The sequence below is a fragment of the Papaver somniferum genome, chromosome 3, assembly GCF_003573695.1.
Source record: "Papaver somniferum cultivar HN1 chromosome 3, ASM357369v1, whole genome shotgun sequence".
NCBI lineage: Eukaryota > Viridiplantae > Streptophyta > Magnoliopsida > Ranunculales > Papaveraceae > Papaver > Papaver somniferum.
In genome coordinates, this window is record NC_039360.1 from 15,814,016 (window position 1) to 15,958,194 (window position 144,179).

The following is a 144,179-nucleotide window of genomic DNA, read 5'->3' on the forward strand; positions in this document are numbered from 1 at the left end:
ATGTCACTTTATGGTAAACCATGGAATAGTGCTCGGTCATATTGTGTCCTCTCGAGGGCTTGAAGTTGACAAAGCAAAGATAGACTTAATGATAAACTTACAATATCCCACTTCGGTGAGGGAAATTCGTTCTTTTCTTGGTCATGCAGGTTTTTACAGGCGGTTTATCAAGGATTTCTCCAAAATATCAATGTCGATGTGCAAATTATTGCAAAAAAAGGTTATTTTTTTACTTCAACGAGGATTGCAAGGATGCCTTTGATAAATTGAAAGAATCGTTGACAATTGCACCAATTATCAAGTCACCAGACTAGAGTTTGCCATTTGAATTAATGTGTGATGCAAGTGACTATGCAGTTGGAGCCGTTTTGGGTCAAAGAGTAGACAAGCTGTCTCATGTGATTTATTATGCATCTAGGACCCTAAACGATGCACAAATCAACTATTCTACCACCGAGAAAGAATTTTTGGCTATAGTGTTTTCACTTGAAAAATTTAGATCCTATTTGGTTGGTTCAAAAGTGGTTGTGTATTCCGATCACGCAAAACTTAGGTACCTACTAAAGAAGAAAGAAGCAAAGCCAAGACTTATACGGTGGATACTACTACTGCAAGAATTTTATTATGAAATCAAGGATAAAAGAGGTGTTGAAAATACTGTTGCAGATCATCTCAACAAACTTGTTGTTTCCGAAGAAGAACTTCCTTTACAAGATCGTTTTCCAGACACAACTTTTCTCAAATGAAGATTCAACACCTTGGTACACGGATATAGTGAACTACTTGGTTACAATACAAGTACCTAGTACAATGTCTAATTTTCAAAAGCTTAAGCTTAAGAAAATAACCAAACAGTATGTGTGGGATGAGCCCTACTTGTGGAAATACGGTTCTGATCAAATCATCCGCAGGTGCGTACCTAATTCTGAATTTCAATCTATTCTTACTTTTGTCATACTTATGCATGTGGTGGCCACTTTGGTTCTAAACGTACCGCTTTCAAAGTACTTGAAAGTGTATTTTATCGGCCTACCCTATTTGAGGACGCATATATTTTTTGCAAATCTTGTGATAGATGTCAAAGAACGGGCAATCTAGGTGCTCGAAATAAAATTCCACCCACACCAATTCTTGTTGTTGAAGTATTTGATGTGTGGGGAATTGACTTTATGGGTCATTTTGTCAATTCTAACGAAAAAATTATATACTTCTTGTTGTGGATTATGTTTCTAAATTGGTGGAAGCTAAAGCCACCCCTACTAATGATTCTCAAGTTGTTTGTGAGTTTGTGAAGGAATATATTTTCTCTAGGCATGGTACACTAAGAGTGGTTATCAGTAATGGAGGCTCACATTTTCAGAAATCCTTCCATGCTCTACTCAAGAAGTACAACATAACACACAAGGTTGGTACACCGTATCACCCACAAACTAGTGGTCAAGCCGAAATCTCAAACCGTGAGATTAAATCCATTCTTGAGAAAACCGTAAAAACTACACGGAAAGATTGGAGTTATAGGCTTAATGATGCATTATGGGCATATAGAACGGCGTACAAAACACCGATTGGTATGTCTCCATATCGGTTGGTTTATGGCAAAGTTTGTCATCTTCCGGTTGAACTTGAACACAAGGAATATTGGGCGATAAAGATGTGCAACATGGATTATGACAATGCGGGGAAACAAAGGAAGTTACAACTCAATGAGCTAGAGGAGATACGTAATGATGCTTACGAGAGTTCTCGTATTTACAAGGAAAAGACGAAACTTTTCCATGACAAGATGATTTCTCGAAAGAATTTTGTTGTGGGGCAAAAAGTTCTTTTGTTTTATTCTCATCTTAAACTGTTTCCTAGTAAGCTAAGGTCCAGATGGATTGGACCATATGTTGTTTCTAATGTTTATTCTCATGGCGCAGTTGAAATTTCTAGTCTTAGAGATGGAACAAATTTAAAGGTGAACGTCCATAGATTAAAGCCATATTATGAAAGCATCGCTTATGTGGATATGGATGTGCAAGGATTTCATGATTATCTCCCACTGGATGAGTAATTAAAAGGATGCGAAGTCGGGTTGAGGACATTAAACTAAGCGCTAAATGGGAGGCAACCCATCGATTTTGTATCTCCATCCTTTTATTTTAAATTTTCTTAGTTTTGAATATCATATCTTGCATTCCCATCTTAGATTTTACAAGTCCTATGTCTATAATGGAAGTTTTGACGAATTCTCGTCAGAAAATTCTGATTGCGCACTTTTCACGAAAATAGCTCTCGATACTTCATACGAAGTCCTATTTGAGTGGTTGACCCCAACTTTTAAAGAGGATAGACTCACCATTCTTTTACAAAAAGAAAATCTGAATTCAGAGTCTGTTAAGTTGGACCGATTGGCCTGGACATTTGAGTTTCGGTATTTTTCCAGAACTTTTTCAGATTGCATGTCAGTCAGTCCGAAGGCCATAAAAGTCAGACCATTTATCGAAACATTGGCCCTTTTGACACGTTATATAAAAGACGTAGGCGAAAAACTTTCGTTTAAGATGTTTTTCCTAGTTCCCTAAGCATTGGTACAGTTTTTGAGTTTTTCAGGGCTGTTATGTCAGAAATCAGAATTTTCGGTTTTGAACATTGAGGACAATGTTGAGTTTAAGTGTGGGGGAGCATTTAGTATCTACTATTTGCATATACACATATTAATAATACTCTTTGATTTCTTCCATTCTTGAGACTTCATCTTTTGGAGTTAATTATGAGCTATTTAGGATGACACTCTAAACCTTTTTAAGGTTGAAATAGTTCTTACGGCTATAGATTGAGTTCCACTTTATCAATTCCACATTCCTTAAATATATACCTTCATAATTGAATGAGAAACTAATATATGGTAGCCGTTTGATAGAGTCATCCTCTCAATTAATCATTACTGAATCACTTTCTTTTTATTTTTGCAGTTTTATGTTTCTGTAAAGTGATTTGGTGGGATCCTGATACTGCCATGGATGTTGTAGCAAGGTAATCATTGGTTGAGTTTATATAAAATCCCCATAATACAATTGCCTTACACTCGTAAAGAGTAAAGAGTGAGCCGAAAAATAAAAAAAAATAGAAAAAGAAAAGAAAAGAAAATTATATATAAGGCTCCTCTTCATTTATCGACACTAATAAATGATAGGTCCGGAATCGCGGATAATCATAGTCGATGAAAACAAAAACCATATCATCATTATATAGCAAGTCAAAGAGACTATTGATGAGGTTCTTGACACTTTGATAGCGGTATGTGTGAAACATTGTCCCTGCCTCCGTCGCCTAAGCAAGCGTGGAATGCATGATCCAAGGCAACTATCATGTACTTGCTGAAAAGGAACATGCACTTAGAGTATCTAATCATGTGGTCGAGTTAAACTCTCAACTAGTGCGCTATAAATATATATCCTTTGACGATATTCATACAAGTATTGTGGGTAACATCTTTCACTTAAGTCAACATTTGCACACATCACTTTTTTATTTCCATTTTCTTATCTATCCATGTGATTTCAGTATGCGAGTGTTGTGACAAACGTTGCAACAAGTACGATGACTATCTTAGTATATTTTTGCAATCAGGTTGAATGACACACGTAAGTAATTGCTTATGTGTGATGATTGGAATGTATGTGAGATTCTCGTAGATAAAGAACATATGCAATCTAATTATTTGGCTTTCTACTTTGTGTCTATCCTTAGAGGTTCTTCCAAGGCGAGAAATTGGAGTAGGTTTTGTGGGTATACCTCTTGTAAGCCCTCACTAGGGACACCTAAGGGTTTAAAGGCCTGTTATTCATGTTAAGAGTAACCGTATCCTCACGACATGGAGTTGTTGTATTTAGGATTACTTAATTTAATTTTCTAGAGGACTAGCAAAAGCTAAGTGTGGGGGAATTTGATAAGTGCATAATTCATATGATCTTAGTGTCCATTCCATACTTGTTTTAGCTATTATTTTTGAATGTATTCATATTATTACTCTTGTTTTCTCTTATTTGCCTCTATTAGGTGAATCATCCAAAAAGGAGCTACAAAGTGCTGAAAAGAGCTTTGAAGAGAAGTATTCCAAGTATCCAAGTGCCCAAGTCCAAGAGAAGTGGAAAAAGTGCGACGAAAAAGAGCAAAACACACATAATCAAGAGAAGGGCCAAAGACAGATCTTAACTCATTCAAATTAAGGATTTCTCATCATCATCTTGAAGAGAATTGAAAGATAAAAAGAATGAGGTCATTCCGAGTTCGGATGAAGAAGTTGTGGCCAAAACAAGCTTCTATTGAATACCAAGACAGTGAAGTCCGCGAACTAGGTTCGCATACCGGGTTCGTAGACTTAATTCCGAAAATTTCTGCTGGATTTTGAAATTCGCGGACTGGGTTCACGCACTTAGCAAATGGGAAACGTGTATTCACACCTTGGAATACCTAAGGGCACGTTTGGATTCGTTACTTCGTTATTTCGGGTCGGGTTCTTGAACCAAACTAAATACGTGAAGACCAAAAAATGTAAACCTATAAAAAGGTGTTAGGTTATGTAAAATGATATCATTAGGTCACGAAATTGTTAGGGTTTGGAGAGAAGAAACATCACACGGAGCGATTATCAATCGTAACGTTATCTCTTTACTTTTCTCATATATATATCATGGATGTTTCTACATCCATGAGTAGCTAAACACCTATTGATTGAGGAGAATTCTAAGTTGTAAACAAGATTTGAGTTATTATATTAATCTACTTTGAAGTTCTTCATATGATTATCATTTGTTTATACTAATTAATATTTATGATTGATTGATAGATTGTTTAGGTGGCCAACTAAATTGATTTTTTGATTCAATCTATTGCTAGTATCGAGTTAGGAGATAAGTAATCGTCAAATTACTTGTACACAAGTAGAGAACACAAAACCTTGCAGAGGGATTCTGTGGAGCGATTGTGTGTATAAACGACACTAAAAAGTGGACCTTGATCTAAGAGTATAACTAGTAGGATCAACCTATAAATTCAAAAAAGATAAAGAATTCGACTAAATTACACCTTGAGTGATCTACTACTAGGTGGTTTGGGGTGAATAGAATCTGGTAGGCGAAAACTTCCGTATCCAGTGGTATAAGGAATTTAGGGGATAACACTGATCTAGCTGTTATTTTACGGTTGGTGATAATCTATGATTAACGACAAGTAGGCAATTATAATAACTCATTGACGGTTTATATGCGAAGAAGGATTCCTCGATCATATCTCTCTCTATTGATTACAATACAATTTTATTTGCTTTGATTATTTACTTTGCTCACAATCTAAAACAAAACTCCCCCTTTGTCACATTTTGAAAAAATGGAATAAAAGGGTAGATTTGACAATAAAATGTTTAAATATATCTTCATTTGTTAAATTACTAACAACATAAAAAAAATCTCAAGATTTGATTTGATAAAAAAAAAAAAGAAAAAAAAAACAAAATCACTAACATATTGAGGGTTCTATAGCAGCTTATTCATTCTCATTCATTCATCTAATAAACCAAACCATAACTCAATTAATAACTGCAATGTTGACGCCAAAACAAAAATTTAAACAGAGTATGGAATTGGAAGAAATACCTTAGCTTAGGGTTTCTAGGAACAAACCGTTACTCTCACTGACTTTTGGAAAGAGATAGAGAGCGACGACGAGAAAACAATGAAATATTAGGGTTTCATCTTTAGGTTGGTAAATATACTCGAGTTTCTAATCCAACGGCTGAAAATCAACATCTTGCACATCACTAGCGAACGACACATGCGGAAAATTTTCAAGTCCTCTAAAACTTCACAAAATTATCCTCGCCGGGAATGGCGAGAAATTTTCGGTGTGCCCTTGAAAATGACCAAAATACCCTTGCCGAAAAAGGGGGAAATTTTTCTAGTGCCCTTGAAATCGACCAAATTACCAAATGGTAATCTGGTCATTTTCAGAGTGTTCAATATTTACTTTACATATTTCATATAAGGTTAGTCTGGTCATTGTCACAGTCTCCATAATATTTATTGCACAAATTTCGAGTAAGGGTCATATGGCCCGAGTTACCATAATCTGATAATTTACATCCCCAGTTCACCTGAAAAATGGAGGGATTCATCGTTCTTACCATGTTTCCGACTTATAGTAGTCCACTCTCGGCCAGGTTTCGATCTCGGAGCCAGGGTATACATACAATATGCCAGAATAGGGTTAGTTTAAGGATTCAGATAATATTCCGAAGGAATCTTATCTGTAAATGGATGGATTCATCGTTCTCACCAAGTTTCCGGGTTATAGTGGTCCACTCACGACCAGGTTTCGATGTTGGAGCCATGTTATGCATACAATATGCCAGAATAGGGTTTATTTAAAGTTTCAGAGAATAGTCCGAAGAAATTTTACCCGTAAATGGATGGATTCATTGTTCTTACCAAGTATCTGACTTATAGTGGTCCACTCACGGCCAGGTTTCGATCCCGGATCCAGGCTATGCATACAATACGCCAGAATAGGGTTTCTTTAAGGTTTCAGAGAATATTTCAAAGGAATGTTACATGTAAATGGATGGAATCATCGTTCTTAACAAGTTTCCGATTTATGGTGGTCCACTCACGACCAGGTTTCGATCTCAGAGCCATGTTATGTATACAATATAACTGAATAGGATTTGTTTAAGGTTTTGGAGAATATTCTGTAGGAATCTTACATGTAAATTTGATGTGGTATTATAGAAAGAAAGCAATGCAGAGATTGCTATAGGTTAAGAAAGAAGAGAATTGAATAAGAAGAAGAAGAAACAGAGAAAAGTATATGAAGAAGGAGATAGTTTTGATAATAATCGATTATAAGTGTGTCTAAAACAATAATAAGACTAGCCTTTATATAGGCTTGAGCAAATAACTAAACTAGGAAACTTGAAACAAAAAGGAAATCTAAAAGAATACTGAAATAGGGAAAGACATAAACTAGGAAAAACTTAGAAGCCAAGCTTCTATGTGGAATCTTCTGGAATGTGTATATGCCCTGCATCAATCCTCCCTTCTTGAATGAAACTCGTCCTCGAGGTGTCTGTGCAAATCAACAGTTCATCGTCAGCATGAAAAGTGAAAATTTCTTGCACATTAAATGTGTTTGAAATATTCCAGTCACTTGGCAGATCAATAATATATGCATTATCACTGATCTTCTTTAAAACCTTGAAAGGACCATACTTCTTCATCTTGGTTTTGTTGTAAGTTCCCACTGGAAATCTTTCCTTTATAAGGTGTATCATTACTAACTCACCTTCTTTGAAAGTCTTCAATCTCTTGTGTTTATCAGCATTTTGTTTATACTTTGAATTAGATTGTTCCAGCTTAGTCTTTACTGAATTATGTAGTTCAGTAGCCTTGTCAATGAAGGAATCTGCAGTTGTTCTTGTACTCGCAGTGTTAGGTAATACCACCAAGTCAAGTGTATGATTGGGAACTTTAGAATACACAATTTCAAATTGTGTGCTTCATGTAGAACGATTAATTGAAATATTGAAAGCAAACTCCATATGAGGTAGTTTTATGTCCCACTGCTTGCTATTGTCCATGCATTTAGCTCGAATGAGATTACCAAGTGAACGATTCACTACTTCTGTTTGGCCATCAGTTTGCGGATGTGAAGTTGTGCTAAACTGTAAGGCAGTCCCCAAGCGCATCCATCGAGTCTTCCAAAAGTAGCTTAAGAACTTAGTATCTCTGTCAGAAGTTATGGATTTTGGCACTCCATGTAAGCGTACTATTTCTTTGAAGAATAAGGCAGCAACATTCGATGCATCAGTGGACTTCTTACATGCAATAAAGTGAGCCATTTCAGAATAACGATCAACTACGACCATTACAGAATCATTACCTCTAGCAGTACGAGGTAAACCAAGTATAAAATTCATACTTATATCAACCCAGGGTGGATCAGGAACTGGTAATGGAGTATAAAGTCCTGCATTTTGAATGGTACCTTTAGTTCTCTGACATACCATGCACTTTTGTACAAATTTTTGTATGTCACGTTTTAAAGAAGGCCAATAAAACCTTTCTTCTACAAGTGCTATGGTTTTATCTCTTCCAAAGTGGCCACCAAGACCACTACCATGTAATTCACGCACAAGATGTAAGCGTAGAGAACCTTTTGGAAAACATAAACGATTACCTTTAAAAAGAAAACCATCTTGTATTAGAAAATCATCAACTTCATAACTTTGAGAACTGCATTGGTTCCGTAATTTACTGAAATCATCATCTTCAGGATAAATGTCTTTGATGTAATCAAACGCAAAACTCTCATTACAAATTGTTGTTAGTAGATGACGTCTTCTACTTAAAGCATCTTCAACTTGATTCAACTTACCACTTTTGTGCTTGACAGAAAATATGTATTTGTTGATTGTAGCTAGCCATCGATCATGCATTCTCTTAACTTTAGCAGAAGTGTTCAAAAATTTCAGTGCATGGTTGTCAGTATTGACAACGAATTCTCTATGTATCAGATAAGTATGCCATTGCTAGGGATGAACATGGTTTCGGTTTTCCGCTGGAACCAGACCAAACCAGACCAATTAGAAAGAAACCAAACCGAACCATTTCCTAATGGATTGGTTACGGTGTAGAAAGTGGAAAACCGATAGTGTTGGTTTTGGTTTGGTTTGACCTCTAAAGCCGAACCAAAAACCATTGGAAAACCGATTAATTTTTAAACTTAATTTCTACCGTTGATTTACAAGTATTAGATTCTACCCATTGATTTAGAGGATAAATAGAAACCCTAAATCTAATATTTCATTTTGATACTCTCCCTCTTTCTCTTTCTCCTTCTCTCAGTCGCCTCCCTTCTCCACTTCCAACTACAACCGCTGCTACTCGACTTTTTTCTTCCCGTCTTCCTTCTTTTTTATCTGTCAATAACTAAATTAAGATATATTATATATCTTCTTTTGATCTCTAGAATTGGAGTAAGCTTTAACTATTCTTGATATTTTTTTTATTTTTTTTTGTCTGTAAATTTTTCTAAACCAGTACTATCGGCAACTATGATTTTTATATCTGTAAATTTGTGTTTTTTTTTTGGTTTTACATAATTATTGATTAACCAAAAACCACTGGGACAAACCGAAACCAACTGGAACCATTTGGAAACCGAACCAATGGTTAATGGATTGGTTTGGTTTAGATTTTTAGAAACCAATAGTTTTGGTTTCGGTTTTGGTTTGGCTAGAAACCGAACCAAAACCGACCATGAACAACCCTAGCCATTGCTTCATGGCTTGGACAAGGGAAAGTAACTCCAATTCATAGGTAGACCACTTCTTTTGTGTCTCTGAATTATTTTCACTGTGGTATGCTATTGGATGACCTTCTTGTGATAAAACGACGCCAATTCCAACAATGGAAGCATCGCAATCTATCTCAAAAGGTTTGTCGAAATTTGGTAAAACAAGAATTGGTGCAGTAAAAAGTTTTTCCTTCAGAGTATTAAAGCTTATGTCCATTGCTTCTGTCCATTCAAACTTCTCTTTGTTGAGGCAGTCAGTTAGTGGTGCAGAAATAGTGCTAAAATTCTTCACAAATCTTCTATAAAAGGAAGCCAAGCCATGAAAACTTCGTACATCTCGAATAGAGGTAGGAACTGACCATTCTTTAATTGCTTGAACTTTAGAAGGATTGACATGTATGCCTTCATTAGATATCACATACCCCAGAAATGTTACCGATGAATCCATGAATATGCACTTCTTCAGATTAACATATAAGTAATTATCAGCAAGTACTTGAAATACTTGTGACAGATGATCAAGATGTTCTTGCTCACTTCGGCTAAAAATCAAAATGTCATCAAAATACACAATAAAGAATTTACTAAGAAAGGGTTGGAGAACCTGATTCATGAGTTGCATAAATGTACTTGGTGCATTAAATAGTCCAAATGGCATGACAATCCATTCATATAAACCTTCACGAGTCTTGAATGCTGTCTTCCATTCATCTCCTTCTCGAATTCTTATCTGATGGTATCCACTGCGTAGATCCAATTTTGTGAAGATAATAGAACCCGAAAGAAAATCGATCATGTCTTCAATACGAGGTATAGTAAATCTATAAGGAATTTTAATTCGATTTAAACTCCTGCAATCGATACACATCCTCCATCCACCATCCTTTTTGGTAACTAAGAAAGCAGGGCAAGCACAAGGGCTGGTGCTAGGTCGTATTAATCCTTTTTGGAGTAAATCATTTACTTGTCCTTGCAAAATTTCATGTTCTGTAGGACTCAACCTGTAATGTGCTTGATTAGGTAGAGAGGCTCCTGGAATGAAATCAATACAATGCTGAATATCCCTTAATGGTGGTAGAGTAGTTGGTAATTCATCTGGAAATGAAACACTATAGTGAGTTAACAAAGGCTGAACTTTGTCAGGTAACTCAATCATAGGTTCAGATTCTTCATGGGAGTTCAAAGAATGCTTTTGTTGTAGAGAATGGACTATAGTAGCTACAATAACACTTGTTTTTTCTTCACAACATTCTCGAATATCTGTAGATGATTTTGATGGACACAAAATTTTTGTCTTCCAATTATAATTGAAAGTATAAGTCTTATCGAAACCATTGTGTACTGCTTGAAGATCATACTGCCAGGGTCGACCAAGAAGAAGATGTGTTGCGGTCATATCAATAACATCGCAAAGAACTGAATCTTCATAACCTTCAAATTTGAAAGTTACATAGCACTGGTGAGTAATATCTTGAGTAGTTGATTTATTAACCCATCCTACAGAGTAAGGCGCTGGATGAGGATGCACTGGAAGACCAAGCTTTTTAACCACGTGAGTAGCAACATAATTTTCAACACTTCCACCATCAATGATAATATTACAAATTTTACCACCAATATAGCACTTTGATCGAAAAATACTGTGCCTTTGAGAAGGACATGGTTGTGTAAGAATAAGTGGACGAATCATACCAACAAATTCGTCTTCATCTTGAGTTTCAGGTGAATCTTCTTCATCGAGTTCATTAAAATCATCATTGACTTCATTAATGAACTGAGTATGTCCAATAAAAGCATTAATTTTCCGACATTCACTAGACATATGTCCAGGTTGTAGACATTTATTGCACTTGTCTCCTCGAAACTTGGCATAAGCATTATTGTTTTGTCGTTGTGGTGGAAATTGTTGTTGATTTCTGCTAGGAAAACGATTTCCAGAAGTAGCAGCAGTTCCGTTTTGTTGAACTTGAGTCTGTTGAACATCTTGAATCTCCATTGGAGTTGGAAAAATAGGTGCAGTATTCAAAGGAGGAGGCATGTAAGGTGTAGTAGAGGCTGGTTTACGATAAGCATGACTACTATCATCTTGATACAAAGACTTTGAATAATACATTGGAGGAACTTCTTGAGAAAAATTTGGAGAAGAAGTATTAGGTCTGTAATTACCTTGGGAACGACTTTGTCTAGGTTGGGAGATCTTAGCTGAATGAAGGAGTCGACATTCAATTTTAATCGCCTGTTAAATAGCTTCAACCATGGTGAATACTGACTGAACCATTCCTTGTTGAATCAAAGTATTCAAACCCTCCACAAATCTTGCTACTAGTTGTTCTTCTGATTCATGCAGTTCATTCCGTGCAAGAAGATTATAAAATTCTGCGACATATTCCTCGACTAACCTTGCTCCTTGTCTACAGTGTTGAAGTCTAATAAACAACTGTTGTTTGTAATCTTTTGGAAGAAATTTATCTCGCAATAACTTGCGCATGCGATCCCAAGTACGAATAGGAGGCTTAGAAGAGTTCACTCTGTCATCACACAATCTTTCCCACCAAGCAGCAACACCTTCTTTAAGTTTATATGGAACAAGTCGAACTTTAGAATGATCTGGAATCTCCATAAATTGAAAGAAAGCCTCAACTTCATAAAACCAATCTAAAATCTCTTCAATTCTGAAACTACCATTAAAAATTGGGATATAAGCCTTCAATTTGTATTCGGGTAGAGAACTGTAAGGGTTTTGTGAAGACTTAAGCCTTTTGTCTTCAATCCAAATCTTTTCTTGATGTTCTTCTTCATTATCTTCATCCTCACTGTCATGAGTTTGAATAATAGAACCCTTCTTTGGGGTACAACCGATAAATCCTTCGTGTTGTAGAGTTCTTTTAATCTTTTGCATAATGTCATCAGGAATATCATCTTTGTGCACAAACAAATTCTTCTTTGATGATGATGGTTTCTTTGCTTCAGCCAGGAGTTTTATAGTTTCTTCATCTTCAATCTTAAGAGTAGTGACAAATTTATCTAGAATCAGATGAATATCTTCAAACTTCTTTTCAGTACTGTTAAACTGTTCAAAGCAATTTTTTTCTAACTTTGATAAGTTATCTGAAACCATAGATGTAGGATCAGAATCTCGCAGCAATGATGTCTCAGCGAAATTATTAACAACACAACACGATAGTGTCGCAGAACAACTTCAGAAACGACATCAGCCAAATCATGAGAAAAGTGTGACGGTCCTGCGAAAATAAGGAAGTTTGCGAGATTGATATTTATAAGGTTGCGATAATGTCGCAAGTCATTTCCGAAAATAAAGGATGGATTAGATGTCATCCACTATGAAAACTCTATATAAAGAGCCGATCAGCTGTGAGGAAGAGAAATATCTTTTTTGGGTGGGAAACAAGTAAATAGGAGAGAGAAAATCTGGAGCAGTGGTTATTCTTGATTCCTTTATCTTTTCTTGTAAGAGTTTTAAGAGAATTAATCAATAAAATTGTGATGGTTAGCCTTAAAATGTGTTGATTATTAATGGATTCTTATGAGGGGTGTGTTGTAGGATTTCCTGCAACTACATAATGGCGCTAGAAACAGGGAGGGGTTGAAGATTGAAGATTGTTATAGAAAAATTTGAAGATTGATATTGTGATTTATTAGAATTGAAAGTGATTGGTAAAATTTTTTTTTTTACATAATCTCTTACAATTTGTTAGTATTGAAAGAATGGCTAGAAGGAGAAATGTATCGGAACAACCGATAACTGCTAGAAGAAGAAGTAAAAGACTTGCTGGAAGGGAGAGAAGTGAAATGAAAGAATCTACTAGAAGAAGAAATAATGGAGAAAATCAAGTTCAACCGCCAGTTCAACAAACACCGGTACAAAATGGAACAATAGATTATGATAGAGTGAGTGTACACACTTGGCGATCAAATTCAGCAGAAGAAGTAGAAGAAGAGCAGCAAACTAGGAACCATAGACAGGTAGAGAGAAATCAAGAAGCAGATGAAGGAATAATTCAAGGATATGAGGAAATTGGAGCGTTAGAAGCGTTGAGACGAAGAATACATGAAGAAAGAATAGCTGAGGCAGAAGAACGTGTAAATCTAACAAGGCAAAATCACAAGTTGAGGATGGAAAATATGAGACTACAGAGTAGAAGATCGAGAAGTACTACAAGATCATATTCAAGATCGACTAGAAGAGAGATGAGGCGAAACTCACCCACAATTAATGCTGGAAATAATATTCGAGAAGAAATGTCAAATCCTAATGAAGAACATCGCGAAGATAGAGAAAGGACTGATGATCGTTACGTTCCACAAAATGAAACTTTTGATGATAGGCAAAATGATAGAAATCAAGAGAATGGACAACGTCAGGGATGAAATAATCAAGATGACGAAGGGAATCGAGAGGAAGGGAGGAGAATTTTACATGAGAGAGAAGCTCAAAGAAATCAACAAACGATTGAAGAAGAAATTGAAAGATACTATGCTGAACAAGCACGTTTAACTCGCGAACGTGAAATATTGAGAGCGGAAATGGAAGAACAAGAGCTGCAGGAGGCGATTCGCCAGAATAATCAAGACAATCGAGAAAGAAGGCGTACACAAAACCAGAATAACGGTAATCTCAATGAAGAGTATGATAGAGTACAGAGGAGGGCTGAAAGACAACGAATGGAATTGATAAGAAATGAACAAAATCATGGAGGGGAAAATGAGAGACATCATTATATGCGAATTCAAGATAGAAATGAGGAAGAGAATCGCAGGAGAAGACGAGATGAGGATGATGAAGAAGAAATGCAAAATTTCGCGAGAGAAGAAAGACATGAACGCAGAAGAAGGGAGGCGAAATTAAAAAGACCAACGAATCAAAATTCAGGCGTAAATGAACAAATCTTAAAAGAATTGGAAGAAATGAGAGGAATGCTAAATAATAGAGGAGAAGTAGGCAGAAGACAATTAGATGAAGCTATAGAAGAAGCTGCGAAAACTTCATTTACAAGAGAAGTACAACTAGGAGGAATACCTCCGAAATGCAATTTTCCCGCATTAACCAGCATTTTTGATGGAACAACTTGTGCAATTCAACACATTAAAGCCTACGTGAGGTGCATGTTTCAATGGGAAAATCATGATGTCGTATTGTGCAAGTATTTTGCGTCCAGTCTAACAGGAGAGGCGTTCAAATGGTTCGAAGGTCTACCAAAAAATACAATAACATCTTTCAATCACTTGCAGACCACATTCTTGGGGGCATATATAAGTAACAATTCTTCGCGACCTGGTATTGAAGATGTGTTTGGGTTAAAGTAAAGGATTGGCGAAAGTTTGAAGCACCTAACTAAAAGATGAAGAACTATGTGTAGTGAAATGGCTGGCCGCGTGGATGAGAAATATCGTATCTTATCATTTATCAATGCTATGTTCGCAACCAATCTATTGTATATCTAAATTTTCAAAGTCAAGAATACAATCACAATAACTGAACTGCGAGAACTTCAGGAAGAGTATATTACTCTAGAGGAAAGGCAAAATGAAATGGAATTATACCCAGTTGCGAACACCAATTCACAAGCAGCGGATGCAAGCTTATTGCCTAAACTAATAAACACAGTGGCGAGCACTTCGCAAGTATAACAAGAAAAGGTGACGGGAAACAATCAACAGAAACTGGTGGCTATGGGAAGCCGAGATCAAGATGGGCATGAAAGAGAAAGAAATTTCTACAATCGTGGTGGAAATAATAAGATTCAAGGACTGGATCAGCCGCAAGAAACCTATGGAGGTCAAAGACAAAATTATAATAGAGGACAATGAGGTCACAAGGTAGTATGGGAAGAAATCAAGATGCCACCTCTGAATGAAAGTGTGGAGAAAATATGGGAAACTATAATTTTGACGGAGAATATACCAACACCATGGAACATGAGAACGGAACCACCTCCAAGCCACAGAAGTCATGAGTTTTGTTCTTATCATCATTTTCATGGACATACTACAAATGATTGCAGAAATATAAAGATAATTATTCTGAGAATGATATATCAAGGAAAACTAAGCCACTTTCTGGTAGGGCACCCACAATCTCAACCATTACTACCACCACCACCAGAGCATCACAGAGTAAACACGGTGAAAGAGAAGGAAACGTTCTTCGTAGAAGTTGGTGCAAAAGCAAAGAATCTATTATGTCACTCTATCGTACATTCATACAAGACAATTGAAAGTTTTCATGACAACGTTTTGAGTAGAGTGTTTGCAAGAGACAGAGATGGAAGAGAAATTATGAATATTGCGAAAACCTCGCCACTAGAGGAGTGGCAGAAGCAGACTATTTCTTTTACCGCAGAAGAAGTCCCCGAAGGTGGAGAGATACATGACAATCCATTGGTGGTAAAATTAGAAATTAATCCAAAACCGATAGAAGATGAAGATGATGAAGCTGAAGACTCATGGGCAATTAATAGGATTCTAATCGATACCAGAAGCTCTGTGAACATCTTATTCTATCATACTTATAAAACCATGGGAGAGAAAGATGATGATCTTATACCATCAACATATAAGATATATGGTTTTAATGGTACTGCCAACAAGCCTAAAGGGGAGGTTACTATGCGAATTCCATTGAAGGGAATATCTTATGAAATCCTGTTCTGTGTTGTTGACGTAGAGTCACCCTACAATGCATTAATTGGTCGACCTTGGCTACATGGGATTCTAGGTGTAGCTTCAACTTTCCACCAATGCATCAAATTCTCTCACCCCAGCGGTGTAGGAATCATAAAAGGAGATTGGTTTGAAGGAAAGAAATGTTACGAAACTGAGGTAGAATCCTGCGAAGGAAGAGCAAACAAGAAGGAAAGTTGGCGACGCAAAATCGAAGAGACGCAAAGAAGTGAGAGATTGATGGTGGATGCAATCGAACGAAAATAAGAAGAAATGCTGCGAAACTAATGCCAGAATAAGAAATGGTGAACATACCACTACCAAAGAAGCAATAGATGAAAATAAGATGTGTATGAATGGTTGATTTGTTGCGAAAATTTTCAAAAAATACATTTTACTGAATGATAAAAAAGATATTGAGAAGTGCAAATACTATGTGATGATGTGCGAGAATCTCGCAGAGATAATGAATTCTACAAAAGACAATCAGAGAACAATGACAAAAGAGGAAGGGGCGAACCTTTATGGCGTACACCCTAGTTCGAGGAATACAATTTCGCAAGAGGAAAATGTAAGACCTAAAGTACGTCATATAAGGGGGTACCTGTTGCATGGCTCAGGGAAAGGTTACACCGCCCCCGGAACCTGAGTCATGGAGATTTGGGGTCAATAAAGCCCATCCGGGAGAGGCACCTTGGATTCTCAACTTAAGCATATGACTTAGGTTGGGAGACTAAGGTAATAAGGACTCTCCCAAGGAGTGCAGAATCTGATCAAGGCGCCGATGTACACGGTTGAGTCAAGAGTGCCAGGGGCGTCTGGAGCGTACCTTGCCATTCTTGACAAGTCTTGGCTTATACTGCACTCGGACCGAAGAAAACCCCACTTAGGGTGCAGTCTCGTAACTATAGGCCCTATAGGTAAAAGGGATAAGAGGATGCAAAAACAACTGGTTGTTGTTAAGACTGGATGGGAGGATCGAACCTTGTATGGTAGAGGGACGCCTCCTTGAAGGGGAAACCAGGGGGAGATAAGGGCGGCACCCTCCATTAGGGAGCTGATAAGTGTCTTAAGACGCAAATGTCATGAGGCTTTTTACTCGTAAGGGTATTAGGGCTTTTCATATTTGTGCGACAATCCTGAAGAGGCAATAATACAAAAGAGAAAGATAAGACGAGATCAATGGGTTTTTGCATGAAAGTGCGAAGACGTCCTGCGATTTCGTCGCAAGACGGCAATGCCATGGGGATTTATTTTCGCAAGAAAATTTAGGCCTGTCATATTGTCGCAACTATCCTGGAGAGGCAATAATACAAAGAAAAAAGTTAAGGCAAGATCAATGGGTTTTTGCATGAAAATGCAAGGACGTCCTGCGATTTTGTCGCAATGACAAGAGGTGGCATAATAAGACATTTAACTAGGAATTCAAAATAAGACCACACAGGAATGAGATTTTGAAAAGAATTAAAATTCACTTCGCATATAATTGCGAAATTATACATAAACAACTGCGAAGTTGAGGCACAAAATAAGAAAAATCTGCAAAATCTCTCATTTGGATACAAATAACAGAGGCAAGTATGGGAATGAATGAAATTAGAAAATGTTATTTGTCTCCACATGATAGATTTACGCAAAAATTCAAAAATTAATGATTATGTTGATTAACCGTATTGCAAGGAAGAATTGTTTTAATGAATGCAGGTCAAAATGAAAGAAACTCATATATTAAGGAATATGGGGAACCAAAAGAATTCGCAAATATACAGAAAGAAGGAATAAATGTACAAATATTACAGAAGATCAAAGAAAGAAACAAAGACTACTTCTTAGTTGATCCTTCATCATCTTCATCAGACTTGTTCCCTTCTTCGTCTGTATCAGAACCTTTATCTCCATCAAAACCTTCATCACCATCAGATTCTTCATCATCAGCTTCACTATCAGAGATGTCAGACTAGGAATGTTATTTGGGATCTCCTCCAAGAGACAAGGATAATCAGAGTGAGGAATACTATGGTCATCACAAACCATTTGAATAGTTTGATTGTGACAATGCAAAGTGTCGATCTTAAAGTTCGCAACAATGATCTTGATTTGATTCTTCAATCTAGAATATTTGTTGTTGCGAGAATAAAGATTCTTTGCGAGTTCCTCTTTTTCAGCTTCAAGTTCCTCAACTCTTTGGAGAAATCTACTTTCAGATCCTGCGAAACATATAGCAATTAATCAGTAACTTGATAAAAACTCGTGAAAAACCAAAGATTAATAAAGGAAAACAGTTAATGACCTTCTCTCTCAGAAATCATATCTCTAATCAAGGCTGTATGCTCAACTTGGAGACTAACATTTACACCTAAATCTTTTCTGGCGTTATCCAAGATTGTCGCGGCCCAAGCGAACTCATCATCACTATTTATAAGGAGACGAGAACGGACTTGACTTTCTCTTTCGCAGAGCTCGGTATTCTTGCGGTTAGCTTCATCTCGTTCAAGTTGAACCTCAAGAAGGGTCTCTTGGAATTTCGCCAAAGCCTTAACACCTTGATCAGAGATACGATCTTTATCATCTATAAGTCTGCTAATCTTGGTTCTTAATTTGTTGATCTTCTCTTTAGAATTGAGATAAAAACGTTTAAATTGGTTGGATAAACCTAAACTAGATCTATGATCAATCTCTAAGAGGCGAAATTTAGATTTAAGTTCATTCAAAGACAGAGATGAAATTTTATCATTAGAGAAACTATTCAAAGATTTATTAAGATGTTCAAGAAGAGTGTCATTATCTTGGGCATCGGGAAATGAATGAAGAAGAATGGCTTCATCAGAAATACCATAAATGTCTGCAAAAAGGATTAATCAAATAAGATAATACAATAGGATGAATGAATGAAAGGAAAGGAGAAAAACTGCATACCATAGAGCTGATCATTAGCTTTTTAAAGAATAGAAATTTTGTTCCTTTGCGAAGAAGTGTCGGTTTCCAGTTGTTTGTTCTTCTCGCGAAGACCTTTAACTTCAGCTTATAATTGTTCGTTCTTCTCACGAAGACCCTTAGCTTCAGTTTCCAGTTCTTCATTCTTCGTACGAAATTGAAGATTCTTCTTTTCAAGAATTTCGCGTCTCCTCTCCAAATCTGAGGCAACATCGAAAGAAGCTTTTCCAGCCTACGAGAAAATGTAAAAAGTATTAAAATAAAAAGAGATTTTGAGTTACAATAATGAAGAAGTAAAAAGACGAAAGCATACCAGACTATTAAGAGAATGCAGGAAGTTGGGAGTCACCGATCTAGAAACTCCGCGAAGAGAACTATCACCATCCAATAAAGAAACATCGCAAATAGTGGCGAGAGCTTTGCAGGTATTAGCGAGTTGAATATCTCCCATTCCTTGCCAAGAATCATAAAAGATGCCAGAGAGCTTAGCCATAGAAGATTCAGATGGAGAATCTTCATTTGCAGCAGGGTCATCATTATCCTCATCATCCTCATCACTCTCGGAGTTTTCATGGGAAGGAGTATTTGAAGTAGAGGAAGAACAAATTTTTCTCTTGTTTGAAGGAGGAGCAATTGGTTTTTCCCTGCGAAGAGCACCTTTGCCTTTATCACCAGTCTTCGCAACATTGGTAGGCTCTTCTATTTCAGCGATAACCTTCACACACAGATAGAAATAAGAAATAGCAGCAACAATGTATTATTTAAAATCATAAGAGAATATTTCTTACCTCATCTGTGTATGAGCGAAGATCTAACAAGGTATTAGCCTTCCCAGTCCTACGGTAGCTATCTTTCAGTTTCTGGATCTGTAGAATGTCGCAAGAATCAGCGAACAAAAGAATAAAGATAAATAAAAAAATGTAAAGTGGGCGAAACTAGAAGAAACATACCTCTTTCTTCTTCTCGGGCCAAGAGAATACCCAAGGTTGATAAGTAGCGAGATTCTCAGGAAGAACATTTGACCCAACAATGTAAGGTCCTTTCAGCATCAAGGGAAAAACGCATCGTTAATCATCTTTGGATTGGCGAGGGGTTGTGTTCTTACCAGAGTGCCAATCAATGTCTTGCATGAGTATTTTATCTTCATCAATATTATCTTTCATTTTCAAGCGAATACCCCAGCGAGTATTCTCTTTCTTCATGGATATTAATTCATAATTTTCGAAGAAATTCGCTACTGTATACTTCTCAGCGAATATCTCTAGATCTACAAATTTAGGATCCCTAAGCTCTTTGGAATAAATAGATCCTTTACCAGCACCACGGTTAGCGAACTCCAGCATCAGACGGATGCAATCCCCACTCAATTGGAAGATAGCTCGCGAAAATCCCGAGTGAGCGAGAATTTCATAGAACAGAGGAATATCTGGGTCATAAAGAGGAATGGGGAGACCTGCGAGAATTTGACCCAGCGAAACTATGATTGATTGATCATCACAATGTTGATCAGAGAAAAGTTTGATAGAAAGAATTGATCTGGCACTTTCACCAGGAATGATAGAAAGTGTGAAACCTTTCTCGACAAGATCTTTTTGAATGTCCTTTAAGGTTTTCTCATGTTTTTGACCACTTGGAGGCATATCTGAATATAGAGTATGGGAATGGACGAAGAATTAAGAAGATTGAAGAAGGAAGACAGAAGAAAAATGATAGCAGTGGAATTTACGGAGAAAATGATGAAGTTGCAGAGAAGATGAAAAAGAGAGTAAAAAAGAAGAAAAGGGAGAGTAAGAAGAGTATATATAGAGGAAATTTTCGAGAAGATAAACATAATTAATGCAAAAAGACGTGAGCGGTTGAAAAGCAGCGGTTACAGAAGACGTGTCAAGAAACAGATGGGAGAAAAGATACGTGTGATAAATGCAGAATATGAAGTGATGGATAGTTGCGGCATTTGTCACATCGTTCTCTACTTCGCAGAGAAGATATGAGAAGAGGCAAGATGTAGGATCAGAATCTCACAGCAATGATGTCTCAGCGAAATCATTAACAACACAACAGTGTGCAGAACAACTTCAGAAACGACATAATAAACGACATCAGCCAAATCATGAGAAAAGTGTGACGGTCCTACGAAAATAAGTAAGTTTGCGAGATTGATATTTATAAGGTTGCGATAATGTCGCAAGTCATTTCCGAAAATAGAGGATGGATTAGCTGTCATCCACTATGAAAAACTCTATATAAAGAGCCGATCATCTTTGAGGAAGAGAGAGATCTTTTTTGGGTGGGAAGCAAGTAAATAGGAGAGAGAAAATCTAGAGCACTGGTTATTCTTGATTCCTTTATCTTTTCTTGTAAGAGTTTTAAGATAATTAATCAATAAAATTGTGATGGTTAGCCTTAAAATGTGTTGATTATTAATGGATTCTTATGAGGGGTGTGTTGTAGGATTTCCTGCAACTACAGTAATAATGTTGGTGTTAATTGCAGCTATACCAGCATTAGCAGAATTACTAACATTCGTACTTGCAGTAATAAGATTGGTAAGCTTGGTCATATCAGCGTCAAAAGATTCTTGAGTAACGGTGCTAGCCATAGATGATTTTTTTTTGTTTGTAAGAAAGTAGGGTTTCAGAAGCGATTTAAACAGGATCTAGTAAAAGTTGAAAAACCTAAACTAAGCTCTGATACCAATTGATGTGGTATTAGAGAAAGAAAGCAATGCAGAGATTGCTGTAGGTTAGGAAAGAAGAGAATTGAATAAGAAGAAGAAGAAACAGAGAAAAGTAAATAAAGAAGGAGATAGTTTTGATAATAATCGATTACAAGTGTGTCAAAAACAATAATTAAACTAGCCTTTATATAGGCTTGAGAAAATAACTAAACTAGGAAACTTGAAACAAAAAGGAAATCTAAAAGAATACTGAAATAGGGAAAGACATAAACTAGGAAAAACTTAAAAGCCAAGCTTCTATGTGGAATCTTCTGGAATGTATATATGCCCTGTATCAAAAATGATGGATTCATCGTTCTTACCAAGACTCCGAATTATAGTGGTCCACTACCGGCCAGATTTCGATCTCAGAGCCATGGTACGTATACAATATTGTAGAAGATGATTTTTTTAAGGTTTCAGAGAATATTCTGAAGGAATGTTACTTGAAAATGGAGGGATTCATCGTTCTTACCAAGAAATCCGACTTATAGGGGTCCACTACCGGCTATGTTTCGATCTCGGACCCAGGGTACGCATACAATATGCCAGAATAGGGTTTGTTTAAGGTTTCAGAGAATATTCCGAAGGAATATTACCTGTAAATTGATGGATTCATCGTTCTTACAAAGTTTCCGACTTATAGTGGTCCACTCATAGCCAGGTTTCAATCAACGACCCAGGTTATGCATACAATATACCAGAATAGGGTATGTATAAAGTTTCGGGGAATATTCCATCTGAATCTTACTTGTAAATTGATGGATTAATTGTTCTTACCAAGTTTCCAACTATATAGTGGTCCACTCACGGCCAAGTTTCGATCTCGTAGTCAGGTTATGCATACAATATGCCAGAATAGGGAAGGTTTTAGGTTTCAGAGAATATTCCAAAGGAATGTTACATGTAAATGGATGAATTCATCGTTCTTAACAAGTTTCCGACTTATAGTGGTCCACTCACGATCAGGTTTCGATCTCGGAGCCATGTTATGCATACAATATGCCATAATAGGGTTTGTTTAAGGTTTCAGATAATATTCTAAAGAAATCTTACAAGAAAATGGAGGGATTCATCGTTCTTACGAACTCTTCGGCTTATACTAGTCCACTCCCGGACAAGTTTTGATCTCGGAGCCGGGTATGCGTACAATATGCCAGAATAGGGTTTGTATACGGTTTCAGAGAATATTACAACGAAATCTTACCTGAAAATGGAGGGGTTCCTCGTTTTTACCAAGCTTCCGACTTATTGTGGTCCACTCCCGACCAGATTTCGATCTCGGAGTGCATAATATATTATAATAATGACAGTTGGATCTAAAATGAACGGATGATAGAATATCTGAAAGAGACAAACAGATGTCAATCCGTATGACTAGATAAATTAGATGACAGCCGTTGATGGATTTCAATCACATGGCCTATCTTCATCCCTCAAAATATTTATTTAGAGAAGCACATTTCTTCTCGTAGATTGAAGAAATATTAGAGTATAATCTGTAGGACATTTCATTATCCAATGTGGTGTGAGAAACCCATCACGACACGGTAAGAATTTGCGCCCATAAACTGATGTCTGCTTCCCCCGGTCTATATTGGGATCTCTTCCCTCTAGATGACACGACAAGACCCTTCCAGGCATAGTACTTATTACTGGATTTCTAGGTCGTAGTTTCCCCCCTATGATCATCCGAAAAGACATTTTCTTTTCTCCCTCTCTTTTTTTTCGATTTCAGCTTCCTAGGGGTAGGAGCAGCTTCCGAGTGAGTGGGTCCCCTGAGATGTCAACCTCAATAGATGGTGGTAATATTTGGTTATGGGACATGGCTAATAACTACTAGGTCTAGGATTTGACGGACTTTTAGAGAGAGAATTTATCCTCTGCATTGATAAGGGGTGATTATGTAAGCCTCCTCCATCGGTGCCTTAAAATGCTGCAAAGGATGATGGGAAGTTGGAAATTATAGAGTCGGAGATCCACGTTCATCGTTTTAGGGTTACAAAAAGAAAGGGCAGAAAGATAAATGTTATACACACTTAAATTATAATTTTACATTTGTATTTGATGTTTAATGTGCAAAATAAGCCAGTCACTTTGTATTTTCATGTGCAATATTAGCTAATCACTTCGTACTTTTGTAATAATTGATAGGCACGTTAAGTTTTCGTCTTTGTAGGTATAGGCTCTTATTAGCACGATTCAGCCATATAGGACAAAAGGATCTCAGGCGATCCTTAACCGTTAATCCTTAAAAAAAATCTCGCAATGAAGTCCATCAATTTAACCGTTATCTTAATTAAATTTTCGTATAAGTGATTATCTTAATTAAATTTTCGTACAAGAGATACATCCTAACCTCGATAAACGAATGTTCGACAAATGAATAACCTCGTCAAATTAATAACTTTTCTCTGTTCCTACTTAGATAAGGGGGCTAAATGAATATCTTCGTTAAATGCATAATAAATTAAAAGGAATTTACTCCTTAAAGGCTCAATGAAAATATGAATGAATAGTCACTAAATTTCATATGAATATATATATATATATATATATAAATTAAAATACTTTATCCAGTCAATAATGCTCGTATAAGAACTTAAGAAGTCATTTATTCTTAAGAAAATGCATCAAATGTTGATTGTTTTTTCCTTACGCCTTGTTATAATTGTAAAATTTCGGTATCTTTATAAAAGTAAAACTTAATATGCGTACTTGCAAAAAATCATTCAATACGACTTCTTTCAATCCTTAGTCCATTTCAATCAACCTCGATATTAGTAACCCCAATACGCACAATCGCAAAAATCATCATGTATGGTTATCCGATCTTGTTTCAGTTTCCCATGGGAGAAAGCAGATCTTTTGGTACACTGCTAAACATATAGTCCCCCAATAGATATTATGAGTAATCATACACCAAACTAGGCATTTTCAGGTTCACACTGCTCGGTATCGGTCCCCGGGTAATCCATTCCACTTTATTTGATGTTGGACAAAGCAGATTTTTATTGACATGTTAAATATATAGTACCGAGAAAGGTTTAAAGAGTAATCATATACTCAAAAATGCATGTTTAAGTTCACACTACTCGGTATTGACATTCGACATACATTCCCATCTTCCAGAATTGAGCAAAACATATCTTTTGGTACACTCCATACATTTAGAGGCTCGAGGTAGATATTATGAGTAATCATATACCGAATGATGCATGTTTAGGTTCACACTGCTCGATATTATTGACTTTTAGGTTCACACTGCTCAATACCTCCGTCATACATTCCATTCTACCAGATATGGGACAAAGCAGACATTTGGTACATTAATAAATTTAGGGTCATCTGGAAGATATTATGAGTAATCATATACGCGACGAAGCATGTCTAGGTCACAATATTCAGTATTGATCTCCGTCCTATATTCTGAAGTTTACAGATTTTGGAAAAATCCCTAATCTTTTGGTACATTCACAGATATTTTAGTCCATGATAGATATTACGAATAATCATTAACGCCACGAGGCATGTTCTGGTCCACGCTGCTCGGATTGACCTCCATCATACATTGCGATACAATAGATATGAAACAAAGTAGATCCTTTGGAGCAATGCTATATTTAGAGTCTCGAGGTAGATATTATGAGTATTTATTGATGGAAAGATACATGTTTAGTTTACGACTGATCTGCATTGACATTTGACATACATTCCAATCTTCCAGATTTTGAGCAAAACATGTCTTTTGGCATTCCCAGATTTAGAGTCTCGAGGTTGATATTGTGAGTAATCATAGCCGCGACGATGTATGTTTAGGTTCACACTGATTGATATTGACCTCCGTCATATTTCAATCTACCAGATATGGGACAAAACATATCTTTTGGTATATTCCTAGATTTAGAGTCTGGAGATAGATCTGACGGGTAATCACAGGCGCTTAAACACTTGGAGGTTCCTAGTTCTCGGTATTAGCATTCAATATACATTATGATCTTCCAGATATTGGACAAATCCTTAATCATTTCGTACATTTCTAGATTTATAGTCCATGTCAGATATTACGACTAATCATAAAAGCGACGAGGCATGTTCCGATTCACACTGCTCGGGTTGACCTTCATCATACATTCTGATATACTCTAATAATACGAGAACAATACAAATCTTTTGGTGCAACGTTAGATTTAGAATCTCGAGGTAGATACAAACCTAAAGGTGAAACCTAAATTAGAGTATAAATTCAAACCTAAAGTTGATACCCTAGATTACCAAAAAAACAAAAAAAAAGTTGAAACCCTAGACTTTCTTCATTTCCTTGCTCTTGCTTTTGTAGCTGTGTTGCACACTGACTCTCTGAAGTACAACTACACTGAACCTATGTCTCCAAATCCGAACCCCAAAATAATTGGGAGAAAACTCACCAGAAAATCTTGATCTACATCCTATAATCCAAGCACTCGATATGAATTTCTTCAGGTCTGTCATGAAATCAAGAAAACTAGCAAAACCGCAACTAACACTTCTGTCAACATGGGAAGGTGAGATTCTTAGTTTATCATTGTTAGTTTTTGGGAAACTTTTTGATTCTGATATTTGGTTTTTGTTGTGTGATTATTTTCAATTTCTGGTGTAGGTATTGGGTCCTGTGAAGTTTATTTTACCTTCTTGACCTAATCACCACCGACAATAACTCCCAACAAAAGAGATCTGAGTTTTGAAGGTAATGAATCTAATGATTTACCTATTTGTTATTAGGACGTTTGCGCAAATTGAATTCCGATCCGGTTGTTTTAATTATTCCCAACAAGTTGAAGTCGGTTTTCAATTGATGAGATAACCCTATACCCATTTCTGGAGTTGAACGACATTATGTAGAGTAGTTTCATAAATTTCAAATAAACCTGTACAGATAGGAACCGGCTTCCGGATTAGTTGTCTAAACTGGAATAACTCGTCTTCCCCTTTGCAAGTCACTAAACTTTCATTTTATTTTTATTTTTTTGCACACCCATTTGGGTTCTCTCATATATACTAAGTAGCATTTGTGTTAGCATTACTACTTATTCTAGTTTTTGTATCGTATTTTGTTGAACATTTGCTTTGATTATTGTTTAGAGTGTTAAAATCACTTGCGTAGAAGGTGATGATTGTTGGTCACTTGATCTTAGATGTTCGCCACCACACCTCAAGATAATCAAATTCAAAAATTTTGAAGGGAAATCAATGAGGCTTGTTGGAAAGGTTTGGGTGATTAATAATAAGGATTTGAAATTATTTTGTTAATGGAGAAGTGGGAACTCTTAGGTATTCTCAATCTCTTTCTTTTAGATATTTTGGATAAGTTACATTCTCTTTCTTCATCTCTTTCTTAATATACTAGGTTTAGAAAACCTAATATTAGAGATAAGATTACACTACTTCAGGTGCAAAAGAAAAACATCACATGAACTAACATACTCGTTCATGTGAAGAAAGTAAACATCACCTGAACTAATTATATTAGTTCATGTGAAGAATATAGTTTCCACATCACATTAACTAACAATCTCCTCCTTAATGTGATGTTCTACAACTCCTAATAATTCTCTAAAATTTTGAAGCTTGCCTTTGGGAAGTGCCTTGGTGAATATGTCCGCCAATTGGTCTCCCGTCTTGCAATATTTGAGTCTATCTCACCATCTTCAAACGCTTATCGAATGAAGTGATACTTGAGCTTTATGTGCCTTGCTTTACAATGCTCAACCGTATATTTGGACATAGCAATTGCCCATTTGTTGTCACAAAATATTACGGTGCTCCATTTATGTTTCTCTTGGATGTCTTCCAAGATTCTTCTTAGCCATGTCACATGAGATGTAACTATTGATGCCGAAATGTACTACGCTTCCGCAGTGGATAGAGCTACCGTTGCTTGTTTCTTCGATGCCCAAGAAAATGTACCCGAACCAAGAGTAAAAAAATACTTTCTTCACATGAACTAATATAATTAGTTCAGGTAATGTTTACTTTCTTCACATGAACTAGTATGTTAGTTCATGTGATGTTTTCTTTTGCACCTGAAGTAGTGTAATTTTATCTCTAATATTAGTTCCCACTTCTCCATTAACAAAATTATCTCAAACCCTTATTATTAATCACCCAAACCCTTAGTAAATTTAATATTATATATATTTATATTTAATAATAGAAAATCAATTATTTTTAAACCTAATAAAATTATATAAAACTATTTTCGGAGATATGTCTGCTGTTTTTGTCATTTGCTACAACTACAATGGTTGAATCTGATACTTTACCGAACACACTTTGATTGCTTTTTTAATCAGCTTCAACTTTAATTAATATTTTACCAAACGTCTAACTGCTTTTTTCTTACAGCACAGCACAACAATACACATCAGAAAAGTGCTTTTACAAAAGCCGCAACAGTACCAAACTAAGCCTAAATTAGTTAATATCACTATTCTTTAGCAAGGTTATGGAAGAAACCACATTGGAAATGGTTTTATAGGGACTAAAGAATTTTAGTTCTCTGCCTTTAAATGGGGGATGGTGGGACCCAAGGGATTAAATGATAAACGTGTTGACTATCTATTTTATCTATCTATTCTATTATATAAAGCAAACTCTCATTGCTACAGTGCAATGAAGCTGAAAATTATATTTTCCCATTTACCCTTATCTTAATTTTTTGAAGTGCTAATTATTGCAAGAAAACATGGACTGTTTCGTAATTTCACTATCAAAATTCTTGAAGAATCTAGGATTCTCTGTAATCAAACAATATATATCTACATAGGCCAATTACCCCATGACTACTTCTTTGTTCTACCCTCTTACGGTAGACACCATTAATTTCTGGAGCTCAACTTCTTAACGATACTCTTTTTTTTCAATCATTCTATTTTATGATCTTTTATTAATATTGTGAATACATTCTTGCAATTGCTGATGAATTAAAAGGTAAGGGTTTTTTTTTTGATTGGTTTGGGGTTTATTAATTTTAATTCCATTTATCTCCTGGAAGGTTTAATTGCTATTAGTTTTATGATCAAATTTCTGTTTGGAAGTCACTGATTTAGTGTTTCAGATTTTGGGAATTAGATGATCAAGTGATTGTATCCGCATTGGATAGGAAGTATAGTTTAAATATGAAGATGATTTTGCAGTAGCAGAGAGCTAGTTGGTATGTTTTGCAATATCCGGAGAGGAGTTGGATTGTTGTGTAATGGTTAGATTCAAAATTGCAGATTAAGAAAGCTAGGAGCTATATGCACAAAACAAACTCAGCCGCGTTTGATAAAAAGCCTGATAGAAGGAAAAAATAGACGGAGAAAGCTATTCCTGCATAGTGCCAATCTTTTAATAGTTTTTTATGTCTTTTTATATTTGATTTGTTGATATTTTAAGATTGGATTGATCTTCTAAGATTTTTTTCTTTCTTTTTTTTCTATGAAATATTGTTTTTGTTGTCGATGAGAATCAATGATTCTAACATGCGCATACGCGCTTGCCAAACGTTCTTGTATTATATAAAGAGAACTCTCCTTAGTTGAAGCTGCAAAATCCGTTTCCCGCTTTGCACCTATCAGATATTTCCATGAACCCACCTTTTTGATATTAATTAGGGACATATTGGACTATTGACGGATTTACTTTTCTAAAAGGTAAAAAATGAATAAATACAATATTAGTAATTTATGTTCAAACCTCAAAACTCATATTGAGAAATAGAAGATAACAAACGTGTTGCAGTCTCCGAACATTTTTTGAATTCAATCGATTTTTTTTTTAAATTCAATCGAATTAAATGCAATGAATGTGTAGGATACTAACTAAAGTCCCTTCCGGAATCCCAAACATTGCACCATACTGCAAGGATCGACATCACTACATTATTAATGCAATGAATTCAATCCTTCCGTCTTCAGGATCGTCGGATCATTAACCCTCCAATGTTATTAACGCCCAAGTGGGTTGGTGGTGACGCTGGTCTAGTCAAATAAGCTCAGTATTAATTCTCCCCGTCTCTTCGTTTTCTTTCCTTTTTTTTTGAAAACACTACTTCGTCTCTGTCAGTGTCTCTCTCAGAACAAAATCAACTCTTTTTACAGTAAATCACTCTCTCTGACACTAAAACCCCCATACACTTCACTGAAAATCTCTTTAAATAACAAATTCATCTCTTCAAAATGCCTTCTAAAGTTTCCCCATTTTCGTCACTTGTCTCTGCAATTCATTAAAATGAGTGAAAGAACAGAGGGATCAACAAACGGGATTGATTTGAGCGCATCAAACATGATTGATTTGGGATTGATTTAGCAGCAGCAAACATGATTTATTTGGGAACAACATATTCATGTGTTGGGAGGAGGAAATCATTAGCAATGATTTTAACACGGTCATTTTTCCATACACCAACACATGAATATGTTGTTCCTAAATCTATTCCGATTGCTACTGCTCCTCCTCCTCCTCTCTCGGTTCTTCATCTTATGTTGCTTTTACAGATACTGAATGTTTGATAATAATGAAAGTGTAGATCTTTTGTATTAGTATATATATTTCTTAATTTATACTGTATATTTCTTATTTTCATCACAAATATATATATATATATATATATATAAAAGAGCACCCATCCCCAGACCAATCCGACTCAGTGAAAAGTGTTTTTTATTTTTTATATTGGGGCTTTTGATAAAGTACCCCAATTGTACACAGAGATTTCAAGGTACACTTCTTTCCCGGGGCAGAGAGAGATCGAAAATGCTTTGTTTAACAAGTTTCATACGAGTTTTTGCACGAGTTTTTGCACGATCTTTTGAAGTGAAAAATACAAGTTTTTTACAATTAACAATCGTGATATAGGTGAAAAGAAATTTTTGCACTTGAACTCAGATATGAGAAAAACATGTAAAAAAGGGCATTTTTTCCCCTCATAATAGAAACAATAATAGTGATTCATATATTAACAATTCAAATATGAGTCAATATTAGAAATAAGACAACACTCCTAATAAAGTGGAACAACAAATTCATGTGCGGTTGTGAAACTGGCTTCCGAGCCCTAAATTTATGCGACATTAAGCTTCCAAGCCTGTCCAGAAGGGGCTGTACAAGAAATATCCACTCAAACCTGTGCAGGATATATCCGCAGCTAGAATCCAGGGAATATCTACAACTATAAGGCTATGGAATTAAAAAACAAATTAAGGTGCAAGAAAAAAGAAAAATAAAATGAAGGGTTCGAACACCAAACCTAAAGGTCGTCTAACTATGAGCTTAACCATTGAACCAAGCTGTCTGTTGTGCTACAACGTGTATTCGTCTTTATATATCTGAAGCTTACGACCAACTTTAATTTTAAATATTTTGAGAAATAAAAAAAATCATTAATTTGTAAATGCAAAAAAAATACAGAAATAGAAGCTTTTGTTTTTAAGGAAAAATATGTAGGTTAAAAAATAAAATAAAAAAAACAATAAAAGTACAAAAATTGAATATTTAATAGTCAAATTATTTTTAAGAGAATAAAATGAAAATAATTTCGATTACATAGATAAAATGTATCAGGTTGGAGAAGTCACTGGACCGCTGAATCCTTTTTTACAAATCGTACCTCGTCAAATTATCGATAATGTAAACATGAGTTGTTTCAGATGTTTTGGCCCCAACAACATATTTTGATGTAGCCATTTTTCTTCATGTGAACAGTCTTGTTTACAACTTGCTGTTTCCGCGTATAAATTTGATTTAGCCCCAACATCATGCTTCAAAAAAACAAAAACACTGTCCCACATCACATGCTTTCGCATGCCTAATAACACGTACCACCTCAAATTGAAAGTCAACACATATTATTGATCGACGTTGAATTTTATAGGTATTAATTCATTTTCAATTTCTCGGTATTCGTAATTCATTTTCAAATGCATTTTCTAGAGATCCGCAATTCATTTGAAAGAGAAGCATCAACCGTTAGATTTTTATAAAAAACGAGGCGTCACCTCAAGTTTTTGTCAAAGGTACTTCCTCTTCCATTTTTTTGTACTAGACCAGGAACGATGGTGCTTTGGTGCTTTTAATTTTCTTCCACATTAAGAACTTCAAACTGCACTTAAGAGTTCGTTATCAGCCACTGGGTGATACAACAAAGGTACATCCTCATCCATCTTTTACTTTCTGGGTTTCAATTACAAATTCTAATTGGCTTTGCAAAATTGGAATTTAGCGTTTGTTTGTTTTTTCTCATTGCGAAATTGGATTTTTGGGGTTTTTGGTTCTTCTCAGATTGATTGATTCATTGCCAAATTGTAGATTAGGGTTCATCTGAACAACTTATTTTTTTTATTTTTCAGTGTCGGTTAATAAAAATGGAAGAAACAAGAAATGAATCTCCATATTCTAATGGGAAAGATAGGATCAGTAGCTTACCTGATGAAATAATTCACTGCACATGTCTTTTAATGAGACCAGAAATGTAGTCCAAAGTTGTGTTTTGTCAAAAAGATGGATTAATATTTGGAAATCTGTCCCATGTCTAAGCATCAAGAGAAGTTCATTTTCTCCAGGCAAAGAACATGATTAAAGGTTCATACGTTTTATCGACATGGTATTCATTCTTCGCAATGAATCTGATATTAAGCGCTTTGCTATAGATTGGTATAGATATCAAGAAGATAAAGATATTGTGATGAAAGATGTTTATAGATGGATTGTTCAAGCTGTTAAGCGCAATGTTGAAGAAATGAGGTTAGAAATCCATCAAGGTCATCCAGATGCTCTTGAAATTCCTCATCAACTTGTTAATTGCAAGTCACTGGTGAATTTGGAAGTGCAAGTGAATATTGGTGTCAGATGTACAGATATTATTTTACCAAATTCAATGGACTTACCTCGGCTCAAAGTTTCGTGGATTCATGGAGTTTCGATCCCCAATGAAGAACTATCTAAAAGGCTCTTTTCAAGTTGCCTAGTTCTTGAAAAGTTATCCTATGTCATTGTGACATACCATATTTGACTGTTAATTCTCTCAGCCTCAAGAAATTTTGTACAAGCGACTTGGTAGTACAGACAATGTTATCAAGTTGACTACTCCAAATATAAAAGCTTTCGAGTGCACGTCTTGCGTGACTCAATTATATTCTCTAGAAAACTGTTCTCTTCTATCCGAGGTATCTTTTGATTTTGGGATCAAAGAAATAGTTTTAGGTGAGAATGTAGAAGCATATTGTAGTTTTCTCTCACAGGAAGAAGTGGTATATGCTATACATACGACGAAGTTTCTAAGAGAGGCTTGTATGGTGAAAACTCTGTGGTTATCATATGGATTCCTCGAGGTATATCTTATATGATGAAGGTTTTTTTTTTATTAGCTCTCGATTATGTCAAAGGAAAGTAAAGCCTAGGCGCTAGGCGAAGGGCTTTGCGCCTGGCCCAGCGCCTGACACAACAGAGCTCTCGACTAGTAATAGTATCTATTAGCTCTTACATGATTTGAATTTTTTTTTTTGTTTTTCAAGGTTCTCTCAAGAGCGCCTGACTTATTAGACTCTCAACAACAACCTTGCTTGTTTAATGTGCGATCTTTGTATCTGAAAATGCGGTCTACAAGAGGTTGCTTGCGGTTTATAGCGTACTTGATCAAGATTTCTCCTCGGGTACAAAGTACACTTCTTTACACCAAGCAGGTAAAAGTTAACCAATCTTTACGTTTATTGATCTGGCCAATGATGTAGTTCCAAAAATTCTAATACAACGTCAATGTTTATCATGCATCTCATGGTGACTTTAATTTTTTAAGAACATTTTGGAATCTTTGAGTATGTAGGATTTCGTATTTTGTACAATTATTATTTGTCACCAGGTGACCTATTAGCTATTGTGATTGTTTTGATGTAGTTAAATTTGACCTATTAGCTATTGTGATTGTTTTGATGTAGTCAAATTTAGTGGACGTCGGGGAAGATTGGGAAGCAGGGTTGTCATCCGAGGGGATGTTGTCTCGCCTCACTTATGTTTGTTTCTGCGAAGTGGAAGGATGTGATGCTGAGCTCAAAATTTTAAGTTTTTTGTTAAAACATGGTCAGGTTTTGACAAAAGTTGTTGTCCTTCTGTGCTGGTACTTGCTCGCTCGATGGAGAAAGGGAACTATTTCTAGAGAAGGTTAGAGCACTTCCAACAACATTTTCAAGTGTGAAAATAATATGTCGTCCTAACCGTTACAATACGTGATGATGTACTTGAATAATGAAAAGATAAGAATTCCATAGCCAGATCTAGTATTTTGAGGTTTCTTCCTTTTTGTTTTTTTTCTTCTTCTGTGATATGTGCTTCTATAAAACAGTATGATTGAAATGTCTATTAAGGATTTCAATGCTTGCTAATTAAGACTGTACTCGTGTGCTGCTTAAGTAAACTTTTGTCTGGAAAAGCATCTTATTCTTTCGTAGTGTCCTTACTTTTGTTTTGATGTTTTTGTTAGTTTTTTATGATTGGCACACCTTGACAAGGGGTAACCAAGGGGTTGCTCAGTGGAGTCTCTTCCTAGAACCATCGTACCATCATTAGAACCATGAGTTACATTCTCTTTATTCATCTATTTCTTTATATACTAGGTTTAGAAAACCTAATATTAGAGATAAGATTACACTACTTCAGGTGCAAAAGAAAAACATCACATGAACTAACATACTAGTTCATGTGAATAAAGTAAACATCACCTGAACTAATTATATTAGTTCATGTGAAGAATATAGTTTCCAATCAAGCATATTCTTCTTTTCTTTTCCTACTGCTGCGTGTCTTTGTTTTTCTCATTCTTGCAAATACATTTTGTATACCTGGCAACATTAGTCGATCAAAGTTGAGGTGATACATTTGTTTTCTGAATTTTCTCTTAGTTGAATTTAAACTACGCTTCTCCTTATGAAACAAAACTAATACTTGAACCCAAACTCGTGTGTTCTTGAGACTCTTATGAAAGCCTAAACCTTAGAAGACTCTTAGTATATAACCTACTCCCACACACAACAAATGGCATCGTTTGACCCCAAGGAAGATTTGGCAAACACCGAATCATGGTACGCCGCAACTCGTCCTTCAACTATAAATAACAGTTCGGGGGATTCCATGTGGTTGAAGATTTTTAACAAATTTTCTCACGATTATGGGAACCCGAAAGAAAGAACTGCTCAAAAAATCGAGCAACGACACGACATCATCCTTGATGCGGTGGTTGAGTTTTTAAAAATCAAACACCGGATCACGCATGCTACTCATAATAGATTGTCCCTCAAAAAATTGTAAGTATCTTTATGATTAGTTCGACACAACCCACTCTTTTCAATTTTTATGTAACAAACTAAGTTTGTGTGTTGTTTTGTAGCACGAAGCCGTGAAAGCGCGTTACTTACAGGAAAAGGGGGAAGCATTCATGTTTGATAAAAACGTGAACCACATGGTAACCAAAGTCAGGGAGTACCACCAGCTAGGTGAATCGGAGACGGATTCATCGTAAGAAGATTGATAGGTTTAGTGGTTTTTGGTTAGGTTTTTAGGGTAGTGTTTTGGTAAGGTTTTTTCGGTAGATATCTATGTAAACCCTCACGAGACTATAACCTTCACATGCTTGATGCACGTGCTAAGTGCATCCGTGCTTCCTGCGACAAGGATTACATTTGAAATAAATTATAGTTCCGGCAAACTATGTTAATTGGTTTGTGACATTTTTTGCAAGAACATTCCAACCAACAAGGTGTTGCATTAAAGAAGAAAATTTTGGAGGTTTATGAAAATTAAGTTTTCTATGGACCAGCAAAACTGGGTCCAAGGAGACGAGATGTGATGAGACGAGACACTTTTTAGAGATTTTATCTCTGCGGAATTAAAATTATCTCTGCGGAATTAAAATTATATCTACGGAATTAAAAGGATGAAATCCTCCGCCAAAAAAATTAAGTTGCTTCCAACATTTCCACCCGATTCACGGAATGTAATCCTGCACAAAAAAATGGTAAGTGGTATCATCTGCGTCACTGTTACTATTCACTTCTATATGCACTTACCTCGATACTTGTATTGTTGTATAATCAAACAACAAACCTCCTACGATAAGCCTTAATAATATCTTTGTCCTGGAATCGGTCTAGAGAAACTCCCTTTATCAAACACAGGATGAAGCACAATGCATACACTCCTCAATCACCGGAACTAAACCAATAAAAATAGAAGTGTCAATTTTATATTTCCAATTGCACCATCTAGGATGTTGGTCTGCCCATCTAACGAGATATCAAAGATCTAACCTCGAGCTTTGTTTAGGGACCACTTGATCAAAGTCTGCGTAGTCGCAATTCCATTCTCCATTCTTTAGGATTGTCCTCAGAACGTCGTAGATAGCGATGACCTCGGATGGGTTCCCTGCTGTCCTGGTGGATCTTTTACGCTTTTGATGATTGTATAGGGAATCGTAGATACAAATCTTCCGTGTCTTCAAGAGGATTTCAATTGCTGCCCAATGATTGTCGTTCACCAGCACATGAGCGTAAACCACATCAACCTTGGACCATGGTTTACCATCAATGCCGTATTTTCCCGCCATGTGCAATTTTGTATAATATAATTGTTGGTTTTCTTTGGTCTTGGATCTCAGTGTTTGATCTCTAGCGTGCCGCTGTTTTTCAGGACAATGTTTAATAGAACGTGAGAAAGCGCACATTACAAGCCATCGTTAACATGTACAAAATGCAAGTATATTTATAGTGCAAATGTGATAAGTTTCATAGTTTTCATTTAATACTCACAACGAAGTAACTACCAACTGTGGTCCATCGAGTTTTCTTCGTGAATTCAGAGTGTTTGCGCATCGAGTACAATACACAGTTAACAAGAGGTCTCAAAATAGATAATCTGACGAGTAAATTCATAAAATATCATGAACATAAACTATAATAAAACAATCTACTTACATTCTCTGATAACCAGTTGGACCGTGGTTGTGATGTTCCTCCTAATAACTTGACATATTCATACCATTTCAAACTTTCTTTTGTCTCTACAATGTCCTCCACCAGAGATTTCTTAGGACGTGGGTCATTTGCCTTCTTGGTTTCCTTTGGATCCACATTTTCCCTGCGCATTTTAACGATCATGAGACAATGACTTTCGAGTTAAATACAGTAAATGTAATACCTGGTATTTTTGGTTCGGATTATGGAATCCTAATTGTGGTCCATTTGGTATAAGATAAATATAGAAGCCCAATATACATATATTTATAACCAAGTAACCTTATATGATTTTTGGTGTGGTGTTTAAAATAATGTAAAACTTTGAAGTTTTGAGGAAAATGTAATAAATAAGTAAGATGCATTTATTTACCAAAATAATGTTTTTGTAGGACATGAAAAATCAGAAATAAGGAATTGTATGTATTGAATGCAAGTAATTAATTGATTTGCTAATTATGGGTAATTTATTAGAAAATTAATAAATGAAAGGACATTGACTTGTTTTAGAAAATAAGAAAAAGAAATATAGAACGTTTATGGACTAATAAATATTATTATTGTTATTTAATTGTATGCATGTGCATGGAAGTAATGGTGGAAAGTGGTAGAATTTTCTAGTGTGATGCGTTAACATAGAGAATTAAAAAAGAAAGGTGAATTAATTAAGTTTTTATTTAAAGAGAGTTAATTGAGTATGTGTATAAATATATGTATTTGCATCTTTGGGAAAGGCTAGAGGTACCATATGTATTCTTTTCTTGTAACCCATACTCTCATCTTCTTACTTTCATTGTCCCTTTGATTAATATTTTTCCTAGCCATTAGATTCCATCATAGTTGCCTATACTATATTTTGTTATGTGATAAATTGGAGGACAATATTTGGAGTGTTTTATGGAGTGGAAGACATATGTTGTTGTATGGTGATTTAGTGGTTTCATTGGAGTATAAAACTATGAGATGCTAAATTAAAATTAAGGTAGGTTCACTAACTCATTTTCTACTAATATCCATTTGTGATTTCTTTGATTGAAAATAATGTCTTATTCTCTTATTTTATTTTGAATCAAGTTGAGTAATTTTGTATGTTTGGATAATATGAATGATCCTGAAACTGGAATGCAAAGATTATTTAAGTTAATTATAAAAAATAATTTAAATAAGAAAGAGTTCATGTTTTTCCGTTAGATGGAACTTCATTTCATGCTAACGGCGGGTAATGATCCCCGAGATTTGAATGGGTAATGATCCCCAGTAGGAACTTGTGTTTCCTGACTATAAATGGCGGTTGTTCGTGCCGGATAACGAAAATGAAACGGGTGATAATTCCCAAGAGCAATGGGTATGATCCCCATAGGAACTTTTGTTCCTGACCATTGATGGAGGTTATCCGTGCCGGTAAACGATAGGTGGGTGTACGAACCAAGGACATTCGTACCGTGAACTCGTAAACTAAAATAAACTCATAAACTAAAATGAAAATGAATAAAGCTAAATGAAATTGTAAATAAAATCGTTGAATGCATTTCTTGTGTGATTAATTGTGATGTTTGTATATTTTTAGAGGATGTGAAAGTATGCCTATTGAGCAGTCAACTCCCCCCAATTGACATTTTTTTTGCAGATGTGAAATGTGGAAATGAATATTAAGAAGTTAGCTATCTTGTTGATTGTGTTGTATTTATTTTATTTGTTTGAAGTGTAATTTGATTTTAAATATTATTTGATGGATGTTGTAATAGTGAATTTATAATACTTAATTAATGTATTTAAAATTTAAGGTGTGCTTGGTGAAAGAATTATAAAATTATAAATAAAAAAATTGGTTATAGTCTCTTTCTGACCCGTAATGCTTCGAGTTCGGATCTCCATATGGGTTTGACCCTGGTCCGGAACTCGGGGTGTTACAGTAAATAAGCGATAGACACTTGCCTTGTCCATATGTAAATGTTTAGATTCCTTTTACAGTTCTTTGAGATACCTTGATCCTCAATATTTTCCCCAGCATAGTCATTTTTAGTTTTTTTTTGGTAAGTGAGGCTTGCATACATAGATGAGATCTGAGGTCCCGCCTTTACGATTCTACGCCTCTTTAAGTTGGGTACGTCAGGGAATTCAGATGTTTCTACATCCACATCCACTGGAGAATTAGATGTTTCATCTCCTATATCGGTTTTTTCTTCTTCTTTTTGTTCTATCCCTTTACCGTCATCATCTGGAGTACTTACTTTCTTTACCGTCTCTTCTGATTTTAAAACTGCTTCAGTATTAATGACTGAGTCCATATGTGTGGAAGCCGCTGCTGTGTTACCCCGATCTCCATCACACGATGTCTCCCCCGCTGTGGTGTTTTTATCCACATCACTAACGCCGGCTGGAGACAACTTCTCTCGTAAGAAAATAACAAGCATATTTGTTAGCTGGGACTCCGTAAGAGTGTATAAAGTATCTGACCCAGGTCCTACGCCAACCTCCCGTGCAAATTTCTTGGTCGTTCCCGACCAAGAGGATTCATATACCTTGCTAGATTTTTTTGGAACATCAGACAGTTCCACAGTATCCTCCAACACCTCCTTATCATCTACTATGCCAAGAAATTTAAGGGAGCCACCATTGTACAACTCGTACTCATCACAATCCACTTTTATCCCCTGTCTCAAGGATACAATTTCACTGTATCTCGGTTCATTTATGCAGGACACATGTTCCATGACAGTGCACCACCGACCACAAGTATGATTGGACACAACCCGTCCACATAAACCCCTAATTGCAGGAATAGTTGTCAATGCCCAAGCCTGAAATAGCAGCAATAGTTAGAACTTGAACTGTACAAACTACAAACCACCCAAGTACACAAGATCCATTTAAACATAATATGCGAACTTACTGTCAGAGCGTATGACAGTCCAGACACCCTGTAATGAGCCGGCAAGCCCAATCGCCCACTTGTCTCTGGTTTCCTGTCTTTCTTGACAACACTGGCTTTATTAGTTTGCTTTCCATCCTTCACAACCAGAGATGATCAAAAGCTGCGGATGGTTTTTCTAAGACTAACATGACCCCATGGGAACTTTTTGAAGTTATTCAAGTTGTCCACCAAATGGCAATATTCTCCCTTTACTACAGCTCTCGCCTGACAGCCGAAAAGAAAAACGTGCACAAAAAAGAGAAGCGCCAACTTAGCGTTCTCATCGTCAGTGCAGGTGGTCAAATCTCCTTTCTCAAATCGCGTCCGGAGTTTGCTTACTGTTACCCTTTTTTCCCCAGGGAAATGAGTTTTCATGATTGGTGAATCCACGATACATTTTGGGAGTGGGTTATCTAGATCTTCCTTTGTTGCGTTGTCAACTTGAAGTTAAGTCCCGTAGCAAGTGCAAATTCTTTCATCCCAAACCTCAAGATATGCCCTCCAACCCCAAAGTTCATACAAAATGGATCACCATCATCTTGTCTCACAATTTGTCGTGAGAGTAGATAATGCAAAATTGTACTGCTGTTATGGGTTTCAGGAATATCCAGGAAGTGTCCAACTGCCGTTGAAGCAAAGACTGCGTAAGCCTTTTCGCTCAAACGACCTTTGATCGTGGACATAAGATTCATATATGCGTGATTTGTTACTTTCGGGTAGTTATCTCGATACTTCTATGGGTGAACAAACTTGCTATACACATGAGATGCTTCAAATCAGTTTATTCCAAGGATATGCAGCAACTACAATATTTTGAAGGTAGGAGCATTCTTTGACAAGGTTATTCTCAAACCATCTAACAATTTCAACACCATTGTAGTTATAAAACGCAAATGCTAATGAATCTAAAAGACTAAAACTAAATTTTGGTAATATGTTCATATTACAATCATCTACATTACTATTAAAGATTACTGCATCTCCAAATGGCAAACCTCAACATCTACAAAATTTACCAAGTGGTAGATGGTGGTGTTATTAGGTAATTCATTACTGGTTGCCTTTGGTAGTATCATAAAGCACTATAGGGAGAACATATTACCAAATAACAGATCTTCTCTCTTGAAAACTTATCTCTAAACAACACTCTGAAAGAAAAGACTTTATGAGAACGAATGAAACAAACATACTATGGTTCGGTTCCTGATGAATTACATTCCGACGATTCAACAGATGCAAAAGCTGTCTCTATAGATCCTTTGGAATTGACATCATCTTGGAGGTCAGTATCCGCTGAACCTCCATATGTAGTAGCAGACATCTTTCCCTAATACCATGGACAAACAATCAATTTACCATCACATCAATTCACTCAACTGCCGATATATAACAAATCAGGTTCATAATTTCAGTGGGTTTCGAGAAAGAAGAACTACACATACTTAAGTTTGCAAAGAATTCTACATCCACTGATTCTTAATCCCAAAAGTGTCAAAGGACTAAAAATCTGTATTTAAGATATATGATTTTATAGGGTCAGTATCTGAAAGGAGAAACAATTATCTTTTCAAGATGTTGAACTAAACCATGGTTTTGACAACTTAAATTCCGCGATAAAACCTTAATTACCTGTCCTAATTGGGTCTCCAATTGTAAAATAAACAAATAATTAAGTAAGCACGATGCATAAGATTTTGAATATTTCCAACATGACTATGTAGTAATTTATTATTTTCAGAATTGAAATAACTATCAGAAACCCATGAAACCATTTTACTGAGTATCAATAAGTTTAATGAAGAAGAATTTTCCAGTTATGAAGCGTTTACCAGTGCCGAAAGCCCAAAACCCTGGATACAATAAAAGCAAAAGTTAGGAAAACACCCAAATTCATTGAAATCATTCGAGTAATGGTGAAGGACGGGATTGAATTTAGCTCACGTTTAATGAATTTGATGGCGAAAGCACTAGTATGGGTATATTTTTCACCAAATGAACTAGGGTTTGAAGGCGACGCAGGGAGATACTCGCTGCATTTCTCAAGAGAGAGAAATGGTATGGTATCCGGAGTATGCTTTTCCTATTTATATGGCCCATCCAAACGCGACATCAGTGCGACAATTTTTGGGATACATCCGTCATTGGTTAATTAGATAGTATCCGGCTCGGATATATTGGAAAGCTCGTGGTATGTTTCGTGAAGTATTTTCAAGCCGTGGTAGTGGGAAACAATATACCCCCAAATGTGCCTTCCAAACACAATTTAACCTTATATTCTACCAATGGTTATGTAATCTAAACTCTCATTTCAATCATTGAGACACTCTCAGAGGACGTTATATAACCGTTATTCACAGACCATTTTTCATCAGAGCAATTTTCAAAGTGATTGAAACATAACATGACATTCGTCACTAGGTAAAGATGAATTTGGCTAAAACGAAAGCTTACCAACACATACTTTGAGAAATAGATAGGCGAGATAAACTCGGCTCGAAATAGCAAATGTGTTTAATGAAAGTCTATATCAAAACGACTTTTGTCTCAAGAGTAGGAGATAGAGTATTTAGACTTTTGAGTGACAGATAAGTTCAAGTCTCCACATACTTTTTAGTCGATGAAGATCCACCAGTTCCTTGAGTAGTCTTTCGTCTTGTATGATGATTGCCATGGAGTCTTGAGATCAACTACACGTTCTATCCTAGTCCGAGACCTTTAGCTATATAGGCTAGAAATCAAGACTTATAGTTTTGATCACTAACATTGACAAACATGCTTGAGATAGCAACGTGTGCGAGTTCATCCGAGCAATGCTCTAACAATAAATTCTATAAACTTTCACTTTCTTAGATTAGCTACCAAATCAGGGCAAAGCTAACTAACATATAAAATAAATTTAATTTTTATTCATTTAAGTATAATGTGTTTATTTTCACGTATAATTTTTTTATGTTGTGGTGGTACTTAGAAACAACGCCAACCCACTTGAACTACATAAAAAATAAAAAAAATGAAGAAAAACCGTTACAGGACCGGATGACCTTCTTCGTGGGTTTATTTTTAATTGCTCTCCCAGCTGATGCACTTTGCCCGAACACTGCATGATCAAAACACCAGTTGTTCTTTCAGCTCGAAAGGTCCCACCATGTTAAGTGTGATATTGTTTAAGGGTAAGCTGGAGTTATTCGAAGAGGACATGATGAATATTCTACAACATCTCAAGCAGACAAAAGGCATGGTTTTAAATACATGACTTAATTTGTTAAGTTATGCTTGAGTAGCATACTAAGATGGTGTGATTTTTTGTGTGTTATTTTGTTTTATTAGTCGAAAGACTAATTATTCATGGCTTTCTGCATGGCCGAGAAACAATTGGAGGAACACATTTACAGGATCAGATTCGCACATAAACAAAAACTTATATTGATGGGTAAACTATAATGGAAGCAAGATGCGCTTCAGTGATTTTTGATGGGTAAACTGTAACGAAAGTGATGCTTGATGAATTGAAGTTTGAAGTTAGATGATTTCAAGCCTTCGACTTAGTAGTTTTCATCGAAATTTCAATGAAGATGATACTGTAGCCTTTGTATAATGAAGATGGACTTACTGTAGAATTATGGGAAACTGAAATTCATGACTCGTCGCTACAATAATGCATGGTATTTTGTTTTAAGTTCATTATTTGAGAAAACTTCAATTTTTGACAACCTAGGATTACTTTGAGATGATAATTGAGATCATAGTACCTCTATCCAAATATGCAGGTATATTTGGTGCTCACTTTTTATGATTTTGGTTCTAATTTGTAGGGTGCGATGGTGGAGAAGACAAACAAGAGAAGTCGGATAGTATTTTTTAGCTCAAACACCATGGTTGTTTCCAGACAACTAAGAGTGAGTCTACATGAATCAAAGGTAAACACTCGAACGCGCATGGATATAATCAAGAAAAGGAGATCACAAAACCTTGATTTAAGTACGAGTTGAGTTTACTGCATTAGTGAATTGTAGTGTGTAGTATACTACTTAGAAAGTATATATTTGTTCATGTGTTTTATCAAAAAAAAATAAAAGAAAATATCAAATTCTTTTCTTAGTCAAAATTATGATTCCGTGGGTACCGCGTATTCACCACAAATTGTAAACTAGTTTCCTTTTAATAAAGAGCATGCTTCAAAAAAGATCAATCATGTGTCATTTTGTTGTATGGGCACTTTGAAACTCTTGGGATTGGGACCAATCCCAAACAACAAAGGAGATAAATGTCCTTGTAATCAAACAAGGCAATGGGTGTGTCCTTAAAAATAAATTTCCTAGGATAACCCTAAAATCCCCCTTTAAAAGCCCCAAAACCCTAGACTTGCACAAAGATATTTCGTCACAACAATTCACCGCAGATCTAGTTTCTACAGAGTACTATAGAAAATCCATTTACACATCACAAGGAAGAGAACAAGAACGAAAATGAAGAAGAATGAGAAGATCAAGAACCAGAATGACAAAGGTAATGGAATCCTTATTCTTCCTGATCATCTCTAAAGACCTTTTCAAGTACCCCGTCCTGCTAATAGTATTACCAGTGATGCTGAAGTAAATCGTGTATTATATGATATACTTAGTAGACTTCCAATTCAATTACTTACGAGGTTTAAATATGTTTGTTCCAACTGGAAATCTCTTATCGAACGAGATTCACATTTACATCATCTATATGCTGCTCGTTCAAAATCTCTTTTAGGTGGTCAGAAATTACTCTTGTTTATCAGCTCAATGATACCTGAATCTGAACCTGAACCTGAACCTAACCAGGCTGGAGATATTATTGAATTTTAAACTGATTCACCTTATAGAGAGCCTCAAGTTAAGAAATTAGTACTATATCGTAGCATGTACGGTTTCCGAAGCAGACCGTTAATGGTTTGGTATGTATTACCTCTGGGTATGAGGCCTTTATCATATATAATCCTAGCACTGGAGAAAGGTCACCTTGGATTTTGACTCCTACAGCTTCTCAAGAAAATCAAGGAAAAGGAAGACGCGAGGTAGCCTGCATTGCGTTTGGATTTAGTCCAGTAACCAATAAATATAAAGTTGTGTGCATATCGAGTATTAGGATAAAGCCTGATAGTAACCCTTATAAAGATGACCCTTATAGAGATGAAATAAATTCCGGAGATCAGGTATGTGAAGTCATGACTATTGGTGAGAATACATGGAGAAGGATTGATGTACTTCCACCATATAACTTGGAAATTAAGGAAGTTGTTACTGGTGATGGACGACCATACAACTGTAATGGTAATTCTGTTTATGTGAATGGTTCAGTATATTGGCGGTTCCAATACACGTGAAAGGGTGAAGTTGTAATGGGATTCGACTTGGAGAAGGAAAAGTTCAGAGTTATCGAGATCCCTGTTCATGTCATTAAACCCGAGGAGAAATACCCACAAAGTGTTGAGTTAATGGAAATTGATGGACATGTCGTTGTATTTTTAAATGGATACGGGAGTACAAGAGTTCCCTATGGCTTATTGATGAAGGTGGTGATCCCCCTCAGTGGAGTGAAGAGAAGATTCTAATGCCTTGTGACTGGGATGCAAAACAAAATTATCTTGCTATTGTAGCTCTTCCCGGAACAAATCTAATCATTCAGAAATCAGAAATTTCAAATATTATATATTACTGTGATAGAAAATAAAAAAAGAGCTACCAAAGCAGAATCTTATATAAGTATCATGGTCAAGTGGAACAGATTACTTATCTGGATGAAAACCTTGCACCTGTCTTCGCTACATGTTCTGACTTATGTGGCATAATGAAGGAGACTTCTGGGTAAGTCTTTTTATTTCAATTTTCAGGAGTACTTCAAGTTTGTGATTCCTTTATGTTTTAGCATTTATATTTTGGTTGAAGCTGTGAAATTTTAGGTAATTGGTTTTACGTTTAGACTAAACTATTGGTTGCTGAAGAGCGAGCTCTGTTGGGAGAGATGGAATTCAATAAGACAGCAGGTTGCTTTTATCTTTCAAATCGGATATTATAAAGTTCTCCACGTCAATGATGGGCTTAATTTTTCAAAGAGTAACAAACTCCCTTGCTGTATCTGAAGTTAAATTCTAGTTATGGATTCTTTGCTCTGTTATGCTTGCTGTTGTAGCAACTTATCTTTTGTTGCTCATGTTGTAGCAGGTGTTGTGACTGCAAATTTGACAATGAGATGTTATTTTTGACAACGATATGTTATTTTAACTGCCATCTTTGTTAATGAGCTTTTGCAAGACTAGTATTTTGATTAATGAAGCTCATGTTTGTTGCTATACATCTTTTTGTTACAATAACCTTACTTTATAGTTGTCGATTAGCAGTAATCCAAAGAATACTTGCACTCAGTTCCTTTTTTGTTTTCACATTACACGCACAGGACAGCCATTTGGAGGTTTCTGCATTCTTTTTTAAAACCAGATCTATTTTATTACATCCACACTATGTTAATATCTCAGGTTTGCACACAAATAATGTTTCATCACAGGCTTACCGGTTTTTGTTTCAAAAAAAAAGAGTCAATTACTGTTTTTTGGATTCATCGTGATCTTATGGTCGTGTTATTTGTCTTGACCATCAATTAATAATAGACTGTTTTTTGACTCTGTCTCTGGTCTTGTAAAAAAAAAATCTCTTTAATATAACCTTCTTTTTCAAAAGAACATGTGGGTGATCATGATATAAATTCATCCCAGCGGAAAGCCATTGGAACATGATTGCTAAAGGGGATTACCAAGTTTGTACTTCAGACATCATATATTTCATGTTATCCCCCTGCCTTAAGGCAGTGAATGGAATCTAAAAGGTGATCCACCACACTAATATTTCATCATCTTCTAGTGTTATAACTGAACTATTTAATTTTGCAAGAGACTGTCCAAAAGAAAAGAAATTCGTTTGATTTAACCAACAAAAAAAATTGAAATATCAGATAACACATTGACATTTTACCCATCCGAGCTAGCAGAAAAGTTAAACAGTCGGGGAAAATAAAGTTCAGGGTTCAGACACTACTTCAAGAAGGTAAAACATCAGGCACAAGGGTGCTTCTTCTTAGGGTTCATCATGTGAATCTGTTATAGTGGAGTCCTACTATTAGCTTTTCTTGTCAACCTGGTCTTCCATATTTCACCTTTTTCCTGATGTTTTCCTTGGTTTAAAAGTTGAATTGGTGATACTGAATCTTCGATACAGAGAATAAACAAGAAAAACGCACAAATAGAAGGAGAAACAAACGTAAAACTAGGGGAAACCGCCATTACTTAGATTTAAGAGCACCATATCAACAGAGTTCTACCAAGACCAGTACTCTTGACCCGAGTAGGTAGTTAAGAATTAGAAGTTAGGACATAATAGGGATAATCTAAATACTTACTTGTACAGGTGTGGATGCTAGACTTAAGGTTAGGCCTGAGGTTGTACCACTAACACTTCCGTAGCTTTTAATCTTGGACCTAAAAGAACCAGGTTTGCACATAAGTTCACAACACAAGACAACAGTCATATAAAGGGTAAAGAAGAAGGGAAAATTACTGAACATACTTCTTAGCAACTTCTGCTGTGCACGTCCGAAGAACATCAAGGGAACAAGGAAATAACAAAGGAAAAAGGAGACTAAACTAAATAGAAAAAGGGGATTTTAATAAAGTGCCACACTTCCAATTTGCAGTTTAAGAAAATGCCACCGTTTTTTTCAGAGTTTATTTAATGCCACACGTTTGACCTTTTCCATCCAAAAAAATTGTTGCCATCAGTTAGTGCATAGGTGGCATTTATCCAGCTTAGTAAAAGACATATACACCCTCAAATATGTCACCAACTCACCAAACCCATTCCTTATTCTGAACAGTGTAAGTCATTGCCGGTCTGAGTTGGCTGGTTGGATCGGTCATCGTGCTAACCAGAATAAGCCATCGCCGGTACCGAGTTGATTCAACATAACAAAGATTAGATCGAGTTTCAACTGTTTTCTGCGCTTTTCTCAGGCAAATTTCAGCCATTTTCCCTGCAAATTCCTAACATTCATCTATACTTCCATCGCTGCTTCATTCTTTTCAGTTCTCTAACATCCAATAAACTTATCGTGTCCCTGCAATGATTCAATCTAACACAAACACATTCAATTTATATCTTGAGCCCTAAATTCTTCTCTGCAACCCATAACTCAAACACATTCACAGCACAATCATCTCACAACACTACTAGGACCATGCCTATGAATCACTACCTCAACTCAAAAACCCTCTTTATCACAGACCCATTCATTCCATGGCAGTGAGCTTAATGTCCATTCGATCAGTCAACAACAACATGAGCTTCAAATTTGTCTTTCCTTCTGTTAAATCTCAATTCCACCAGTGCTTCCATCTGCATAGACAACACCGACAACATACATTCAAACCCTAAATTCTAAACTGTAATCATGGCTTCATGTCATAACTACCATACTCATCTTATCCATCTCAATTCATTGTCTATAGATACGTCCATAAATTCAACAACAAAACTGCATAACTTAAACAAAATTCATAGAGAAGAACAATTACCTCAAACTCATTTACTCAAGCACCAGCCAGTTCATCCCAGATAACTTCATAATTCATCTGAGTTCCAAATACAAACTCTAACTATTGAACTTAAGCTAGTCTCCAACCGTAACTCTCAATTCAGATCAAACCCACCTCCAATGAATCATTTAAACCCTCAATTCAGTTCATCCATCAACATCAGTTCTTAACCAACCCTAATTCAATTCCCAAATATTCTATTCTCTCAAATAAACTCAATTCATCCATCAAAATCTTCCAATCTATTCAACCCATCCTTTAATTCCTTCTTATTCACCCTTAATTGAATCTCGAAATTCATTTCAGGAACCCTAATTTCTTCACAATTTCATTAACATCTCAATTCTTCTTAAAGACAATACTACAACTTCAATTTAGCAATAACCCTTTGATCTTCATCTGTTAACATCCCGTTTAGCTTATCAATTCCAAATAAACTCAACATCAAACTCTAACCTTCACAGAAACACTTCGCTTCAACTCAATCGTGGATTCTAACCAAACCCAACTATGAACTCATCAGCACCACACTCGGTTGATTGGTTTCACTAATTTTCTGCAAGGTTTTCTCAACAGAGATTTCATCTCTGGAACGCCGGAGAAGAAGGAAGAGAAGAAAGGAAAGAGAAAGAGATTTCAACAGAGATTTCATCTCTGATTCAAATCGACCTAATAGTGTGAGTCATTGTCGAGTTTGGACCAACACGAATTCAAGGGTAGTTAGGTAATGTTGACACGTTGTATTGACTTTTTCAATGATTATAGACCGAGTTAGTGGGCCCTGACGGAATATCTAACGGTTGTGGCATTTAATAAACTCTGAAAAAAACGGTGGCATTTTCTTGAATCGGGATTTGCAAGTGTGGCAGTTTGTTAAAAATCCCATAGAAAAATGAAAGTAAGCACTTTAAATTAAAAAAAAAAGAAATGGACACTAATAATAGATGCACTTCAGTATCAGGAATGTGATAAGTAAACATACATCTATTTTGGAGAAATAAGACAAATATGGTTACCTAACGAGCTCTCCTTGGAAATCCCAAAGGACCCAAACTGCATTCCGTTGGCTAGCTTCCTCATATTTGTTACCGCATACCCGAGAGCATCTCCAATAAAAAGTGAAATTATTAATTTTTCATGACTCGTAGGATTTTATACCCCATTTTCCATAAATCCATCTCCAATAGTAGGTCTCACGAAAAAGGAAATGTGTGAAAATAAATAAGAAGGTCTTATGAAAAATCTTATTTAGACCTTGAGAATGACCTCCATGTCATCAATTTAACAATTTTTTTAATTATTATTTCCAAATAAGTTTTTCTAAACCAATAGGAAAAAAGAAATCACCTTTATTCTTTATCCAAAAAAACTAATCATAAAAGTAAGACCATGTACCATTGGAGACGGTACATGAGCAAAATATTGTTATTTTTTCCACATATATATAAAAGCCCCGTAAATAAGGATCTAAATAAAAACTCCACTAGGAGTTTTAGCACCCACTGTTGGAAATGCTGGGATAAAAGTTAACAAAAACAGAAGAAAAACCTAAACACAACGGAGCCATGCGGTAAGCACAAAACGAACTATTCTTTCGCCTTTTACTAAATAACACAAATAACATAACTACCTCTCCTTCATTTTCCGCAAACGACGACCACCTGTCTTCTTTTTAGGCTCGAAATCAGGAACTGGAAGAGGTCTTGGTTGCTGTGCTGGAGGCGGCTCTTGCCACTTCTTAATTTTCTTTCGGGTCTCTTCCCTCAAGTTCCTTCCCGCCTTCCCTGTTAGATCTCCTCGAATCAACTCTTGCTGCAAGTGTTGATTTTACAGCCAAAACTCGGCAAGCGCGCATTTTCAAAGAAGGGGGTGTAGTTTGGAAGATTTCTGTGTGCTCAAGATACCCCACAGACATTGCGAAGTTGCAGTAAAAAATCCTATCAGAGTCTTTCTCTTTGCACCAATAAGATGGACGTTACAAGCTGGCATCTTAGCTAACGTAGTCAAACCACCAGCCGTCCCCATAAGTATCAGAATTTGACAATTCAGTTACATGCCCAAACTGGCTATAATCTTGGGATTCATACCTAATGTTATCAATGTTGGTATTCATGTCATTCAAATAACCCGGAACTAGGCTCGTGCTTCCCTCTTCATATATTGAATTTCTGAAAAAAACCCTCTTCGCGCCATCCTTTGCGACATTTCTTGCCATACTTGCATAGTTGCATTCCTTCTCCACACCGCCTGATCATAAAGATATCTTCTGTTTCCACTGTAAATGTTAACATTATTGACGTTCTTCATATCTGACACATCCAAACGACCTCCATCCTTGCCATTCTCCCTGATTGTCTCAACTGAGTGTATGCTATCAACTGTGTCTTCTCTATCTTGTAAGAATTTAAAGGTAGAACTAGTTTCCTTCTTCTTGTTCTGAGCTTCTTTGTCTAAAACTGCAAACCAGTTCCTCATATTTCTCACATCTAGAATAGACCAAGACCAGTCTCTTCCAAAAAGTAACCTAATCTTAAACATGTTTTTAAGAGGAGAGATAACTTCTCCATTATTACACAGCTGGATTTTAAAAGCAGAAAAATAATTAAACAGTTTACTGAAGACTGAATCCTTCTTGAAACTTTCTAGATTCACCTTCCCTTCCAAAAAATTGAAGTCTCCAGAGGACTTCCATTGCTGCCATATAACTGTTACATTTCTCTCATTTATCCTTTGCATCCAGTGCATCACAGTTATTATGGTCTTCATCTCATGACCATTGTTTACTCCTTGAGGTGCACAGATGCACCTAGCTCCTCTGAAGTTCCCTGTAATATCAATCACAAATATGAGAATGTAAATATCTGAAGTATTCTTGCCATTAGCCGTTGTAACATAGACCTTGCGGGGTTTTCCTTCTTCCTTCCTATTCAAAACATTCTTCCTTTAACCTTTCTGTCTTTTCTCCATATCAATGTGATTCAAAATTTGGCTGGCTGTGAATTTAGTACATGGTTTAACCTTGCTGAAAACCTTTTGACACCTGGCTTTCTATACACACCATATAGTGATAGCACAAACATTCCCAATTAACATCATCATGTATAAAATTATTATTGTTTCTGAACCAGTTTTTAACCCATTTGATTAAAGTTTCATCTCTAGTTTTGACTCTATTGGTGTTAAAAGGGAGGTGATTCCATACATTTTTAGTGAAACTACAGTTCATAAAAATGTGATCAGCAGTTTCATAATTAGAATCACACAATTGGCATGAATTTACACACATTATTTTCCACTGGGAGAATGTCATGAATGCATTTCCAAAAGAATGTTTTGATTCTCGGCCTGAGGTTCATCCTCCAAAGTTTATACCAAGGGAAGATCTTAGTTAACGGAGGAGAATTAACTCCTCTATTATCGGACAAATGATTGTACATAGAGCTGACACTAAACTTAGAGTTCGGAGTATAGGTCCAAACCAACTTGTCCTGAGTATTAAGATGCATCCTAATTTTAACAATTTCCTGGATAAGGTCATTACTAAAATAAATTTTCAGTTTATCAAGGTCTCAATCAGTTTTGTTTGAGTTAAACAAATCTTTGACCCTAGACTCCAAACTCCTTAAATTGGATTGGATTTCAGCAATTACAGGGTTCGAACCCTACCTCCGCAGTGGGAGGGAGCATGCCAACCATCAGACCACTTGGTGATTGGCTGGGATCCATTTATGATTCCATATGTTTATATCCTCCACATTGTTCAGTTTCCATCTGCTACCTTTTCTGAGATGCTTGAAACTTTTGGAAATTCCTTTCCAAAGCCAAGAGTCAGTGACTTTGGTTTTAAAATTTTCATCTAGAATGTCACTATTCGGAAAGTACTTGAGTTTAAAAATTGTGCCCCACAAAGTATTAGGGTAGGAGATTAATCTCCATCCCATTTTTGTTATCATAGCTTCATTCTTGATTTTAATGTTTCGGAAACCCAAACCTCCTTATATTTTTTTCCACAGCAGTTCACGCCAAAGGATAAAACCCTTTGGATTTATGTTCATGCTTCCCCCAAAAGAAATCTCTTTGGAGGCTAGTAATCTTGTTAAGAGTATGTCGAGGTAAACAAAAGCAATTCATCTGGTAAATAAGGATGGTCTCAGTAACAGTTTTAACAAGGACCCCTCTACCAGCTGGGGAAAGGTTCTCAATTTTACAACCTTTGAGTTTGTTGGAAATTTTAATAACGATTGGTTCGAAACAGGCTATTTTGGAGGTGTTGGTAAACAAGGGAGATCCAAGATATTTATCGTCCATTTTGATTTTATGAACTTTGAGAATTCTGATTATGATTTTTTGGAATTTATTGGGAACCTTAGAGCTAAAGAAAATTCCAGATTTTTGGAAGTTTATGAGTTGCCCTGAACCATTGCTAAATTCAGTAAAAACTTTGAGGATATTTTTACTTTCTTCCAGATTGGCATTAGAAAACACCAAACAATCATCTGCAAAGAGCAAATGATTTATTGGGGGACAATCTTTCGTTATTTTAATACCATGAATCGGCCCTTTTTGTTTGCTAACATAAGGTAGCGAGTTAGAGATTTCATACAGAGAATGAATAGGTAGGGAGATAGCGGATCTCCTTTCCTTGTTCCCCTCGTAGGAGAGAAGTGTAAACTTGGTGAACCATTAAGCATAATAGCAGTACTAGTTGTGCTAATACACTGATGTATAAGGTTACACCAGTCCTTTCCAAACCCCATTTTGCTAAGGACAGCAAGCAGAAAGGACCATTCGACTCTATTGAATGCCTTTGACATGTCAATTTTAATCCCTAAGAAACCTTTCTTACCTTTTTTCTTTTTCATAGTGTGGATTAATTCATGAGCTATAACAATATTATCTGAGATTTGTCTATTGGGGACATAAGCACTTTGAAATGGAGAGATAAGCTTATCCAAGAGAGGTTTCATTCTATTGTCCAACAATTTGGAAATTATTTTATAAGAAGTGTTACACAATCTTATCGGCCTGAAGTGGCTAGCTTCATCCGGAAAATTGGTTTTAGGGATCAAAGAGATGAAAGTATTGTTAAGCTCTTTGAGGAGAAAACCAGAGGAGAAAAATTTTCTAACCATAGAAACAATATCAGGTGAAACAATTTCCCAATTTTTTTTGAAAAAACAGAGCAAGAAACTGTGTGTGGGGAAAAACGATTTGCTGGTTTTTACGGAATTGAAGAGTCGACCGTGTGGAGACTCCGTGAACCGAGCGAAGTGTTGAACCTTACACAGATGCACTGCAAGAAGGGAGTGCTTTAAGTTCGAGAGATCAATCTGTAAGACCCCGGCCTAAACCAAGAACAATGTACGTTCCAGAGTCAATTCAGTCACAAGAGAGGATGGGTTGATCTGTAGGAGAGAAGATGAGAAATACGTGAGATCAATGGTGATCTGAGATTGTAGGTGTGTTGTGAATTCAGCGTGAAAATGCTCTGAATGATTGAATTTTGCTCAATTGAGAGTAATTTCTGTGAGTTCGTGTAGACGAAAGATTGTCTGTATGAACTTTGATGAGAAATTGCTCGTCTTGGCGAATGTTGTTCGGGAGCATGCCGTTGATACACAAATCTACCAGCTGCTGCTCCGTGACATTTGGTTCATGACAGTCTAGGGCCTGGACTCTGAATCTTTTCACGTAATCATTGGGATTTTCACTGACCCTCTGGAACATTCTTCCAAGATCAGAGAGAGTGACTTGCTCTGACACGAAAAAGTACTTCTTGTAGAAGGCGTTGATCATTTCTCCCCAATTGTTGATAGTCCCCGGTGCAATGTTGTTGTACCAGGTGTATTCTATGCCTTTCAAGGATTTTGAAAACACTTTGAGACGAACAACATGGTTATGTTCATGCTCTCCCAAGTCTTCGAGAAAACGAGAGACATGTTCTCGAGCATTGCCAGTTCCGCCATACAGAGTGAAAGTTGGGGAAATGTAACCTTTTTGGAAGGGGAATCCTCTGCGTAGCGGCAGGATAAGGAGGTTTGTGACGATGGACATGTGATGTCTTGTCTTTTCCACGGTTCTCCAAAAGGTGCTCCACGTCTTCCCGAGTAATGAAATTTGATGGTTCCTTTGCTGATGAATCTGAAGCTTTGCCAGTTTCATCATCATCCACTGTATGGATTGGGATTACTTCAGGATCAACAACATCTGAGGATTTCTCCTTCTCTTTTCCCCTTTCTTGAGTCTTCTCTGTCATCTTATCAGTAAGAGTTTTGAGATAATTACACAGCTTCTTCTGTGTAGCAGCCATGTCCGTCAGATTCTTTACGAGAGTCTCCTGCACTTTGATAAGATCAGCAATGGTAGGTGGTGGATTTCCTCTGACTTCTTCAGGGTGTCGACCGAACAGGGGATGACCTTCAGAGTGAGGATGAATAATGTCACCACCGTCAATGTTGGAGGCCAGAATCATTTTCGGGATATTCTGATTGTCATTGTTGTTGTTGCTAGTACTAGCGTCGTTTATGTTGGAACCTGTAACTAACCCAGACCTAAGACCATCCATCTTGTGAAATCGTGAGATTGCAACCGAGACATTAATCTCCCACTTTGGTCGCCAATCTGTGTATGGGGAAAAAACGATTTGATGGCTTTTACGGAATTGAAGAGTCGACCGTGTGGAGACTCCTTGAACCGAGCGAAAAGTTGAACCTTACACAGATGCACTGCAAGAAGGGAGTGCTTCAAGTTCGAGAGATCAATCTGTAATACCCCGGCCTAAACCAAGAACAATGTCCGTTCCAGAGTCAATTCGGTCACAAGAGAGGATGGGTTGATCTGTAGGAGGGAAGCTGAGAAATACGTGAGATCAATGGTGATCTGAGATTGTAGGTGTGTTGTGAATTCAGCGTTAAAATGCTCTGAATGATTGAATTTTTCTCAATTGAGAGTAATTTCTGTGAGTTCGTGTAGACGAAAGATTGTCTGTATGAATTTTGATGAGAAATTGCTCGTCTTGGTGAATGTTGTTCGAGTGTTCGAAAACTTCTGTCTTTTCAATCAGGATTCAGAGACATTTTATAATGCCGTAGTTGAAAACACCATGATCCCATGAAGTGTGACAGTTGCTGGAATCAGAGAATGGAAAATGGGGAAATCATGTTAAAACCAAATACTCATCGTGCGGAGACTTGGTTAACTTTCCACCCACTACTTTGCTGGCTCTTCCAACTGATTGCACGACTTGCTCACATTCTCATCGTAGGTGAACACACGTGTCGTATACCGCCAGACCAAAATCCTAGTTAATATCCCCCCATGTGACACGATTGAAATCTCGTGATTTTGGAGTCAGTTGCTGACTTTATGGGACGATGAGTCCATGTAGCGCTGAGTTGAACATGTGTGAGTAAATGTTTCGAAACTCATGAATTTAACGTGTCTGCTGAGACGAGGTATCATCATAACCTAAGACAAGCAAAACTGTGTTGCAAAATTATTGAATATTGATAGTTGAACCAACATTCTCTGGTTTGAGCAAATATTGCTAGTACGAGCGAATATTGCTAATTGAGTAAATATTGCCGGTTCGAGCGAATATTGCTAGTTCAAGAAAATATTGCTAGTTTGAACAAATATCGTTCTTTTAAAAAATTGTTGGTAGCTGGACCAAGTAAAATATTAATTGAAGTTACTGAGTGCTGGGTCGAGAAAAATAAATACGAATGTTAATCATGGAATCAACATAAAATTATCAGAGTGTTCGAATCTGCTCAGAATTACGTTTCTGCAGAGCTCTGGTAACAAAACCCTAATTTTACCGAGATAATGATTTATTGCAAATCACATAAGACCGGATACATGGGATGACGGGTTCACCATATAACGCCCAGATGCTCGAATGAGCAAAAATACCAAAGTCTCTTGAGGACCAGTTGGTGAAAGAATGATAAAATATTGGTTTAATCATTTACTGAAATAATGCTCGTGTGAGCGACAAATCATAAAACCTGGTTTTATGGAAAATATGAGGGACCGTCTAAGAGGTCATGGGACCGGATCTTGATGGCCGTGGGACCAGTAGATGGTCATTTGAGCAAACTTCCAATTGTTTGGAAAGAGTTTGAACCTAAATGAGCAACTGAGCAAATTAGGTTAAAATCATTAAAGCACGCGGGACCAGCTGTTTGCAAGCCTCAGGCTCACCCTTGGTCGGTCAATGGGATGTGCCCATGTCACCATAATGTTCACGTTTCAGTCCTAAGAATTTTGATATTTTCTGGTGCACGTTTGAGCAACATTTGGAGAAAATATGCAAAATCCATGGTTTTGCTGAAACCGGCAAAAATACATGAGATGATGAAAATAATAAATAAAATAAGGAATTACAAGGTGTGGGACCGGCCACGGCTAGGGCATGGCCGGCCGGCTGGCACGCAGTCCCACATGCTTTTCCCAGTTTTATGTGATTTTATGTATTTTTCTCTGATTTAAGGGAACTTCCATGAAACTGGAGAGTTTGGCGAAATTAGGAAACTTCCATGAGATGAGAGACATAAATTAAAATATAAAATACGGAATGGGAGTGTGGGACCGGCAATGGCCGTGGCATGGCCGGCCGGCCAATGGGCGCGGATCCCAAGGCACTCTTCCCAATTTTATGTAATTTTGATGATTTTAGATAATTTTCATAAAATCAAAGGGATTTGTTGAAAATCAAGATATTTTGTTGAAATCAGGGAGTTTTCATGAAATCAGGAAACAAAACACCAAATGATAATAAAATAATGGGCGTGTGGGACCGGCTAGGGCATGGCCGGCCGGCTAGAGCCCGGTCCCACAAGTTTATCTAATTTTTTAATATTTTCCATGATTTTAGAGAAAATACATGAAATTAGGTAATTTTAGGGAAAATTCATAAAATCAAGGAATTTTCATAATTTGAGAAGGAATAATAAAATAATGGGACGTGAGGTGTGGGACCGGCCACGGCCAAGGCATGACCGACCGGCCGGCGGTCCCGCGACACCTTTCCCTAATTTTATTATTTTTGATAAAATCATGTGATTTAGATAAAATACATAAAATACATGAAATTAGGAATTTTCATGTTGGATATTCAGACGATTTAAGATAATTAATTGCTGGCTCTATACTAGAAGGGCTTCCTGTCTAGGAGAATTAATTATCTGAGGGTTGAGCAATATGAAATTGCTGGAGTGTCATATTCCTCTTGCATAGTGGGGGAAAACCTGGTTACATCCCGAAGACGTTGTCGTTCTATACTAGCAGACATATGCTGTCTAGGAGCCGCCCAATCTTTCGATTCTATACAGTATGAGATATTCCGTGGCCTCAGCTGAGAGACTACACATCTTCATCTTCCCTGAGAGACTTTCTCCATCAGAGGTGGCATGAGCTTTCATGCATAGAGACATGAGTCTCGATACTCATCCGATTGCCGGATCCGGAGTAATTACTGAAATTGCTCAGTATTCATGAGATGTGCCGTGGCCTCAGCTGAGAGACTACACATCTACATGTACTATGAGAGACGTCCTTCTCAGTCAGAGATTTTATGGCATGGGCTTTCATGCTTTGATGAGAGACATGAGCCTCAATACTCATCCGGTTGCCGAATCTGGAGTATAGTTTTACAATTCTACCCTTTTTCGAAAATCCACCATCTACAGAAACCCATCTGGGCCCGGCGAAGAATTGGGAGCCATTTTGAAGACAATATCTTTTATTTCATTGAGATCGGGAAGTTTCATCAGATTATGATTATCCTCCTCTGTCACCAGGGAGGGAATATTGGAGATTAAGGATTCATTAATGACTGGATTTGAGGTTGACCCCATGATAAGTGCATAATTCATATGATTTCAGTGTCTATTCCATACTTGTTGTAGTTATTATTCTTGCATGTATTCGTATTATTACTATTGTTTCTCTTATTTTCCTCCAATAGGTGAATCATCCAAAAAGGAGCTAGAAAGTGCTTAAAATATCTAAGAATAGAAGTATTCCAAGTATCCAAGTGCCCAAGTCCAAGAGAAGCGGAAGAAGTGCGACGAAAAGGAGCAAAACACACATAATCAAGAGAAGGTCCAAAGACCGATCTTAATTAAGGATTTATCATCATCATATTGAAGAGAATTGAAATATAAAAATAATTCAAAAAGAATGAGGTCATTCCGAGTTCGGATGAAGAAGTTGTGGCCAAAACAGTTTTATTGAAAACCGAAGATAGTGCAGTCCGCGAACTGGGTTCTGTAAAGCAATCGTGTGCAGAAACAACACCAGTAAGTGAACCGTGCGTACTGAGTTTAACTGCTGGAATCAAACCTAAATTCACAAACCTTAAAGAGTTCATTGAGTTACATCTTGTAAGCGTACCTCAAGACGGCTCAGTTGAATAGAATCCGGTGACTAAGCGTACCTGTTATCCGGTGATACAAGGAGTTTTGGGGATAGCTAAGCGTACCTGCTATTCTACGGTTGGTGATGAATGGTTCTAACAGAAGATAGATAAGTATTCTAATCCTGTTAACGCTTTGTAACAGCGAAGGATTCCTTAATCATCTCTTTCTTCTTTATTGTCTTTCTATTATCAAAACCAATCCCCCTTTGTTATTTACTTTATTTTGCTAATACAAATAACCTATCAATTACACAGCTCTCTGTGGGAACGATCTCTTACTACCGTTATATTACCAGTTAATTAGTGAGAAACATATTTATTAATTTGTTGTGCCTACGACAGCCCATACAAATTTTGGCGCCGCTGCCGGGAGCAGTTGCTAATTGATTTGTTATTTGTTTAGCTTGTTTTTATTTTTTTAGACTTTTGTTTTGATTTTCTCTTTGTTGTGAGTCGTCATGTTTCCTTACGGAAATAACATGTACGGAGCACAAGATCAATCATATAATAGTGGTAATCAATATGGTTTTCAATCTCATTCATATGACAACTACCAACCATCCTCTGGGTATAACCAAAACTAATATTTTGGCTATGATCAATATCCCACTGAACCTTATGGATATCCTCATACATATCAACAACCTTATGATGGGTATGTAAGTGAGCAAACACAAGGATGGGGGGATAGTTGTGCTTCTAATGATAATTCTTCTAGTCTTGCAGATTTAATGCAACAATTTATGGATAATTTGGATCGAGATATCCAAACAATGAAAGAGTACCGTCAAAATATGGATGAGTACAACAAAAAGACTGAAGATACACTCCAAGAAATTCAAAGGAATGTGGACAACTTAAAGTTACAACTTGCTCAACTCAAGGAGACAATGAATGAACAAGAAGTTTGGCCTCAAAACCAAATTAATTCTGAAATTCCTATGGACGACAAAGAATATTTTGAGGATGAGCAAGATTTTGAAATTCCTTGTAGCAATGATGAAGTTATTCCAACTCCGGATCGTAATAATGATCATTCGCCTATTCAAAAGGAGGAGCCTTGGTATGACCGAACCATTGTTATGAACGGTGTGACATACTCGAATGCATATCAACGTTACAATGAATATCCGGATTACAATATTTTTGGGCCGGTTGACTTGCAAGAAGTAGACCCGATTATTCCTTCGACGGATACTCATACAGAATACCCCAAAATATACACTGGAGAAGAGTTAATGAGAGCGGAATTTGATTCGGACGATGAGAGTGTTGAAGAGATTGAAATTGAGAATGGAACAAAATTGATTAAAGTCGTGGAATACCCAATTGATCTAGATAATAATAGTTCGATAGAGGACCACGATATACTTGAGGTAAATAATTCACTGTTAGTTACGAATGAGGATCATGTACAAGGTTTGTCTAATCCTTTCCATAGTTCTATATCCATTGATCCTTTACCTCCAATTGAAGTAGCTTCCCAAAGAGTTGTTAACCCAACTTTTAAGAAATTACCTCACTTAGGATTGGAGTTGTGTGCTTCCAAAGTTTTAACGGATTATTTTTCTTCTAAGTATCCACCACTTAATGTGTTTGATTCGAGCATTGTGCAGGTTCACAAAGCTGAGGAACCCTTTAAGGTCCCCGAATTCTATGTTCTTTATCCACTTCCGAGTGTAGAAAGGACTAAGTGTGGGGGAAACTTCAATAAAGTGATAGCTTCACTATTTAGCTTTTGTGCTAATGTTTTTGTGAAGCTATTATTTGAATTGCAGATTGTTATTTGTAACGACTACCAAATTTTCAGATTATTGGTGTACGGACGATAACAATAACGTCGGGCTTTGACGACGTTAAACCAAGCGCTGCGTGGGAGGCAACCCATCGGTTTTGTATCTCTATCCCTTTTGTTTTTCATTTTCTTAGTTTTTCATATCATATCTTGCATTCCCATCTTAGAGTTTACAAGTCCTATATCTATTATGAAAGTTTTGACGAATTCTCGTCAGAAAATTCTGACTGCGCACTTGTCACCAAAATAGCTCTCGAGACTTCATATGGAGTCCGATTTGAGTGGTTGACCCCAACTTTAATGAGGACAGACATACATTTATTTTACAAAAAGAAAATCTGAATTTGGAGTCTGTTAAGTTGGAGTGATAGGCCTGGACATTTGAGTTTCGGTATTTTTCCAGAACTTTTTCAGATTGCATGTCAGTCAGTCCGGAGGCCATAAAAGTCAGAACGTTTATCGAAACACTGTGAAATTTTGACACGTTATATAAAGGAAGTAGGTGAACAACGTTTGTTTAGGATGTTTTTCCTAGTTCCCTATCCATTGGTACAGTGTTTGAGTTTTTCAGAGCTGTTATGTCAGATTTCAGAATTTTCGGTTTTGAACATTGAGGACAATGTTGAGTTTAAATGTGGGGGAGTAGTTAAGCATGTTTGTCTTGCATATATAATACTCTTTGATTTCTTGCATTCTTGAGACGTCATCTTTTGGAGTTAATTATGAGATATTTAGGATGACACTCTAAACCTTTTCAGGTTGAAACAGTTCTTGCTGCTGTAGATTGAATTCCATTTTGTCATTCCGCAATACTTAATTATATATATGTTCATAAGTGAATGCGAAACTAAGCTATGGTAGTCGTTTGAAATATCTATCCTCGCAATTAATCATTACTGAATCACTTTCTTTTTATTTTTGCAGTTTTATGTTTCTCTAAAGTGATTTGGTGAGATCCTGATACTGTCGTGGATGTTGTAGCAGGGTAATCATTGGTTGAGTTTATATAAAAGCCCCATAAGACAATTGTCTTACACTCGTAAGAGTGAGCCGGAAAAAGAAAAAAAAAGAAAAATACATATAAGGCTCCTCTTCTTTTATCGACACTAATAAATGATAGGTTCGGAATCGCGGATAATCATAGTCGATGAAAACAAAAACCATATCATCATTATATAGAAAGTCAAAAAGACTATTGATGAGGTTTTTGACACTTTGATAGCAGTATGTGTGAAACGTTGTCCCTGTCTTTGTCTCCTAAGCAAGCGTGGAGTGCAAGATCCAAGGAAACTATCATGTACTTGTTGAAAAGGGACATGCGCTTAGAGTATCTAATCATGTGGTAGAGTTAAATGGGTGATTCTCTCAACTAGTGCGCTATAAATAAATCTCCTTTGACGACATTCATACAAGTATTGTGGGTAACATCTTTCGCTTTAGTCAACATTTGCACACTTCACTTTTCTATTTCCATTTTCTTATCTATCCATGTGATTTAAGTATGCGAGTGTTGTGGAAAACATTGCAACAAGTACAATGACTATCTTAGTAAAGTTTTGCAATCAGGTTGAATGACATACGTAAGTAATTGCTTATGTGTGCGGATTGGAATGTATGTGGGATGTTTGTAGCTAAAGAACATATGCAAGCTAATTGTTTGGATTTTTTCTTTGTGCCTATCCTTAGTGGTTCTTCCAAGACGAGAAATTGGAGTAGGTTTTTTGGGTATAACTCTTGTAATCCCTCACGAGACTATAACTCGTCCACTAGGGACACCTAGGGGTTTAAAGGCCTGTTATTCATGCTAAGAGTAACCGTATCCTCACGACATGGAGTTGTTGTATTTAGGATTAGTTTTATTTAGTTTGCTCGAGTACTAGAAAAATCTAAGTATGGGGGAATTTGATAAGTGTATAATTCATATGATTTAAGTGTTCATTCCATACTTGTTTTAGCTATTATTCTTGCATGTATTCGAATTATTCCTATTGTTTTCTCTTATTTGCCTCCAATAGGTGAATAATCCAAAAAGGAGCTACAAAATGCTGAAAAGATATAAGAATATAAGTATTCCAAGTATCCAAGTGCCAAAGTCCAAGAGAAGCGGAAGAAGTGCGGCGAAAAGGAGCAAAACACACATAATCAAGAGAAGGGCCAAAGACCGATCTTAACTCATTCAAATTAAGTATTTCTCATCGTCATATTGAAGATAATTGAAATATAAAAAGAATTCAAAAATAATGAGGTCATTCCGATTTCGTATGAAGAAGTTGTGGCCGAAACAGTTTTACTGAAAACCGAAGATAGTGCAGTCCGCGAACTGGATTTGCGGACGGGGTTCACAGACTTAATTCCGAAAATATCTGCTGGAATTTGAAGTTTGCGGGATGGGTTCGCGAACTTAGCAAATGGGAAACGTGTATTCACACCTTGTAAGGCCTAAGGGCACGTTTGGAGTCGTTATGTCATATTTTCGGGTCGGGTTCCTAAACCTAACTAAATACTTGATGGCCAAGCAATGTAAACCTATAAAAAGGTATTAGGTTATGTAGAATCATACCGAATCTCATATCACAAGTTCTACATCAAAACCTAGGGTTTACCCCTTTAGGGGGAAACCACCATTATCATCTTCTTTGTAATATAAGTAGCTAAATCCTTTGTTGATTAAGGATGAATTCAATGTTCTAAGCGTGAAGCTTTATTAATAATATAAGTCTATTTGAGGTTTTAATCATCATCATTTTTTTTTATTATATCTAGGGTTTATGATTGATTCTTATATTGGTTTGGAGTGCACGCTAGATTAGTCTATTAATCATTATATTGCTAGTAGCGAGTTGAACGATCCGTAATTGTCGTTGATCTCCTACACAAGTAGAAAACATGAGACCTTGCAGAGGGATTCTGTAAAGCAATCGTGTGTGGAAACAACACCAGTAAGTGAACCGAGCGTACTGAGTTTAACTGCTGGAATCAAACCTAAATTCACAAACCCTAAAGCGTTCATTGAGTTACATCTTGTAAGCGTACCTCAAGGCGGATCAGTTGAATAGAGTCCGGTGAATAAGCGTACATGTTATCCGGTGATACAAGGAGTTTTGGGGATAGCTAAGTGTACCTGCTATTCTACGGTTGGTGATGAATGGTTCTAACGGAAGATAGATAAGTATTCTAATCCTATTAACGCTTGGTAACGGCGAAGGATTCCTTAATCATCTCTTTCTTCTTTATTGTCTTTCTATTATCTTAAAACCAATCCCCCTTTGTTATTTACTTTATTTTGCTAATACAAATAACCTATCAATTACACAGCTCTCTGTGGGAACGATCTCTTACTACCGTTATATTACCAGTTATTTAGTGGGAAATATATCTATTAATTTGTTGTGCCTACGACAGCCCATCACCCCATCTCAGAGAAGTGTTTGAGAAGCACTTCTTGAATCCGAGTTCTACTTTCAACCCAAATACTTGATGGCCAAGCAATGTAAACCTATAAAAAGGTATTAGGTCATGTAAAATGGAAAATCTCATATTATACTTTTGTTCTTCATTAATATTTTAGGGTTTACCCCTTTAGGGGGAAACCGGGTAATTGTGTAATCATGAGAAACTAAATCATTTGTTGATTAAGGATGAATTTAACGTTCTAAGCGTGAAGCTTTATTAGTAATACAAATCTATTGATAGTTTTTATCATCATCGTTTGTCTTTACCGTACCTAGGTTTTATGAATAATTCTTAGATTTATTTGGATGCATACTATATTGGTCTATTGATTGTTTTATTGCTAGTAGAAGTTATGACATAAGTAATCGTCGATTAACTCTCTACACAAGTAGAAATCGCGATACCTTACAGAGGGATTCTGTGGAGAAATCGTGTGTGAAGATAACACCAGCAAGTAAACCTTGATCTAAGAGTTTAACTACTAGGAACAACCTAAATTCACAAAGCTTAAGGCGTTCGATTGGATTACACCTTGAGTGATCTACTACTTAGTGGTTCGTTGAATAGAATCTGGTAGTCGAGAACTTACGTATCCAGTGATAGAAGGAGTTTTGGGAATAACACTGATCTAGCTGTTATTCCACGGTTGGTGATGAATGGTTCTTACGAACAATAGATAAGTATTCTAATCTTGTTAACGCTTGGTAACGAAGAAGGATTCCTTGATCATCCCTTTCTTCTTATTGTCTTTATATTTATCTTACAACTAAAACCCCCCTTTGTTAGTTACTTTATTTTGATGATCGAATAACCTATCAATTACACAGCTCTCTGTGGGAACGATCTCTTACTACCTCTATTACCAGTTAATTAGTGGGAAATATATTTATTAATTTGTTGTGCCTATGTCAGCCCATACAAATTTTGGCGCCGCTGCCGGAGAGCAGTTGCTAATTGATTTGTTATTTTTTTAGCTTGTTTTTATTTTTTTAGATTTTTGTTTTGATTTTCTATTTTCTTGTGAGTCGTCATGTTTCCTTACGGAAATAACATGTACGGAGAACAAGATCAATCACATAATAGTGGTAATCAATATGGTTTCCAATCTCATTCATATGACAACTACCAACCATCCTATGGGTATCATCAAACCCAATCTTTTGGATATTCTCATACATGTCAACAACCTTATGATGGGAGGATAGTTATGCTACTAATCCGGTTTCTTCGAGTGTTTCAGAACGAATGTGTACCATGATGGAGGAATTTCAAGGAAAAATAGTTCAATATTACCATAATCAAGATGAAAAACTCCAAGAAATTCAATGGACTACAGATTTCATGAAGAATCACATTGCTCAACTCAGCGAGACAATGAATGAGGAAGAAGTTTGGACTCAAAACCAAAACTATTCTGAAATTCTTATGGATGATGAAGATTCCGATGAAGATGAGCAACCTTTCGAAAGTCCTTGCAACAATGATACGATTATTCAAACTCAGGATCATAATAAAGATCTCTCACCTATTGAAAAGGAGGAGATTGGGTATGATATATCTATTTTTATAAATGGTGTAACGTACTCAAACGGACAAATTAGGAGTTGCATCAATGAGCTAGACTTTTTTGGGGGAAATTCCGATTCCGATAAAGAGGTTGACGGAGATATTGAGATTGAGAATGAAACCAAATTGATTGATTTCATGGAAGACCCAATTGAGCTAGATAATAATAGTTCGATAGAGGATCACGATATACTTGAGGTAAATAATTCATCATTGTTAAATAAGAAAGATGAGGATCCGATACAAGGTTTGTCTAATCCTTTGCATAATTCTATATATATTGATCCATCCAATTGAAGTAGTTCCCCAAAGAGCTGATAACCCATCTTTTTGGAAAACACCTCACTTAGGATTGGAGTTATGTTCTTCAAAAGTTCTAACAGATTATTTTGCTTCTAAGTATCCACCTCTTGATGTGTTTGATTCGAGTAATGTGCAGGTTCACCAAGCTGAGGAACTTTTTGAAGTTTCCGAATTTTATGTTCTCTATCCACTTCCGAGTGTAGGAAGGACTAAGTGTGGGGGAAACTTCAATAAAGTAATGGCTTCAATATTTTTGTTTTGTGCTAATGTTTTTGTGACTACTCGTTTTCCCGTAGTCTACGTAATGTATACAACTCATAGAATCAGATGCTAAGTAGTATCGATACCTCTGTTGAACTGATTATGCTAAGTGAAAAAGCGGGGGTCTAACAACACCACCCAATATTTCGCTTAGCAATATGTATGGACTAAATCCGAAACACTTTCTAGAGAATCAACTAGACAGTCAGACTCAATCTAGGTAAAAGTATCTCAAGGAGTTAATATCTCTCTCTTGTTTTGATTTACTCAAGCCAATAGAAATCAGCGAGTCTTTAATCAAACACAAGGAATAAATTGGACGGTACCAAAGACCAATGTCCAAGGATCAATCAATGACAATCGACAACCAAAGGTTGGATTATACTAATTGATGATCTACACACACAACATGTATTATTTCAATTATAAAGATAAAACAATATAATGCGGAAACTGAAATAACACAAACACCGAAAATTTTGTTAACGAGGAAACCGCAAGTGCAGAAAAACCCCGGGACCTAGTCCAGATTGAATACACACTGTATTAAGCCGCTACAGACACTAGCCTACTCCAAGCTAACTTCAGACTGGACTATAGTTGAACCCCAATCAGTCTCCCACTGATCCAAGGTACAGTTGTACTCCCTACGCCTCTGATCCCAGCAAGATACTGCGCACTTGATTCCCTTAGTTGATCTCACCCACAACTAAGAGTTGCTACGACCCAAAATCGCTAGCTTTGATAATAAACAAATCTGTCTCACACAGACAAGTCTATCAAAGGATCCATCTGTCTTCCACAGAAAAACCCTAAAGCTTTTGTTCCATCTTTTGATAATAATCAAGGTGAACAGGAATCAATTGATAATTCGGTCTTATATTCCTGAAGAATAGCCTAGATTAATCAATCACCTCATAACAATATTAATCGTATGGTAGCGAAACAAGATGTTGCGGAATCACAAATAATGAGACGAAGATGTTTGTGATTACTTTTTATATCTTGCTTATCGGAGATATCAATCTCAAGCCAATCAATATGATTGTACTCGTACGATAGAAGATGCAAGATCAGATCACACAACTATGATAAAAGTAGTATCGGTCTAGCTTCACAATCCCAATGAAGTCTTTAAGTCGTTTAAACTGGTTTTAGAAGAAGAAAACCAAAGGTTAAAGGAGAACCGACTCTAGCACGCAAACTAGTATCACACGTAAGGTGTGGGGATTAGTTTTGCAGAGTTGCTAGATATCCCCTTATATAGTCTTTCAAATCAGGGTTTTGCCTTGGTAACAAAGCAATCAGTATCCACCGTTAGATGAAAACCTGATTTTGATTCAAGCTAATATTTCTCAACCGTTAGATCGAAAACTTAGCTTGTTATACACAAATGAAATGCACGCTTCTAGGTTTGTTAACCGTACCCAAATGTGTACATTGTTTGTTCAACAATAATCAACCAAAAGGTTATCCATATGAGCATTTCATATCAACCATGTTCTTCTTCACCATAACTAGTTCAAATGACTCAATTGAACTAGTTAGAGAGTTGTTCAATTGCAAGGAAATCTTATGTAACTAAACAAGACACAATTGAAGCAAATACGGAGTAATAACTAAATAACCAAAAAGATGATTAATTTAGTTCTAAATGCTCAACATAAAGTACCTTACGGAACAACCAACAAAGCTAATCAAAAATTAATCAACTTGGTTGTATCGTGCTCAACATAAGATACATTATGGAGCCTCACAGTATTACATAAAATATGGATCAGTGAAGATCAATACTGTGGAATACACAAGGATTCATTCTATCTTCAATCATTATATGCATAACAATAATAGACATAATCCTTGAACACAAAAGATTTTAACCCATCTTCCATCAAAGATTGACAATATAGGCTTAACTTTTGTATTTGTAAAAAGTCAATTCATTCTTTAACCAATACATGAATATCGATCATAAACGACTTTAATTTTGACAAGATATATCTGTACTTCTTATGGATCTATGATATGTAGCAATTTAATTGAAAGATCAAATCATTCAAGTCTAAACACAAAAGTTATTATAACCAGAGAGACAAGTGTAGTTCGACATAAGAAGTTTAACGGATATTAAATAACTAAGCTTGATTGTGATTATATTTTTCAGCAATCTTACACACCTGTTCAGTTAATTCAGGATGAATTCCCAATACATAGCTTAGTTTTTCATGAAGGCACTCGATTCTTTCATTAAGAAGATTTTCTTCAGAAGTGACTGGCTTCTTCATCTTGTTGATGTCTGTCTGTGATAAAGGAGAAGCATAACCAGTGCAGGTACCAATAGGTTTAACCTTGAATTGACTGCAGATTCTACTGATAAAACATGGGAACCCAAGATTCTTTTTCTGTGAAACCATATGAATCATCTGAGGAATAATCAGGCCACATAAATCAATCTCTTCTCCAGAGATAAGATAGAAAATCATCTCAGCTAGGGTTCTACTCCAGATATTCTGATCAAGTGTACTTGGAATCATATTTGCAACTGCCAATTTGCTGAAGACCTTCAGATGAAAGCTAATGTTGTCAACAGAAAACTTGCCTCCTGACCATGATTCACTTATATTTAGAAACAATTCGGATAGCTGAGCCTGAGTTGGTCTGAGATTCTCAGGTTGAGGAATTGCAAATGATCGATTGATGGGCGTCGTAACCACAATAAATTAATAAAGATATTTCCCACTAACTAACTGGTAATATAGCGATAGTAAGAGATCGTTCCACAGAGAGCTGTGTAATTGATAAGTTATTTGGTCAGAAAGATAAAGTAAATAAAAAAGGGGGGTTTTGGTTTATAAAGTATAAATTAAAAGACAATAAAGAAAAGAGATGATTAAGGAATCCTTCGCCGTTACCAAGCGATAACTGGATTAATATACTTATCTATCGTTCGTAAGAACCATTCATCACCAACCGTAGGAAAGAAGCTAGAGCAGTGCTATCCCCAAAGCTCCTTATGTAACCGGATATCGAAGCGCTCGCATATCAAGTTCTATCCAACCTAACCACCAAGTAGTAGCGCACTCAAGGTGTAATCCAGCGGAAGCTTTAAGCTATGTGAACTTAGGTTGATCCTAGCAGTTAGACTCTTAGCGCAAGGTCCACTTACTAGTGTTGTCTTCACACACGATTGCTCCACAGAATCCCTCTGCGATGTCTCATGTTCTCTACTTGTGTAAGGGTTATTAAACAATTACACGGATATCCTAACCCTATACTAGCAATAAAATGATCAAAAGATTAATCCAATTGTACACTTGAACAATCTAGAAATCAATCATAAACCCTAGGTATAGTGAAAAAACTCTCAATAGGTTTGTATTATTAATAAATCTTCACGCTTAGAACATTGAATTCATCCTTATTCAACAAAGGATTTAGCTACTCATATTACAAAGAAGATGATAATGGTGGTTTCCCCCTAAAGGGGTAAACCCTAGGTTTTGAAGTAAAACTTGTGATATGAGTCGATGATATGATTTACATAACCTAATACCTTTTTATAGGTTTACATTATTTGGCTTCCAAGTATTTAGTTAGGTTTAAGAACCCGACCCGAAAATACGACCTAACGACCCCAAACGTGCCCTTAGGACTTCCAAGGTGTAAATACACGTTTCTCATTTGCTAAGCGCGTGAACCCAGTCCGCAAACTTCAAATTCCAGCAGATATTTTCGGAAATAAGTCTGCAAACCCCGTCCGCAAACTCAGTTCGCGGACTGCACTATCTTCGGTATTCAATCAAAATTTTTTCGGCCACAACTTCTTCATACGGACTCGTAATAACCTCATTATTTTTGCATTATTTTTATCTTTAAATTCTCTTCAAGATGATGATGAGAAATCCTTAATTTGAATGAGGTAAGATCGGTATTTGGCCTGAGTCTTGATTATGTGCGTTTTGCTCTTTTTCGTCGCACTTCTTCCACTTCTCTTGGACTTGGGCGCTTGGATACTTGGAATACTTATCTTCATAGCTCTTTTCAGAACTTTGTAGCTACTTTGTGGATGATTCAACTATTGGAGGCAAATAAGAGAAAACCAAAGTAATAATACGAAAATATGCAAGAATAATAGCTAAAGCAAGTATGGAATGAACACTAAAATCATATGAATTATGAACTTATCAAATTCCCCCACACTTAGCTTTTGCTAGTCCTCGAGCAAACTAAATAAAACTAATCCTAAATACACCAACTCCATGTCCTGAGGATACGGCTACTCTTAGCATGAATAACAGGCCTTTAAACCCCTAGGTGTCCCTAGTGGACGAGTTATAGTCTCGTGAGGGCTTACAAGAGTTATACCCACAAAACCTACTCCAATATCTCGCCTTGGAAGAAACGCTAAGGATTGACACAAAATGAAAATCCAAATAATTAGCTTGCATATGTTCTTGAGCTACAAACATCCCACATGCATTCCAATCCGCACACATAAGCAATTACTTACATATGTCATTCAACCTGATTGCAAAACTTTACTAAGATAGTCATTGTACTTGTTGCAACGTTCGCCACAACACTCGCATACTGAAATCACATGGATAGATAAGAAAATGGAAGTAGAAAAGTGAAGTGTGCAAATGTTGACTAAAGTAAAAGATGTTACCCACAATACTTGTGTGAATGTCGTCAAAGGATATATATTTATAGCACACTAGTTGAGAGAAGCACCCATTTAACTCGACCACATGATTAAATACTCTAAGCGCATGTTCCTTTTCAGCAAGTACATGATAGTTTCCTTGGATCCTTCACTCCATGCTTGCTTAGGCGACGGAGACAGGGACAACGTTTCACACATACTGCTATCAAAGTGTCAAGAAACTCATCAATATTCTTTTTTACTTGCTATATAATGATGATATGATTTTTGTTTTCATCGACTATGATTAGTCCGAAATTTCGGACCTATCATTTATTAGTGTCGATAAAAGAAGAGGAGCCTTATTATTTATTTATTTATTTTTTTTTTTTTTTTTTTTTTTTCTTTTCCTTTTTTTTTGTATTTTTTTTGGATCACTCTTTACTCTTTAAGAGTGTGACAATTGTCTTATGGGGCTTTTATAAAAACTCAACCAATGATTACCTTGCTACAACATCCACGACAGTATCAGGATCCCACCAAATCACTTTAGAGAAACATATAACTACAAAAATAAAAAGAAAGTGATTCAGTAATGATTAATTGCGAGGATGACTTTTTCAAACGACTACCATAGCTTAGTTTCGCATTCAATTATGAACATATATATTTAAGGATTGAAATAAATGGAACTTAATCTATAGCTGTAAGAACTGTTTCAACCTAAAAAGGTTTAGTGTGTCATCCTAAATAGCTCAATATTAACTCCAAAATATGAAGTATCAAAAATTCAAGAAATAAAAGAGTATGATTTTTTTTTATGCAACTCCCCCACACTTAAACTTAACATTGTCCTCAATGTTCAAAACCGAAAATTCTAATTTTTGACATAATAGCCCTAAAAAACTCAAAAACGGTACCAATGGGTAGGGAACTAGGGAAAACATCCTTAACAAAAGTGGTTCACCTACGTCTTTTATAAAACATGTCAGAATTTCACACTGTTTCGAAAATTTTTATGACTTTGATGGCCTTCGGACTGACTGACATGCAATCTGAAAAACTTCTGAAAAAATTCCGAAACTCAAATTTCCAGGCCTATCGCTCCAACTTAACAGACTCCAAATTCAGATTTTTTTTTTGTAAACAAAAGGTATGTCTGTCCTCTTTAAAAGTTAGGGTCAACCACTCAAATCGGACTCCATATGCAGTCTCCAGAGCTATTTTCGTAACAAGTGCGCAGTCAGAATTTTCTGACGAGAATACGTCAAAACTTTCATTATAGATATAGGACTTATAAAATCTAAGATGGGAATGAAAGATATGATATTCAAAACTAATAAAACTAAAAAAAAAGGTATAGAAATACAAAACCGATGGTTGCCTCCCACGAAGCGCTTGGTTTAACGTCGTCAAAGCCCGACGTTATTGTTATCGTCCGTACACCAATAACCTGAAAATTTGGTAATCCTTCCAAATAACAATCTGCAATTCAAATAATAGCTTCAAAAAAACATTAGCACAAGATATAAATATTGAATCTATCACTTTATTGAAGTTTCCCCCACACTTAGTCCTTTCTACACTCGGAAGTGGATAGAGAACATAAAACTCGGGAACTTCAAAAGGTTCCTCAGCTTGGTGAACCTGCACAATACTCGATTCAAACACATCAAGTGGTGGATACTTAGAAGCAAAATAATTCTTAAGAATATTAATAGCACATATACCCAAACCTAAGTGAGGTAGCTCCTTAAAAATCGGGTTAACGACTCTTTCAGAAACTATTTCAATTGGGGTAGGAGAATCAAAAGATATAGAATCATGCAAAGGATTAGACAAACCTTTCACAATCTCTTGTATTACGGGATCCTCGTCATTCTTAAAGAATTTCAATGAATTATTTACCTCTTTTGTATCGTGGTCCTCTATCAAACTATTTAGCCATTCTTCGTCTGCTTTAACCGTAATCTCAGCATCATTATAATCCTTGGCAAGCTCAATTGGGTCTTCCACGACTTTAATCAATTTGGTTTCATTATCAATCTCAATCTCTTCATCAACACTCTCATCATCCGAATTGGAATCCTTTCCTAAAACGTTCAGTTCATTGATGCAACTCCTAATTTCTTCGTTTGAGTATGTTACACCATTTATAACAATAGATATGTCATACGCAACCTCCTCCTTTTGAATAGGCGAATGATCTTTATTATGATCTGGAGTTGGAATAATCGTATCATTGTTGCAAGGACTTTCAAGAGGTGGTTCATCTTCATCAGAATCACTGTCAACCTCAGAATCGTCAACATCAAAACGACGTTCGACTTCCATGTCTATGGACTTGTTGATTTCGTCAAGAGTCTCTTGTGATGCACCAGCTTTTTCTAGCTGCTCGTGTTGCTTAAAAAAATTTCTGACATTAACACGCTTTCCACCGTTATGCACAATCTCCTCTTTTGGAAAGAGTGAGGGAAAAAGACGACGAAGAGGAATAGGTCCTGATTCAGTATCATAACTTTTTAGCTCCAAACTCTTGGTCATCTACGCAACACTAGAAAACAAATGATCAGAAGCATAACTATCCTTCCATCCTTGTGATTGTTCACGTACATGCCCGTCATAAGGTTGTTGACATGTAAAGAATATCCATAAGGTTTCGTGGGATATTGATCATGGCCAAAAGATTGGTTTTGATTATACCCATAGGATGGTTGGTAGTTGTCATATGAATGAGATTGAAAACCATATTGATTACCACTGTTGTATGTGTAATCTTGTGCTCCGTACATGTTATTTCCATAAGGAAACATGACGACTCACAAGAACAAAAGAGAAATAAAAGAAAAAATCTAAAAAACAAAAACAAGCTAAACAAATAACAAATCAATTATCAACTGCTCCCCGGAAGCGGTGCCAAAATTTGATGGGCGTCGTAACCACAACAAATTAATAAAGATATTTCCCACTAATTAACTGGTAATATAGCGGTAGTAAGAGATCGTTCCCACAGAGAGCTGTGTAATTGATAAGTTATTTGATCAGCAAGATAAAGTAAATAACAAAGGGGAGTTTTGGTTTATAAAGTATAAATTAAAAGACAATAAAGTAAAGAGATGTTTAAGGAATCCTTCGCCGTTACCAAGCGATAACTGGATTAATATACTTATCTATCGTTCGTAAGAACCATTCATCACCAACCGTAGGAAAGCAGCTAGAGCAGTTCTATCCACAAAGCTCCTTGTGTAACCGGATACCGAAGTGCTCGCATATCAAGTTTTATCCAACCGAACCACCAAGTAGTAGCGCACTCAAGGTGTAATCCAGCGGAAGCTTTAAGCTATGTGAACTTAGGTTGATCCTAGTAGTTAGAATCTTAGCGCAAGGTCCACTTACTAGTGTTGTCTTCACACACGATTGCTCCACAGAATCCCTCTGCGAGGTCTCACGTTCTCTACTTGTGTAAGGGTTATTCAACAATTACACGGATATCCTAACCATATACTAGCAATAGAATGATCAAAAGATTAATCCAATTGTACACTTGAACAATCTAGAAATCAAACATAAACCCTAGATATAGTGAAAACAAACGATGATGATAAAAACTCTCAATAGGTTTGTATTATTAATAAAGCTTCACGCTTAGAACATTGAATTCATCCTTAATCAACAAAGGATTTAACTACTCATATTACAAAGAAGATGATAATGATGGGTTCCCACTAAAGGGGTAAACCCTAGGTTTTGATGTAAAACTTGTGATATGAGTCGATGATATGATTTACATAACCTAATACCTTTTTATAGGTTTACATTATTTGGCTTCCAAGTATTTAGTTAGGTTTAAGAACCCGACCCGAAAATATGACCTAACGACCCCAAACGTTCCCTTAGTCCTTACAAGGTGTAAGTACACGTTTCCCATTTTCTAAGTGTGTGAACCCAGTTCGCATTCGGAAATAAGTCTGCAAACCCCGTCCGCAAACCCAGTTCGCGGACTGCACTATCTTCGGTATTCAATCAAAACTGTTTTGGCCACAACTTCTTCATCCGGACTCGGAATAACCTCATGATTTTTGCATTATTTTTATCTTTAAATTCTCTTCAAGATGATGATGGGAAATCCTTAATTTGAATGAGATAAGATCGGTATTTGGCCCGAGTCTTGATTATGTGCGTTTTGCTCTTTTTCGTCGCACTTCTTCCACTTCTCTTGGACTTGGGCGCTTGGATAATTGAAATACTTCTCTTCATAGCTCTTTTCATCACTTTGTAGCTACTTTGTGGATGATTCAACTATTGGAGGCAAATAAGAGAAAACCAAATTAATAATACGAAAATATGCAAGAATAATAGCTAAAGCAAGTATGGAATGAACACTAAAATCATATGAATTATGCACTTATCAAATTCCCCCACACTTATATTTTGCTAGTCCTCGAGAAAACTAAATAAAACTAATCCTAAATATAAAAACTCCATTTCGTGAGGATACGGCTACTCTTAGCATGAATAACAGGCCTTTAAACCCATAGGTGTCCCTAGTGGACGAGTTATAGTCTCGTGAGGGCTTACAAGAGGTATACCCACAAAACCTACTCCAATATCTCGCCTTGGAAGAAACGCTAAGGATTGAAACAAAGTAAAAATACAAATAATTAGCTTGCATATGTTCTTTAGCTACAAACATCCCACATGCATTCCAATCTGCACACATAAGCAATTACTTACGTATGTCATTCAAACTGATTGCAAAACTTTACTAAGATAGTCATTGTACTTGTTGCAACGTTCGCCACAACACTCGCATACTGAAATCACATGGATAGATAAGAAAATGGAAGTAGAAAAGTGAAGTGTGCAAATGTTGACTAAAGTGAAAGATGTTACCCACAATACTTGTATGAATGTCGTCAAAGGATATATATTTATAGCGCACTAGTTGAGAGAAGCACCCATTTAACTCGACCACATGATTAGATACTCTAAGCGCATGTTCCTTTTCAGCAAGTACATGATAGTTGTCTTGGATCCTGCACTCCATGCTTGCTTAGGCGACGGAGACAGGGACAACGTTTCACACATACTGCTATCAAAGTGTCAAGAACCTCATCAATAGTCTTTTTTACTTGCTATATAATGATGATATGGTTTTTGTTTTCATCGACTATGATTAGTCCGAAATTTCGGACCTATCATTTATTAGTGTCGATAAAAGAAGAGGAGCCTTATTATTTATTTATTTATTTATTTTTTGTTTTGTTTTTTTTTCTTTTCTTTTTTTTTGTATTTTTTTTGGCTCACTATTTACTCTTTAAGAGTGTGACAATTGTCTTATGGGGCTTTTATAAAAACTCAACCAAATGATTACCTTGCTACAACATCCACGGCAGTATCAGGATCACACCAAATCACTTTAGAGAAACATATAACTACAAAAATAAAAAGAAAGTGATTCAGTAATGATTAATTGCGAGGATGACTCTTTCAAACGACTACCATAGCTTAGTTTCGCATTCAATTATGAACATATATATTTAAGGATTGAAATAAATGGAACTTAATCTATAGGTGTAAGAACTGTTTCAACCTAAAAAGGTTTAGTGTGTCATCCTAAATAGATCAATATTAACTCCAAAAGATGAAGTATCAAAATTGCAAGAAATCAAAGAGTATTTTTTTTTTATGCAACTTCCCCACACTTAAACTTAACATTGTCCTCAATGTTCAAAACCGAAAATTCTGATTTTGACATAACAGCCCTGAAAAACTCAAAAACGGTACCAATGGGTATGGAACTAGGGAAACATCCTTAACGAAATTTGTTCGCCTACGTCTTTTCTAAAACATGTCAAAATTTCACACTGTTTCGAAAACTGTTCTGACTTTGATGGCCTTCGGACTGACTGACATGCAATCTGAAAAAGTTCTGGAAAAATTCCGAAACTCAAATGTCCAGGCCTATCGCTCCAACTTAACAGACTCCAAATTCAGATTTTATTTTTGGTAACATAATTTATGTCTGTGCTCTTTAAAAGTTAGGGTCAACCACTCAAATCGGACTCCGTATGCAGTCTCGAGAGCTATTTTCGTAACAAGTGCGCAGTCAGAATTTTCTGACGAGAATACGTCAAAACTTTCATTATAGATATAGGACTTGTAAAATCTAAGATGGGAATGCAAGATATGATATGCAAAACTAAGAAAACTAAAAAAAGGGATAGAAATACAAAACCGATGGTTTCCTCCCATGAAGCGCTTGGTTTAACTTCGTCAAAGCCCGACGTTATTGTTATCGTCCGTACACCAATAACCTGAAAATTTAGTAATCCTTCCAAATAAAAATCTGCAATTCAAATAATAGATTCAAAAAAACATTAGTACAAGATATAAATATTGAAGCTATCACTTTATTGAAGTTTCCCCCACACTTAGTCCTTTCTACACTCGGAAGTGGATAGAGAACATAAAACTCGGGAACTTCAAAAGGTTCCTCATCTTGGTGAACCTGCACAATACTCGATTCAAACACATTAAGTGGTGGATACTTAGAAGAAAAATAATTCTTAAGAATATTAATAACACATATACCCAAACCTAAGTGAGGTAGCTCCTTAAAAATCGGGTTAGCGACTCTTTCAGAAACTATTTCAATTGGGATAGGAGAATCAAAAGATATAGAATCATGCAAAGGATTAGACAAACCTTTCACAGTCTCTTGTATTACGGGATCCTCGTAATTCTTAAAGAATTTCAATGAATTATTTACCTCTTTTGTATCGTGGTCCTCTATCAAACTATTTAGCCATTCTTCGTATGCTTCAACCGTATTCTCAGCATCATTATAATCCTTGGCAAGCTCAATTGGGTCTTCCACGACTTTAATCAATTTGGTTTCATTCTCATTCCCAATCTCAATCTCTTCACCAACACTCTCATCATCCGAATTGGAATCCTGTCCTAAAATGTTCAGTTCATTGATGCAACTCCTAATTTTTTCGTTTGAGTATGTTACACCATTTATAACAATAGATATGTCATACCCAACCTCCTCCTTTTTAATAGGCGAATGATCTTTATTATGATCTGGAGTTGGAATAATCGTATCATTGTTGCAAGGACTTTCAAGAGGTGGTTCATCTTCATCAGAATCACTATCAACCTCAGAATCGTCAACATCAAAACGACGTTCGAATTCCATGTCTATGGCCTTGTTGATTTCGTCAAGAGTCTCTTGTGATGCACCAGATTTTTCTAGCTGCTCGTGTTGCTTAAAAAAATTTCTGACATTAACACGCTTTCCACCGTTATGCACAATCTACTCAAGGTGTAATCCAGCGGAATCTTTAAGCTATGTGAACTTAGGTTGATCCTAGCAGTTAGACTCTTAGCGCAAGAAGGGATTGCTTAATGTTCGAGAGATCAATCTGTATGACCCCGACCTAAACCAAGAACAATGGTCGTTCCAGAGTCAATTCGGTCACAAGAGAGGATGGGTTGATCTGTAGGAGGGAAGCTGAAAAATGCGTGAGATCAATGATGATCTGAGATTGTAGGTGTGTTGTGAATTCAGCGTGAAAATGCTCTGAATGATTGAATTTTTCTCAATTGAGAGTAATTTCTGTGAGTTCGTTTATACGAAAGATTGTGTGTATGAACTTTGATGGGAAATTGCTCGTTTTGGTGAATGTTGTTCGATTGTTCGAAAAACCTCTGTCTTTTCAATCAGGATTCAGAGACATTTTATAATTCCAGAGTTGAAAACACCATGATCCCATGAAGTGTGACAGTTGTTGGAATCAGAGAGTGGGAAATGGGGAAATCGTGTTAAAACCAATTACTCATCGTGCGGAGACTTGGTTAACTTTCCACCCACTACTTTGCTGACTCTTCCAACTTATTGCACGACTTGCTCACATTCTCGTCGTGGGTGAACATCCGTAGACCGCCAGACCAAAACCCTAGTTAATATCCCCCCATGTGACACGATTGAAATCTCGTGATTGTGGAGTCAGTTGCTGACTTTATGGGACGATGAGTCCATGTAGCGCTGAGTTGAACATGATTATCAAATGTTTTGAAACTCATGAATTTAATGTGTCTGCTGAGACGAGGTATCATTATAACCTAAGACGAGCAAAACTGTGTTGCTAAATTGTTGAATATTGGTAATTGAACCAATATTCTTTTGATCTGAGCAAATATTGCTAGTCTGAGCGAATATTGACAGTTTGAGTGAATGTTACCGGTTCGAGCGATATTACTAGTTTGAGAAAATATTTCTCGTTTGATGAATTATTGGTAGCATGACCAAATAAAATATTAATTTAAATTATTGACTGCTGGGTCGAGAAAAATAAATGAGAATGTTGATCATGGAATCAACATAAAATTATCAGTGTTTGAATCTGCTCAGAATCACGTTTCTGCAAAGCTCTGGATTCAAAACCCTAATTTTACCGAAATGATGATTTATTGCAAATCAACACAGGACCGGCTACATAGGATGATGGGTTCACCATATAATTCCCAGATGCTCAAATGAGTAAAAATACCAAAGTCTCTTGAGGACCAGTTGGTGAAATCATGATTAAATGCTGGTTTAACCATTTATTAAAATAATGCTCGTGTGAGCGACAAATAATAAAACCTGGTGTAGAAAATATGAGGGACCTGCCAAGAGGTCATGGGACCGGCTCCTGGTGGCCGTGGGACCAATAGATGGTCGTTTGAGCAAACTTCCAATTGTTTGGAAAGAGTTTGAACCTAATATGAGCAATTGAGTAAATTAGGTTAAAATCATTAAAGCATGTGGGACCAGCTGTTTGCAAGCCTCAGGGTCATCCTTGGTCGGTCAAGGGGATGTGCCCATGTCACCATGATGTCCGCGCTTCAGTCCTGAGAATTTTGATATTTTCTGGTGCACGTTTGAGCAACATTTGGAGAAAATATGCAAAATCCATGGTTTTGCCGAAACTGGGAAAAGTACATGAGATGATGTAAATAATAAATAAAACATGGGATTTCAAGGTGTGGGACCGGCACGGCTAGGGAATGGCCAGCCGGCTGACAGACGCGGTCCCACATGCTTATCCCAGTTTTATGTGATTTTATGTGTTTTCTCTGATTTGAGGGAAATTTCATGAAACTGGAGAGGTTGGTGAAATTAGGGAACTCTCATGAGAGATAAAATAATAATAAAATAGGGAATGGGAGTGTGGGACCGACATGGCTAAGGTATGGCCGGCCGGCCAATGGGCGCGGGTCCCAAGACACTCTTCCCAATTTTATGTAGTTTTGATGATTTTAGCTAACTTTTATAAAATCAAAAGGATTTGTTGAAAACCAAGATATTTTGTTGAAATCAGGGAGTTTTCATGAAATCAGGGAAAAAAACACCAAGTAATAATAATATAATAATGGCATGTGCGACCGGCTAGGGCATGGCCGGCCGGCTAGAGCCCGGTCCCACAAATTTTCTCTAATTTTTGATATTCTGATAAAATCATGTGATTTTAGAGAACATACATGAAATTAGGTAATTTTATGGAAAATTCATGAAATCAAGGGAATTTTCATAATTTTGAGAGAAAATAATAAAATAATGGGGACGTGAGGTGTGGGACCGGTCACGGCCAAGGCACGGCCGGCTGGTGCTCGGTCCCTCAACACCTTTCCCTAATTTTATTATTTTTGATAAAATCATGTGATTTTAGAGGAAATACATGAAATTAGGTAATTTTATGGAAAATTCATGAAATCAAGGGAATTTTCATAATTTAAGAGGAAAATAATAAAATAATAGGGACGTGAGGTGTGGGACCGGCCTCGGCCAAGGCACGGCCGGCTGGTGCTCGGTCCCGCAACACCTTTCCCTAATTTTATTATTTTTGATAAAATCATGTGCTTTTTAGAGGAAATACATGAAATTAGGTAATTTTCATGATTTTAGGGAAAATTATGATAAAATATGAAATTGGACGCGGGACTGGTCACGGCATGACCGGCCGGTTGGTGAGCCCAGTCCCCTGGCACCCCTGCTAATATTTTATTATTTTTCCTTCCTATTTTGCATAGGTTTATCATTCATTCGTATCTTTTGAAATGCTTGTTTGTGCATTCAAAATGCTGGTCTGTGCATCGTTTGTTAAGTATACTTGCACCATTTTTGTCAGGGCTTATTCGATGCTTAGACGCCTGTCTCGTTGAGTATGTATCACTAACCCGTGGAATTCTGCTGGGAAGAACCACGAATTGAAGTGACGAAATATAACGAAGAATCGTAGAATATTGCTGGATATTCAGGTGATGGCTCGTAGAATATTGCTGGATATTCAGACGATTTAAGATAATTAATTATCGTCTTTATACTAGAAGGGCTTCCTGTCTAGGAGCATTAATTATCTGAGGATTGAGCAATATGAACTTGCTGGAGTATCATATTCCTCTTGCATAGTCGGGGAAAATCTGATTACATCCCGAAGACGTTGTCGCTCTATACTAGCAGGCATGCTGTCTAGGAGCCGCCCAATCTTTCGATTCTACACAGTACAAGATGTGTCGTGGTCTCAGTTGAGAGACTACACATCTAAATCTTCCCTGAGAAACTTTCTCCATCAGAGGTGGCATGAGCTTTCATGCATAGAGACATGAGTCTCGATAATCATCCGATTGTCGGATCTGGAGTAATTACTGAAATTGCTCAGTATTCATGGGATATGCCGTGGTCTCAGCTGAGAGACTACACATCTACATGTACTCTGAGAGACAACCTTCTCAGTCAGAGATTTATGGCATGAGCTTTCATGCTTTAATGAGAGACATGAGCCTAAATACTCATCTGGTTGCCGAATCTGGAGTATAGTTTTACAATTCTACCCTTTGTCGGAAATCCACCATCTACATTAAGTCCCCTGCTTAGTGAGGAACAGTCATGTTCCTCAGTCAGCATTGAATGGTGATTTTCTGGGTACAACAGAAATAAGTAATTGAACTTAGTCAGAGGATAAGACATTACCGGATTTCGACTGAATGAGCAGACCATGGTTTGAGCGAAAACCCCAGTGGCATAATAGAGCATCGTCCATTGAACATAAATTGGTGTAGAACCGCTGATTCAATGATGGAATCTTGGTTGGTTCAGGATTCACGGGCCCGACCCAAAAAATAAATCCTTGTTTTAGGAATAGACGCTTGTTCGTTCGTTAGTTTAAGGAACAAACAAAATAGACATGAGTCTAATGATATAAAATTCTGTCTATGAGCTTTCACGAAAACCAAAATTTTATTTTATATGTGAGATTTCACAAAGTGGAATAAACTCTCGTTTCAAAGGTGGATGCTCGTAGGAGAGAAAAGTTTTTTTTGTTTTTGAATAGACGTGCGTCTGTTAGTAATAAAATTTTGTTTATGAGCTTTCATGAAAATTTTATCTTCGAGCTTTCGGAAATCTTTGAAAATATACTCTCTCTTAAAAGACAGATGCTCGTGCGAGGGAGCAAAATATATAGATATATTTTTCAAATTTACGTAAGTTTCACGTTAAATATATATATTTTGTAAAATCAATGTTTTGATTTTGAACAACAGTTGAAAGTAGACAATTATAAATGGTGAAATAATGTCTGTATGTGAGTTTTCAAAATTGTAGAATGGACGTCTGTCCAATTTTTAAAAAACCAGTGGATGTTAAATTTACGTGAGTTGTTCACGGTTCTATGAACATCAAGTCATGATTTTGAATAATGAATTTGCTCGTCTTTGCAGGTTTGACGGAAAGAGCAAGTTTTCGAAATTCTGACCTTATAATCACTACAGCTAGTGAAATTTGTAAATAGGTAAGAGTTGGATTGTTACCATTTTTGCAGACGCTGATGTGAGCACCTTTTTTATGCTTTAATTTCACTGCTTTGATGAAATTTTCACCTTTGAATGATATTCTGAAGTAAAAATATCACATGGATGTCGCACCTACTTTGCAGAGATGTCAAACGGCGGTTATGAGACTCCTTCAGTTGATGAAGAGGAAGAAGCGGTGACTAAGAGTTTCCAAATGCGAATGACGAATTCTTCTTGGTCAAATATAAACCCGAAAAATGTCATCCAGGTTCGAGCACTGTAAAGTCCCATGTCTCTTTGGTGAGTTGTTAGCGCTCCTCACATCATGACTTTTTCTTGTCCGTGCAATTAGAATCACGAGACCAAGGTTTGTTATTCCTTTGCAGAACTTTGCTCCGTCAAGTATTGACGGTCTTCAATTCTTTGCTGCTGGGCAGACAGTTTCAGATTCGAGTGTTGAAGAAGAGGCCGAAGTAAGTATTTCTTCATATAACTTCGTAGATAAGATGCTCATTTTTGAGAATATGTCCAGGAGGATGTCTCCATGGAAATAGAGAGTACTGGTGATGCTCGTTCGGAGAATGACGATAAAGAAAACTCCTAAAGCTCAAAACCGAATGAAAGTAATGTTGTTGTTGATGTTGAGACAAGCAATTCTGGTATGAAAATTCATGAATGCATGAATGAGAATCCATGTGAATATATGAAAAGCTTTGCCGAAATACGTCACCAGAAAATTCAAAACTTAGATGTTTAGCAAAAATGCTGTAGAATCTTCGTCCGATGTCAGATTTTCGCGATCCACCCATGTATCCTTATGCCCAGGAAATTTCCAAGATTTAGCAAAGAAGCTTTTTAAGTTTTGAGCACGTCCAGGGCCTAAAAAAAGGGAAAACAGTAAACTTCCAGGAGACTTTCAGAACTTTTTCAGACTGTACGTTGTCTAATGTTTTGACCGCATCTCCTTGCTCGTTCATCGGATTGTTATGAAATTTTGACATGTGGTAGAGGACATCCATGCGAAGAGAATGGTATAAAACTAATCCTCATATTCCTTGTAGATTGCTCCCAGTGAGTTATCTTGCACAGGGCATAGTAAAGTCTCTTCAGACGAGCTTGCCGCAAAACGTATTTTCATGACTTTCATGCTATTTGCTCGTGACTCGAGTGTATAATGATGAACCCTGATTATGTTGGACTTATTGTATAATGTATTTTTATGATATCATTTGGTCTCATGTTTATATTTCTCTAACCTCATGTAATCTTCGTATTAGGTGCCAAATACCGAAGTTGAGGATATTGAAACCAATAAGGATAACTCGAGCTGTTCTGGAGTTGTTGATGAAGATACAACCATCCCTGCACTTCAAGGCCATGAGAAGGTTGTCACTAAAGTTATGGAAACTTCGATTGTTGCTGCTTCAATGATAGAAGAAACCGAGCCACCAGCAGAGAATACTGAAGAAACTGTTGCCCTGATTGTAGAGGCTGCCCCAGTAACTGAGAATCGTGTAGTGGTGTATTAACACCCAAGTGCAGGGTTTTTTTTGGTCCTCCATTCGATGCATCACTCCCATACCACGAACTGGTTGGTGGAGGATTTCAATGCTATTGATTCATTTGAGATCAAGACCCTTTGATTGGTACATGAGCATGGTGCTTGCAGCCATCTTGTCTTTCTCAACCGTAAAACATCACGTCTGAAACCCTGGTCACGGGACCATAGCCGAGGTTTCTTTCGAGAGGGGATGATGTAATGACCATGGTTTCATGTCTCGGCGGTAGCATCACTTTTATGATGAATGATTAGCACAAGAGAGTCTGGCGCCACGAGTCTTGGACTGTGAAACTGATCGTCATGATCAGCGGACCGTCAGTCCCCAGTATTTTGTAAAATCTCTCCTTTTCGTTTTCTCTTCTTCTAACAAGACTTGGATAGAGGACCCAGGTAGAAAAATTGATGTGAAGACCTAGGTGGTCGAAGTTGGAGGTATCGTGATGAAGTACTTAGTGGAAAGACCTGGTGGACACCGCTCGACTGTGGAAGTCATGAATTCCGTCTAAGAATTGTTGCTTGTATGTTGTACGCTCTGGAAGCTGTAGGGACCTCATACAAGGTCGAAATTCGATGCTTGACCCCAACTTTTGAAGCTAAGAGGCTGAGTTGTCTCATGAGAAAAGAATAACTCAATTTGGAGTTGTAGAGATCAGCCAATGGAGCGTGCACATTTGTAATTTGTAATCCCGTACAGACTTTTCAGATTCCGTAGACCTGACGGTAAAGGCCATATCTTTCAGCTCGTATGTCCGATTGATGCGCCTTTTTGATATATTGTATAAGAAACATAGACGAACATCTTTTGTTGAGGAAGTATTGTCCAATTCCTCACCCATTGGTACGTTTTTGTAAACCCATGGCCCGAAGTGTGTTGTATCTCATTTGTAGAGGTGATGAGAACATCTTGTAGAAGACTTTGGATTGTGCCCACCAGTCGTGCAAGCTTTGAGAATACTTTAATGTGAGCAAGTTATCAGTTCTAAACATCTTGATATGAATTATTAGTGCTTGGAGAAGTCTGCTTCGTCAAGTAATACTTCAGAGAACGGTTAGTTGATGAAGCCTTGTCATTAGGATGTTGCTCCTGAGACCGTTGTTGATGCTGAGATCACGACTGAATTTTCTCCAGAAATTCTTGTGGATGCTGAGACCATGGATAAAGTTCCTCCAGATATCCTCGTTGATGCAGATACTATGGTCGGAGTTTCTCCCGAGACCAAAAAGGCTAGAACCATGATCATCGACATAATATTTGCTCCTCCATCCAGTGAGCCTCGTGAAGTGGCTTTGTCAGAGAATTGATGTTGTTGTGGTAGATAGAATCAGCACTTTTCATACTGGATGTGATTGGTGAAGAGAGAAAGTTCCTCAATCATGCAGGGGCTTATGATGTAGAGAAATCCCGTTGATGAAGTTTCGCGGAATCACCTCAGGTTGCCCAGTGTATATTGAAGGAGTTGGTGCCCTTCATGTATGAATGATGTTGCAAGACTTATCGATTGTAGTTTAGTTACACTTTGATCGTGCTGGTGTTGAATCAATGTGTCATCGTCGAGATATTTGTGCTGAAGCCAGACGCGCCACTATCGAAGGTGTACTCTTTGATTGGGAGTACAATTTGAAGGCTTCTTAGATGCTTGAGCGTTGAAGCGTATATTCCTTAAGCGTCGAACGTCTTAGAGGTTTGATCATCTCGGACCTGGAGTATCTTCTGTTGATTCAGCATCCCTTTTGTTGCAGTAGTGGGATTCGACACTTGTGCAGACGTCAGAGCTTTCTGATTTTTTGGAACACATGGACTTGCAGGAGAAACGCCCAAAGTATTTTTTGCCGTGTTTGGACATCATCTCATAAATGAATGTTTCAGTGGTTGATTCGGAGAAACGTCAGATTCAACCACTTGGTAATATACTAATGTGGTGAAGCTACCATTCATAACGTCTTGTAGAGTTGCTAGCATAATTAAGTCCCCATGCTAGGATAGCATGTGAGGAAATAAATGACATAAACATGGAATGTGACTTGCCTGAGTGCGGAACCTCTTGATGAATGTCTATGCATCTGTAGATGGTGGATTTTCGACAGAGGCTAAAATTGTAAACTCATAATTATATGAAGCTACGTGAGCATCGAGACACGGCTCTCTCATCGAATTCTCAACGGAGAGTACTTTCTCTCAGAGTACATGTAGATATGTAGTCTCACGACTGGACAACGGCATATCTCATGAATACTGAATACTTTCAGTGATTATTTCTATATAGTATCACGAGATGGACCGCTCCTAGACAACTTGCTCTGCTAGTATAGAGCGATAACGTCTTCAGGAACAAACAACAAGTTTACCCTGACTATATAAAGGATATGACTTACCGACAAGCTCATATCGGGATAATTAATGCTCCTAGACAGCTTGCTATGCTAGTATAGAGCCACAAAATTAATTAATCCTAATTGCTCCTATTCCATGGTCGAATCCACGACTGGTCCCATGGAATGGCAATAACGATTGTTCTGATTCTATGATCGAATCCACGGCTTGATCTCGTAGAATAACAATGATTATATTATCTCATTACTCCGATTTCATGATCGAATCCACAACTGGTCTCATAAATGGTAATAGATAAATCTTAATTACTCTGATTCTATGGTCGAATCTACGATCCCATGGAATGGTAATGCTCACTTTGTTATTCTGAATTCGTAGTCGAATCCTCAGCTGATCCTATGAATTAATAATAAACATCTTATTGCTCAGTTTTGTGAATTATTCTCCACCAAATTCCACAATTAGTAATAAATAATCAACAACCGGGCATCTGAGCTACCCCTAAGTAAGCCCCGATTCAAATGGTGAAGGTGTATTCAACGACGATACACTAACAATCACCACACGAACGAGTATTTCAAAAATACAACGAAACGATGAGCCTATGCAAAATAGAGACGAAAATAATAAATAATTAAAAATGTTGACCAGGGTGCTGGGAGCACGGACACACGACCGACCGACCGCGTCGTGGTCAATCCCACGCCAGTTTTATATTTTTAATGCATTTGTATTATTTTCCATGATCCGATGAAAATTCTCTCATTTTATCAAATCTCCTTCGTCTCGAGGAAACTCCTCGGTTTCATGGTACTTCCATAAATCCATAAAAAATAATATAAAATTAAGAAAAGGAGTGTGGGGCGTGACCATTGGCCAACCGGCCCCACACCTCACGGTTTCTTATTATTTTATTATTATTATTATTATTTCTCTAATTTCATGAAAACCTCCTTGATTTCATGGTATTTTGCACAAATCATCAAATAATAATAAAATAAAATAAATTATGAAAACTTGTGGGACCGAGCCTTGGCCAGCCGGCCATGCCCTAGCCGGTCCCACACGCCCCTTTGTTTTATTATTTTATTATAAGTTTTCCTTGAATTTATCAAATTCCTTGATTTCATGGTATTTCTCTCAAATTAGGAAAAATTCCCTCAAATCATCAAAAATACCTAAAAAATATTAAAAAATTATGAAAACTCGTGGGACCGGGCCCAAGCTAGACGGCCATGCCTTCCACGGTCCCACACGCCCTTCAATTCATGGAAACTCACTAAATTCATCAAATTTCTCAAAATTCATGAATTTTTCATAAAATCATCAAAAATATTATAAAATTAAGGAAAAGGCACCACGGGACCGTGGTCACGACCGTCCGACCATGCCTTTACCATGGAGGTCCCACGCCTCCTCATTCCTTATTTTATAATTATTTTTCATCATCTCATGGTGTTTTCCTCAGTTTCGTCGAAACCCTAATTTTGGCATATTTTCTCGAATGGATGCTCAATCGCACGTCAGAAAATATCAAAATTCTCAGGACTGAGACGCGGACGCCTTGGGGACACGAGCACGCTATCTTGACCGACCAAGATTGTCTCTTTGGCTCACGGAAGCCGGTCCCATCAATTTTCACAGTTTTGACCTAATTTGCAAAATTGCTCGTATTAGGTCCAAAACTCTTCCAAACACTTTGGATTTTCATGAAGTGATCGTCAGGTGGTCACGTGACAACCCAGGGCCGGTTTCATGACTCCATGGTCGGTCCCTCGCCTCTTCATAATTAATTAGGTTTTCTCACCTAAGGCTCATACGAGCATTTTTGAATAAATGATTAAGCCAACATTTAATCATTCTTCCACCAACAAATCGTCAACTCTTCAGGAGTTCTTCGTATTTTCTCACGTGAGCATATGGACACTACATGGTTGATCCACGGTCCCATGTAGTCGCTCCCTCCTTCGTCCCATGGTTAAACTTCTGACGAACCATGAATTGATCATCAATTGATCAAATTAGGGTTTCTGAATCCAAGGATCATAATTCCAGATTCCAACCTTAATAATTTTACGACGGCCTCATGGTCATTAACTTTATTAATTATGCTCGGTTCAACGACCAGTATTCTAATTAATATTTTTGGTACGCTTCCAATAATCCATCAGATGAGCAACACATGCTCAGACGATCAAATATTCAACAATTCATCACATGAGCAACACTTGCTCAGATGATAAATATTTTCTCAAACCAAGGAATATTGGTTCAACAATCAATATTCAACGATCCATCGAATGAGCAACACTTGCTCACTTCATCGTAAGAATTATACCTCTGTCTCATGGCATGTTCAATTCATGAGTTTCAGAACATCATGTTCGACACTCATCAACTACATGGACTCATCGTCCCATCAAACCACGAAGTCATCAATTGACTAAAAAACCACGAGACGTCAATCGTGTCACTTGGGGGGATATCACTTAGGGTTTTGGTCTGGCGGTCTACGACACCTGTGTTCAAACACACGATGGAATGTGAGCAAGTCGTGCAATCAGTTGAAGGAATTCACGAGGTAATGGGTGGAAAATCGACCAAGTCTCCACACGTTGAGCAACTGGTTTCAAACACGATCTCCACTTCCCCACTCCTTGATTCCATCAACTGTCACACTTCATGGAATCATGGTGTCTACAATTCCAGCAATATAAATAAGTCTCTGAATCATGATTGAATCATCAACATCATCAGTATCATCAATCTCACGTCAAACTGACAACACGAGATCATCAACTCATCAGTTGAGCAACTACTCTCAATTGAGCAATTTCAATCACTCAGAGCTTATCGTATTCAGAATTCACACACCCAAAATCTTTGATTACCATTGATTCCACACATTTCTCAGCTTCCCTCCTACAGATCAACCCATCCTCTCTTGTGACCGAATTTACTCTGGAACGGTCATTGTCTTGATTTAGGACGGAGTACTATGGATTGATCTCTCGAATCTAAAGCACCCCCTTCGCAGCGGTGCATCTGTGTGAGGTTTAGCATTTCGCTCGGTTCGAGGAGTCTCCTATGTACGGTCGTCTCCTAAATTCCTTAAAAACCAGCAAATCGTTTTTCCCCATCTACAACAACTTTTGCAGGTTCTTGCTTCAACCTCGTCAAAGTTTGAAATTCCTCAGACGTCTTCTCCAACATTGTTTGTGGAAGGCTGGAGGTTTTACTGCTTCTTGATCATACGTCTGCCATCTCGAGTGTCTCGCGGTTCTTCAGACTTTGTAGCTTTTGTTCTTTCCAGTAAAGCGGGCACTGTAGTTGCCGATCTCTTCGCCGCTTCATGAAGCTATGAGAAGGTCTGGAAACGAAGATTTTCCAATAAAGCTCTGTATACCGGGATCATGCCGTTGATACACAAGTCTACCAGTTGCTGCTCCGTGAAGTTTGGACAATGACAGTCCAAGGCTTGAACTCTGAACCCTTTCATATAATCATCGGGATGTTCACTGCTCCTTTGAATCATTATTTCTAGATCAGAGAGAGTGACTTGCTCTGACACGAAGAAGTATTTTTTGTAGAAAGCATTAATCATCTCTCCCCAATCGGTGATACTTCCTGGTGCGATGTTGTTGTACCAGGTGCATGCCCTACCTTTTAAGGATTTTAAAAATTCATCCAGAAGGACGACATGGTTGTGCTCGTGTTCGTCCAATAATTCCAGAAACCGAGAAATATGTTTTTGAGTATTGCATGTTCCATCATAAAGAATGAATGTTGGAGCGGTATAACCTTTTGAAAGAGGAATCCTTTGTATGGCAGTATGGAGGTTGGTGACGATGGACGGATGATGTCTTGTCTTTTCATCGATCCTCAAAAAAGCACTCCATATCTTTATGGGTGATGAAACTTGCAGGTTCTGTTGTTGAAGAGTCATCTACAGCTTTGCGGAATTCTTCATCATGTACAACATGGATTGGAGAGATTTCAGGATCAGCGGTTGAAGATGTTTCTTTAGCTTTTCCTTTCTCGCGCTGAGGCTGAGTTCGTTCAGACGCAAGCTTGTCTGTGAGAGTTTTAATATAAACACACAACTGCTTATGTATTGCAGCCAGGTCAGTCTGAACCTTCATGAGATCAACTATGGTAGGCTGATTTCTTATGGTTTCTTCAGGAGACCGACCGAAGAGTGGATTGTTGATGGCGCCAGTGCCGTCACTTGCAGGGGTGATCACTGGAGCACCAGTGCTTGGAGGAGTAGTAGTAACATGTGGCATGACATTGCTGGCTGGAGGAGTGGTATTAGCGGTACCACTGAAGCCTGCAATGTTGAGAGGAGTAGTACTTGCGATTGCAGTATCACTAGAAATTGCGATGTGAGAGTCGGGTGTTGAACCTGGATCGGTAACTGAACCAGACCTAAGATCAACCATCTTTGTGATATTGTGAGATTGCAACCGAGAGAATGATCTCCCACTGTGGTCGCCAATCTGTGGATGGAGAAAAACAATTTGCTGGTTTTTACAGAATTGAAGAGTCGACCGTGTGGAGACTCCTTGAACCGAACGAACTGTTGAACCTCACACAGATGCACTGCAAGAAGGGAGTGCTTTAAGTTCGAGAGATTAATCTGTAAGACCCCGGCCTAAACCAAGAAAAATGGCCGTTCCAGATTCAATTCATTCACAAGAGAGGATGGGTTGATCTGTAGGAGGGAAGCTGAGAAATGCGTGAGATCAATGGTGATCTGAGATTGTAGGTGTGTTGTGAATTCAGCGTGAAAATGCTCTGAATTATTGAATTTTGCTCAATTGAGAGTAATTTCTGTGAGTTCGTGTAGACGAAAGATTGTCTGTATGAACTTTGATGAGAAATTGCTCGTTTTGGCGAATGTTGTTCGATTGTTCGAAAAAACTCTGTCTTTTCAATCAAGATTCAGAGACATTTTATAATGCCGGAGTTGAAAACACCATGATCCCATTAAGTGTGACAGTTGCTGGAATCAGAGAGTGGGAAATGGGGAAATCGTGTTAAAACCAATTACTCATCGTGCAGAGACTTGGTTAACTTTCCACCCACTACTTTGCTGACTCTTCCAACTGATTGCACGACTTGGTCACATTCTCGTCGTGGTTGAACACACGTGTCGTAGACCGCCAGACCAAAACCCTAGTTAATATCCCCCCCATGTGACACGATTGAAATCTCGTGATTGTGGAGTCAGTTGCTGACTTTATGGGACGATGAGTCCATGTAGTGCTGAGTTGAACATGATTAGAAAATGTTTCAAACTCATGAATTTAATGTGTCTGCTGAGACGAGGTATCATTATAACCTAAGACGAGCAAAACTGTGTTGCTAAATTCTTGAATATTGGTAGTTGAACCAATATTCTTTTGATCTGAGCAAATATTGCTAATCTGAGCGAATATTGCCAGTTTGAGTGAATGTTGCCGGTTCGAGCGAATATTGCTAGTTTGAGCAAATATTGCTCGTTTGATGAATTATTGGTAGCAGGACCAAATAAAATATTAATTTAAATTACTGACTTCTGGGTCGAGCAAAATAAATGAGAATATTGATCATGGAATCAACATAAAATTATCAGTGTTTGAATCTGCTCAGAATCACGTTTCTGCAAAGCTCTGGATTTAAAACCCTAATTTTACTGAAATGATGATTTATTGCAAATCAACACAGGACCGGCTACATGGGATGACGGGTCATCATATAACGCCCAGATGCTCAAATGAGCAAAAATACCAAAGTCTATTGAGGACCAGTTGGTGAAATCATGATTAAATGATGGTTTAACCATTTATTAAAATAATGCTCATGTGAGCGACAAATAATAAAACCTGGTGTAGAAAATATGAGGGACCCGCCAAGAGGTCGTGGGACCGGCTCCTGGTGGCCGTGGGACCAATAGATGGTCGTTTGAGCAAACTTCCAATTGTTTGGAAAGAGTTTGAACCTAATATGAGCAACTGAGTAAATTAGGTTAAAATCATTAAAGCATGTGGGACCAGATGTTTGCAAGCCTCAGGGTCACCCTTGGTCGGTCAGGGGATGTGCCCGTGTCACCATGATGTCCGCGCGTCAGTCCTGAGAATTTTGATATTTTCTGGTGCACGTTTGAGCAACATTTGGAGAAAATATGCAAAATCCATGGTTTTGCTGAAACTGGGAAAAATATATGAGATGATGTAAATAATAAATAAAACATGGGATTTCAAGGTGTGGGACCGGCACGGCTAGGGCATGGCCAGACGACTGATAGACGCGGTCCCACATGCTTATCCCAGTTTTATGTGTTTTCTCTGATTTGAGGGAAATTTCATGAAACTGGAGAGTTTGGTGAAATTAGGGAACTCTCATGAGAGATAAAATAATAATAAAATAGGGAATGGGAGTGTGGGACCGGCATGGCTAAGGAATGGCCGACCGGCCAATAGGTGCGGGTCCCAAGCCACTCTTCCCAATTTTATGTAGTTTTGATGATTTTAGCTAACTTTCATAAAATCAAAAGGATTTATTGAAAACCAAGATATTTTGTTGAAATCAGGGAGTTTTCATAAAATCAGGAAACAAGACATCAAATAATAATAATATAATAATGGCATGTGGGACCGGCTAGGGCATGGCCAGCCGGCCGGCTAGATCCCGGTCCCACAAATTTTCTCTAATTTTTGATAAAATCATGTGATTTTAGAGAAAATACATGAAATTAGGTAATTTTATGGAAAATTCATTAAATCAAGAGAATTTTCATAATTTAAGAGGAAAATAATAAAATAATGGGGACGTGAGGTGTGGGACCGGTCACGGCCGGCTGGTGCTCGGTCCCGCAACACCTTTCCCTAATTTTATTATTTTTGATAAAATCATGTGATTTTAGAGGAAATACATGAAATTAGGTAATTTTATGGAAAATTCATGAAATCAAGAGAATTTTCATATTTAAGAGGAAATAATAAAATAATGGGAACATGAGGTGTGGGACCGGCCATGACCAAGGCATGGCCGGCTGGTGCTCAGTCCCGCAACACCTTCCCTAATTTTATTATTTTTGATAAAATCATGTGATTTTAGAGGAAATGCATGAAATTAGGTAATTTTATGGAAAATTCAAGGAAATTTTCATAATTTAATAGGAAAATAATAAAATAATGGGGACGTGAGGTGTGGGACCGGCCACGTCCAAGGCACGGCCGGCTGGTGCTCGGTCCCGCAACACCTTTCCCTAATTTTATTATTTTTGATAAAATCATGTGCTTTTTAGAGGAAATACATGAAATTAGGTAATTTTCATGATTTTAGGGAAAATTGTGATAAAATATGAAATTGGACGCGGGACTGGTCATGGCATGACCGGCCAGTTGGTGAGCCCAGTCCCCTGGCGCCCCTGCTAATATTTTATTATTTTTCCTTCCTATTTTGCATAGGTTCCTCATTCATTCGTATCTTTTGAAATGCTCGTTTGTGCATTCAAAATGGTGGTCTGTGCATCGTTTGTTAAGTACACTTGCACCATTTTTGTCAGGGCTTATTCGATGCTTAGACGCCTGTCTCGTTGAGTATTTTATCACTAACCCCTGGAATTCTGCTGGGAAGAACCACGAATTGAAGTGACGAAATATAGAATATTGTTGGATATTCAGGCGATTAATTGACGATTCATAGAATATTGCTGGATATTCAGGTGATGGCTCGTAGAATATTGTTGGATATTCAGACGATTTAAGATAATTAATTGTCGTCTCTATACTAGAAGGGCTTCCTGTCTAGGAGCATTAATTATCTGAGGGTTGAGCAATATGAACTTGCTGGAGTATCATATTCCTCTTGCATAGTCGGGGAAAATTTGATTACATCCCGAAGACGTTGTCGCTCTATACTAGCAGGCATGCTGTATAGAAGCCTCCCAATCTTTCGATTCTACAAAGTACGAGATGTGCCGTGGTCTCAGCTGAGAGACTACACATCTAAATCTTCCCTGAGAAACTTTCTCCATCAGAGGTGGCATGACCTTTCATGCATAGAGACATGAGTCTCGATACTCATCCGATTGTCAGATCTGGAGTAATTACTGAAATTGCTCAGTATTCATGGGATATGCCGTGGTCTCAACTGAGAGACTACACATCTACATGTACTCTGAGAGACAGCCTTCTCAGTCAGAGATTTATGGCGTGAGATTTCATGCTTTAATGAGAAACATGAGCCTCAATACTCATCCGGTTTCCGAATCTGGAGTATAGTTTTACAATTCCACCATTTGTCGAAAATCCACCATCTACACCAACAAGTTCATATTGCTCAACCTTTAGATAATTAATGCTCCTAGACAGGAAGCCCTTCTAGTATAGAGCCGACAGTTAATTATCTTAAATCGTCTGAATATCCAGCAATATTATATGAGCCATCGTCTGAATATCCAGCAATATTCTATGAGTCGTCAATTAATCGCCTGAATATTCAGCAATATTCTACGATTCCTCGTTATATTTCGTTACTTCAATCTGTGGTTCTTCCCAGCAGAATTCCACAGGTTAATAATAAATATTCAACGAAACAGGCATCTAAGCATCGAATAAGCCCTGACAAAAATGGTGCAAGTGTACTTAACAAATAATGCACAGACCAGCATTGTGAATGCGCAAAAGAACATTTCGGAAAATACGAATGAACGAGGAACCTATGCAAAATAGGAAGGAAAATAGAGAAAGTATTATCAGAAGCGCCAGGGGACTGGGCTCACAACCGGCCGGTCATGTCGTGACCAGTCCCACGCCCAATTTTATATTTTTATCATATTTTACTAATTTTCCCTAAAATCATGAAAATTGCCTAATTTCATGTATTTTTATCTAAATCACATGATTTTATCAAAACATAATAAAATTAGGGAAAGGCGTAGCGGGACTGCCGGCCGGCCGGTCATGCCTTGGACGTGGCCGGTCCCACACCTCACGCCCCATTATTTTATTATTTCCTCTTAAATTATGAAAATTCCCTTGATTTCATGAATTTTTCCTAAAATCACCTAATTTCATGTATTTTTCTCTAAAATCACATGATTTCATCAAAAAATAATAAAATTAGGGAAAGGTGTTGTGGGACCGAGCACCAGCCGGCCGTGCCTGGACCATAGACGGTCCCACACCTCATGTCCCATTATTTTATTATTTCCTCTTAAATTATGAAAATTCTCTTGATTTCATGAATTCTCCCTAAAATTACCTAATTTCATGTATTTTATCTAAAGTTATAGAAAATATTAAAAAATTAGGGAAAACTTGTGGGACCGGGCTCTAGCCGGCCGGCCATGCCCTATCCGGTCCCACACTCCTATTATTTTATTATTATTTGGTGTTTTGTTTCCTGATTTCATGAAAACTCCCTGATTTCAACAAAATATCTTGGTTTTCAACAAATCCTTTTGATTTTATGAAAGTTAGCTAAAATCATCAAAAATTACATAAAATTGGGAAGAGTGGCTTGGGACCCGCGCTCATGGCCGACCGGCCATGCCTTAGCCATGCCGGTCCCACACTCCCATTCCCTATTTTATCATTATTTTATCTCTCATGAGAGTTCCCTAATTTCACCAAATTCTCCAGTTTCATGAAATTTCCCTCAAATCAGAGAAAACACATAAAATCACATAAAACTGGGATAAACATGTGGGACCGCGTCTGTCAGCCGGCCGGCCATGCCCTAGCCGTGACGGTCCCACTCCTTGAAATCCCGTGTTTTATTTATTATTTACATCATCTCATGTATTTTTGCCGGTTTCAGCAAAACCATGGATTTTGCATATTTTCTCCAAATGTTGCTCAAACGTGCATCAGAAAATATCAAAATTCTCAGGACTGAAGCACGAGCACTATGGTGATACGGGCACATCCCCTTGACCGACCAAGGGTGACCCTGAGGCTTGCAAACATCTGGTCCTGCATGTTTTAATTATTTTAACCTAATTTGCTCAGTTGCTCATATTAGGTTCGAACTCTTTCCAAACAATTGGAAGTTCGCTCAAACGACCATCAAGAGCCGGTCTCATGACCTCTTGGTCGGCCCCTCATATTTTCTACATCAGGTTTTATGATTTGTTGCTCGCACGAGCATTATTTCAGTAAATGATTAAACCAACATTTAATCATTCTTTCACCAACTAGTCCTCGAGAGACTTTGGTATTTTTTGCTCATTCGAGCATCTAGGCGTTATATGGTGAATCCTTCATCCCATGTAGCCAGTCCCGTGTTGATTTGCAATAAATCATCATTTCGGCAAAATTAGGGTTTTGAATCCAGAGCTCTGCAGAAATGTGATTCTGTGCAGATTCGAACACTCTGGTAATTTTATGTTGATTCCATGATTGATATTCATATTTATTTTGCTCGACCCAGCAGTCAGTAACTTAAATTAATATTTTATTTGGTCCAGCTACCAACAATTCCTCAAAAGAACAATATTTGCTCGAACTAGCAATATTCGCTCGAACCGGCAATATTTATTCAATTAACAATATTCGCTCAGACTAGCAATATTTTCTCAAATCAAAGAATATTGGTTCAACTACCAATATTCAACAATTTAGCAACACAGTTTTGCTCGTCTTAGGTTATAATGATATCTCGTCTCAGCAGACACATTAAATTCATGAGTTTCGAAACATTTGCTAATCATGTTCAACTCAGCAATACATGGACTCATCGTCCCATAAAGTCAGCAACTGACTCCACAATCACGAGATTTCAATCGTGTCACATGGGGGGATATTAACTAGGGTTTTGGTCTGGCGGTCTACGACACGTGTGTTCACCCACGACGAGAATGTGAGCAAGTCGTGCAATCAGTTGGAAGAGTTAGCAAAGTAGTGGGTGTAAAGTTAACAAAGTCCCCGCATGATGAGTAATTGGTTTTAACACGATTTCCCCATTTCCCACTCTTTGATTTCAACAACTGTCACACTTCATGGGATCATGGTGTTTTCAACTCCGGCATTAAAAAATGTCTCTGAATCCTGATTGAAGAACAAAAGTTTTCGAACATTCGAAAAACATTCGCCAAAACGAGCAATTTCTCATCAAAAGTTCATACAGACAATCTTTCGTCTACACGAACTCACAGAAATTACTCTCAATTGAGCAAAATTCAATCATTCGGAGCATTTTCACACTGAATTCACAACACACCTACAATCTCAGATCACCATTGATCTCACGCATTTCTCGGCTTTCCTCCTACAGATCAACCCATCCTCTCTTGTGACCGAATTGACTCTGGAACGGCCATTGTTCTTGGTTTAGGACGGGGTCTTACAGATTGATCTCTCGAACTTAAAACACTCCCTTCTTGCAGTGCATCTGTGTGAGGTTCAACATTTCGCTCGGTTCAAGGAGTCTCCACACGGTCGACTCTTCAATTCCGTAAAAACCAGAAAATCGTTTTCCCCATTCACAGGCCTGAGTCTTGATTATGTGCGTTTTGCTCCTTTTCGTCGCACTTCTTCCACTTCTCCTGGACTTGGCCGTTTGGATACTTGGAATACTTCTCTTCATAGCTCTTTTCAGCACTTTGTAGGTCCTTTGTGGATGATTCACCTATTGGAGGCAAATGAGAGAAAACCAAAGTAATAATACGAAAATATGCAAGAATAATAGCTAAAACAAGTATGGAATGAACACTAAAATCATATGAATTATACACTTATCAAATTCCCCCACACTTAGCTTTTGCTAGTCCTCGAGAAAACTAAATAAAACTAATCCTAAATACAACAACTCCATGTCGTGAGGATACGATTACTCTTAGCATGAATAACATGCCTTTAAACCCCTAGGTGTCCCTAGTGGTCGAGTTATAGTCTCGTGAGGGCTTACAAGAGGTATACTCACAAAACCTACTCCAATCTCTCGCCTTGGAAGAACCGCTTAGGATTGACACAAAGTAAAAATCCAAATAATTAGCTTGCATATGTTCTTTAACTACAAACATCCCACATACATTCCAATCCGCACACATAAGCAATTACTTACGTATGGCATTCAACCTGATTGCAAAAATTTACTAAGATAGTCATTGTACTTGTTGCAACGTTCGCCACAACATTCGCATACTGAAATCACATGGATAGATAAGAAAATGGAAGTAGAAAAGTGAAGTGTGCAAATGTTGACTAAAGTGAAAGATGTTACCCACAATACTTGTGTGAATGTCGTCAAAGGATATATATATTTATAGCGCACTAGTTGAGAGAAGCACCTATTTAACTCGACCACATGATTAAATACTCTAAGCGCATGTTCCTTTTCAGAAAGTACATGATAGTTGCCTTGGATCCTGCACTCCACGCTTGCTTAGGCGACGGAGACAGGGACAACGTTTCACACATACTGCTATCAAAGTGTCAAGAACCTCATCAATAGTCTTTTTGACTTGCTATATAATGATGATATGATTTTTGTTTTCATCGACTATGATTAGTCCGAAATTTCGGACCTATCATTTATTAGTGTCGATAAAAGAAGAGGAGCCTTATTATTTATTTATTTATTGTTTTCTTTTTTCTTTTCCTTTTTTTTTATATATTTTTTTCGGCTCAGTCTTTACTCTTTAAGAATGTAAGACAATTGTCTTATGGGGCTTTTATAAAAACTCAACCAATGATTACCTTGCTACAACATCCACGACAGTATCAAGATCCCACCAAATCACTTTAGAGAAACATATAACTGCAAAAATAAAAAGAAAGTGATTCAGTAATGATTAATTGCGAGGATGACTCTTTCAAACGACTACCATATCTTTGTTTCGCATTCAATTATGAACGTATATATTTAAGGATTGAAATAAATGGAACTTAATCTATAGCTGTAAGAACTGTTTCAATCTAAAAAGATTTAGTGTGTCATCCTAAATAGCTCAATATTAACTCCAAAAGATGAAGTCTCAAAAATGCAATAAATCAAAGAGTATGATTTTTTTTTTCTTATGCAACTCCCCCACACTTAAACTTAACATTGTCCTCAATGTTCAAAACCGAAAATTCTGATTTCTGACATAAAAGCCCTGAAAATCTCAACAACTGTACCAATGGGTAGGGAATTGGGAAAAACATCCTTAACGAAAGTTGTTCGTCTACGTCTTTTATAAAACATTTCAAAATTTCACACTGTTTCGAAAAATGGTCTGACTCTGATGGCCTCCGGACTGACTGACATGCAATCTTAAAAAGTTCTGGAAAAATTCCAAAACTCAAATGTTCAGGCCTATCGCTCCAACTTAACAGAGCCCAAATTCATATTTTCTTTTTGGAAACGAAAGGTATGTCTGTCCTCTTTAAAATTTTGGGTAAATCACTCCAATCGGACTCCGTATGCAGTCTCGAGAGCTATTTTCTTAACAAGTGCGCATTCAGAATTTTCTGACGAGAATATGTCAAAACTTTCATTATAGATATAGGACTTGTAAAATCTAAGATGGGAATGCAAGATATGATATGCAAAACTAATAAAACTAAAAAAAGGGATAGAATTACAAAACCGATGGGTTTCCTCCCACGAAGAGCTTGGTTTAACGTCGTCAAAGCCCGACGTTATTGTTATCGTCCGTACACCAATAATCTGAAAATTTGGTAATCCTTCCAAATAACAATCTGAAATTCAAATAATAGCTTCAAAAAAACATTAGCACAAGATATAAATATTGAAGATATCACTTAATTGAAGTTTGCCCCATACTTAGTCCTTTCTACACTCGGAAGTGGATAGAGAACATAAAATTCGGAAACTTCAAAAGGTTCCTCAGCTTGGTGAACCTGCACAATACTCAATTCAAATACATCAAGTGGTGGATACTTAGAAGCAAAATAATTTTAAGAATATTAATAGCACATATACTCAAACCTAAGTGAGGTAGCTCCTTAAAAACCGGGTTAACGACTCTTTCAGAAACTATTTCAATTTGGATAGGAGAATCAAAAGGTATAGAATCATGCAAAGGATTAGACAAACCTTTAACAATCTCTTGTATTACAGGATCCTCATCATTCTTAAAGAATTTAAATGAATTATTTACCTCTTTTGTATCGTGGTCCTCTATCAAACTATTTAGCCATTCTTCGTTTGCTTCAACCGTAATCTCAGCATCATTATAATCCTTGGCAAGCTCAATTGGGTCTTCCACGACTTTAATCAATTTGGTTTCATTCTCAATCTCAATCTCTTCATCAACACTCTCATCATCCGAATTGGAATCCTGTCCTAAAACGTTCAGTTCATTGATGCAACTCATAATTTATTCGTTTGAGTACGTTACACCATTTATAACAATAGATATATCATACCCAATCTCCTCCTTTTGAATAGGAGAATGATCGTTATTATGATCTGGAGTTGGAATAATCGTATCATTGTTGCAAGGACTTTCGAGAGGTGGTTCATCTTCATCGGAATCACTGTCAACCTCATAATCATCAACATCAAAACGACGTTCGAATTCCATGTCTATGGCCTTGTTGATTTCGTCAAGAGTCTCTTGTGATGCACCAGCTTTTTCTAGCTGCTCGTGTTGCTTAAAAAGTTTTCTGACATTAACACGCTTTCCACCGTTATGCACAATCTCCTCTTTTGGAAAGAGTGAGGGAAAAAGACGATGAAGAGAAATAGGTCCTGATTCAGTATCATAACTTTTTAGCTCCAAAATCTTGGTCCTCTGCGCAACACTAGAAAACAACTGATCAGAAGCATAACTATCCTTCCATCCTCGTGATTGTTCACGTACATGCCCGTCATAAGGTTGTTGACATGTATGAGAATATCCATAAGGTTTCGTGGGATATTGATCATAGCCAAAAGATTGGTTTTGATTATACCCATAGGATGTTTGGTAGTTGTCATATGAATGAGATTGAAAACCATATTGATTACCACTGTTGTATGTGTAATCTTGTGCCCCGTACATGTTATTTCCGTAAGGAAACATGACGACTCACAAGAACAAAAGAGAAATAAAAGAAAAAATCTAAAAAAACAGAAACAAGCTAAACAAATAACAAATCAATTATCAACTGCTCCCCGGCAGCGGCGCCAAAATTTGATGAGCGTCATAACCACAACAAACTAATAAAGATATTTCCCACTAATTAACTGGTAATATAGCGGTAGTAAGAGATCGTTCCCACAGAGAGCTGTGTAATTGATAAGTTATTTGGTCAGCAAGATAAATTAAATAACAAAGGGGGGTTTTGGTTTATAAAATATAAATTAAAAGACAATAAAGAAAATAGATGATTAAGGAATACTTCGCCGTTACCAAGCGATAACTGGATTAATATACTTATCTATCGTTCGTAAGAACCATTCATCACCAACCGTAGGAAAGAAGATAGAGCAGTGCTATCCCCAAATCTCCTTGTGTAACCGGATACCGAAGCGCTCGCATATCAAGTTCTATCCAACCGAACCACCATGCAGTAGCGCACTCAAGGTGTAATCCAGCGGAAGCTTTAAGCTATGTGAACTTAGGTTGATCCTAGCAATTGGACTCTTAGCGCAAGGTCCACTTACTGGTGTTGTCTTCACACAGGATTGCTCCACAGAATCCCTCTGCGAGGTCTCACGTTCTCTACTTGTGTAATTACACGGATATCCTAACCCTATACTAGCAATAGAATGATCAAAAGATTAATCCAATTGTATACTTGAACAATCTAGAAATCAATCATAAACCCTAGATATATTGAAAACAAACGATGATCATAAAAACTCGCAATAGGTTTGTATTATTAATAAAGCTTCACGCTTAGAACATTGAATTCATCCTTAATCAACAAAGGATTTAGCTACTCATATTACAAAGAAGATGATAATGGTGGTTTCCCCCTAAAGGGGTAAACCCTAGGTTTTGATGTAAAACTTGTGATATGAGTCGATGATATGATTTACATAACCTAATACCTTTTTATAGGTTTACATTACTTGGCTTCCAAGTATTTAGCTAGGTTTAAGAACCCGACCCGAAAATATGACCTAACGACCCCAAACGTGCCCTTAGGTCTTCCAAGGTGTAAATACACATTTCCCATTTGCTAAGTGCGCGAACCCAGTCCGCAAACTTCAAATTCCAGTATATATTTTCGGAAATAAGTCTGCGAACCCCGTCCGCAAACCCACTTCGCGGACTGCACTATCTTCGGTATTCAATCAAAACTGTTTTGGTCACAACTTCTTCATCCGGACTCAGAATAACCTCATTCTTTTTGAATTATTTTTATCTTTAAATTCTCTTCAAGATGATGATGAGAAATCCTTAATTTGAATGAGTTAAGATCGGTATTTGGCCTGAGTCTTGATTATGTGTGTTTTGCTCCTTTTCGTCGCACTTCTTCCACTTCTCTTGGACTTGGGAGCTTGGATACTTGGAATACTTCTATTAATAGATATTTTCAGAACTTTGTATCTCCTTTGTGGATGATTCACCTATTGGAGACAAATAAGATAAAACCAAAGTAATAATACGAAAATATGCAAGAATAATAGCTAAAGCAAGTATGGAATGAACACTAAAATCATATGAATTATGCACTTATCAGCGATCAATTGATAAGTTTAACAAATATCCAATCACTTCACGATTTACTTCAAATGTTATCCCTCCAACCATTTTCTTGAAGCAAGAACTGACATTGTTAGCAGCATGCAGGTTAACATAAAACTGGCAGGTCATTTCAGGAAAAGAAGACCTAAGACCATCATGAACATAGCCCCACTCATGTTGGTTCATAAACTAATGAAACTTAGGTTCGTTAACAGTACGATCATAAACCCTCTCTATAACAAACTTCCCTTTAAGGAACTTGACATATTTAGTCTTAGCAAGAAGACTAGTGAAACTAATTTGAAGAGCAGGGTCATAATAAGGTTGTAAAACGTCTAAACCAGTTTCATCATCTTCAAACTCATCATCATTATTTATGTTCTGGTTCGGTTGAGAACGTGAACCTTCACCACCGCATAACTTTTTCCTAGGAGCCATTCTTGAACAAAAAAGTAATAGGGAGGAAGAAGAACTTACTTGGTACACGAACTGATTAATGGAAAACTAGCATTTTTACCTTTAATACCCGAGAAATTATTGACCCAATGTTCATGAGATCATTCTGGAACCAAGGAAACAAACCAATATTGATTTGATTGAGAATCAAGATGATGAGGGTACGTGAACTGATCGGTTTCTTCTTGCGTCTGCGAACTGTAGAGAAAAGAGAAGAGGGGTGAAGGAACCAAAGATACTCTTTTTATCTTTTAAATGTTGAGTGAACCACTTGACACGTTCGACAACTTGATTCGTACGTGAGACGGTTCTGGTTCAGCGTATGTGAACCGCTCGTGTGCAAGACTATGACTTGTTTGATACAAAAAAGGAGCAATTGCTCACCATTCATTTGTAGTTGAGTAGTTAATAATTTTTGTGAAGCATAAATTAATTTTTGCACATTATGACACCATGAGAGAGTCTCTTTCCAGCAGCTCTTATGTCTCGAAATATTGAGATCATTCCAGAACATAAATTTTATAGGACTATCAAAGAGTATTGTCAGAATCCAGGAATTTTTGAAATTCCGATTTCTCTTTTTCCATCTTTTATGTGAATAGTTTTTTGTATTGCATAGGGAAACTCTTTCGGGAAACGAAGACATCCTGGATTTTACAACATTGCTATCACAAACAGACGTGTCAGGAATTGATTCATGAGACAATTCATGTATTGAGGTTGATTTCTCATTTAATTGAGATTTAAACTCTTCATGTAGCTGGTCTATATTACCACTAGCAGAATACATAAGAGGAGCACTGCTCTCACTGATTAATAAATCAATATCACATCAACATGAATATTCTTCAACATAAATCGATTTAGCCTATCAAGGGACACTTGTCCTTTCTCAAGAAATAAATCAACATCAGAAGATAGGTTTTCAAGTTTCTTTTTAATTCCTGAGAGAACTCCAAGGGATTTTAAAACTGGTGGAGGTCTAGACAAAATTTCTTCTACGGATTTACTTAAATCAGCCATAGAGGAGAATTCTGGAATCCATGGATCTGGTGGTGCATTTATTGAGACACCACTACTTTCCATAGAGTCATATCGCTACAAACACAGACTTGTAAGGTCGTAAACGTTTTTGCCTGCTCTGGTACCAATTGAAAAAGCGGGGGTCTAACAACACCACCCAATATTTCTCTTAGAAATCTATATGGACTAACTCCGAAACACTTTCTAGAGAATCAACTAGACAGTCAGACTCAATCTAGGTAAAAGTATCTCAAGGAGTTAATATCTCTCTCTTGTTTTGATTTACTCAAGCTAATAGAAATCAGCGAGTCTTTAATCAAACACAAGGAATAACTTGAACGGTACCAAAGACCAATGTCCAAGGATCAATCAATGACAATCGACAACCAAAGGTTGGATTATACTAATTGATGATCTATACGCACAACCTGTATTATTTCAATTATAAAGATAAAACAATATAATGCGGAAACTGAAATAACACAGACACCAGAAATTTTGTTAACGAGGAAACCGCAAGTGCAGAAAAACCCCGGGACCTAGTCCAGATTGAATAAACACTGTATTAAGCTGCTACAGACACTAGCCTACTCCAAGCTAACTTCGGACTGGACTATAGTTGAACCCAACCAGTCTCCCGCTGATCCAAGGTACAGTTGTACTCCCTATGCCTCTGACCCAGCAGGATACTGCGCACTTGATTCCCTTAGTTGATCTCACCCACAACTAAGAGTTGCTACGACCCAAAATCGCAGGATTTGACAATAAATAAATCTGTCTCACACAGACAAGTCTATCAAAGGATCAATCTGTCTCCCACAGAAAAACCCTAAAGTCTTTGTTCTGTCTTTTGGTAATAATCAAGGTGAACATGAACCAATTGATAATCCAGTCTTATATTCTCGAAGAACAGCCTAGATTAATCAATCACCTTACAACAATCTTAACCGTATGGTAGCGAAACAAGATGTTGCGGAATCACAAACAATGAGACAAAGATGTTTGTGATTAATTTTTATATCTTGCCTATCGGAGATATCAATCTCAAGACAATCAATATGATTGTACTCGTACGATAGAAGATTCAAGATAAGATCACACGACTACGATAAAAGTAGTATCGGTCTGGCTTCACAATCCCAATGAAGTCTTTAAGTCATTTAACCTGGTTTTAGAAAAAGAAAACCAAAGGTTAAAGGAGAACCGACTCTAGCACGGAAACTAGTATCACAGTAAGGTGTGGGGATTAGTTTTGCAGAGTTGCTAGATGTCCCCTTATATAGTCTTTCAAATCAGGGTTTTGCCTTGGTAACAAAGCAATCAATATCCACCGTTAGATGAAAACCTGATTTTAGATTCAAGCTAATATTTTTCAACCCTTAGATCTAAAACTTAGCTTGTTATACACAAATGAAATGCAGACTTCTAGGTTTGTTAGCCGTACCCAAACGTGTACATTGTTGGTTCAACAATAGTCAACCAAAAGGTTAGCCATATGAGCATTTCATATCAACCATGTTCTTCTTTGCCATAACTAGTTCAAATAACTCAATTGAACTAGTTAGAGAGTTGTTCAATTGCAAGGAAATCTTATGTAACTACACAAGACACAATTGAAGCAAAGATGATTTGATTCACTCGAATCGGTTCATGAACTTTTATAGCCATGGTTTGAAAATAGGATTCCTTAGTCTTTTTAAGTTTAAGTTCAAAAATCATCTTTAGATATATAACCTTCTCAAGTTCGCAGACTAGGTTCGCGGACTTAAGATACCGGACTGAGTTTACAAACTCCAGCAGAAATTCTCGGGATGAGAACTTCTCCGGTTCGCGGACTGGGTTCGCGGACTTAGCTTCACGCAAGTAGTTTGTCAACTCCAGCAGAAATTCTCGGGTTTGAGAACTTCGGCAGTTCGCGGACTTGGCACTTTCCATTCTTCTGGTTCTCTTGATCAACAAAGTTCGAAAACTTTGGTTCAAGGAATAGGACTTATACATAACTTTGTTTCCACAACAATGCTTATGTCCACCATTGGTTATGTAATCTAAACTCTCATTCCAATCATTGAAATATTCTTAGAGGATGTTATATAGTTGTTACATCATTTCTCGTCAAAATAATTTTCAAAGCGATTAAAACATATCATGACTTTCATCACTAGGTAAAGATAAAATTGGTCGAAACGAAAAGCTTACCAACACATATTTCGAGATATAGATAGGCGAGGTATACTTGGCTCGAAATACCAAATGTGTATAATCATAGTCTATATATATAGCATACGACTTTTTGTCCCAAAGAGTAGGAGATAGAATAGATAGACTTTTTGAGTGACAGATAAGTTCAAGTCTCCACATACCTTTTTGTCGAGAAGTTCCACCGGTTCCTTGAGTAGATCTTCGTCTTGTATGATGAATCGCCATGGAGTCCTTGAGCTCAACTACACTTACTATCCTAGTCCGAGACTTAGCTATAGTAGACTAAAAATCAAGACTTATAGTTTTGATCACTAACATTGAAAAACATGCTTGAGATAGCAACGCATGCGAGTTCGATCGAGCAATGCTCTAACACTAAGTAATAAAAGATAACCAAGATCACAATAATAACAAAGAACACAAATATAATGTAAGAGCTTCTAAGTTATCATGAGACACAAGAGATTACGTGGTTCGATTTTTGTCTACGTCCACAGGTTAATGAGTGATTGTTTTGTATTAAGTGTGGTGGTTACAAAGATCTTAAATGCTTCCCAAAGTAATAGAAAGAACTCAAGTTAAAGTAATACTTAAGTTCTAAACATTAAAGAGGTATAAGCTTAAGACTAGATCTTCTACCTTTAGTTTATCGCTGAGGCTTGGTATTTATAACCCCTTCTTCTCCAGGTATATCTTTGCTGCCTCTGGGTTCATCGTTTGCTCATATACCTTTCGTACCAATGGTACCTTCGTTCACCGCGTGCTTTCTCCAGTCGTATTCTGGCATCTCAGCTGACCCACGTTCCTTCGGGAACTTCCCAACTTTAGTACAGGTTGTACCTTCGTTCACCGCCAGCCTCCTCCAATCAAGTACCTCCACATAATCTCTCGTCACGTGCTTTGATTATGCGTGTAAATAAGAGATTTGTGCATTTAATGCTGATTAGATGCGTCATTTAACTCTGTCCCCTCGCCAGCGGCCCCTTCCTAGACTAGGCTTTATTTTTTCCATCCTGGCCGTCGAAGTATCCCTTCTTGGGATGAGATAAAGCAGATCTGCGAAGGTGTAACACCCTGTGTTTTTAGGAAAAGGAACATTGGCCTTTGTACAATACGTTGACAATGTTCAGCCAACATGGATGCACATCGGGTTGGAAGCGGATAGCCAACATGGCTAGGCAACGGGTTGGCAGCTGACAACCAACATGGCTGGGCAACGGGTTGGAAGATGACAACCAACATGGCTGCACATCGGGTTGGCAGCGGACATCCAACATGGCTACACATCGGGCTGGTAACAGACAGCCAACATGGCCGGACATCGGGCTGGCATCGGACAACCAACATGGCCGGACATCGGGTTGGCAGTGGACAACCAACATGGCCGGGTACATGACAACGACCATGAATAGTAAAAGTGGGGAGTTGATGAATGATTTTTCCTCCCCTAATCAAAGTTGTAAAAATGTTAAGTTAACATATATAGGGAGGGGTACTTGGTTGAAGGTGCATATACGGACCATGCACCAAGTGAGATAGCCTTAGAGATGTAAAACCACCACGGCTGGACATTGGAGTGGCCTATGGGCCAAAGACGGAAGTACATCCATCACGGCCCTTCATGGGACATGTCTTAGTAAATGTTCATCCGTCATGGCCGGCCGGACATTGAAACTGGCCTGTGAGACAGAACTGAATGTACAGCCATTACGACCGTACATCGCAGTTGGCCAGAATGGTAAGGTGCATCCATCATGGCCTGGGGAGTTGATGAATGATTTTTGCTCCCCCAATTTGAGTTCTAAAAATGTCAAATAAAAATATACAGGGATGGGTAGTTGGTTGATGGTGCATATGCGGACTATGCACCAAGTAAGCTTCATAGCTTATCCGGAAGAGTATAAATGATGCCTAAGGCTCATTTATAGTTGTGTAGCCTCGTGAAGAGGGATTTGATGCTTAGTCATCCTAATGCCATATTGCGGACCAAACATGCATCACTTGGATGCATTTTGACGGAACGGCTTATACAGACTAGGCCATTACCTTTATTGCTTGGCCACGGCCTCGCAAACGAGTTGGGTTAAGTTTCTGTCCCTTCGATGATGAACTACGGTATGTGCTTGATCCCTTTATAGTAGGCAAGGGTACATAGGCAGCCACAATGATTTGCAGCATTTCCGGTCCAGCACTCTGTCGCTTATATCATCTAATTGGGATATGATTGCGACATTCTGGCCCCTCATATCATCTAAGCTCGGTAACTCGACGCAAGAGATGATTTTGGCCATACTTGATGAGGCTTAGTTGCATGCCAGCAAGTGGATGCTATGTTTATGGGTGAAAAATTTTCCTGCCGAATTTGGTAATTTTGGGTGTGGATGAGGAATGAATCCAAACCCTAAAGAAATGCACTGCACGGGAGTGCTTTGTGATTCGAGAAATCAATCTGTACAATTCTGTCCTAAACCAAGAAATGGTCGTTCCATACTTGCTTCTGTCACAAAGTGAAGGAGATGGGGTTGATCTTAGGGAGGGAAGCGAAGAAGGTGTTGAGATTGTGAAGGTGTTGGATATGTATGACTTGTATCAGAAAGCTGAACTGGATTGCAGAATGTAAGCTATCAATTTCGGTGTTTGAATACGGTTGTATCAATACTTGCTTCTGTTGTCTTGTCTTGTTTGAAAATAGGGAGGAGAACCTATTTATACAAGTCATTGAGCCTAACCCACGTCTCTCATGGGAAGTGGGGAAAGTGGAGTGATGGAATAGTGGAGTTGCCTGTGTTAGTGTTACACGATCAGTCTTGCCCACTTCTCCCATCATCACTATCCGTCCATGACTTCCTGACACGTTCTTGTGATGGCGCATTGTGCGCTGCACGCTGTAAACCGCCAGACCAATACCCCAGTATGTATCCCCCAGTTTGTGACATGATTGATGTCTCGAGTGTGTGGATCATGGGACCCACATAAAGTAGCATGTGATGCTAGATTAAATAAATAAGTTATTTAGGAAGTCGATACTTGTGAAGTATCATGTGTATTCTATGCAAGTAATGCATCGAATATACTCAGCATGTATGAAGCATCGCTATTTGAGCGTCTTAAAATAGCTTCATGTCCAGCCTACTTCATGTGATGGTTTGGAGGCTGCGCAAGCAAGTCCTCCCTTGGACGACCACATGGTGTGGTAGAGTGGCGGATGATAATCACCACGACACCTCATTGACCAGTTAACTCCTGACCAGGGTTGTATAACCAAGCAGGTGAAGTTGAACGGACGAGATGATCTTTGAGACACTCATCTGCGACCGTTAGTGGAATTAGGGTTTGTGAAGAGGTGCGCAAGCATCACTCTTCAGTTTGGTCGAAACCAAGCTTGGGACGCAATTTTGGTCAGGCCGATTGTGCATGCGTGTAAGCGGCATGCCGGTATAGGCGCCTATACCTTGCTGCCCCATGAATGCGTGATCTGGACCGCTCAATCTGTCCGATAAAGAGGAGCGGCTAGGATCGATTTGTACAGAAAATTTGTGCTGCAAAGGACGCGTGACAAGCCTACTTAGGGCGCGTGTTTTGAGACGACCAAGCTTGGTCGGTTTTGGCCGATCAGTCTGGCATGCAGACGGCGGGCTGGTGTACACGCCTATAATTTACTATCCCATAGAAACGTGATCTAATCCACTCAATTTGTCCGGTAAAGTTGAGTGGTCGAGATTAGTTTGCAATTGGGAGGTGTGACCACGCATAGTTTGGGCGTGCGAATCGAGACGACCAGGCATGATATGCCTTGGCTGATCGGGTGTGGAGATAGGTGGGCCCATAGTGATCGTGTTGATACTCACTGGACCTGCTTAGTTTGCAACCTTGATTTTGGTGGTAAATGATCATTGATTCTGCCTTATGATGAGTTTAAACCCCCTCTTTGGTTGGTTTAAAAAACCCATGCCCAAAGTACACTGGTTTTTGCCCTTTATTTGCTTTTGAAGTGGACTGTGATTTTCGTCCGCCATTATTGATGGGTTGTTCTCCCTGTTGGTGCTAGGAATTATGAGACTCCCGAAGAATCCTATGCGTAAGGGTCCGAGGACCTCTTCGTTAACTGATCCACCTCCGCGGATGGATCATCCTGATGCTACGCCATCCCCGCCCCATGAGGACCCTGAGATACCTACTTTCACTGAGATGGATATGGTTCCTGAGGATGTTGTGGACCCTGAGGTTGAAGAAGTTGTCGTTGAGGACCTTCCACCTCATCCTCCTCATTATGAGCTTCAGAGGCTTCAATTGCGTGACAAGGATAGCTTCGCTGATTTTTCCATTGCTGAGATCACCAAGTCTTTTCGCCTCCATAAATTCGAGATCTCCTTCGTCAATGGTCCTGGTGTTCTCACCGAGTCCCTTATCCGGGATTTTCCTTACGACGAGAATAACCTCCTGATTAGTGTTGGCCAATTGGCCGCAGGTATGCTCCTCCCTTTGTTTAGTAGAAAGGATCCCTTCTATTATGACGTTTTGTCTACCAGGGATGACCCAGTGAACCAGACTCAGGTCCGAGGAGTTATGCAGTATACTGGTAACTTCTGGCGTGTCCTTCGTGAGAGCTGGTACCGTAGCAAAGGTAAAACAACTCTGGAGTCTTATGATCCCTTTGCTTAGGGGAGGTCTAAGCGAGAGGATTATACCCCCGCCAACTTCAATGATACGTATGCTGATGCTATTCAGAAGAGTAATCTTCTTCCTTGGAGTGTTGGCCCTCGTCGTATCCATGTTACTGCTAAGAAAATCAGGGAAGGTGATAGCCTTCATCTGTTGGAAGAGATCGATAAGACCGGTTTGACTGTCATCCCTTATTCTTCTAAGCTACCTTTGCCAAAGTCTGATCGCATCCTCCTTGACCATGATGATCGCTGGGATCGTACTCCTCTTCGTGTGGTGGGTCCTTGGGCCTACGGTTTTAATAACGTTGATCCCCACATTCCCCGCACGGCCTTTTCTTTGCCTGAGAAGTATGATGGATATCAGCCTTGGGTTTTCAACCCTGCTGCTTCTCATGAGGTAACCTTCGTTTTTCTTTGAATGTTTTCTCTTTAATATCTTTGTTTGATATTATGATGGCTTTCTTTTGTAGTCTTCCCCTGCTTCGTCTGCTAGAACTGGCCTGGGCTCTGCTGGTAACTCCGTGGCTACCAGGACTAGGAAGAGGAAAGCTTCGGTTGAAACAACTACACCAACACCTGCGTAGTTAAGGATCATTACCATACCTTCGTGTTTGTAAGTTCCTTAGTATCTTGCCCCTGATCCTTAGCTGACGCATATGTTCTTTTATAGTCTTCCAAGAGAAAGGGTAAGCTGAAGACTGTTATTGATCTTGAGGCTTTGGATAAGGATCCCAAGGCTGTTGGGGAGGTGCCGGATGATGAAGACATGGAGTATATCGAGGATAATGGCCTCAACCCTCATTTGGATAATATTGAGGAAGATTTTTCCAAGGATATCCCAGTCCCGTTCAAGCTGGCTCAGTCGAGGGTGAGAATCTCCTTGCTGGTACTGGTGCTCACTTGGTCGAGACTGTTAGTGTTCAAGCTCCATCTCCTACTTTGTCTTTGAATATGCCTTCGTTTTCTGCTCTTGGCGGAGCATTTCCTGCTGTCTCGGCTACTGCTGAAGTTGCTGTTGTGGCTTCCAAGAGTCTTCCTTCATCTCCTGCTACCCCGCTTCAATCAAGTGGTTCGTTTGCTAAGGTTGTTACCCTAGTGGTAAGGGTTAGCAGTTCAGACTCTCAGCCGAAGAAGAAGGTTGTGATTTCACTTGCTAGCTTCTCCTTCAATACTACGCCAACCTCGTTAGGGGGCGATCGGTCTGTTTTTACTGCCCCTATTATCAAAGCTATTGGACCTCCGTCTTCATCACCATATTGGACCAGACTGGGTAATCTTCCTTCCGCTGGTGACATGGACTTAGGTGGTGCTCAAGCCTTTCCTTCCGTTCCTAGCTCATCCACCATGTCGTCTCTTCGTCGTGGTGAGGGCTCAGCAATTGTGCCCCACATTCATTCTTAATCGATTGAGGGAGCTGTTGTTGAGCCTATCCATGGTAAGCTGCCTGAGAACTTAGGACTTGGTAGATCTGATGATGCCATTCTTGAAGCCATTCTTCGGGATTCAAAGGGCCCCTTTTCTCCTGAGGTTGATCGTCATCATTTGGATAGCTCCTTTGAAGTAGCTACGCAGTTGGACCTGTTGTCTGCTCAGTATCGTGCGGCGAAGGATCTATTCTTTGATACGGATTGCCTCCACTCTAGTCAGAGCTTTGGTGAAATCCGCAGGGGTAGTATCCGAGAGATGTAGGCTTTCATGGATACCTATGCTGACTTACTTCCCCGCCTTTCCGTGTTCTCAGTAAGTGACTTTATTATTTCGCTTTTTATTTTGATTCTACACCCTTTCTTATGCTCCTCCGTTTGCAGCTTTGCAAGCAGATAGACGTTGGATACATCTTGTTTAAATTCTATAGGGATAAGTGTACTCACTTGAGTGCTCAATTGGAGCGTGCTCGTCAAGAATATGCGCTTGTTATCGTGCAACAACCTTCGTCGAGTAATGTTGCTTCTGTTGCTAAGATATCTTCGTTGGAGGACGATCTGAGGAAGACTCAGAGATCCCTGGAGGATTGTCTGTTGGCTCTTGAGAGAGATAATAATGCTGCCAAGGTTGCTGAAGATGGGCGCAAAGCTGTCGATTCTGCCTTAGCTGCTGAGTCTTCTAAATCCAAAGGTTCGTTTTCCTCTTTCTTTAACCTTGTATGTATTATCGCTTAGTTGTATAGTCCTGAGACGACCTATCCCTGCCAGTTGGTGGTTCTGATGAACTTAGGCAGCTTCGGGAGCAAGTATACACGTTATCCTCTGATGTTTGGTATTATCAGAAGAAATCGGATAGGTTGATGAACGAGATTGTTCACAACGAGACCCAACTTTCCCTAGAGTCTGCTCATAATCAGATCTAGTGAAGCAGATGGCTTTGCTTCGCAAAGAGTGTGATGAAACCCTTAAGTGGAAAGAAAGTCTTATTAAAAAACAAAATGAGGATATTGCGTTATTTGAGAGACGCCTCTCAGCCCAGGAATTTATCCGCAAGAAGTATCACGCAGACTTCGAAGACGTTTGTGCTTCATTAGCTAAGGTTACTGCAGAACGAAATGTCCTATCTTTTGAGGTTTGTTCTCTTAAGAAAAAACTTATCGAGGCTGGTTCCGTGTCTTCTTCCATGTCTCATGCATCTTTAGTAAAAAGGTTGGAAGAGTTAGAGAATGTTTACCAAGTTTTATCCTCTGAGAATGCTTCGCTCCGGATTGATGTTGATGATCTCCGAACGGAACGGGATACCCTCGTGGAAGATCACGATGCCGCTGAGGTGGATCTTGCTGAGGCTTAACATAGTTTAGAAGAATCCCTTGGCCATGCAGGAGGTAGCTTAGGATACTTATTTTTCCGCAGCACCCTTCGTGTCTTTAATTTTCCCTTTCTTACTGCTGATACCTTTCGTTTCTGCAGGTCTCCAAGAGCATCTAGTGGGTGCGAATGCAAAGATTACTTGTCTTGAGGGTCAAATATCTTCTTTGGAGATGTCTCTCCAATTTGATGCTGCTGCTAAGTTTAAGGCCGAGGCGCTTCAGCAAGCTAACGGTCAGCTTAGTGCTCAGATGATGGAGTTTCGTCAAAAGTCGGCTTCGGATCTGGAGGTTCAAGCTTCTCAGATGAAGGTGAAGTTCGATCGTTCGGCCATTGATTATATTAACAATGCCTTTGCAGAGGCGGAGCTCCAAGCCGAAGGAGTTGTTTTTTCTCGTCTTCTTTATCCTTGATGTGTCCTGTTTCTATTAACTGAACTCTTTGTTGTGTTATGCCCCCAGCTGAGGGGTCTTTCTTGTCTCCTTTCCTTGAAACAATACTTTTTCATGGTTTGAACCTTTGTCATATGCAACTTTTAAGACGTGTTAGTCGTATTTTGGTAACATTATTATGGTACCTTTAGTATCGCATGAATATATATATATATATATATATATATATATATGTAGACGTGTTGTGTCTAATTATTTGCACATTCGAGTTGTCACAAGGTGCTAAGGTATTTTTAACCTTTGATGGAACATGCATCATCCTACCCAAGTATCCTTTGGCCAGAAGGTACCGTGGTGGCGAGGGCTCCTACGTGGGTAATAATTTTCATGTAACCCTACGAGTTCAGAGCGATGGCTGCTTTACTTCGACAAGGTATCTCAATAGGGGATATCTTACTTTTTCTTACTGCCTCATGAATGGAGTTATCACTCCGAGGATCCGAGTATTGACACATGTGCAGTTGTACCTTTCCTTGTCTCATCATCAGTTCTGACGGAGGGTGTCTATTCTAATCCAGTTTGTATTTTAATCAAAATAGACTTTTTCTTATCAAAAAGTTTCTTTCATTGATTAGTAAGGTTTATAATACCTTCGATTAGGGATAGAACATGGTGGGACATTGCCCCTTCCATTCTTCTCCTGAGTAATAACCATTCACTTACGGGTAGTACTTCTTTAGGTACATTGCGTTCCAAGGGTGTTGTAATACTTCACCTTTAAGGTTTCTTAGGTAGTATGATCCTTTCCCGGCAATGTCGTGTATGATGTAGGGCCGTCCCATGTCGGAGCTAGTTTTCCCCACTCATTCTTCCTCTGATATGGTGGTATTTGACGTAGTACTTATTCTTCAACCACAAAGTTTTTAGGAATGACCCGTTTGTTGTATTCGCAAGCTAGACTTCGTTTATAGTTTACCATCCTTTGCAAAGCCACTTCTCGCCTCTCTTCAAGATCATCAAGCTTTTCTAGCATAAGGTCTGTTGTCAGGTTCTTTTCACATGCCTTCGTTTTTGTTGTTGGCTGTTATTGATTGTGGTTTTTAGCTTAGGGTTAAAATCGTAAAATTGTACATCTAACATGACGTCACTATGACCATTAGCACATTTATTGAATCAATCAGCATGCTTACGTAAGGATTACAGGGGTACCTTTTTTTTACATGGGTCATGTTCCACGACAGAACCCTTAACATTGACTGACATCATTTATGCCAAACCCTAATTCTTATGCTACCGCGCCAAGGAATTCCAACCATGCCAGCCGCACCACCGTGCCAATGGAAAACCATGCCAGCCACGTCTTCGCGCCAAGGCATGCCAACCATGCCATCCGCACCACCGTGCCAATGGTAAACCATGCCAACCACGTCTCTGCGCCAAGGAATACCAGCCGCACGACCATGCCAATGGAAAACCATGCCAGCCACGTCTCCGCGCCAAGGCATGCCAGCCGCACCACGGTGCCAATGGAAAACCATGCCAGCCACGTATCCACGCCAAGGCATGCCAACCATGCCAGCCGCACCACTGTGCCAATGGCATGCCATGCCAGCCACGTCTCCGCGCCAAGGCATGTCGACCATGCTAGCTGCACCACTGTGCCAATGGCATGCCATGCCAGACATGTCTCCGCGCCAAGGCATGCCGACCATGCCAGTCGCACCACTGTGCCAATGGCATGCCATGCCAGCCACGTCTCCGCGCCAAGGCATTCCAACCATGCCATCCGCGTCACTGTGCCAATGGCCTGCCATGTCAGCCACGTCTCCGCGCCACGGTATGCCAACCATGCCAGCCGCACCACCATGCCAATGACAAACCATGCCACCCACGTTCCCATGCCAACGCCATGCCGACCCTGCTACATGCCGCTGGCTGCCAAAACGAAGGTTTGCGACAATCAACGACCATCCTTCTATCTGAGACGCCAATCTTAGCCGTCCAAGGTCACCAACCAACGCATGGTAACCTTTGGCCCAGCGCCAAAAACCTAGTTTTGGCCACGCCTAAACCGCGCCAAGGCATGCCAGCCACCTTACTGCGCCATTCCATGCCGGCCTTCCCTTTACGGCTGCCAAAACAAAGGGTTGCAACAATCAACGACCACCCTTTCCATCTCAGATGAAAATCTTAGCCGTCCAAGGTCGCCAACCAACACATGGTAACCTTTGGCCCAACGCCAAAACCTTAGTTTTGGCCACGCCTAAACCGCGCCAAGGCATGCCGTCCATGCCACATGTGCCAATGGCATGCCAGCCATCTTGCCGCGCCTAAACCTTACCATGCCGGCCTTCCCTTTGCGGCTACGAAAACGATGGATTGCGACAATCAACGACCATCCTTCTATCTGAGACGCCAATCTTAGCCGTCCAAGGTCGCCAACCAACGCATGGTAACCTTCGGCCCAACGCCAAAACCCTAGTTTTGGCCACGCCTAAACCGCGTCAAGGCATGCCGACATGTGCCAATGGCATGCCGTGCAAGGCACCTTGCCGCACCTAAACCATACCATGTCGGCCTTCCCTTTACGGCTGCCAAAACGAAGGGTTGCAATAATCAACGACCACCCTTCCATCTTAGATGCAAATATTAGACGTCCAAGGTCGCCAACCAACGCATGGTAACCTTTGGCCCAACGCCAAAATCCTAGTTTTGGTCACGCCTAAACCGCGCCAAGGAATGCCGACCATGCCACATGTGCCAATAGCATGTCGTGCCAGCCACCTTGCCGCGCCTAAACCATGCCATGTCGGCCTTCCCTTTACGGCTACCAAAACGAAGGGTTGCAACAATCAACGACCACCCTTCCATCTTAGATGAAAATCCTATTCGTCCAAGGTCGCCAACCGACGCATGGTAACCTTTGTCCCAACGCCAAAACCCTAGTTTTAGCCACGCCTAAACCGCGCCAAGGCGTGCCGACCATGCTACATGTGCCAATGGCATGCCGTGCCAGCCACCTTGCCGCGCCTAAACCATGCCATGCCGGCCTTCCCTTTACGACTGCAAAAACGAAGGCCTGCAACTACGGCCACCTTTCCATCTACGATGCAGATCTTAGCCGTCCAATATTACCAGCTAATGCATGGAAACCTTTGGCCCGACGCCAGGCTCTAGTTTTGGTCGCGCCCAAACAATGCCAAAACCCTAGCTTTTGGCTGCTCCTAAACTATGCCATATTAAGTCCATGCCGTCCATGCTTTCATACACTGGCTACCAAACGAAAGGTTTCAATAATCAACGACTACCCTTCCTCTAAAGATGCAAAATCTCGACCGTCGAAGGTCACCACCGAGCCGGCAAGTCTCCCAAGGTCAACTTGCCAAACAACAACATGCTACATGTTTTTCACGAAAACACTCAAGACATCAACACATGTCACAAACTGGGGGATGCTCATTGGGTATTGGTCTGGCGGTTTACAGCGTGCAGCGTACACTACTCCCGTTACAAGACAGTGTCATAGGGATGAAGAGGTTAGTAAATGCATGAAGTAATGGTAAAACGCTTTCTTTTATGGAACTTCAATTCCAGGAGTTACCGGTTACCACCTCCTCCCATTTACTCATCTGTTTTCCATTTCTTACGAGACCAGGGTACGTTTCACTTCGACTTGTATAAATAGGTCTTACCTATTTCCACCGAACAACAAGTTCGGGTCAGGAGCATACAACACTCAGAAAATATTTGCTAGCTTTCCATATGTTAGATTTCCACTTTCTGATACAAGTCGTAAAACAACAACTCTTCCAGAATCAACTAATCTGGTCTCAACACTCTCTTCGCTTCCCTCCACAAAACTAACCCTTCTCCTTCACTTTGTGACCGAAGCAAGTCTGGAACGGCCATTTTTTGGTTTAGGCCGGATTTGTATAGATTGATCTCTCGAATCTAAAGTACTCCCTTGCAGTACATTGTTTAGGGTTTAAATTCGTTTCTCACCCACACACCCGAAATTACCAAAATCAGTAGAAACTGTTTTCACCCTCAAACAATTGGCGACCACAGTGGGAGATCAATCTCTCGGTTGCAACATCGATTACCAAATTTCCGATATCACCTTTCACTTCCAATTCCAACATGGTGAAACTCAGATCCGGATCAGCTGCCGAAAACACCAACGCAGAATCTGTCCCTTGTGTTAACACCACTTCCAACGGCATCACTACGCCACCTACTGACCCCAGCAACACCGAAAGCACTCCTTCATGTGTAACACCAACGATCACCAGGGCTAGAGCCGATGCCGCCTCTAATGTTCCTGCGCAACTTGCTAATCCTTGCAGTACTGAAAGCACTCCTTCAGGCGTTACGCCGCCAATCACCAGGGCCAGAGCTGTCGCTACCGTTCCTAACGCTTCGTCAAGCATGGCGCATCCAATCGCCACTAAGACTCCAATTACCCCGCCAACGGGACGAGAAACCAGAGGAACCAGAGGAAGCCGACCCTATATCACCATCGTTGATTTGATGGAACGACATGAGGTTTTCGCAAGAGCCCAGACGGAATAGTCTCGACACAAAAAGAAGTACTCTTCTTTCTCAAACCCCTGACATAGCGGCTGCCGCAGGAGTCACGCCCTTCAGAGCCGATGAGAAACGCCTCCAACACCCCCAGTGCCAGCACCTCGGCTGAGCGCATCTCCGCGGACGAGGAGATTCGTGCCAGAACCCCATTGGAAAGAAATCACCCGTCCAATTTTGTGACATGAGAGGATCTGGAGCAACTTCTCCGGGACCGAATCAAGAATGATGAAGTAGACATGCATCAGCATCAATCTCCTTACCAACCTGAAATACAAAGAATTCCTCTTCCAAGAGGATACTCCTCTCCTCAATTCACCATGTACGATAGCACCGGAAATGCACGTAAGCATGTATCTCGATTCCTGGAGTCCCTAGGAGAAAATGAATACAATCACGTTCTTCGTCCGAGGGAGTTTTCGAAATCGTTCACCGGAAGAGCATACACATGGTACAACAACATCGCGCCAAACAGCATCCCCAACTGGGGTGGCATGGTTACTGCATTTTACAAGAAGTACTTCTTTGTGTCTGAACAAGTTACCTTCTCGGACCTAGGAAAGATGTACTAACGGGACAACGAGCATCCAAATGATTTTGTCAAGAGATTCAGGGTTCAAGCACTAGACTGTCATGACCCAAACGTGACCAAGCAACATTTGGTGAATTCATGCATCAACGGTATGGCTCCCATTTACCGCGCCTTGCTAGAGAACCTGCATTTCCAGAAATTCTCTGAACTCCATGAAGCTGCCAAGCGATCAGCAACGACAACACCAGCATTATTGGAAAGAGCTAGACCAACCAGAGCCAAAGACGTGCGTGAAACTCGCGGGAATAAATGTCTCATCAATAAACAGTACAACACCGTTCCCTCCTCTGTGAGCGTAGTAAACAAGAGAGGAAAAAGGAAGGCCTCAGCTGCAGACCAGCAGCCTAAACGCGAAGCACCAGCACGACGAGCAACTCCGCCACGGAAGTCCGCCGCTAAAGCTCCCATGCGTCGTCACGAAGCTGAAGGAAATGCTCTGGATTTCCCGTTTCCCATTGAGGAGGTGATCAATCTCTTAGAAGCATGGATTCAAGGTGATGTTATCAGACTACCATCTCCCAGACGCCCACCGACTGAGGTCGAGATGGCAAACCCCAAATACTGCCACTACCACAGATTTGTTCATCACCCAACCAGCGATTGCAATAGACTAAAGCATATCTTCAAAGAAAAGATAGAAGCAGGGGAACTTCAGCTGGGAAACGAGGGAGTACATCGAGATCCACTTCTTGTGAGGAATTATGGAGCCTCTGGGGACTCCGTGCACGAGACTGTATAATCCATGATGCAGCATGTATACGAAATTCTCTACCTTTCCAAGGTGTAGCGCCAAGATATCTTCACGGCTCTCAATCGTGTCGTGTCGGGCAAACGGCTTTTTCCCACTGAGGAAGCCACGCCAAGAGCCCAAGCTCTCTCAGGAAGCAGAACTGAAAAGGACAACTGGGGACTGCTGACCATGTCCTATTTAAGAGGTATTGAATTCGGAAACACGCTAATCGACGCGGCCTCTGACTTCAACATTGTTACCTTCAAGACTCTTAAATCTGCGGGATTTTCGAAACAAGAAGCTACCTATTCCCCGTTTGTGATTGAGAGCCCGGAAGGGGAATCCTTGAATGCGTACGGCTACATCAACCTCGATATCAGGATGGGAGACGCTATAACGCATAGAAAATTCCACATTGTCAAAGAACTAGGGTACGACATGATATTGGGGCACTTGTGGGTACTCGACAACAAGGATAAATTGGGAACATCCCCTCTACCGATGTCAAAGCCCGAAAGAATCTCCAACAAACCGTCCCACCTGCTGCCGTGTCGACGATTTACCAATGTAACTCGGTCACTCGGAGAAAACCCGTTGGCGCTAACTCATAGATTCCAAACACAAGTAAGTTTGGCCGAACGATCTTCTATGCAACCAGTCATTTCTTCTCTTATTCCGTCATGGCGACTCAGCACGACTACCGGTGCGGACGCTGTCAAGAGATGTGAGTGGGGCGCTTGTCCATTCAAACGCTTTGCTAAGAATTTGGAAGCTGCAATCGAAACCGACGAGACCAAGATTCAAGCGGTTATACAACACCCAAACTCGTTTCAAATCGGAGATATGGTGGTAAAAGAGAACTCGTTTCAAGTCGGGAAGATGATGGTGAAGATAGTTGTTCGGACCGACTTACCCAAGGAAAAAGAAGACGAGCCATATCTGGTGGAAGACGTCCTTTTGGGGGGTTATTGCAAGCTCATCAACACATACAAGCTGAGAGGTGTGATATTTCACTCACGATGGTTCAAGCCTTTCAATCCCTAAAACACTGTACTACTTTCTCTTCCAGCACTCTCCTTTTAGTATTTTCTTCAGCAATTTCTCCTTCCACCTGATATTTGTATCCTCCCGAGATGAATGCACCGCTTGCATTCTTCATTAGGGTTTCGTTTTTTATTTAAAAGCATACCTTTCTTTTCGAATGAGTTTTCCGAATCTCAGAGAAAAAAAAAAGAGAACATATACCAAATAAATCCCAAATCATCGTTAAATCACTAACCATCAGATCACAACCAGAAACACCAACCCATTCTAATGGAAGACTTGGGCCTTTCAAAATGAGGAGTTTTATTCAAAGATAGAAACCGCAAGCGAGATGCTAATTGGAGAAACCCTAACTTCGCCACAAATACAAGGAAGGTAAAAAATGAGTCTGCAAAGCATCAGGACAACTAAGCGACGAATAGAGACAATAAAATAGGAGAAGCTAGGCATTGAAAGATAATGCGTGAATTGCCAATGCCTCGGTCAGAGATCTTTCAAACACTTTCCCCAACAATCTTCCGGGCAGCAATGATTCCATCTGGAAGTTACATCAGCAATAGCAGCCTCAACATCCCACCCGGAAGTCGTCTCGGCAGCAACAACATCCGTCTCTTTACCGGCATCCGCCTCAACGACCAACCCAACATACGCCACCACGACTTCCCCAATATCACCAACAACAGTTTCGTAGTCATCTCCGAAAGTTGTTTCAGTTTCATCAACTGCAGCATCATCATCTTCCTCAGAAGTCTTCTCAGCGAACTTTCGAGGAGAATTTCCCGATTCATCAGAACCAAGGGTCATGGCACAGTCCTGGACAGGGGAGCTACGTTGATTTTCTCCTAAAAGTTTCACAAACTCGGTCTTCCGCCGTTTCAACTGAGAAGCAAATTGTCCCGCCCTAACAGTGGGCCGTGAAGAGGTTCTGTTGCACCAAAGCCTCTCAATGCACTGGGATGCTTCGTCGCCTTCCCGTTCTTCCTCCAAAGGTATGTCCCGAATAATTTCTCCAGCTTCACGGAATAGATATTCAATTCTATTAAATGCCTCCCCATGAAAAGAAGACTGGTTTTCGCCGATTCCAAAGTTTCTCCCCGAAGAGTTGGAGGCACGTCTGTCACTGGAAGATCCCATTATGCGCTACAAAACCATAGAAAGGTGTTTATGGGTGAAAACTATTTCTGCCAGTTTTGGTAATTTGGGGTGTGCGGATGAGAAATGAATCTAAACCCTAAATAAATGCACTGCGCGGGAGTACTTTTGATTCAAGAAATCAATCTGTACAACTCTGGCCTAAACCAAGAAATGGGCGTTCCAGACTTGATTCGGTTACAAAATGAAGGAGATGGGGTTGATATTAGGGAGGGAAGTGAAGAAGGTGTTGAGAATGTGGAGGTGTTGGTTGTTTATGACTTGTATCAGAAAGTTGGACTGGCTTGCAGAATGTAAGCTATCAGTTATGGTGTTTGGATACGTTGTATCAACACTTGGTTTCTGTCTTGTGTTGTTTTGATATAGGGAGGAGAACCTATTTATACAAGTCATTGAGCCTTACCCACGTCTCTCATGGGAAGTGGAGAAAGTGGAGTGATGGAGGAGTGGAGTTGCGTGTGTTAGTGTCACACGATTAGTCTTTCCCACTTCTCCCGTCATCACTAACCGTCCATGTCTTCCTGACACGTTCTTGTGATGGCGCGTTGTGTGATGCACGCTGTAAACCACCAGACCAATACCCCAGTATGTATCCCCCAGTTTGTGACATGATTAATGTCTCGAGTGTGTGGATCGTGGGACCCAAAAAAGGTAGCATGTGATGCTAGATTAAATAACTAAGTTATTTAGGAAGTCGATATTTGTGAAATATCGTGTGTATTCTATGCAGGTAATGCATCGAATATAATCAGCATTTGTAAAGCATCGCTGTTTTAAGGCTTAACGGAGTAAGTCAGGATTAAGCGTCTTAAAATAGATGCATGTCTAGCCATCTTCGAGTGATCGTTTGGAGGTTGTACAGGTAAGTCCTGACTTGGACGATCACTTTGTGTGGAAGAGTGGTGGACGGTGATCGTGGTGATGCCTCACTGTCTTAGGTTGTCCGTTCAAGCTGGTGAAGTTGTACGGACGAGATGGATTGCGACCCACATCTGCGACCATTGGATTAGGGTTTAGGAGGTGCTCAAACACCAACCTTTAGCTTGGTCGAATCCAAGCATGGGAGACATATTTGGCAGGGCCGATCGGGCATGCGTGTGTTAGTGTTACACGATCAGTCTTGCCTACTTCAGGTGCGCTTTTCGAGACGACCAAGCTTGGTCGGTCTTGGACGATCAGTCCGGCATGCAGACGGCGGGCTGGTGTACACGCCTATACTTTACTATCCCATAGAAACGTGATTTAAGCCACTCAATTTGTCCGGCAAAGTTGAGTGGTCGAGATTAGTTTTCAATTGGGAGGTGTGACCACGCCTAGTTTGGGCGTGCGAATCGAGACGACCAGGCATGATATGCCTTGGTCGATTGGGTGTGGAGATAGGTGGGCCCATAGTGATCGTGTTGATACTCACTGGACCTGCTTATTCTACTCCTAAACCCTTCATCCGAGTAGGAGAAGATGGACGCTCGTGATCGCAACACAAGCCCTAATTAGGGTTTTGCCGGCCGTGCGTCATGCCTTGTTTGGGCGCACGAATTGGGACGACCATCCATGTTTGGTCTTGACCGATCGGTCATGTATGTAGGTGGGCCCACAGTGTTTGTGTTGACATGCTCTGGGCCCTTTGAATCTACATCTACACCCTCCATCTATGCATGCGAAGATGGATGGTTGATACTGTTTTGCGACACATGTAATGTGCTGCAAACCCTAATTTAGGGTTTCACGTCCACGGTGCTTTGGCTGGACTATTACCAAGTTATGCTACCCTTTTGGGGAGACCGACCATGCGGGGCCCCCATTGGGTCGGTGGTGAATACTCCAATACCTGCCTGGGGGTTATGGATCCGATCTAAGCCATCCAATCTGTAGATGGTGGATTTTCGACAAGGGCTAAAATCGTAAACCCATAATTATACGAAGCTCTGATGCAGCAATCATACGTGAGTATTGAGACATGGGTCTCTCATCGAATTCTCAATGGAGAGTACTTTCTCTCAGAGTACATGTAGATATGTAGTCTCACGACTGGACAACGTCATATCACATGAATACTGAACACTTTCAGTGATTATTTCTATATAGTATCACGAGATGGACGGCTCCTAGACAGCTTGCTCTGCTAGTATAGAGCGATAACGTCTTCAAGAACAAACAACGAGTTTACCCTGACTATATAAAGGATATGACTTACCGACAAGCACATATCGGGATAATTAATGCTCCTAGACAGCTTGCTCTGCTAGTATAGAGCCACAAAGTTAATTATTCCTAATTAAGATTAATTCTGTCGTGACATTCACTACTGAATTCCCAGAATAATCTATTATTGCTCCTATTCCATGGTCTAATCCACGACTGGTCCCATGGAATGGCAATAACAATTGCTCCTATTCCATGGTCGAATCCATGACTGGTCCATTGGAATGGTAATAAACAATTGTTCTGATTCTATGATCGAATCCACGGCTTGATCTCATAGAATAATAATAACTATATTATCTCATTACTCCGATTTAATGATCGAATCCACAACTGGTCTCATAAATGGTAATAGATAAATCTTAATTACTCTGATTCTATGGTCGAATCTACGATTCCATGGAATGGTAATGCTCACTTTATTATTCTGAATTCGTAGTCGAATCCTCAGCTGATCTTATGAATTAATAATAAACATCTTATTACTCAGTTTTGTGAATTATTCTCCACCGAATTCAACAATTAGTAATAAATAATCAACAACCGGGCGTCTGAGCTACCTCGAAGTAAGCCCCGATTCAAACAGTGAAGGTGTATTCAATGACGATACACTAACAGTCACCACACGAACGGGTATTTCAAAAATACAACGAAACGATGAGCCTATGCAAAATAGAGAAGAAAATAATAAATAATTAAAAATATTGACCAGGGTGCTGGGAGCATGGACAAACGACCGACCGACCGTGTCATGGTCAATCCCACACCAGTTTTATATTTTTAATGCATTTTTATTATTTTCCATGATTTGATGAAAATTCTCTCATTTTATCAAATCTCCTTCGTCTTGAGGAAACTCCTCGGTTTCATGGTACTTCCATAAATCCATAAAAAATAATATAAAATTAAGGAAAGGAGTGTGGGGCGTGACCATTGGCCAACCGGCCATGCCTTGGTCCCAACCGGCCCCACACCCCACGGTTCCTTATTATTTTATTATTATTTCTCTAATTTCATGAAAAAACTTCTTGATTTCATGGTATTTTGCACAAATCATCAAATAATAATAATAAAATAAAATAAATTATGAAAACTTGTGGGACCGGGCCTTGGACGGCCGGCAATGCCCTAGACGGTCCCACACGCCCCTTTGTTTTATTATTTTATTATTAGTTTTCCTTGAATTCATCAAATTCCTTGATTTCATGGTATTTCTCTCAAATTAGGAAAAATTCCCTCAAATCATCAAAAATACCTAAAAAATATTAAAAATTTATGAAAACTCGTGGGACCGGTCCATAGCTGGCCGTCCATGCCTCCACGGCCCCACATACCCTTGTTTTTATTATTTTAATATTTTTTGCTTCCCTGAACTCATGAAAACTCCTTCAATTCATGGAAACTCCCTAAATTCATCAAATTTCTCAAAATTCATGAATTTTTCTTAAAATCATCAAAATATTATAAAATTAAGGAAAAGGCACCACGTGACCGTAGTGACGACCGTCCGACCATGCCTTGACCACGGCGGTCCCACGCCTCCTCATTCCTTATTTTATAATTATTTTTCATCATCTCATGGTGTTTTCCTCAGTTTCGTCGAAACCCTAATTTTGGCATATTTTCTCGAATGGATGCTCAATTGCACGCCAGAAAATATCAAAATTCTCAGGACTGAGATGTGGACGCCTTGAGGACACGAGCACGCTATCTTGACCGACCAAGATTGGCTCTTTGGCTCACGGAAGCCGGTCCCATCAATTTTCACAGTTTTGACCTAATTTGCATAATTGCTCGTATTAGGTCCAAAACTCTTCCAAACACTTTGGATTTTCATGAAGTGATCGTCAGGAGGTCAAGTGACAACCCGGGGACGGTTTCATGACTCCATGGTCGGTCCCTCGCCTCGTCATAATTAGTTAGGTTTTCTCACCTAAGACTCAGACGAGTATTTTGAATAAATTATTAAGCCAGCATTTAATCATTCTTCCACTAACAAATCGTCAACTCTTCAGGAGTTCTTCGTATTTTCTCACGTGAGCATATGAACACTACATGGTTGATCCATGGTCCCATATAGTCGCTCCCTCCTTCGTCCTATGGTTAAACTTCTGAAGAACCATGAATTGATCATCAATTGATCAAATTAGGGTTTCTGAATCCAAGGATCATCATTCCAGATTCCAACCTTAATAATCTTACGACGGCCTCGTGGTCATTAATTTTATTAATTATGCTCGGTTCAACGACCAGTATTCTAATTAATATTTTGTGGTGCGCTGCCAATAATCCATCAAATGAACAACACATGCTCAGACGATCAAATATTCAACAATTCATCACATGAGAAACACTTGCTCAGATGATAAATATTTGCTCAAACCAAGGAATATTGGTTCAACAATAAATATTCAACGACCCATCGAATGAGCAACACTTGCTCACTTCACGTAAGAATTATACCTCTGTTTCATGGCATGTTCAATTCATGAGTTTCAGAACATCATGTTCGACACTCATCAACTACATGGACTCATCGTCCCATCAAACCACGAAGTCATCAATTGACTAACAAACCATGAGACGTCAATCGTGTCACTTGGGGGGATATCACTTAGGGTTTTGGTCTGGCGGTCTACGGCACATGTGTTCAAACACACGATGGAACGTGTGTTCATGGTGTCTACAATTTCAGCAATATAAATAAGTCTCTGAATCATGATTGAATCATCGGCATCAACAGCATCATCAATCTCACGTCAAACTGACAACACGAGATCATCAACTCATCAATTAAGCAACTACTCTCAATTGAGAAATTTCAATCACTCAAAGCATATCGTATTCAGAATTCACACACCCACAATCTTTGATTACCATTGATTCCACACATTTCTAAGCTTCCCCCCTACAGATCAACCCATCCTCTCTTGTGACCGAATTTACTCTGGAACGGTCATTCTCTTGATTTAGGCCGGAGTACTACAGATTGATCTATCGAATCTAAAGCACCCTCTTTGCAGAGGTGCATCTGTGTGAGGTTTAACATTTCGCCCGGTTCGAGGAGTCTCCTCCGTACGGTTGTCTCCTCAATTCCTTAAAAATCAGCAAATCGTTTTTCCCCATCTACAGATTGGCGACCACAGTGGGAGATTAATCTCTCGGTTGCAATCTAACAATTTCGCAAGATGGTTGATCTTAGGTCAGGTTCAGTTACGAATCCTAACACAAACCGTGCTAGCACTAGCAACAACAACAATCAGAATATCCCGAAAACAATTCCGGCCTCCAACACTGACTGTGGTGACATTACTCCTCCTCACGCTGAGGGTCATCCCATGTTCGGTCGACACCCTGAAGAAGTCAGAGGAAATCCACCACCTACCATTGCTGATCTTATCAAAGCGCAAGAGACTTTTGCAAAGAATCAGACTGACATGGCTGCTACACAGAAGGAGCTGTGTAATTATATCAAAACTCTTACTGATAAGATGTCAGAAAAGACTCAAGAAAAGGGAAAAGAGAAGTAGAAATCCTCAGATGCTGTTGATCCTGAAGTAATCCCAATCGATACAGTGGATGATGATGAAACCGACAAAGATGCAGGTTCATCAGCAAAGGAACCATAAAATTTCATTACTCGGGAAGACGTGGAGCGCCTTCTGGAAATCCGTGGAAAAAACAAGGCATCACATGTCCATCGTCACCAACCTCCTTATCCTGCCGCTACACAGAGGATTCCTCTTCCAAAAGGTTACATTTCTCCAACTTTCACTCTGTATGATGGAACTGGCAATGCTCGAGAACATGTCTCTCGTTTCCTCGAAGCCTTGGGAGAGCATGAACATAACCATGTTGTTCGTCTCAAGGAGTTTTCAAAATCCTTGAAATGCAGAGCATATACCTGGTACAACAACATCGTACCGGGGACCATCAACAATTGGGGAGAAATGATCAACGCCTTCTACAGGAAGTAATTTTTCGTGTCAGAGCAAGTTACTCTTTCTGACCTTGGAAGAATGTTTCAAAGGGTCAGTGAAAATCCCAACGACTACGTGAAAAGATTCAAAGTCCAAGCCGTGGATTGTCATGACCCAAATGTCATGGAGCAACAGCTAGTAGATTTGTGCATCAATGGCATGCTCCCGGTTTACGGAGCTCTACTAGAGAATCTTCGATTCTAGACTTTCTCAGAGCTTCACGAAGCTGCAAAGAGATCAGCAACCACTGCGCCTGCTTTGTTGGAAAAGTTACAAAGGCTGAAGAACCGCGAAACACTCGAGGTAGCAAACGTCTGATCAAGAAGCAGTAAAACCTCCAGCCTTCCACAAACACTGTTGCAGAAGGGAGCAAACGGAAAGCCAAACCGCCGCGCAAGCATACCTCAGCTCCTTGATAGGAACATTTTTGTGTCTTATATAATATCAATTGTATATACTATTAGTGCTCGATTTTATATTTATTATGGCTTTTTATGTCCCTGTAGGCATTTTTGGAGAAATAAGCTTTTGCGGCGAAATTGGCTAAAAAAGTGGTTTTTGCGCTCGTGGGAGAAAATTACTATACGGACTCTCACTTTGTATAAGGGGTGACCTAATTACTAAGGGGAATCTATTTCCAGACAGCTTCTAAAGGGATACCAGCACAGGATAGGGGGAGGTCATCTTCATCGTTTTTAAACTCAGAAATTGGCGGGAAAAAAATGTTGCAGACGAACCAGAGTTGGGGATTAATTTCGAAGGTGTTTTAGAGAGATTCAATCACTGAAATTTGTTGGGATGGACGTGATTGAGCATAACAGGCTTGGTATGTGCGCTGGAATCAATCGAATTGGGCTGGATAATCCAAAATAAGGAAACAGAGTTTGAGTTTTGTACGGGTCTTTGTTTGGGTTGATTTTTGGTAATTCAGGGAGACTAAACGCGTGAAATTGTTTCCTAAGGTAGTATTCTATCTAAGGAAGAGTTTAAGACAATCGGGAAAGCTCAGAATTGGCTAGGTAAGTCGGCAGGAGAGATTATTGCTGTGACTTGCACGTAAAGAAAAAACGAGAATTAATCGCTATTTTTAGGTTTCTGAGTAGTATAAAAGGTGTGTTTAAGTCCCAGGAAAAAAAGGAAGTTATTGGAGCAGTCCCAGAGGAGTTAGAAACCCTACAGAGCCATATTGATCAAGTTGCAGGAAACCGTATTCTGCTGCTGTTGCTACTGAAGAACATCCGCTGCAAATAAGAACAACGTCTCAAATTTGTAACGCTGCTATAGTGACTTCTTTGTAACAGTCAGTCCTTTGTCTTGCAACGCCAATACATCGTTGCAAACATCCAGTGTTATAGCTTTTCATCTTTAATCAACTTTTGAGCAACAAACATGTATTTTGAGCAAGTGATTAATATGAGGAGCTAAACCCCATTGCTGAGGCGATAGAGGAAGCTATTTTTCCAACAAGAAGTGGTATATTCTATTTTATTTATTTATTTGCAATTATTTTATGATTATTTTCCTTGGTTGAAAATTGTTTGAATGATCCTTGTTAAGCAATTGTGATTTCTTTTGATAGAACATACTTGGACCTAGGTTTTTGATGTTCTATGCTTTGGATTTACACTTGTTATTTTGAGAATATACTAGTTGCAATAAGTTAGATTCAACTTGAACGAGAAAATTGCATAAATATAAATATTGGGATTAAATCACTTTGAACTTGGAAAATAGTGGAATCTTAGCCTCAGTGTTTTTTAATATTGATATCATCTTTGATTGAGTTTGTGACAATTTTTAGTTTGTTTTCTATTTTAGTTTTAGAATTTAAGTCTATTTTTCATCCTTCGCAAGTCTGAGAATCGAACCACTTTTACCACTATCTACAAATCACATCAATTTTTGGCGCCGCCGACGCGGATTTGCTTTTAGGGTTTTTAGACTTAGTTTTCTTTTCTTTTTTTTTATTTTTTAGGTTTTTTTTATTTTTGTTATTTTTTACGTTTTTGGGTATTTATCTTTTGTCTACAGCTTTTGGATCATAAAGCAAATTGAGCCAAGGAGTTTGGTGATTTCGTAAAGACTGGAACTTAAAGCATAAATACTTGGAGCGAAAGATTAAAGCGAAAAGAACGAAGAAGAAGACAATTTGTTTTTAGATATTTTTTTTATTTTTTAAGGGTTTGTTTATTTTTCTTTATAAAAAAAAAAAAGAGAGAGAACTGTATTAGGGTTTGCTATTTTTGTAATTTTTCTTTTCTTTTTGGACACTTGGACATTGGACTTTGGACATTATTATTTTTAAACCCTAAGGAAGGGTTGGTTTAAATACAAACTGTGTGCAGGGAAGGACGGTGATTACGATATCACCTCGGCCCCTCGGGTTCGTACATAACATAGGAGTTGTGGCCCGAGTCGACTTCAGCGGTTCTTCGCCCGTCTGGTACGGGAGGTAAGTTTTTCGAAACACCCGTGAATCCCCTGTCAGCGGGTTTACTGTATTCCTTAAGGTGAATATATGCTGAGGACTTGAATACGGTTGCTTTTAATTCCTAGTAAAGGGAAAGGACTGGCCATACAAGATAAGGGTTCGGATTTCATCATCGTTCTCTTCTTGCCCGCCTTAGGAACACGAAACCAAACGCGAACTGAAGCCTAAAATTTTTACTAGAACGAGACCTATAGGGTAACGAGCTTAATAGGAAAGTCATTCGAAGAATATTGGTTACTCTTTTGAGCATACTTCGAAGTTCTTGACGGTTTCTGTGAGTTGAATGCGTGACTGCACCGCCTTGTAACCGGTGAGGCCTTGGGTATCAAAGCTCCACTGAGCTTCCCTCGCCTTGATTCAACTTACTTTGACTCGGATTGATTCCAGAGGGGTTTGCTCAGATTGTAACGAGTTCCTTTTCGAAAGAATAGAAGCTGGTCTAGTGACAATCTAAGTGGAGACATCATGCTTTTTGTTTGCTAGAAATTAGGTTTGATTTGGTTGAGTCAGACTTGTTTTGTGTTTGCATAGAATTCCCTTCCTTATTCTGTTGCATGCCTGAACGTAAAAGAGACGCCCTAGATAGATTTTTTAAAGAGAAACCTAGTAGTTTTAAGCGTCTTGATTACCTCAATTTAGAGAGTCTGATTCGTGAAGATTCCGTTTTTGAACGTCCGTTTGAAGAGAAAATCCCTGATAGTCCAATAGCGCCAGAAATGGCAACTTTGAAAGCCTTGTTGAATCCTACTAGGACTACTCGTCCCTCGTGTATCAAGTTACCTGAAACTGAAGCAAATTATGAACTTAATCCTGGAACCTTACAGTTGCTCCCAATCTTTTTAGGAAAAGAAAATGAAAACCCCTATTTCCATGTTAGGGACTTTGAGGAAATTTGTAGTACCCTGAAAATTAGAAACCTTGATGATGATGCTTTAAAACTCAGGTTATTCCCCTTTTCCTTAAAAGATAAAGCCAAATCTTGGTTGTATAGTTTGGCTTCCGAATCAATTTAAACCTATGAACAACTTACATCCGCCTTTTTGAACAGGTTTTTCCCTAGGCACAAAACCTCGTCTATTAGGACGCAAATCTGCATGTTTACACAACAGGAGGGAGAATCTTTGTATAGGTATTTGGAAAGGTTCAATGATTTATTATCCCAATGTCCTCATCATGGTTTAGAAAAGGTTAGGTTAGTTCAGATCCTTTATGAGGGTTTATATTATCCCACCACAACTACAGTAGAGTCCATGTGTACAGGTGGGTTTGAAAACCAAACAGTTGATAATGCGATGACATACTTGCATGAAATCGCCGAAAAGACCCAACAATGGGAAAGTAATAGGGTACCCCAGAAAACAATTCTTCTAGGCAGAGGAAACCTTAATAGGGTAGAAGAAAGCTACGAATCAGATGCCAAAATTGCTGCTATAGCAAAAAGGTTAGAAGCTTTAGAAGTGGGTCATACTAGTGGTAGAATAGAGTCTTTTTTTGGAAGGAAATACTGTTGAATAGCAAGCCAATGCTCTCTATAATAACACTAGGTTTGATAACCGTCAGAAGTTTGACCCATATTCAGAAACCTATAATCCTGGCTGGAGAAACCATCCCAACCTTTCTTGGTCTAAGGGCCAGAATCAAGGTCAGTCTAGTAACTCTCAAGCTCCCCCAGGTTTTGGCTATACTAAGAATCCTTCAGCCCCGGCACAGTTTCAGAACCCTCCGAATAAGAAGAGTATGAGTTTAGAATAGTCTCTTGCTTTGTTAACTCGTCACACTATGCAGTTTCAGCAATCTGTTGCTCAAGGTATAGAAGAAAATAAGAGAATAGGTCAGGCTAACTCTCAGGCTATTTCCGAGTTGAAAACCCAGGTTAGTCATATAAATGAGTCTTTAAGAGAAAGAGGTAAGTTTCCTAGTCAAACTCAACCCAACCCTAGAGGAGCTCATGAAGTAGGTGCAAAACCATCGAATCAGTTGAATGCTATTAGAACCCTTAGGAGTGGTAGAGTAGTAGACAATCAGGTAAACATGCCCAATAATGAACATATTGTAGTTCACCCCTCAGGATCTCATCTCTCAGGACCGCTAACTGAGGGGACTGATAAATTTCCAATGATGCTGACTCGGTTCCTGAGAGGTCTGATCCTGTGCCTAGAGCCCCATTTCCCCAGCTATTAGCATCAACAAAGAAGGAATCGAACTTTAATGACATATTGGAGGTTTTTAAGAAAGTTACCATAAACCTTCCTTTATTAGATGCAATTAGGCAAATTCCCGCTTATGCCAAGTTCCTTAAGGATATGTGTACGCGAAAGCGAAAACTTAGCGTCCATAAGAAATCCTTTTTAGCTAGTCATGTAATTTCATCATTCAGAACACTACCACTCCAAAGTACAAAGACCCAGGTTCCCAACCATTGCTTGTACAATAGGTAAACACCGGGTAGAAAAATCTTTACTTGACTTACGAGCCAGTGTGAACTTACTGCCGTACCATGTGTACTTACAGCTAGGACTTGGTGAAATGAAACCTACTTAGATAACACTGCAGTTAGCTGATAGGTCTGTCAAAATTCCTCGAGGTGTTATCGAGGATGTTCTTATTGAGGTCGACAAGTTTATTTATCCAGTGGATTTCGTGGTCCTAGATACCCAACTTGTCCCTGACCCGGAGAACCAGATACCTGTGATTTTAGGTTGCCCATTTTTAGCTACGTCTAATGCGATCATAAACTGTCGAAATGGTATTATGAATCTATCTTTTGGTATATGACTATTGAGTTAAATATTTTTAATGTCAATAAGCTACATTATGAGATAGATGACACGTGCATTGAAGAGGTGAACATGATATGAACCTTAGTTCAGGAGTCATTACCAAATATCGCATCGGAAGATCCATTAGAGAGTTGTCTAGCCCACTTTAACATGGATTTCGACGAAGATAGCAACATTGAACAAGTGAATGTTATGTTGGATTCTATTCCTATGTTAGATACTGATAAATGGAAAGCTAGGTTCGAACCATTACAAGCTTTTGAGTCTACCTTAATCCCTTGTTTAGAAGAGCCTCCTAAGTTGGACCCTAAATCTGCATTCTTAGGGCCATCTATGACTTTGGTTGTGATTATAGCATCCGATCAGGACAGCAGGCCAGAAATCGTGCTTCAAGACAATAAAGAAACTCTAGGGTTGACCATACAGGATATGAAACATATAAGTCCTACAGCTAGTATACCTCAAAAGAATTTAGAGGATGAACCACCCCATTATAATTCAGAGAAAGCAATTGACCTTTTTTAGGAACCTGATCGTCTAGAAGTTAGGAATATTGTGACTAGTCTATTTAGAGACACCCAAAATTTTAAGTTTGGGGGTAGTCATCGTAAAATAGAAGTCCCTAACTTGGGACTCGAGCCTACTGCATATGAGGTATCACTTGAGTCTATTCAGACTCCTCAACCTGATCCTCCTGATACTATCTAGGAGGAAATCCAGCTATTAAAGTCTCGTTTTTTGGATGAATCTATTTTTCAAGACACTCATATGAATCCCAATCCAGTTGTCTTGCAAGAAACTTTCAATGAGGTTATGCTCCTTATGTTATTTTTTCTGATCTTGTGCAGTTGTTTCATATTAGTGGCAGTTTTATTTGGTTTTGATGACCCACAGTTATTTCGACTACTGATATATGATTTGAAAGGTAACTAGCCATTTTATGAAACTTGATGTCTGGCTGAAGACTTTAAACTTAGCACTTCTTGGGAGGTAACCCAATCTCATGCAACACGGTAATATCTTTCCTTAACTCTTTTGCTTCAATGGTAACTGTTTCTCCTTGTTCATGCTTTTAATTTCATCTTTAGAACATTGAGGACAATGTTAGATTTAAGTTTGGGGGTAGGGGAGAAACTTTTTAGTTGCATTAATAAACTCCAAAGCCTAGAAATTTATGTTTATTAAGGATGGCACTAACCAATCTAAGTGGATGGAAGCATTTTGGTTGTAGGAGTTGAGGAATCAATCTGATTAGATGGAAACATCTAAAGAGTCTATTCATAAAAGCACAGAGCTCAGGTGTTAGAAATAGCATGATAGTTTCACCATATCTCGTTGAGTCCTTTTCACTTCTATTTTTATTTTATTTTGTTTTTAAACTATGTTTCTCTAAGTGATATGTGGGGCCCAAGATTCAAGTTGTTACCAATGCTAGGGTGAATTAGAGGGATTGAGAAAGATAAAAAAAAAAATTGAGACCAGACCATTTGACCAAAAGGAACAAATTCAATAAAGTCGAGCACTGGTACCCTTGTATATGCCAGTTGTGTTGACCTAGAGTTAGGTTATCGACCATTGGTTCCCTTGTATATGCCAGTGTGTTGATATTAGTCAGATTAATATCTCAATCCATTAGGATAGGTTCATTTTGGCGGAGGCCTTCAGACAGATATGGGAAACTCCGTTCACTTAGTAAACATCAAAACCATCTATGTTTTTTTAATATCCATCTTCTTGATCTATCCATGTGATTAGTTTTGACTCCGGATATTGATGTCCATAGTGCAACTATTTGAGTAGAGCTATGTCACTTTATATGAATTTTAGTATGCTTGAGTGCAAACTCGTGTACAGCAATTGGAATTTCGCATCAGGGTACTTCCTCCTGTAGTCAATAAGTATGCCAACCAAGGAGATTCGTTAGTGCCTTCCAAGGTTCTGCGTAGATAGCTAAGGTCTGGAGTAAAGGTTTTGTGGGTATATCTCTTGTAAGCCCTCCCGAGACTATAACTCGGCCACTAGGGCCACCTAGGGGTTTAAAGGCTTATTGCATACGCTAAATGCAATTGACGATGCCTGCGACAGTGAGTTAGGATTTTATTTTCTATTTGATTTGCTCGAGGACTAGCAAATAATAAGTTTGGGGGTATTTGATAGGAACATTTTTGTGTCTTATATAATCTCAATTGTATATATTATTAGTGCTCTATTTTATATTTATTATGGCTTTTTATGTCCCTGTAGGTATTTTTGGAGAAATAAGCTTTTGCGGCGAAATTGGCTAAAAAAGTGGTTTTTGCGCTCGTGGGAGAAAATTACTATACGGACTCTCACTTTGGATAAGGGGTGACCTAATTACTAAGGGGCATCCATTTCCAGGCAGCTTCTAAAGGGAGACCAGCATAGGATAGGGGGAGGTCATCTTCATCATTTTTAAACTCAGAAATTGGCGGGAAAAAATTGTTGCAGAAGAACCAGAGTTGGGGATTGATTTTGAAGGTGTTTTAGAGAGATTCAATCGCTGAAATTTGTTGGGCTGGACGTGATTGAGCATAACAGGCTTGGTATGTGCGCTGGAATCAATCGAATTGGGCTGGATAATCCAAAATAAGGAAACAGAGTTTGAGTTTTGTACAGGTCTCTGTTTGGGTTGATTTTTGGTAATTCAGGGAGACTAAACGCGTGAAATTGTTTCCTAAGGTAGTATTTTATCTAAGGAAGAGTTTAAGACAATCGGGAAAGCTCATAATTGGCTAGGGAAGTCGGCAGAATAGATTATTGCCGTGACTTGCACGTAAAGAAAAAGCGAGAATTAATCACTATTTTTAGGTTTCTGAGTAGTATAAAAGGTGTGTTTAAGTCCCAGGAAAAAAAAGGAAGTTATTGGAGCAGTCGCAGAGGAGTTAGAAACCCTACAGAGCCATATTGATCAAGTTGCAGGAAACTGTATTCTGCTGCTGCTGCTGCTGAAAAACATCCGCTGCAAATAAGAACAGCGTCTCAAATTTGTAACGCTGCTATAGTGACTTCTTTGTAACAGTCATTCCTTTGTCTTGCAACGCCAATACATCGTTGCAAACATCCAGTGTTATAGTTTTTCATCTTTAATCAACTTTTGAGCAACAAACATGTATTTTGAGCAAGTGATTAATACGAGGAGATAAACCCCATTGCTGAGGCGATAGAGGAAGCTATTTTTCCAACAAGAAGTGGTATTCTATTTTATTTATTTATTTGTAATTATTTATGATTATTTTCCTTGGTTGAAAATTGTTTGAATGATCCTTGTTAAGCAATTGTGATTTCTTTTGATAGAACATACTTGGACCTAGGTTTTTGATGTTCTATGCTTTGGATTTACACTTGTTATTTTGAGAATCTACTAGTTGCAATAAGTTAGAATCAACTTGAACGAGAAAATTGCATAAATATAAATATTGGGATTAAATCACTTTGAACTTGGAAAATAGTGGAATCTTAGCCTCAGTGTTCTTTAATATTGATATCATCTTTGATTGAGTTTGTGACAATTTTTAGTTTGTTTTCTATTTTAGTTTTAGAATTTAAGTTTATTTTTCATCCTTCGCAAGTCTGAGAATCGAACCACTTTTACCACTATATACAAATCACATCACTCCTTCAAAAGCACAAAGGAAGGATAAGAAAGATGCACAAGCCTCTGACCAATTCACAAGAGTTCCTGATCAAGAAGCACCTGACTTTCCTTTTTTCCATTGAAGAGGTGACTTCCACAGGTTTTTCAATCATCCGACAAGCGACTGCGGAGTTTTGAAGAGAATGTTAATCCACAATAGCTTCAACTGGGGACTGAAGGAGTACATAAGAATCCTCTCCCAGTCAGAACCTTTACACTCTCTGAACAACCTATCAAAGAGGCAGTTCAATCCTTGGTCGAACATGAATTGCTTTATCTGTCGAAGGCACAAAGGAGAGACATGTTCACAGGTCTGAACCACATTGTGTCAAGAAGCCCATTCCGAAAATACTTCTTGAGCCTCCAGCTACAGATCAAGAGATATACGACTGGGGACTGCTGATCACAGTCAATCTCAGAAGAAACGAATTTGGAAGAACGTTGATCGATGATGACACCACCATCAACAATATTCCACTAAAAACCATCGGATTCACATGCATCACTCGACAAGAAGATACTCATGCTCCATCTCAATCAGAGACCTTGAAGGAGCGCTCGGAGATACTTATCGCATCATTCTCAAAGTGAACATAAGTTCAACCAAGTTTCACATAATCAGGAAGATCCAGGATATGACATATCCTTCAGATGAGCGTGGATCCGCGATGAAAAGATGGGTACTTGCAAAGCGCCTTTGGTTACACATATCTCCAACGAAGAAAGTTCTGATCCAGAATATTTGACGGACATTCCATCGTCAGATTACTTTAAGGAATTTCAAACTTTGACGAGGTTGAACCAAGAACCTCCAAAAGATGCAAAGACATTCATCAAGAGGTTCCGCACTCAGGCAAGTCTCATTCTGTGTCTATGTCATTTATTTCCCCACATGCTATCCTAGCATGGGGACTTAATTATGCTAGCAACTCTACAAGACGTTATGAATGGTAGCTTCACCGCATTAGTATTTTACCAAGTGGTTGAATCTGACGTTTCTCCGAATCAAGCACTGAAACATTCATTCCTGATGTCCAAACATGGCAAAGAACACTTTGGGCGTTTCTCCTGCAAGTCCATGTGTTCCACAAAATCAGAAATCTCTGATGTCTGCACAAGTGTCGAATCCCACTACTGCAACGAAAGGTATGCTGAATCAACAGAAGATACTCCAGGGTCGAGACGATCAAATCTAAGACATTCGATGCTTAAGTAATATGCGCTTCAGCGCTCAAGTACTTGAGAAGTCTTCAAATTGTACTCCCAATCAAAGATTACACCTTCGCGTCTGGCTTCAGCACCAATATCTCGACGATGACACACTGATTCAACACCAGCACGATCAAAGTGTAACTAAACTACAATCGATAAGTCTTCATTATCCCATGATAAGACTTCCGAAGCAGATGCAACATCATTCATACGTGGATGGCGCTAACTCCTTCAACATACACTGGGAAACCTGAGGTGATTCCACGAAATTTCATCAACAGGATTTCTCTACATCACAAGCCCCTGCACGATTGAGGAACTTCCTTTCTTCACCAATCACATCCAGTATGAAAACTGCTGCTTCTATCTACTGCAACAACGTCGACTTACTGACAAAGCCAGTTAATGATGAAGTTATTCTTTCAGGAGCATTCAAGTTGAACTCTCAGTACACCTTCATCTTAGGGACGCTCAGTAAAAGGCTCACTGGATGGAGGAGCAAAGATACTAGCCTTTTCGGTCTTTGGAGCAACTTCAACCATGGTATCAGCATTAACAATAATATCTAGAGGAACAACATCCATGATATCGGCATCGACAATGACCTCTGGAGCGTAATCATTCATGGTTTCAGGACCAACAACGGTCTCAGGAGCAACATCCTCAGGGCTTCATCAACTAATCATTTTCTGAAGTGTTACACATGAAGCGGAATTCTCTAAGAACCAATGATTCATATCAAGATGTGCAGACCGGATAAAATGCTCGCATGAAAGTCTTCCCAAAGCCGGCACGACCGGTGGGCATAATCCAAAGTCTTCTACAAGATGTTCTCATCACCTCTATACAACACACTCCAGGCCATGGGTTTGCAAAAACGTACCAATGGGTGAGTAATGGGACAATTCTTCCTCAACGAAATATGTTCTTATATGTCTCTTATACAACATACCAAAAGGGCACATCAGTCGGACATACGAGCTGAAAGATATGGTCTTTACCGTCAGGTCTACGAAATCTGAAAAATTTGTATGGGATTACAAATTACAAATGTACACGCTTCGTTGGATGACCTCCACAACTACAAATTGAGTTATTCTTGTCTCATTAGATAACTCAGTCTCTTAGCTTTAAAATTTGGGGTCAAGCATCAAATTCCGACGTCGTATGAGGTTCCTACTGCTTCCAGAGCGTACAACATGCAGGCAGCAATTCTTAGACGAGATTCATAACTTCCACAGTCGATCGGTGTCCACCAGGTCTTTTCGCTAATTCCTTCATCAAGGTACCTCCAACTTCGACCACCTAGGTCTTTACATCAATTTTTCTACCTGGGTCCTCTATCCAAGTCTTGCCAGAAGAAGAGGAAAGGAAAAGGAGAGATTTAACAAAATACCGGGGACTGACGGTCCACTGATCATGACGATCAGTTTCACAGTCCAAGACTCGTGACACCAGACTCTCATGTGCTAATCATTCATCATAAAATCAATGCTACCACCGGGACATGAAACCATGGTCATTACATCATCCCGTCTCAAGAGCAACCTCAGCTACGGTCTCGTGACCACGGTTTCAGAAGTGATGTTTTTACGATTGACAGAAGCAAGATGGCGCTGCAAGCACCATGCTCATGTATCAATCAAAGGGTCATGATCTCAAAGAAATCAATGACATTAAAATCCTTCACTAACCATTCAAGACACAAGCGGATGGTCTAAAGACACAACATGAATGTTTTACAACAAGCTCGTCTGAGATGATTTTACACTTCCCTGTACAAACTGACGATCTGGGAGCAATTGGTGAAGAATTTGTGTATGGGTCATACACCATTATATTCGTATGGATGTCCTCTTCAACTTATCCAAAATTCACAGCAATTGAAGAAACGAGCGAAGAGTTGTGGCCAAAACATTGGACCACATGCCAGCTGAAAATTTTCTGAAGGTCTCATGGAAGTTTATTGTTTCGTCGATTTAGGATCCTAAACATGATCGGAACCTAAAAAGCTTCTTTACTAAAGTTTGGAAATTTCATGGGCATGAGGATACATGGGTATACCGAGAAAATCCAACATCGAACAGAGATTCTACAACAATTTCAATGAAGACCTAACTTCTGAATTTTCTGATGACGAATTATGGCGAAATTCTTCGTTCATCCACATCTGAATCAGGAGCTAGACCATCAACACAAATCCGAACTTCATCTTCAGCCGATAGCCTCATTTGCTGAAGTCGGCGGTGCTTATGCTGATAAGGGACGACTCACAGATGATCTAGAGACATACAAAGTACCAGCTTTCCAGCGTCTCTGAAAGGTTGATTCATCCCAGGATGAGCATCTGCTCTTCATGTTTGACTTGATATTTCTGGAGTGATCGCCGGAAGATCCAGAAGGGTGGTTGTAACCAAAAGTTACCACTATCTGAGGTGAAATACACGGCGTCATGGATATACCAACAACAAGCACGCACTGAAACGGTAAAAATCCAACTCTTACCTATTTACAATTTCACTAGCTGTAGTGATTATAACGACAAAATTTCTAAAATTTGCTCGTTCCTTCAAACCTGCAAAGTCGAGCAAAATTCATTATTCAAAATCATGACTTGATAGTCATCAAACAGTGAACAACCCACGTGAATTTTAACATTCACTGGTTTTTCAAAAATTGGACAGACGTCCATTTTACAATTGTGAAAACTCACATACAAACATTATTTCATCATATATAATTGTATACTTTCAACAGTTGTTCAAAATCAAAACATGATTTTACAAAATATATAAATATTTAACGTGAAACTCACGTAAATTTGAAAAAGATGTCTATATATTTTGCTCCCTCGCACGAGCATCTGTCTTTGAAGCGAGAGTATATTTTCAAAGATTTCTGAAAGCTCGAAGATCAAAAATTTCATGAAAGCTCATAAACAAAATTTTATTACTAACAGACACAAGTCTATTAAAAAAAAAACTTTTCTCTCGTACGAGCATTCACCTTTGAAACGAGAGTTTATTCCACTTTGTGAAATCTCACATAATTAAAAAAAAAATAATAATAAAATTTTGTTTTTCGTGAAAGCTCATAGACAAAATTTTATCACTAGACTCAGATCTATCTTGTTTGTTTCTTAAACTAACGAACGAACGTCCGCAAATTCTCTTTCTTGGTCCCGGACCCGTGAATCCTAACCGACCACGGACTCGTCGTCCAAACCAGCGGTTCAACACCAATTTATGCTCATCAAACGACGCTCCAATCATGACATTGAAGCCTTTATCAAGTCGTGGTTTGCTCATGCTCTCTAAATACGGTAACGTCTCAACTTACGACTAAGTTCAATTACTGGTATTATTATTTATGGCCGGAAAATCACCATTTAATGTGGTCTGAGGAACACAGCTTTCCTCAGTAAGCAAGGGACTTAATGTAGATGGTGGATTTTCGACAAGGGATAAAATCATAAACTTATAATTATACGAAGCTCTGATCCAGCAATCAGACGTGAGTATTGAGACACGGGTCTCTCATCGAATTCTCAACGGAGAGTATTTTCTCTCAGAGTACATGTAGATATGTAGTCTCACGACTGGACAACGGCATATCTCATGAATACTGAACACTTTCAGTGATTATTTCTATATAGTATCACGAGATGGACGGCTCCTAGACAGCTTGCTCTGCTAGTATAGAGCGATAACGTCTTCAGGAACAAACAACGAGTTTACCCTGACTATATAAAGGATGTGACTTACCGACAAGATCATATCGGGATAATTAATGCTCCTAGACAGCTTGCTCTGCTAGTATAGAGCCATAAAGTTAATTATTCCTAATTAAGATTAATTCTGCCGTGACATTCACTACTGAATTCCCAGAATAATCTATTATTGCTCCTATTCCATGGTCGAATCCACGACTGATCCCATGGAATGGCAATAACAATTTCTCCTATTCCATGGTCGAATCCACGACTGGTCCCATGGAATGGAAATAAAAAATTGTTTTGATTCTATGATCGAATCCACGGCTTGATCTCATAGAATAGCAATAACTATATTATCTCATTACTCCGATTTTATGATCGAATCCACAACTGGGCTCATAAATGGTAATAGATAATTCTTAATTACTCTGATTATATGGTCGAATCTACGATCCCATGGAATGGTAATGCTCACTTTATTATTCTAAATTCGTAGTCGAATCCTCAGCTGATCTTATGAATTAATAATAAACATCTTATTACTCAGTTTTGTGAATTATTCTCCACCGAATTCCACAATTAGTAATAAATAATCAACAACAGGGCGTTTGAGCTACCTCTAAGTAAGCCCCGATTCAAATGGTGAAGGTGTATTCAACGACGATACACTAACAGTCACCACACGATCGAGTATTTCAAAAATACAACGAAACGATGAGCCTATGCAAAATAGAGAAGAAAATAATAAATAATTAAAAATATTGACCAGGGTGCTGGGAGCACGGACACACGACCGACCGACCGTGTCGTGGTCAATCCCACGCCAGTTTTATATTTTTAATGCATTTTTATTATTTTCCATGATTTGATGAAAATTCTCTCATTTTATCAAATCTCTTTCGTCTCGAGGAAACTCCTCGGTTTCATGGTACTTCCATAAATCCATAAAAAATAATATAAAATTAAGAAAAGGAGTGTGGGGCGTGACCATTGGCCAACCGGCCATGCCTTGGTCCCAACCGGCCCCACACCCCACGGTTCTTTATTATTTTATTATTATTTCTCTAATTTCATGAAAAAACTCCTTGATTTCATGGTATTTTGCACAAATCATCAAATAATAATAATAAAATAAAATAAATTATAAAAACTTGTGGGACCGGGCCTTGGCCGGCCGTCCATGCCCTAGCCGGTCCCACACGCCCCTTGGGGACACGATCACGCTATCTTGACCGACTAAGATTGGCTCTTTGGCTCACGGAAGCCGGTCCCATCAATTTTCATAGTTTTGACCTAATTTGCACAATTGCTCGTATTAGGTCCAAAACTCTTCCAAACACTTTGGATTTTCATGAAGTGATCGTCAGGCGGTCACGTGACAACCCAAGGCCGGTTTCATGACTCCAAGGTCGGTCCCTCGCCTCGTCATAATTAATTAGGTTTTCTCACCTAAGACTCAGACGAGTATTTTGAATAAATGATTAAGCCAGCATTTAATCATTCTTCCACCAACAA

At 38.5% G+C, this 144,179-nt stretch overlaps 1 pseudogene; it reads right to left on the reverse strand.

Moving 5' to 3' along the window:
* Window positions 1-132,382: 132,382 nt before the first annotated feature.
* Window positions 132,383-132,482, reverse strand: LOC113362353 (annotated as a pseudogene).
* Window positions 132,483-144,179: the final 11,697 nt, after the last annotated feature.